The sequence below is a fragment of the Caloenas nicobarica genome, chromosome 10 (assembly GCF_036013445.1).
Source record: "Caloenas nicobarica isolate bCalNic1 chromosome 10, bCalNic1.hap1, whole genome shotgun sequence".
Lineage (NCBI taxonomy): Eukaryota > Metazoa > Chordata > Aves > Columbiformes > Columbidae > Caloenas > Caloenas nicobarica.
This window is the reverse complement of record NC_088254.1, coordinates 1,475,594-1,595,818: the sequence shown is the minus strand read 5'-3', so window position 1 is coordinate 1,595,818 and position 120,225 is coordinate 1,475,594. Positions and strand designations below refer to the sequence as shown.

At 48.4% G+C, this 120,225-nt stretch overlaps 3 protein-coding genes and 12 non-coding genes across 15 annotated transcripts; 9 read left to right on the top strand and 6 right to left on the bottom strand.

Annotated features, from left to right (window-relative positions):
• Positions 1 to 5,876: 5,876 nt before the first annotated feature.
• Positions 5,877 to 5,948, top strand: TRNAG-UCC (transfer RNA glycine (anticodon UCC)). Its single transcript has one exon. It is a non-coding gene; the product is annotated as a tRNA-Gly (tRNA).
• An 8,696-nt stretch (positions 5,949 to 14,644) lies between these two features.
• LOC135992644 (olfactory receptor 12D1-like) lies at positions 14,645 to 15,586 on the bottom strand. Its single transcript, XM_065641961.1, has one exon. The coding sequence runs from the start codon at positions 15,584 to 15,586 to the stop codon at positions 14,645 to 14,647; it is 942 nt and encodes a 313-aa protein (XP_065498033.1).
• Positions 15,587 to 26,818: 11,232 nt separating this feature from the next.
• On the top strand, positions 26,819 to 27,787 carry LOC135992582 (olfactory receptor 10A7-like). The gene has a single exon (XM_065641871.1). The coding sequence runs from the start codon at positions 26,822 to 26,824 to the stop codon at positions 27,785 to 27,787; it is 966 nt and encodes a 321-aa protein (XP_065497943.1). The 5' UTR covers positions 26,819 to 26,821.
• Positions 27,788 to 37,561: 9,774 nt separating this feature from the next.
• On the top strand, positions 37,562 to 37,633 carry TRNAQ-CUG (transfer RNA glutamine (anticodon CUG)). Its single transcript has one exon. It is a non-coding gene; the product is annotated as a tRNA-Gln (tRNA).
• A 2,037-nt stretch (positions 37,634 to 39,670) lies between these two features.
• On the bottom strand, positions 39,671 to 39,752 carry TRNAS-AGA (transfer RNA serine (anticodon AGA)). Its single transcript has one exon. It is a non-coding gene; the product is annotated as a tRNA-Ser (tRNA).
• Positions 39,753 to 51,105: 11,353 nt separating this feature from the next.
• On the bottom strand, positions 51,106 to 51,177 carry TRNAQ-CUG (transfer RNA glutamine (anticodon CUG)). The gene has a single exon. It is a non-coding gene; the product is annotated as a tRNA-Gln (tRNA).
• A 1,454-nt stretch (positions 51,178 to 52,631) lies between these two features.
• Positions 52,632 to 52,713, top strand: TRNAS-AGA (transfer RNA serine (anticodon AGA)). Its single transcript has one exon. It is a non-coding gene; the product is annotated as a tRNA-Ser (tRNA).
• A 2,167-nt stretch (positions 52,714 to 54,880) lies between these two features.
• TRNAQ-CUG (transfer RNA glutamine (anticodon CUG)) lies at positions 54,881 to 54,952 on the bottom strand. The gene has a single exon. It is a non-coding gene; the product is annotated as a tRNA-Gln (tRNA).
• Positions 54,953 to 58,158: 3,206 nt separating this feature from the next.
• TRNAM-CAU (transfer RNA methionine (anticodon CAU)) lies at positions 58,159 to 58,230 on the bottom strand. The gene has a single exon. It is a non-coding gene; the product is annotated as a tRNA-Met (tRNA).
• Positions 58,231 to 75,841: 17,611 nt separating this feature from the next.
• On the bottom strand, positions 75,842 to 75,913 carry TRNAG-UCC (transfer RNA glycine (anticodon UCC)). The gene has a single exon. It is a non-coding gene; the product is annotated as a tRNA-Gly (tRNA).
• Positions 75,914 to 89,790: 13,877 nt separating this feature from the next.
• LOC135992579 (olfactory receptor 12D3-like) lies at positions 89,791 to 90,765 on the top strand. The gene has a single exon (XM_065641867.1). It carries the CDS (start codon positions 89,791 to 89,793, stop codon positions 90,763 to 90,765), a length of 975 nt encoding a protein of 324 aa, XP_065497939.1.
• Positions 90,766 to 100,250: 9,485 nt separating this feature from the next.
• TRNAQ-CUG (transfer RNA glutamine (anticodon CUG)) lies at positions 100,251 to 100,322 on the top strand. The gene has a single exon. It is a non-coding gene; the product is annotated as a tRNA-Gln (tRNA).
• A 4,176-nt stretch (positions 100,323 to 104,498) lies between these two features.
• TRNAS-AGA (transfer RNA serine (anticodon AGA)) lies at positions 104,499 to 104,580 on the top strand. The gene has a single exon. It is a non-coding gene; the product is annotated as a tRNA-Ser (tRNA).
• A 974-nt stretch (positions 104,581 to 105,554) lies between these two features.
• On the top strand, positions 105,555 to 105,626 carry TRNAM-CAU (transfer RNA methionine (anticodon CAU)). Its single transcript has one exon. It is a non-coding gene; the product is annotated as a tRNA-Met (tRNA).
• A 3,466-nt stretch (positions 105,627 to 109,092) lies between these two features.
• Positions 109,093 to 109,164, top strand: TRNAQ-CUG (transfer RNA glutamine (anticodon CUG)). The gene has a single exon. It is a non-coding gene; the product is annotated as a tRNA-Gln (tRNA).
• Positions 109,165 to 120,225: the final 11,061 nt, after the last annotated feature.

Below are 120,225 nucleotides of genomic sequence, written 5' to 3'. Positions count from 1 at the left end.
TATGTTTTGGGTGGGCATAACTTGAGCATGATATTGTCAACATTTGACTTGAGTCAGCCTTCTGGAGGGATCTGTTTCTTTCCATTAAGTAGAAGGGGAACCTTACTAATGAACCTAGATGTAAATTTAAACATAAAAATGGATGGGACCTTCACCTCCATGAGCTTTAGCAGCGTGGCTTATCTTGCCTGGATTTACATACTTACACGTTTTTATGTGCCTGGCTACTTTTCCAGATCCAGATTATGGTGAATCATGAAACAACTGGTATTTACATGGACTACTACAGACATGTTAAATGTCCTTGAGTATCCTATCCCGACTTTGCCTGTGGATCCAGAACTGAACACATTTGTTGCGGGTCCTTTGTCATACTTCATGCCTGTGAATTAAGGACAATTCTAATAGTACTAGATACCTACTTATACTTGGACACCAAATCCCAACTTTAATGTGGGGTGCAGTGGTTTATAAGTGCTTCTTTTTGAGGTGCTGTGGTTCTTTACACAGCCATTCACCACCTTCAGTCTTAGCCTGGACTGCAGTTCCATATGGAGTTTGATGCAAAGAACTGCTGCGTCTGCCTTTTGGATTAATGAGAACAGAATAAAGGGGTACTCTGACCTGTCTGCAGAATGGCCTACATGCAGAGAACAGAGTCGAACTCCTGACTACAGGTGCAATTTCTGCAGGTAATACTATGCACTGGCATTCTAGAGATTTTAGGAAGATTTTATCCTTTCTAGCATGAAAATTCAGATCCACGCAATAGCATTAAGCATGGGATAGTGAGGCATTTAAAACAATAGTAGCTGTAAGAGCACAAATGTGACTTGGCTGCCTATGAAAAGGCATCTCTAGGCATCATATGAGAGACTTGTGTGTTCTCCACTCGATGTTCTAGAAAGACGCAGGAATCCTGTTTCATATGTTGCGGTCCTGTGGAACACGCAAGGCAGCAATGTAAGACGTGAACAGACCCCTGAATGTTGGCAACAGACCCTGAAGAGACCCACAATTATATCTAGCTAAGCATCTAATTTCCATTAGGATACAAATACCTCAATGTAAGAGCTTGCTGCCACTTCAAAGGCAGCACATAGGAGATGGAAACAAAGCAGGGATTTAGAAATTACGTAGCAGGGATTTAGAAGCACTTTCCAGGAATGTAGTCATTGAGTTAGGAAAGCCAAAGCTCAGGTAGAGTTCAGAGCAATGAAGGACATCGAGGGCAACAAGAGCTTCTACTGCTTCCTTATTAGCCCTGGAGGTGAAAGTGAAAATGTTGGTGCCCAAGTCATCTTTTCCTCCATTCTACCAGTTGAATGAAAGAGAGAATCCAGAAATAGACCCACAATGCACATTAAATTCTGGCTTTGAGGCTGGTGCCATTGGGAGGGTTTTGGCTTTTATGTCAATGGGACATTCTTTTATGACTAGAATCTACTAGGGAGGGACGGAATCCACCTGTCTAGAAGAGGCAAGGGAATCTTTGACAGTAGGCTGGCCAAGTTGGTGAAGCAGGCTTTAAACTGAAGGGCTTGGGGGGCGGGGTCCAAAGTGTCGATGCTCACACCATCACATCCAACTGGGGAATAAGCCAGGCCAACCAGAGCAGTGACAAATATTCCTTAGCTGCCTCCCAAGATGAGAACCAGGCGGCCAACCACCTCAAGGGTATATATGGCTATTGTTGATCCTTCTGCACCCCTCATGGGAAAACCGCATGCTCGGGTACTTGTCTGAAGTGTCTGTGCACCAACGTGCATAGCATGGGGAATAAACAGGAAGAATTAGAGATCTGTGTGCCGTTGCAGGGTGTCCTGGTTTTGTTAAAAACAGGTTTCTCTTTTAGTGAATTTCCCTGTCAGCTAAAGTCTTCTTACTAACTGCAGTTTTCCTGAAAGTTAGATACATGTTTCAGTAGACGTAGCAATGGAATGCAAGTTCATTGATAATGATGCATCTCATGAGATGTGCAAGCAGGAGGTGAACTGAAAAATTGACCAACTAAAGTATTCCATCCCATTCACATCACACTTCATATAAAAGTGGGGGATCACGAGGATCTCATCTCTTTTCCTTATGGGCGACATTGGGAGAGGACCTCGTGAGTTGTCCCTGTGGACTGAGGCCCAGTGACAGACTGAATCCAGTTCCGGTTGGCTGCAGAGTCCAGTCCAGGACTTTGGGTGCCAGCCCCACATCTGCTGGAGCCGTTGCCGGGACTTTCAAGATTGGTTTTGTATATTTTGTATTATTTTCTCTATTTTTATTGGTAGCATTAGTAAAACATTTTTAATTTTTCCGACTCTCTTCTCTCTGTCCTTCTTTCCCTCCCAATTGCCTCTCCTTAGTAGGAAGGGGAGAGGGAGAGGCTGAAGGCGAAAGCGTGGGGAGAGGAGGTTAACAATACATCTGCCACGGTTTTATTGTCATCCCGCAATCAAACCACGACACATGGCCATGATCTAATTGCTATTACGGAGATACGGTGGGACAGCTCATACGACAGGAATGTTGTCATGGAAGGCTCTGTACTTTTTAGGAAAGACAGGCCAGAAGGCGAGGTGGAGGAGTTGCACTTCATGTGAGAGAGCAACTACAATGTATTGAACTGTGCCTAGGGGGAGATGACGAATGAGTTGAGTCCTTATGGGTAAAAATTAAGAGAAAAGCTAACAAGCAGGAAAGTTAGGAGTGATTAGTGGAGCATCAGGACCCTGTAAACTCCAAAATTTCTAGAGAAATGTATTTGACACTTAAATCTCAATAAAAAATTTTACCATTGAATTATGAAGCTTGTTTAACCACCACATTAACATTAACAGTAATGGTTTGCTCTTTGCAGTTCACTGTTTTGCTCAAATACAAATGTAGCATAAACTTATTTGTCGAAATGTAATTTAAATATCAAAAAAAAAAAAAAAGAGGATTTAGCATCTTAGAGTAAAAATAATCACCAATCCAACCTGTCTCCTCGTTTATGTCTGGTATGAACATGTGCAATGCATCTCTCCAAAAAAAAATCATAGACATTGGGTGCAAGAACTTACAAGACTGAGACCTGAGGGAGTTCACAAGCAAGGCTGAAGGGCACCAACATTTGAGCTTTGTCACATGAAAATAAGACAATCAGTTACTTATTTGTCTCATCTTATGAGACACCTCCAGATTTTTGTGGGGTTTTTTTACCCTTGAAGCCATATGCAGAGGAGAAATCAGAAATGTCTTTAAGTAGTTTAAGTACTTTTATGTTCCACAGACGTTGGTGAATGTCTGATTGTTTAGAGCAGGCTGTGACTACTTATTGTACAAAGGAGCATAATTCTACACGTAGACCTTGTCAGCAAGACTTCGGACTGCTCCCTGAAGTATCTGGTCTCTGGAGAGATGATTGCAGGACTGCATTGCTTTTTTTTTTTTTTTCTTTTCCCTCCCTTGCCATGTTAAACAGTCCTGTCATGTTTTAACATAATTCTAAGAGTTCTGTGGCCCGGTAGTTTCAGCACTAGAAAACAAAGTAAATGTAATCATATTATCAGAGTTGCAGATAAGTAACAAAGGATTCCTATGTGTTTGTCGTGCCATTTTGAGGGAGGCAGTATAGGCCAAAATGATGGCATCCATCCAGCAATAATATTAATAATCTCTCTTACAAGCCCTGCATAGATTTTGTGCATGGGGCAGGAGCAGGGTGGGTGCTGTGAATCCAGCCCAGTAGAAGGTCCAACAATTGCTATTGCTTTTTTTCTTGTCTCTAATAAAGGAGATAAGGAGGGGAAACAAAGACAGGAGCAAGCCAGATCCTACAGAAGGAGACTTGGGTGCCTGAATTCATGGCCTGTAGAATCAAGAACTAATATGGTGAAAGTGGTTCTGCATGCACTTTAGCTGGCCAAAGCTGCAGGTGTCATTGAGCTGTTGATGGCATCATGACCTAAAGGGTTACCTGGCCTGTGGCTGTGTACAGATTGTGACTCTGCTTGTAGGCTTCCATAATACACAAGGACATGGGGGCTTCATCCTCAAAATTTCTCTGCTTTATTATAGATTACCACAAACACTACAAAAATCACCACTAGCAAGCATACCCATGATTAATAAAGCAAATACATATACCTCAAGCTAGTACAAATTCTTATCAGCAATCAATAGTATAGCAGCAATCAGTAATAATGCAACAATAACAGCAACAATCAATAACAGCAAAATTAATAGCAGCAATAAATGTATAGACAATATTGTATAATAATATTAGAAACTTATTGCTAATGAAGCAAAATTCTCAATAATATAACAGCATAAATGCTTTCAACAGATCACTTATAGGGTACCAAGAGTATTAAACCAATCCCAGAGGAGGGCCAAACTATCCCAGGGGGTAGGATGAAACAGTCTTAGAAGGGGATTCAACCATCTCAGAGGTGGGAGGACAAACCACATTGACCCCAGAATTTAATTGTGCCCAGAGCAGGACCAAATAGTGTAACAGAGTCTCACTTCAAATGTGACCCACATCAGGGAGTTTAGAGTGAGCCAGATGTACCTGGCAAAGGTCCAAAATCTTGTAGAACGTTAATGCAGAGCTCAATCTGTTGGAAAAGTGTATGCAGAGTAGAGGCAGGAGGAAGGGCAGGAGGTCTGAGCAGCAGCGCTGGTGCTGGCAGGGCCAGGCAGCATCAGGCAGGGCTGGGAGGTCCCTGCAGAGCTGCTGGGGGGAGCAGAGTGGCACAGCAGGACCATGCTGGGCCCATAACCCAGAGATCGATGAATCAAAACCATCCTCTGCTGCTTGCTTTTGGCTTCGCCTTCCTCCAGCCCCAACAGACACTGCCTCTCCCTTACAGCCTTCACCAGGTTCTCCCTGCCCTCCTGCCCTCTGGACACCCAGGGCTGCCCAGGGCTGTCCCACACCCTCAGCCCTCTCTCTCTGTCACTCACACCTTCTCCTTTGCTTTCTCAGCTGACACCACTCCCAAAGTGCCCCTCCGCAAGGCAGAGGGGGCTGTGGAGCAGCAGGCAGAGCACAACACAGAGCTCCCCCAGCAGGCAGGGGATGACCTGGGGACAATGCTATTTCTCCCTTCCCACCAAGCAGCTCAGTCCCCAGCTTCCCAGACACAAGAGGGGACCTCCAGGGCTCTGCAGCTGGGGAGGAGGACAAGCCTGCTTTCCCCTAGTCTGGGAAGCACCAATGCAATTGCCTCCAGAACCTGCGGCTTTCTCTGTCCCAGTCTGTTTGCTGCTGTGCCCACCTGTAGGTCCATCCAGGAGCAGGGCTGAGCAGCCCTTCCCAATGGGCACTGTGTTGGCTCTGTGTGGTTGGGGGTTGGTGGTGGAACGGAGAGGGGGTGCTGGCGGGTGGCCTCTGAGAGAAAACATAAGATGCTGCACACGGCTGGTTCTATTTCCACAGCTAACCTATCAGGACATTGCTGAGCCACCATCAAAGTTTGCGGCCTCTACGAAAACATAATCCAGAAAGGGTAGAAAATGTTACACAGAGGGAGGAAGAAGAAAAGAAAAAGTGTCAGAAAGAGCAGAGGGAAAATGCATACCCCGGTGCCCTTTGGGTGAGTAGAGGAGTCTGGAGTGAAGGAGTGAAGTTGAGCCTGTGTAGAGGGGAGGAAAGGTGCTGGTTGATGTTTGTGTTTTTGTTAATTTCCCCCAAGTCGAGTCTGTTTTTCCCACAGCAGTTTTCGCTAAGCCCTGTCCCTGCGTTTGCCTTCACCTGGAAGCTTTCCCGTCCCATATCTGTTACTCATCTCCCATGTGTATGGCAAGATTCTTCCCCTCTGACCTGCTCAGGATGTTAGGAGCAGGAGGAGGACAGTGGTGAAGTGCAGCAGCAGTAGACACAATTGCAACCAGCTGCGTTGGTGGTATAGTGGTGAGCATAGCTGCCTTCCAAGCAGTTGACCCGGGTTCGATTCCCGGCTAACGCAAGGAGGTTTTTCTTTTCCTGGGATCCAGAGTGCTTGGCAGCTGCTCCTTGTCAAAGCCACAAAGCCCGGCTCCTCCTGCTGCCCACAGCAGCTCTGGCTCCACACCTCCATGTCCCGCAATCCAGGCAGCAACGGGCAAAGGAAAGTCTCAGCCCTGCTGCTGCATCCCAGCAGAACAGCCCCGTGTCCTGGAAGCTCCGCTCTGCAAGCCGGGCAGGGGGTGATCAGAGCAGCACAGAGGCAGGTGCTGTCATGTCTCTGTAATGCAGGGTCACAGGTAACAGCCTCTACTCTGGTCCTTTGTTCCCTGCTATGACACAGCTGCTTTTCCTGGGAAGACTCTCCCTCCCTGCTGCTCTTCACTTTCTGTCCCAGAGATCCCAGATGAGGGCTAGTGAGAAATGCTGGTACAGCATCAGGGTCCATATGACTTGGACAACACCCACTGAGACCAGTGTATTCTTCCTGCTGAGATGGCTCCAGGCTGGGCTCAGGAGCTAGGAGACAGGGATTTTTGGACTGGACCTGCCGCTGCTGGTTGCACCTGGCAAGAAAAGCACAATGCTATGTCAGAGTAAAGATGAGGATCGGGAATGCCAAGGTGTGGACCAAGGCATACGTTGTATTTCATGAAACCAGGTTTGCAATTTGAGGGCACAGTGGGAGGATGCCTGTTCTTTACATAATGTCTCAAAGTCACACTGGAGTGAATTTGTCCTCCATCCTTCTTTATCTTTTCCATCTCTCCAGTGCGGTCTGGTCAGGTGTGGGGTTGCATTCCCTTCAGAGGGGCTGCTGCTATGTACAAGGCCTGTGTTCAGAGCACAGTGTTATTTCATCTACAGCACATTTTCTGAGAAGAGATCCTGGTATGCACGGTAACTTGGTTTGAAATACTCTGTTTAACAATCAAGACTGCATATCTTGGAGACCTTATGTCCCCAGCCCACGTGCAGAGCCACTGACCTAGCTTGTCCAGACTCTGCATTGAAGAGACGTTCTGAAGTTTACTAGAATTGGCTGTAACAATGTTCTTGTTAGTTAAAAACTGAGACATCCTCATTTCTTTTGCAACTTATAGCCAAGGGAAACAGAAGGAGCCTCTCACAACTAGACTCCTCACCTCAAGGATGTGAAGCTCCTCAAGTCTATGCTTCCAGGGTTGCTCAAAGAAAAAAAATAGTATAGAGGGTTTGGCACAGTGTTTGCAGACTCCCACTCTGTCATCCCTTTCAACTGAGGACATCCTATGGTTCTTTGATAAGCGGTGCTACAAGAAGAGGCAGTTACAGAGAGCAGGATCATGATGGCCAGCGCTTTCCCCCTTTCCAGTCCATACCCATCCCCTGGAGTTTATTCCCACAACACCAATGAGAGAGAGAATCACAATGGCTCTTCTTCATATGAAGTTTGCAAAAAACAGTGGAGAGGACCTGTCACAAGGCTAGTATAGACATTCACATGTGGTCACTTGGAACACTGGTCTTTCACCACCCTCACAGGAAAACAGAGTTTGTGTGTGTGACATTTCCTTTATTTCCACCTCTGTCCATTGCTTCTTGCCGTCTTACTGGGTATGTTTGATAAGAGCTCATTCTTATTACTCTGCCTCTCCATCCTCCCACACCAAGTGTTTGGAGAAAAACATAAGGTGCCCCCTCAGCCTTCCCTTCCCCAGGCTACCCAACCCCAGCTCTCCCAGCCTGTCCTTGTATGGCAAATGAGCAGAGTCCTTAATCACCTTAGTGTCCCTGTGGCAGGGCTGATAGATCCTCTAGCTGTGCAGAAATGGGATTCAGACACAGAGTCCCTGTAAGGGCACCTGGCATGCAGACATCAGGGTCTCCTCCTGCAGAGGAAGGACACCTTGCAGAAAGATTTCCACTTGCTGCTGGGAGCAGGTAGGACCAAAAGAGAGAGTAAAAGCAACTGCATTCAGTCAGGGGAAGACGTGCACCTGCCCCAATACTCATGCACCTGGAGAAGCAATGACTGCTGAGGGGGATTGCTGGAGCAGCACTGAGGAGAGAAATGCATCATCTGGAAGACTAAACAGAGACACTGGGTATTCCTTTGTTCTTGGCTACCTGCTTGTGTGTAGGAGGACTGAGGTGCTACTTCCATCCAAAACATCAATGACTAGCAAAGTGCATCAGCAAAAGGAAAGGAGGGATAAACCTGACTTCCAAATGTCAGGAGTTGGGCTGAGATTCAGGCTTAGAAAGGCAACTTCTCCCCGCCTGATTCTGAAGACACCCTCCACAACCCAGCTGAGTACACATGTCCATTTTTTCCTGTCACCTCAGGAAGCGTTGTCATCTCAGCCCAGTTCATCAAGGGGCTTCTGTCTTCTGCCAGGAGGTACTCAGGGCAGGCACTGAGAACTCGCTGCTTCCTTAACACACATGCAATATGCTCTGGGTACACTGGCAGAAGAGATTAGCTCTTGGATGCTTTCAGTGGCCGGAGTCAAGACTGACCCTGAGAGAGATCACAAGGCTTGATAAGGAGGTTAAAGACTCACATTCCATTTCTGCAGTGCTTTTCGATTTTTCTCTTGCCTGCTTGCTTATTTGAGTGCTCTGGTATCAGTCCAGGGATCTCTTTTCACAACTAGTGGTAAGAACAAGAGAGAAGCCAATGCTCTTCCTTGTAGAGCAGATGACTACATGACGGAGGAAGAGAACAAACACCATGAGTGTCCACCTATGCTGCTCAAAGTCTTTAATGAGAAGGAGCAAAAGCAGTGGCACAGAAGAGAGATCAAGAAACATGTCTGCAGGATTCAGGGAGACACAGAGAACAGCCCATTTCCCAAGGACAAGCTCCACACAAAGCGCTTGCCTTTCCCCATTCTGCTCTACCTGCTGGCAATCCCAGCCCAGCAAGAGCAGTGCCTAACTCCAGCACTCTCCCCCCAGTAGCAGCAGGTTCAGCAAAACAGAAGAGAACGAGCCCTTTCTCGAGGAGCTCAGAGCAGAGCAGAGCCAGAGGAGGCACGGCGAGGCCTGATGTGCAGCCAGGAGCCGTGGGCACAGTTCCTTCCTGCCAGGCGGCATGAGGACACCCAGCCCATCTGCAAACCCTGGCCACACTCCTGCTCTGCAGTCCCCGTCAGTCTTCCTGCTCCAGAAGGGATGATGCACTAGGTTCAGCAGTTCAGACGGCAGCGAGGGGGAGGCAGGCACAGCCCTGACCCCCCCAGACCAAGGGAGCCCCCAGAAGAGATGGGAACCCACCCAGTGCTAAGGGTGCTCCCAACAGCAGCCGACAGAGAGGATCCCACGACTGTGTTCTGAGGGAAAGAGGTGAGGATGGGGCCCGGCAGGGTCACCACCACCGGGGAGGCCTCGATGGCCACCGTCGAGTCACCACAGTGGGCAGCACAGGGCTCACTGCAGCTGCTTGCAAGTGGGGTTGGGCCACAGGAACAACAAGGTGGTGGAATACATGGTCTGAAGCAAGACATCTCTCGGTGAGGGAGGCAAAGCTGAAACACAGAGCAGAGAGGGAACACGGAACCCCAACTTCAGTCTTCTTTCTTGTCCTCAGTTCTCTCTGCAAATACACTTTACTGCCCTCCATCTCCTCCATGTCTAGAAACTGATCTTGCTGACATGTACTACACATGTGACATCTCAGCTTAGGGCTAGATTTGAATGCCTAGGACCAAAGAAGTGCCTAATTGCTTGCTGATTCCACAAGGACCTCCTCAAGCATTACTCAGTGCAAAAGCACAGATGAAGGTTGATGCAAGTATTCCAACGCAAATAGGCTGCGTGGAACAATTGTCTCAGAAATCACCTCTTGAAAACACACAGTGTGCATAGAGCTGCCATGGCCCTCACCATGCTCGCTGAGTTGCATGGTCCAGAAGGACTGAACATGGGCCATGATGGGATTGAGAGCAGCCCTACGGAATAGAAAATTTCAGATGAAAGAGGTGAGGCCATAATCACCACAAAGGCTTCGGAAAGCAGTAACTACTGGGTGATCAGATGCTTCATGAATAAGGAATGTTTAGTGGCCCACAGGGCTCTAGGACACAGCATAAAAGCCTGCGCTGCTCCAGGCTCTGCACCCTCCTCTCTTGCCTCCCTTTCCTCGAGGAACAAGGTAAGCCTCTGTGTGCTCCATCTCTCCCTGTGGGCTGAACTGCTGTCATGGAGGCTACTCAGGTGGATCCTTGGGCTGCCTCAGCTTGGCCCTGCAATAGAACTCTTCAAGGGCTGTCACTTACTTACCTTTTGATGAGGCTGGCTGAGGAGGGCTCGGAAGAGGGGGTTTCTTTGAAGCAAAAGGGGATGAACGGGGCTCAGCTGCAGGGAGGTCTGCTCAGCAGAATTTCTGCTTTAGACAGATGGTCTCTAACCAAATGGCCAAGTGCACCCAGTGCCTCCTTCAATGCAGCACTGGTTGTTCTAGAGATGGGGTTTGATTAGGCTCTCCACAGGGGCTTTAAATCCACTGAGCTGGGTCCTGCCCTAAAGCAGTTCAGCCCTTCTGGACCATGCAACTCAGAGAGCACGGTGAGGGCCATGGCAGCTCTATGCACATTGTGTGTTTTCAAGAGCTGATTTCTGAGACACTTGTTCCACGCAGCCTATTAGAATAAAGGAAGAAGCTGCCTGAGCAGCTGCCTGCCTCTGTGCAGGGCTTGTAAGAGAGATTATTAATATTATTGCTGGATGCATACCATCATTCTGGCCTATACTGCCTCCCTCAAAATGGCATGACAAACACACAGGAATCCTTTGTTACTTATCTGTAATTCTGATAATATGATTACGTTTATTTTGTTTTCTAGTGCTGAAACTACCGGGCCACAGAACTCTTAGAATTATGTTAAAACATGACAGGACTGTTTAACATGGCAAGGGAGGGAAAAGAAAAAAAAAAGCAATGCAGTCCTGCAATCATCTATCCAGAGACCAGATACTTCAGGGAGCAGTCCAAAGTCTTGCTGGCAAGATCTATGTGTAGAATTATGCTCCTCTGTACAATAAGCAGTCACAGCCTGCTCTAAACAATCAGACATTCACCAAAGTCTGTGGAACATAAAAGTACTTAAACTACTTAAAGACATTTCTGATTTCCGCTCCGCATATGGCTTCAAGGGTAAAAAAACCCACAAAAATCTGGAGGTGTCTCATAAGATGAGACAAATAAGTAACTGATTGTCTTATTTTCATGTGACAAAGCTCAAATGTTGGTGCCCTTCAGCCTTGCTTGTGAACTCTCTCAGGTCTCAGTCTTGTAAGTTCTTGCACTCAATGTCTATGATTTTATTTTGGAGAGATGCATTGCACATGTTCATACCAGACATAAACAAGGAGACAGGTTGGATTGGTGATTATTTTTACTCTAAAATGCTAAATCCTCTTTTTTTTTTTTTTTGATATTTAAATTACATTTTGATAAATAAGTTTATACTACATTTGTATTTGAGCAAAACAGTGAACTGCAAAGAGCAAACCATTACTGTTAATGTTAATGTGGTGGTTAAACAAGCTTCATAATTTTTATTGAGATTTAAGTGTCAAATACATTTCTCTAGAAATTTTGGACTTTACAGGGTCCTGATGCTCCACTAATCACTCCTAACTTTCCTGCTTGTTAGCTTTTCTCTTAATTTTTACCCATAAGGACTCAACTCATTCGTCATCTCCCCCTAGGCACAGTTCAATACATTGTAGTTGCTCTCTCACATAAAGTGCAACTCCTCCACCTCACCTTCTGGCCTGTCTTTCCTAAAAAGTACAGAGCCTTCCATGACAACATTCCAGTCGTATGAGCTGTCCCACCGTGTCTCCGTAATAGCAATGACATCATGGCCCTGTGTCGAGGTTTGATTGCAAGGTGACAATAAAAACATGGCAGATGTATTGTTAACCTCCTCTCCCCCCGCTCTCCCCTTCAGCCCCTCCCTCTTCCCGCTTCCCACTAAGGACAGGCAATTGGGAGGCGAAGAAGGACAGAGAAGAGAGTTGGAAAAATTAAAAATGTTTTACTAATGCTACCAATAAAAATAGAGAAAATAATATAAAATATACAAAACCAATCTTGAAAGTCCCGGCAACTGCTCTGGCAGATGTAGGGCTGGCACCGAAAGTCCTGGACTAGACTCTGCAGCCAACCGGAACTGGATTCAGTCTGTCACTAGGCCTCAGTTCGCAGGGACAACTCGCAAGGTCCTCTCCCAATGTCGGCCATAAGGAAAAGGGACGAGATCCTTGAGATCCCCCACTTTTATATGAAGTATCACGTGAATGGGATGGAATACTTTAGTTGGTCAATTTTCAGTTCACCTCCTGCTTGCACATCTCACGAGATGCATCATTATCAATGAACTTGCACTCCATTGCTATGTCTACCAAAACATGTATCTAACTTTCAGGAAAACTGCAGTTAGTAAGAAGACTTTAGATGACAGGGAAATTCACTACAAGAGAAACTTGTTTTTAACAAAACCAGGACACCCTGCAACGTCACACAGATCTATTAATTCTTCCTGTTTATTCCCCATGCTATGCACGTTGGTGCACAGACACTTCAGACAAGTACCCAAGCATGTGGTTTTCCCATGAGGGGTGCAGAAGGATCAACAATAGCCATACATACCCTTGAGGTGGTTGGCCGCCTGGTTCTCATCTTGGGAGGCAGCTAAGGAATATTTGTCACTGCTCTGGTTGGCCTGGCTTATTCCCCAGTTGGATGTGATGGTGTGAGCATTGACACTTTGGACCCTGCCCCCCAAGCCCTTCAGTTTAAAGCCTGCTTCACCAACTTGGCCAGCCTACTGTCAAAGATTCCCTTGCCTCTTCTAGATAGGTGGATTCCATCCCTCTCTAGTAGACTCTAGTCATAAAAGAATGTCCCATTGACATAAAAGCCAAAACCCTCCCGATGGCACCAGCCTCAAAGCCAGAATTTAATGTGCATTGTGGGTCTATTTCTGGATTATCTCTTTCATTCAATTGGTAGAATGGAGGAAAAGATGACTTGGGCACCAACATTTTTCACTTTCACCTCCAGGGCTAATAAGGAAGCAGTAGAAGCTCTTGTTGCCCTCGATGTCCTTCATTGCTCTGAACTCTACCTGAGCTTTGGCTTTCCTAACTCAATGACTACATTCCTGGAAAGTTCTTCTAAATCCCTGCTGCGTAATTTCTAAATCTCTGCTTTGTTTCCATCTCCTGTGTGCTGCCTCTGAAGTGGCAGCAAGCTCTTACATTGAGGTATTTGTATCCTAATGGAAATTAGATGCTTAGCTAGATATAATCGTGGGTCTCTTCAGGGTCTGTTGCCAACATTCAGGGGTCTGTTCACGTCTTACATTGCTGCCTTGCGTGTTCCACAGGACCGCAACATATGAAACAGGATTCCTGCGTCTTTCTAGAACATCGAGTGGAGAACACACAAGTCTCTCATATGATGCCTAGAGATGCCTTTTCATAGGCAGCCAAGTCACATTTGTGCTCTTACAGCTAGTATTGTTTTAAATGCCTTGCTATCCCATGCTTAATGCTGTTGCGTGGATCTGAATTTTCATGCTGGAAAGGATAAAATCTTCCTAAAATCTCTAGAATGCCAGTGCATAGTATTACCTGCAGAAATTGCACCTGTAGCCAGGAGTTCGACTCTGTTCTCTGCATGTAGGCCATTCTGCAGACAGGTCAGAGTACCCCTTTATTCTGTTCTCATTGATCCAAAAGGCAGACGCAGCAGTTCTTTGCATCAAACTCCATATGGAACTGCAGTCCAGGCTAAGACTGAAGGTGGTGAACGGCTGTGTAAAGAAACACAGCACCTCAAAAAGAAGCACTTATAAACCACTGCACCCCACATTAAGGTTGGGATTTGGTGTCCAAGTATAAGTAGGTATCTAGTACTATTAGAATTGTCCTTAATTCACAGGCATGAAGTATGACAAAGGACCCGCAACAAATGTGTTCAGTTCTGGATCCACAGGGAAATTCGGGATAGGATACTCAAGGACATTTAACATGTCTGTAGTAGTCCATGTAAATACCAGTTGTTTCATGATTCACCATAATCTGGATCTGGAAAAGTAGCCAGGCACATAAAAACGTGTAAGTATGTAAATCCAGGCAAGATAAGCCACGCTGCTAAAGCTCATGGAGGTGAAGGTCCCATCCATTTTTATGTTTAAATTTACATCTAGGTTCATTAGTAAGGTTCCCCTTCTACTTAATGGAAAGAAACAGATCCCTCAAGTCAAATGTTGACAATATCACGCTCAAGTTATGCCCACCCAAAACATAACACATGCCAACTCTCTTCAGCTCTACGGGAGCTCTGAATGACCAGGGGGTCATTCAGCTGCCTAAACAGAGCCATCAAGTAATCATGCCTTATCTTAGATCATCCAGGACACCTGCATGGGGCTGTCAGTTCTGCCTCAAGTCCTGCAAGAGACACAAATGCGTCTGTATTGGAAGCCGGAGACCACATGGGCTACCATATATATGGCATCTAAATATGATGGAAGAAGCATCAAGCCCTTGAATATCTCCCCTTTCATTTAGATCTACATGATTAACTTCTTAATGTGTTAAACTACATGAGATAATCAGTCGTTTTCATGTCTCTTGCAATACAGTGTCCTTCTGAGCTCTCTCCTTAGAAATAGGAGAAGCGGAGTAACCACATTCTGAGCCTTGTCCTTGTTTTAGTCACCTTCCTCCAGGAATGAGTTTTTTCCCTAGCATTTTTTTCAGGGCAGATCTCATCTTGCGGTTTCTAAGAGTGTAGATCAAGGGGTTCAGAGCTGGGGTGACAGCACTGTACAGGAGAGACACTTGCACATCCCTTTTAAGGGAGCTTCCTGAGGAGGGTGGTGTATAATTGTAGAGCACTGGTATGTACAACAGTGCCACAACAGTGAGGTGGGAGGCACAAGTGGAGAAGGGCTTCCATCTTCCTTCCTGGGACTGGACTTTATGGAAGATGAAGCAGATGATGTAGAGGTAGGAGAGGACGATGAGGGCAAAGGAGCCTAGAGCAACAGATGTGGTAACGACGTTGAGGAGGGTCATGTTGAGGCTGGTACTACTGCAAGCCAAATTCAACAGTGGTTTGATGTCACAGAAGAAGTGATGAATGTGGTTGTGGCCACAGAAACTCAGTTGAGAGGTCATGACTGAGTGTACCATGGCATGCACAAAACCAATGGACCAGCTGGCTGCAGCCAGCAGCAGACAAGTCCGGGGGCTCATGACAAGGGTGTAGCGCAAAGGATTGCAGATGGCCACATAACGATCGTAGGCCATGGTGGCCAGGAGCACAGCCTCAGTACTGCCCAGGAAGTGGAAGAAGTGGAGCTGGGCCAAGCACGCACCTAAAGAGATGGGCTGATGCCCAAAGAGAAGGCCACTCAACATCTTGGGACCAGTGACTGTGGAGTAGACAATGTCCAGGCAGGACAGGTTCCCCAGGAAGAAGTACATTGGTGTGTGAAGCCGGGCCTCAGCTACCACCATAGTCACAATGGCACCATTTCCCAGAAGACTGGTCAAGTAGAGCAACAGGAGGAAGACGAAGAAAAAGTACTGCAGGCCCTGGATATCAGTGAGACCCAAGAGGATGAACTCGCTGAGCTCAGTCTTGTTCAGCATTGCTAGAACACTATGAAGCAAAAGCAAAATGTCAAGGTTCCACAGTTGTGAGCAGCAAGAGCATTAAAAAACTGATTTGTTTGTCTGCAATTTTAATACAGATAAATGCAGAAAAGAGGAAAATGAAACACATGTAACCAAGTACAAAAGGTGCATACAGACTTCAGAAATTAACATGGACAAAAGTAAAAGGTGCATACAAACTTCAGAAATTAACATGGACAAAAGTAACTTTCATGTAGTTCTACTTTCTGTCTAGAACCAAGAAAAGAGTAAAATATTACAGAGGAGAAAATATTAAAATAAAGCCTTCCACCTATACATAACAGCAGAAGCAGCATGAGAGGTTCCACAGTTGTGAGCAGCAAGAACATTACAAAACATCAGACGTAATCAAACAGAAAAGAAACTAACGTGGACAAAAATAACTTTAATGTAATCTTCTCTTACTTCCTGTCTAGAAACAAGGAAATCTTAAAATAAAGCCTTCCACCTATGCATAAGAGCAGAAGATGTAAGATGTAAAACAGGACTACATCCTCACCTTCAGCCACATTCATATTTCATTTGTGGTCATCTCTAACTTCCTGCTACAACTCGTGATCTCATCAATAAAGCTTCTAACTCATCATGTGAATCACTCCTAAAGCTTCCTTTCCACTATTGTGCCTACATTTCATTAAGCCAATCTCAACTTTCACATTTGTAATGGTTACCATCTCTTCCAGACAGTTCTTCCATCTGAAAAATTGTACAATTGCCAATTTTGTATCAACAGCCAGCAGAAGGTGCTCCAAGGTACCATACAATCATCAGCATTTCTTCTGGATGCTGATGAGAATAAAGGAAGAGGCTGCCTGAGCTTGTGATCACAAACTGGTCAGTTCTGTCAACGTCGTTAGTCTTCTGAAATGCAAAGGAGTACATACTTGCTTTCACTTTTTCTCTCTTTCAGGTAAGTTTGTTTGTGGCTCTGGGTAATTCCCAACCATACAGAACAAAGAACAAACTCCTGACATTATTTTACTAGAGCCGGCAGGCACAGCTATTTCTAGCTTACAATAGAGACTGCAAATCTTACAGGATGAGTAGTTTTCTCTGTACATTCAATGCAGTGATGATTAAGATTGATGAATCCAACTAATGAAAAAATAATTACTTGTGAAATATGTCTTGTAAAGAGGTTAGAACACATATATAGATATACCTCACCGTCTTTCTTGTCCGTTCTGTCGTGCTATATACCTCTATTCAAAATAGGTGATTTTTGAAAGCCATTATGAGAGGTCTCCAACCCAATCACTCTTTTTCTCATACTTCCTTAGCTTAGTTTTTCAGCACGAAAACAGGAAACAAACAGAGAACTTCTAAACTGATTTCACAATAAAAGAACATGAGCACGTAACCTAAAAGTAATTTATACACTTACGCGGCCACTGACCATATTTCTCTGAAAATACTTTTACTCTGATCTTTGAACAAGCTCTGTTGGAAACTTTAGATTTGATAATATTACAGCCTTATTAACATTTTAGTCTGTCACCTGCACTGGAAGAGTTAGAGGTGCCATTCTCTGTGCAATACCAATGCTTCAGTTTCTTACATGTGATTTGTCGCCTTTAGGCACCAAAGCCCTCCTCATTGAAATGCATCTGCAGAAAGACAGCATTTCATTAAGGTGTGTTCCACAACCTCCTCTGGTCCTGCCTGTTTTTCTCAGTCAACCACAGCTGGTCTAATCCCTTTCCTCTCTTCTTTCTAAACATTTTTGTCTTCTCTTTCTAACACTTCTCTTCTGTTTCCCAGATGCTGACTAATATTTTCTCTGATTAACTGATGAACACATCCAGTCAAAAGAAAATAGTTCTCCCAAACGTCTTCTTTTTTATTTACAATTTTCTTGTTATTCTTATTTTATTTTTACTCTAACTGAAACACAAATGCAAAGACAAGATTTTTCATGCTGAAGTTTTCCTATTTTTCCAGCTATATAAATTGCATAATATAGAAAAAGATAATTCTGCACAAACCTCACCTCACTGTCAATCAGCACTTTTCTCATGGCAGTAGGGCCCTCTGATTGAGAGCCAGAAAGCAAAGCTGAGGACAAAACAATGTATTTTGTGGAGTTAAGAGTATTTCTACTCTCCTTATTTCTGTGGTATCTCCTTGGCATTCTTGTAGTTGAGAGGTCACTACTGCAGCTGTGATGACAATGACTAGTATGAGTGCTCAGGGGCTTGTAGTTATCTGGGTAGGCTGCAAGGAGGAAACTTTGCAAATGCTACCAGAAATCTCTGATGACCTAGTTAGAGGAGGGGAAAGTCTTTTTTTCTATGTCCAGAAAGTGCAAAATATCAACAACATCATGTGGGAATTACATTTCCTATTGCTTTGATCAGTCTCCTGAGATTTCTGAATCAATGGTGAATTGCACAGCAACATAATGTGTAGATGAGCACCTGAAAAGCAGAAGAGTGGAAATAAAGCAGCCCACAGAGACCAAATCATAACAAAACCTTCCCAAAACTAACCAAGCCAACCAACCCAGCCTCAGCCCTGCTTCCAAAAAAACCAAAAAATCATCTTCTCCCAATTTTGTGTCATTGGTGAACTTACTTAACATTCCGTTAAGCCCTGCATTTAAGTTGTTTATGAAGACATCTGGCCCTAAGACGAATCCCTGCAGAACCCTCTAGTGGCTGCTCACCAGCCCAACAAACCCCTGTTTACTAGAACCCTTTGAGCCTGACCTGTCAGCCCATTTCTTGCCCAATGCATGGTTCTCTGGGTCCCCCAGAGCCTGTCTTTGGTGTTGTAGACCAAGGTGAAGAAAGCATGACATCTCTGCTTGTCTGTGTCCCTGTTTATGAAGTGACCATGCTCATCAAGTCATGAGTGTGGGCATGAGATCCAGAGAGTACATAGACTCATTAAAGGGTAGAGGAAAACACAGGAATGGGATGATAAGACATCAGGTACAGGTTTGACATGTGAGACTAGAGAGCAATAAAGTTCTCACCAATGGTCAGATAAAGAAACTCAGACCTATCTGGACAAACAAAGCAGAACACATACAGAAGATCTAGATGTAACATGGCGTTGCAGATGAGTGAAGAAAGAGCAACACTTAAAAGCATGTTTCCAAACATGCAGAAATTGCTCCAGGTGCATCCTACAGGGAGGAAGGAACTAACAGTATCAATATCACTCCTCCTGGAGAAGGATTCCAGATGCTGACCACGTGCTGTAACACACTCACCCACAACAGCAGAGTTACACCACTGACCTGAGGACTCAGCAGGACAGTGTGAGGGTGACCATAGCCCCAGAAAAAGGATCAAACACTAAGAAGTGTGGGTATATTATTGTTTGATATGATATGATATGATATGATATGATATTATGTTATATTATATTATGTTACATAATATTATGTTACATTATATTATATTATGTTATATGGTATGGCATGGTGTGGTATGGTATGGTATGGTATCATATTATGGAAACCTTTTCTGCATAGATAATTTCCTTTTCTGTAATAATTAGATCTGGAACAATAATGATTCTTACATTAGACTAAGATTTTGTATATATATAGAGAGATACATATAGATATATATGTGTATATATGTATCTCTCTCTATATATGGTGTGCTCTGCCCACAAAAACAGAGACAAATTTTCCAAGTCCACTAGCCAGCTGTCCTGGTTTAACCTGAACTAGCAATATAACAAAATAACCGCTTGCTCATTCCCCTCACCTTCACCCCCTAAATATGGGACAGAATCCAAAGGGAAAGGAGAAACTTGGATTGAGATGAACACAGTTTAATAAAATAACAAAATACTAATACACTACTAGTAAATATGTGTATATAAAATAGAAATAGAATATAAAATAAAAGATACTCAATGTAATTCCTCACAAACTCCATCCACACTGAGCAGCCAGTCCCAGGAAGTAGCAACCTGATCCAGAAGAGCCAATCCCATAGAGAGAAAAGAGAAAAAAGGCAGAAAGAACCAGATGCCTCTGCAAAATGGCAGGATGGCATATGACCCCCTTACTAGTCACCTCACACCTGGGGGCAGAGCTCAGAATGTCCTTGGCTCACAGACCAGAGCAATCAAAAACTATAACTCTGTGCTGGGGTGATTGCTCTTGTTCTCAAACTAAATTCAAACAACGACTGTGTGAGCTCTGAAAAAGAAAGGTTTCTTACTGCATGAAGAAAATTAACTCATTTTCAGTCAAACCAGCACACAGAGCTTCAAAGAGGCACTGCAGTACCCCAAAACACTGACAGTGCTGAGAGTCCAAGGGAGCAATAGGTAAAGGCACAAGTGCCCCCTCCAAACCTACATGGATGTCTTCATGTCTGCCAGCATGGAATCATAGAATCACAGAAGAGTTTGGGTTGAAGGACCTTCCCAGCTCCCCCAGTGCCACCCCTGCCATGAGCCGGGACATCTGCACCAGCTCAGGTTGCTCAGAGCCCCGTCCAGCCTGGCCTGGGATGTCTCCAGGGATGGTTCATCCACCACCTCTCTGGCCAACCTGGGCCAGGCTCTCACCACCCTCACTGTAAATAATTTCTTTCCTGTGTCCAGCCTGAATCTCTCCTCCTCTAGTTTGAAACCATCACCCCTTGTCCTATTGCAATGGGTCCTGCTAAAAAGTCTGTCCCCATCTTTCTTATCGGCCCTTTAGGTACTGAAAGGCCACAATAAGGTCTCCCTGGAGCCTTCTCTTCTCCAGGCTGGACAATCCAAAGTCTCTCAGCCTTTCCTCATAGGAGAGGTGCTCCATCCCTCGGATCATTTCTGTGGCTCCTCTGGCCCCTCTCCAACACGTCCACAACTTTTCTGTGCTGAGGGCTCCAGAGCTGGATGCAGGACTGCAGGGGGGTCTCACCAGAGCAGAGCAAAGGGGCACAGTCACCTCCTTTGACCTGCTGGCCACACTGCTTTTGATGCAACCCAAGATACGATTGGTCTTCTGGGCTGCAAGTGCACATTGCCGTTTCATGTATCATCTTTCATACCCCAGCACCCCCAAGTCCTTTTCCTCAGGGCTGCTCTCAATGTTTTCATCCCCAGCCTGTAGCGACGGCGGGGGTTTCTGCAAACTAGGTGCAGGACCTTGCACTTGGCCTTGTTGAACCTCATGAGGTTCACATGGGCCCACTTCTCGAGCTTGTCCAGGTCCCTCTGGATGGCATCCCATCCCTCAGGCATGTCAAGTGCACCCCTCAGCTTGGTGTCATCTGCAAACGTGTTGAGGGTGCACTCGATCCCACTGTCTATGTCATTACATCAGCAACTGGAAGAAATGGGGTAATCCTGTTCCTGTCAAGAGAGAGAAAATCAGGGTTGAGAGGATGAAGGTGGGTGGGTTATATGCATGCGATAGGTACACAGGCCATTTGTGAACAGTGGGCCAGGTCTTTATGGTCCTTTGCCACTTAGAATCCCACTAGCAGTGGGATCCAGAGGGGCTGCATGCCGCTGAAAATAGCTGAGCCTGACAGACAGGCCTTAGATGTGAGACTGAGTGCTGAGACTTGAACTTCACTGGTAAGACCTGAGAGGACAAGAGAGGTAAGGGGGAGAGGAGGGGAAAGGAGGTGAAAGGAGAGAAAGTAATTTACTTGAGAAATTAGAAGATTTCCAGAATTTTACAAATAGTATAGGATGCAGCTGTTAGCGAAAGACAGTATCAACAAAAATGTTTAATTTTGCATGTGGTTCGTTATAAAAGGTCAATGTTAAAAGCCTCAGAAACAGGGTACACAGATTGCAACTGGATACTCTGTTTACCAAAAAGCAGTGTATGTTTGCAGGGCTGAGGGGAAAGAACTCTCTCTATTCCACCAGTCTTTCAGAAGAGGGATATTCCAGTCAGAATACATAATTCATCCCCCAACCTTCATCCAGCTAAGAGTATGTGCAAGGTAGAACATATGCATCACCTACCACTTTGCCAAAGGAAAAAAAAAAGTGTAAAAAAGATGAGAAAACTAAATGACAGGATCACGATAAATGGATAGAAGAGCTGAATTAAATTCTTCATACCATGCTAAACTAATCCACAGTGAAGCAGTCAGGAACATGGATGCCAAACTTCTCTTATATGTGAATCTTGGTCCATAGATGTAGATACCTTTGCTGCCAACTGAAAAGTCCCAATTTATGACTTGTTACCACGTATAAATTCTAAAAAGAAAACAGAGGTTGTCCAGTGTATCTTTCTGCTTAGTGAAAGCTCCACAGTTTGTATTCAACTCCACACGGATGATGGATGTGACCCAGAACTTAAGATAATCCCTTATCCTTCTGTGATGATATTTAGAGCCCAGCTGGGACACTCCATAGGGTCTAAACCATTTCTCTACATCTGTGTACACATTTCTGAATACGAGTCCAAGAATGCCTCTATAAAAGACAGAAAACCAGAGGCACTTCCCAGTGCCATCCCAGTTGTCTTGATAACTACTTTGTACAGGATGATTGGTGTCTGGAGGTGCTTGTAATTTATCATTTTCTTGGGGCATTTTAAAGTGATGTCAGTTCTTCATAAATTATGTCAGAGTGGCATTACATTCAGGAATTACTATGTTAGGCTGGGATTTGCTTGGAGTTCTATATCACTAATGATTTTTTTTCCTTCTTCTTCTTCTCTCTTGAGTCTTCTTTCTTGATGAAATGTGGTTCTTAATGGGCCTTCTCCATAAAGTATGCCAGCAGGTGTAAGTAACTCACATGCTTGTGCTTTGAAGCTGTGCAGAAACAACACTTTGTCATGCACAGGCTGCCTTCCCTTCCAACAGCAAGATAAAGGGCATCAGCATGGAGTCTTCCTCTGGCTAGAGGGTCCTTCATTTCTATTCACTGAAGAATCAGCTGAAGAACAACTCACAGAGGATTTCCATTTTATTTTTATTTTAGACACATTATAATTAGTAGCTGTAGGAGTATACTAGTTTATTTTGTTATTTTATTGAACTGTTTTTATGTCAATCCATGAGTTTCCACCTTCCCTTTTGCTTCTCTCCCCTGCTTGGAGAGGGGGGACAGGTGGACTGAGTGAGAGGCTGTCATGGTTTTGATCACTCGCTGGGGTTAAACCACAACAGCTTGGAAAAGGTTCACAGCATGAGTTGCTCCGTCACCTTCCCAGAGACCAATGTGAAGCTGGGCAGCCTGTAGTTCTCCATGTCCTTCTTCTCCTTTTCAAAGACAGGAGTGACATTTCCATTCCTTCCTTCCTTCCTCAGACATCTCTCCCAGTCACAGTGAGCATTCAAAGATTATGGAGTGTGGCTCATGATGCCATCGGCCAGATCCCTCAGCACTCATGGGAGCATCCCGTCAGGGTTCATGGACTTATGTATGTCCGGTATTCCCTGACGTGATCTTCTTTCACCAAGGATATGGCGTCCATGCCCTAGACTCTCCCCCTGATCTCTAGGGCCTGGGATTCCCGAAGTCTTGCTAGTAAAGACCAAGGCCAAGGCGGCATTCAGTACATCAACCTTTTCTGTGTCCTGTGTCACCAGGTTCCCCAACTCATTCAGCAATGGGCCCACATTTTCCCTAGTCTGCCTTTTGTCACCTATGTACTTACAGAAGCCTTGCTTGCTGTCTTTGGCATCCCTGGCCTGATTCAATTCAATTTCAGCTTTGGCTTTCATAACCGTGTCTATTGCATGCTCAGACAGAGCATGAACATCTGAAAAAAAAGAATTCTTAATTATCTCATGCACTTTCACCATGCAAAGAGGCAGAGAGATGCTTTAGAGATGTTTGGCTGATGAAAAATCCCTTGAGCCATGCACAGGCACGCACGCACATGCACCACACACTGGAGGAATGCTCTGAAGAGGCAGGCGGAGCCCAGGAACCCTTGAGGCTCAGAGGAGGAGGATGGAGCAAGCGTTCACAGCTGTTGCAAGAGAAACCAAAAGCATCCCAATATGAAAGGAAACTGGAAGAGTTATTTGTTTGGGTTTGGTTTTGGTTTTTTTTGACAAACGAGCAAAAACTATAACAACCACTTGTACTTAAGGAAATGCAGACATAGAGCAGGGCAAAAGTCATTTTAGGATTATGTTAAAGTAACATATCTTGAGCATTTATTAGGGTCAGTCTGAATCGCCCGTGATGCCAATTTGAAAGTGACCTCCTTAAGTTGGAAGCTTTTCATCTTCTTTTCTCCCCTGTCCTGTCCTGTCCTGTTGAGGAGGGGGAGTGAGAGAGTGGCTGGGTGTGAGCCTGGCAGCTGCCCAAAGCCAGGTCACCACACACAGATAAAGACATTTGCATTCACACGGATGAGAGAAGGAGAGAATTCACAGAAATGAGAAAGCCACATAACTCGTGACAGACCAGCAGCAGGATGAGATCCTGCTGTACATGGTGCACGCTCAGGGAGTTGGGGCTCAACTCAACCCTCTTTGCAATGGGAGAATATTAATGGCTCCTCTGTGACGTTTCCCAGCTGCACTGGTACAACTTCTTCCACTTGCTTGACTTGTCTTCCTAGATTTTTCAGGATGCAAACCCAGGCTTTACAGAGTTGATTGAGTGTCAAATGCCTCAGTCTTGAATTCACATCACCTAATTTTTCGCCTGTGTCTTACATGGAGTTACCACACCCTCATGGAGAGTGCTTCAGATGACCAGCAGACATCAACCAAAAGAAATCTACAATTTCCAGAATAAAGTGGACAAAGGGGGTAAAAAAAATAAGACATGTAAAAATAGCTGTAATTCTATGTTATTGTATGGCTTGTTGTATTTAGCGCCATATTGGTTTCATATTACGATGCTCTATATTCATAACACCATTGTTACTCAAGTATTTGTTATGATCTCTTAGAGGTATTTTCAGCTACTGAGAAATGAACATATGTCAAATTCCATTCCCCCCCCCCGCCAAATATTAGCCAACTGGAGAAGAAAAAGAAAAAAAGAATATTATGTCTGTTAACAATTGTTTTGCTTACTTATACAATTCTGAACAAGTGGAAGGAAACCTTGCTTATACTATACCTATATTGCTAGTGTATCATAAAACATACTACACATTTATATAGCCCAAAGATTTAAAAAAAAAAAGATCACTTAACACGTGATTTCATCATACTAAGAAAGTTTCTGTCTGGAGATTTGATCCTACTGGGAGCACATGAAAATTCAAATACCTCCACCCGTTCACTACAGGAGCCTTTGGAATCAGAGACAAGATGCAGCTGCCTACAGATGAAATCAAAGTGATTTTTCTTTTCCTTTTTTTCTCTAGTCGTAATTTCTCATCCTCTCTGCCTTGGGAATTATTGCCTCTACTGAAGAGAGAGAGAAAACTCTACCTGTTTTAGTAATATAAGGTAATATTTAAATTTTTGTTCTTCATTCTTACTTGATCCCTATGGCAGAACCAAGACATAAGTGTGTTTCCATGGTTAATTTTTCTAATTGGAGCCTGGAACTGCTATTATGATATACAAGGGGAATCCATCTCACCTACGTTTAGGCGCCAGTAGTGCAGATTTTAAAATCTGAATTAGTCATTTACTCAAACAAGAGAAATAGGAACCTCCACGGCACCAGCGATGCATATTATTTGAAGTGCCTCCGGTGGTGAAACATTAATTATACTAACAGTATACCGGCTTATTTCTATTGTCTATAGAAAACTTTGGCAACTGTTACTGCCAATTTTGCTGATAAATATGCTGAACAAAGGAATCACAGCATCTATACTTTCTCAACTCCTCAATTTCTCTTACATCTTTGCTAAGGAAAAGAAAAAGGCATTTTCAGGAATCCTGAAAACCCAACCACTCCAAAATCTTAAGCTACTTTACTGTTATTAGCGATACAGTTTTACTGCTATGTAGGTAGCAAGAGTCTTCCTTCATCTGTAGATGGAAGCCAAAATCCCACTGTACATACAGATATCATCATGGGAGTCGAAGCAATTTATTTCTCACTATTAGTATGAGATTTTTGTGACACACAAATATATATATTCTCAATTCATGCACAGGAATCCTAAAGAGAAAGTGTTAATCCTTAGTTCTCTTAGAGTAAAACTAAACTTTAGATGTTGTGGACAACATTATCTCCATCCCAATGGTGTAAATACAGGAAGAAAAAACAAAAGAAAACAAAACTGATTCTATTATTCTCTCTATGTGTCTTTCAAAAATCAGCCAAGTATATTTTGGCTGAAACAGTCCAGGAACTTTCCCAGAGAAATAATTCTGTTAGCAGATCTGCTGAGATGATAAATTCCCAGAAAATGGCAGCAAGCTGTAGATGCTGGCGACCACTTTTATGTGGGCAGCCGTTGGTATGCTGAACATCCTTTTACTTCCCAGACCTTCTCTTTAATGAAAACTCAGAATATGGATTTTATATGATTTGATGAAACAAAAGTAAGTGCGCGAACACTTTTATGAATTCAAAGTTGTTTAGGTTTGGATTGTATTTTGCAGGGTTAACAGTGAAAATAATGCAGATAGATCACTTCTGCTTGAGTCAGACCAGGAGGTGGAAAGCCACAGGATCTCCACATCACCTGGCTTAGAGCACTAATAGTATTTCATTTAATTCCAGCTATCAAAAAGTCGGGTCATTGTATACTCACTTCATTACTAATGACACCTCCAATCCTGGCATCCTTGGACATCTGCCTTAGAAGGAAATGAACTGTGCTTCTGTCTTGTGCTGTATTTCCCACCATTCAATATAAAGCAATTCCAAGATGACTGGCTCACATTTAAATGCCTTCAGACATTTGGATGCTGAAATTTACTGAGAGACATCCAGCCCATCCACCGTGAATTCTTCTGTCACATCATAGATGCCACTCTTATACTAAGGTGACCTGCCCTTTGGAAGTATTCATTTCTTTCTATATAAAACAAAGACAGAATGGTCATTGGAAATTTGTATGTCTATTTTCTGTTTACCTAATTTAGAGAAGATGAATCCCAGCCTGTGACTGTTAAAGATGATATTGTATAGGTTGCCCAGATGAGATATTTTTCCACTGGGATCACTGTCATTTCCAATCCGAGTTTCATCTCATTCATATTTTAAGCTCCATTTTACTTGCAACTGTAGCTATTCCTGAGACCATAAGTCTGTCCCAAGCTACTAATCCTTTTGTTGTGTGTTTTGTTTTGCTTTTTCTCTTTTAGGACAGGAGCTGTTGAGGAAATGAAGCCAGGAAACCAAACCGTCGCTACTCACTTCTTACTTATGGGATTTGCCATTCATGGCAAGATGCAGCTGCTATTTTTCATGCTGATTTCCATCATGTTCCTGGCCACGTTGATAGGGAACTCTCTAATTGTTGTGATCGCAACCATTGACCCTGTCCTACACACGCCTATGTACTACCTCCTAAAGAATCTTGCCTTGACAGAAATCTGCTACAGCCTCACCATTGTCCCCAAGATGCTTGCAATTCTGCTGGTGGAGAGAAAAATTATTTCCTTCACAGCTTGTGCCTTGCAGCTCAACTGCGTTTTTATTTTTGTAACCTGTGAGTGTTTCCTCTTAGGAGCAATGGCTTATGACCGGCAAGCAGCAATATGCCACCCATTGCATTATGCCACCATGATGAACAGGGATCGCTGCTTCAAGATGGCCATTGGGTCTTGGCTGTCTGGTGTCCCTGTGGCTCTGGGCTTCACCACATGGTTATTTACCCTGCCCTTCTGTGGGAGAAACACAGTCAATCATTTCTTTTGTGATGTTTCTCCTTTGCTGAAGCTGGTGTGTGTAGACACAGCCTTCTTTGAACTACTGATTTTTATTGCTATTGTCCTAATAGTCATGATTCCCTTTTCTCTGATAGCCATCTCTTATCTTTGCATTATCCATGCTGTTCTTCAGCTACCCTTGGCTGTGGGCCAGAGGCGAGCCTTTTCCACCTGTGCAGCTCACCTGGTGGTAGTGACTCTTTTCTACAGCACAATTGGCATCATTCACCTGCGACCCAAGTCCAGCCTCTCATCCAACATGAAGAAAACAGTTTCCCTGTCTTACACAGTTGTCACTCCCATGCTCAACCCCATCATCTACAGCTTGAGGAACCAGGAAGTCAAGCAAAGCCTGAGGACATGCATTGACAAGTGGTTACTTAGGGAGCAGATGACTGTTTTTTCACTCTCCAGGTGATGGATTCCTTGTAGATGCAAAGATTATAGGAGTTTCCCTACTGAAATAATTAAACGGTATTTATGCATGAAGTGAAATGCTTTTCGAAAGGCCTGTTTTACTTGAGCAATCCTTTGCAGTTAAATCCTTGAAATATCTGTCCTTTTTTACCTGGCATATTGGAATAAATTATAGTTGTTCTTATCCTCCCCTGCCACTATACCTCCATGTCCATTAAGCAGACAAACTCTCTGGCTTGGGAAATGGATGTTTGTTTTTTTCTCCATCAAAGCAAAAGTTATAGCCTGGAACTTTTCCCCGTCAAAAAGGACCCTCAATAATGAGCTGAGAAACAAGTTAGTACCTTATGACTGGAGGGGAGGAGCTGTGTCTCCTGGAAGTGTCCTTGCTACTGGTGGGAGAGACTGGGTTCTAGTCTAGACTTGATCTGATTTTTTTCCACTCAGAACAAAGATCTCTTTCCCAAACTAGCTAGTAACTTGCTCAGTTCAAAACAGAAAGGGTAAGCTGAAGCATTGCCAGCTCGCTGCAGTAGCTTTGTTTTAATTAGTTCCCTTCTTGTATAGATTGAGGGAAAGCTAAGCGGGGGGATGGATCCATAACTCATTGAACCTGGTACTTTCTGTCTGATTCTTTCTCTGGCTTGCCAGAGGGAGTGTTCATTAAAGTGAAATGTAACTTGTGCTTCTATTTTCTCTCAGCCTATTTCAATCTCATTTCAGTCCCTGTTCTAGGCTTGCTTATACTCAACAGCATTTTCTCTTCCAGTTTGTGTCATTAATACCTAATTCACATAACCGTAGGAGATTTGGGAATGAAAGAGTGAAGTTTAGCCCAGGAAGAATAGGGAGAGATGGGGAGAAGGTGTTTTTGTTTTGTCTTTGTTTCTCACCATCCAATCTATTTTAATTGGCAATAAATGGATTTATTTTCCCCAAGTCAGCCTGTTTTGCCTTTGATGATAATCAGTCAATGATCTTCCCATTCTTATCTCAAGAGATTTTTCATCTTATTTGCTCCTCCTGTCCTGCCCTGTTGAGGAGGGGACATGAAAGAAGAGCTGGGTGGGAGTCCAGCTGCAGCCCAATCCACTACAGTAGTAAAAGTAACAAGTGTTGCTAAGAGTGGATTTGGGGAATAAGAAACGGATAAAATAGGAAATAAAAAGAAAGGTGTGGGGTAGAAGAATGTAAGATTTTAATGCATTGTGTGTTAGGCAAATGGAAAGGTTTAAGTAGGCTATAGAAATAACACAATGTGTGAATGGGATGGTCAGAGGATACTTCAGTGTTTCAGAGAACATTGCACCTGAGCATGATGCAGATGGCATGGAATGAGGGGTGGAGATTGTGCTGTGTCGGGCTGGCATGGTGTCAGCCTTCTTCCTAGCAGTTCGTGTGGTGTGTGCTTCGCATTTGTGGCTGAAAGAGTGTTGAAAAAACACCAATATTTTGGCTACTGCTGAACAGTGCTTGTACTGAAACAAGTCTTTCTCTCCACAAAGACCCGTAGTCTTGGGATAGGATGGAGACTGGGAGGGAACACAGCAGGACAGCTGGCCCAAACTGCCCAAATGCATATTCCGTACCATATAATGTTTGGCACAGCAAGAAAAGCTCAAGGAATGGAGGAGGAAGAGACCATGTTCACGGTTAAGGTGTTTGTTTTCACAAGCCACACTTGGAGTTTCTGAGCCCCTGCTTCCTAGGATGTGGCTGGACATCTGCCTGATGATGCAAACTAGTGAATTAAGTCCATTTTTTGCTTGTGTGCACAGCTTTTTCTCTTCTTATTAAACTGTCATTACCTTGATCAACAACTCTTTTCAGTTCCCTTTAATTTTCTCCCCATAAGAGAGGGGAGTGTGAAAGAGGTACGATGCTTATCCAGTTGCAGAAAATTTCAGAATAAACTGAGTCACTTGACATGTTAATAAGGGACAAATGATACAGGAAACATTGAGAAGAACCAAACTTTGTCAATCAATGACTCGATGAAGGGCAAACAGGGAGGAACAAAGGGAGGGTAAACAGGAAAGGGTATAAAATGGGCTGGTCCCATGATAACGGGGCCAGTCAGTGCACTCATCTGGTTGAGCCCTGCACCTCATCTCTGCAGTCTGTCCTATCGTCTTATAGCTTCTTATTTTCAACCTCTTCTCTGCTGCTGGTGGGACCTGGGTGTGGACACCCCGCAGCCTGAGGTGTCAGCGACTGGGGCAAGTGGTATGTAGTGCAGCCAGACCTTGGTATGGATCCCACGATTTGTCTGGGTGGCTGTTTTGCTTCAGAAAGGAAACCAGGAGCCCTCGGGGTGACTCCTGGCTCCCCTGGATCGAGCAAGAAAGGAAGAACACAGAAAGTGGAAATGTCACATCCCTTTTCAAGAAAGGCAAGAAGGAGGAGCTGAGGAAATAGAATCTCACCTCAGTGCCTGGGAAGGCAGTGGAATAAATCCTTCTGGTAGCCATTTTGAGGTACACAAAGAACAGGAAGGCGGTTGGCAACAGCCAGCGTGAATATGATGAGGGCAACTCAGGCCTGATCAATGTGATTGACTTCTATGATGAGATAAATGTCTGGATAGGTGTGGATGTTGTATACCTTAATTAAAGCAAGGCCTTCAGTACGGTCTCCTACAGGTTACTTAAATGCAAATTTGGAAGATATGCTCTGGGTAATAAAGTGGTAAGAATGGCAATGGTCACGATTGCCAGGCTCTAATGGCTATGTGGTAAGAAGTCCTGCTATCAGCAAATTACTGGTGGTATTTCTCAGGGATTATTACTGTGAGTACTACTACTTAATTTCTTTATTGGTAACCTGAATGATGGAATAGAGTACTCTCTCCTCGTATTTGCTCATGCTTCCAAACTGGAGGGATTGGTGATGCTCTGGAGGGAAGAGCCTGTCTTCAGGGGGACTTTGGCAGACCAGAAAAATGGTCTGACTGGAACGTCCTGGAGTTCAACAAAAGGAAATGAAAACTTGTACCTCTGGGAAGAAAGGAACAATCTCATGCCACAGGGCAGGCCAGGGCATGACTGGGTAGAAAGCAGCTTTGCAGAAAAGAGCAACTTTTGGGGGTCAGGTGGACAAGAAGTCACATGTGTGCCAGCAGTGTGGCCTGGTTGCAAAGAAAGTCCAAATGCATCTTGGGCTGCATTGGCAGGAGCACCAGCAGCCAGTGAAGGGGAGCAATCCTTCCCCTCTCTTTGGCACTTCTGAGTTGACACCAAGAACCACATGCCCAATGCTGGACTGCCCACTACTGGAAAGACATTGCCTAGTGGAGCAAGTCCAGTGGAGGAACACAGGGACACAGGGTGATTAATAGTCTGACACACCTCTAGAAGAAGGAGGGTCCAGGAGACCAGGTTTCTTCATCCTTGTCCCTTCCTAAGGGAAGGAGATCATGTTGCTATCTGCAACTGCTTCGAATCCAGAAGTATTTGCATCACTTGCTGGACTTGAGGCAGAGCTGACAGCCCCATGCAGGTGTCCTGGATGATCTAAGATAAGGCATTACTTGACAGCTTTGTTTAGGCAGCTGAATGACCCTCTGGTCATTCAGAGCTCCTGTATAGCACGTGTTATGTTCTGGGTGGATATAACTTGAGCATGATATTGTCAACATTTGACTTGAGTCAGCCCTCTGGAGGGATCTGGTGAATGATGAAACAATTGATCTGTATTTACATAGGCTACTACAGACATGTTAAACGTCCTCGAGTATCCTACCCTGACTTTGCCTGTGGATCCAGAACTGAACACATCTGTTGCAAGTCCTTTGTCACGCTTCATGCCTGTGAATTAAGGACATTTCTAAGAGCACTAGATATCTACTTACACTTGGGCACTAAATGCCAGCCTTAATGTGGGGTGCACTGGTTTATAAGTGCTTCTTTTAGAGGTGCTGTGTTTCTTTACACAGCCGTTCACCACCTTCAGTATTAGCCCGGACTACAGTTCCATGTCATGGAATCATATCATAGAATCGTTTCAGTTGGAAGAGACCCTCAGGATCATCGAGTCCAACCATAAACTAACTCTAGCACTAAACCATGTTCCTAAGAACCTTCTCTAAACACCTTTTAAACACCTCCAGGGATGGTGACTTCACCACTGCCCTGGGCAGCCTGTTGCAATGCCTGACAACTGTTTCCATTAATACTTTTTTCCTAATATCCAATCTGAACCTCCCCTGGTGCAACTTGAGGCCATTTCCTCTTGTCCTATCACTTGCTACTTGGGAGAAAAGACCAACATCCTCCATCCTCCAACCTCCTTTCAGGCAGTTGTAGACAGCGAGGTCTCCCCTCAGCCTCCTTTTCTTAAGGCTAAACAGACCCAGTTCCCTCAACTGTTCCTCATCACACTTGTGCTCCAGGTCCCTCGCCAGTTTCATCGCCTCCTCTGCACTCTCTCTAGTACCTTGATATACTTGTTATGATGATGGGCCCAAAACTGAACACAGTAGTTCAGGTGGGGCCTCACCAGCACCGAATGCAGTGACACAATCACTTCTCTAGTCCTGCTGGTCACACTATTCCTGATACATGCCAGGACACTGTTGGCGTTTTTGGCCACCTGGGCACACACTGGCTCATGTTCAGCTGCTGTCGATCAACACGCCCAGATCCCTTTCTGCCAGGCAGCTCTCCAGCCACTCTTCCCTGAGCCTGTAGAGCTACCTGAGATTGTTGTGACCCAAGTGCAGGCCCCGGCACTTGGCCTTGTGTGCAATTAGAAACCCACTGATGAATGAGGTGGCTGCCCTGGTAACAGAAGATACAGAGAAGGCAGAGTTACTGAGCAGCAGCGCTGGTGCTGGCAGGGCCAGGCAGCGTCAGGCAGGGCTGGGAGGTCCCTGCAGAGCTGCTGGGGGGAGCAGAGTGGCGCAGCGGGAGCGTGCTGGGCCCATAACCCAGAGGCTGATGGATCTAAACCATCCTCTGCTACTTGCTTTTGGCCTCGCTCCAGCCCCAACAGACACTGCCTCTCCCTTGCAGCCTTCACCAGGTGCTCCCTGCACTGCTGCCCTCCTGCTCTCCAGACACCCAGGGCTGTCCCACACCCTCAGCCCCCTCTCTCTGCCACTCACACCTTCTCCTTTGCTTTCTCAGCTGACACCACTCCCAAAGTGCCCCTCAGCAAGGCAGAGGGGGCTGTGGAGCAGCAGGCACAGCACAGCACAGAGCTCCCCCAGCAGGCAGGGGATTTCCTGGGGACACTGCTGTTTCTCCCTTCCCACCAGGCAGCTCAATCCCCAGCTTCCCAGACACAAAAGGGGACCTCCAGGGCTCTGCAGCTGGGGAGGAGGACAAGCCTGGTAGTCTGGGAAACACCTCTGCGACAAGAGGTGAGGGGAAGACCTGTGTGGGACACCACCAGTTGCAGCTCTGCAGTGCACCTGCTGCATGATACAGCTGAGCCATCAGCAATGTGTGTGGCCCCTCTGTGAAAACCTTGTGAGAAGGGTCAAGGACAACAGAAAGAGCTTCTTCAAATACATGGCAGATAAAACTGACACTAGAGGCAATGTAGGCCCACTGATGAATGACGTGGGTGCCCTGGTGACAGAAGATACAGAGAAGGCAGAGTTACTGAACACCTTCTTTGTCTCTGTCTACACTGCCTGCGGCTGCCCTGAGGAGCCCCGTACCCCTGAGGCCCAAGAGGAAGTCAGGACAATGGAGGAGTTTGCCTTGGTTGATGAGGACTGGGTTTGGGAGTAATTAAGCAATCTGGACATCCATAAATCCATGGGTCCAGATGGGATGCACCCGTGGGTGCTGAGGGAGCTGGCTAAAGTTATTGCTGGGCCACTCTCCATCATCTTTACTAAGTCGTGGGAAATGGGAGAGGTGCCTGAGGACTGGAGGAAAGCAAATGTCACTCCGGTCTTCAAAAAGGGCAAGAAGGAGGACCCAGGTAACTGTAGACCGGTCAGCCTCACCTCCATCCCTGGAAAGGTGATGGAACAACTTATCCTTGGTGCCATCTCAATGCATATCAAGGATAAGAAGGTCATTAGGGGCAGTCAGCGTGGCTTCACCAAGGGGAAGTCATGCTTAACCAACCTCATAGACTTTTATGAGGACATAACCAGGTGGATAGATGATGGCAAAGCGGTGGATGTGGTCTACTTTGATTTCAGTAGAGCATTTGACACAATCTCCCACAGCATCCTCGCAGCTAAACTAAGGAAGTGTAGACTGGACGATCAGGTGAGGTGGACTGTGAACTGGCTGATGGAAAGAAGCCAGAGAGCTGTGGTCAATGGGGCAAAGTCTAGTTGGCGGTCTGTGTCTAGTGGAGTGCCTCAGGTTTACAGTACTGGGACCAGTATTATTCAATGTATTTATCAATGACTTGGATGAGGGAATAGAATGCACTGTCAGCAAGTTTGCTGATGACACCAAACTGGGAGGAGTGGCTGACATGCCAGAAGTCTGTGCTGCCATCCAGAGACCTGGACAGGCTGGAGAGTTGGGCGGGGGAAAATCTGATGAAAATGTAACAAGGACAAGTGTAGAGTCTTGCATCTGGGCAGGAACAACCCCAGGTTCCAGTATAAGTTGGGGAATGACCTGTTGGAGAGCAGTGTAGGGGAAAGGGACCTGGGGCTCCTGGAGGACAGCAGGATGACCATGAGCCAACACTGTGCCTCTGTGGCCAGGAAGGCCAGTGGTATCGTGGGGTGGATTAGAAGTGGGGTAGTCAGTAAGTCAAGAGAGGTTGTCCTTCCCCTCTACTCTGCCCTGGTGAGACCACATCTGGAATATTGTGTCCAGTTCTGGGCCTCTCAGTTCAAGAGGGACAGGGAATTGCTGGAGAGAGTCCAGCGCAGAGCCACGAAGATGAGGGAGTGGAGCATCTGCCTTATGAGGAAAGGCTGAGGGAGCTGGGGCTTTTGAGCTTGGAGAAGAGGAGACTGAGGGGTGACCTCATTAATGTTTATAAATATGTAAAGGGTGAGTGTCAAGAGGATGGAGCCAGGCTCTTTTCAGTGACAACCAATGGTAGGACAAGGGGCAATGGGTACCAACTGGAACACAGGAGGTTTCACATAAATATGAAAAGAAACTTCTTCATGGTGAAGGTGACAGAACACTGGAACAGGCTGCCCAGAGAGGTTGTGGAGTCTCCATCTCTGGAGACATTCAAAACCCACCAGGATGTCTTCCTGTGTAACCTCATCTGGGTGTTCCTGCTCCGGCTGGGGGGGTTGGACAACATGATCTTTCAAGGTCCTTTCCAGTCCCTAACATTCTGTGATTCCTTGTCCTGGTCCAAAACAACCCCGCTTCCCTCAGCAGGTTCAGCTCCCATAGGGCAGTTGATCCACTCCCCTTGGCCTTTCCACAGCCGTCCCCCATGGCCAGGCCTCTGGGCACCTCCCAGCCTGGCAGACACAGGCCTGGCTTTTAGCAAGAGCTGCCCTGGCAAAAGTCAGGCCTGTGGGAGCTGCTTTGGAACATTCAGAGATTCCCAGGGAGTGTTGAAGAACAGAAGCAGGTGCCCAGAGAACTTTAGGATTCTCCACACCTGGGTATCACACTCAGGTTTCCATGAGGCTCAGGCACGCAGTAGCCTGCACTCCACTGAACTTGCTCCAGTTTATATTGTCACCTTTCCTTGAGGTTCCATAGTCTTTTTTTCCCTTTTTTGGAGATGGCAGCAACTTTTCCCACTCAGTAGTCATCACAGAGCTCCCCTGCCCTCTTCTCCTGAAGCTGGAGAGCCCCTGTGATGCATCCTTCCCACTTTCAGACAAATTGGCACATTTTGTAGGTGCCAATCAGGATGGGGCTTTGAGCAGCTGGGCTTCCAAAGAGAAAGTTTCTGTGAATTGGCAGTTCCTCACTGGGAAATGCAGCCAGCACCAGTGTGAAGAGGGGCAGGTGGGATTAAAGGCCCACCAGTAAGAGGCCAGAAGGGACATCACGGGTTCTGGGGCATTTCTCTCCAACACTGCTGACCAGACAGAGGCATCGTCAACCAATACCACCAGAGGTTGTACAAGCCCTGGTGGCATTTTTCAGAAGGACCAAGTCAGGACATTTCTCAGGAAGAGAGGACGCACAAGGTGGTATCAAAGCATACCAGAGCATGTCATGACTGCGGGAGATGCTGAAGGAGATGGGTTTGTTTAGCCTGGAGAAGCAAAAGTGAGGGGGCTTCCTCTGTGTGAAGGTGGCTTTCTGCCTGGCCAAGTCCTGCTGACCGCCAGAAAGACCCTGGGACTGCAGGACTCAGGAGTGGCCTGACCACCCATGTGAGGAATCCTGGCCTGAGTTGCAGCTCCTAGGGCCGGGACGTATATGGTTGCCCACTGAAGCCTGTAATGGAGGCACAAAGTGTCCTCCCCGCAGAGTCCCCCAGGGAGGAGCAGCATCGGAGGCTACAGTGGAAGACACATTTCCCATCATGCTGGGGAAGCAAATGGGCTGGGGACCATGGCAGCCCCAGCAGGCAGTGCTGCCAGGATGGAAACCAAGGACAAAACACCCTGAGCAAGGGAGCTGCCTGCACTGCCCCCACAACACACTGGCCCAGGATCCCTTCTACTTGACTGCTGGGTGAGACTAGCAGATCCCCAGGAACACTCCCCATTGCTTGGAGAAACTCTGTCTCAGCCCCAGAGGGATGTCCCTCCTCCTGCAGCAGCACAGCACCTGCATGGTCCATGTGCCCCAGCCCCGAGAGGGGTCATCCCTTCAGCTCTTTGCAAGACCTTCAGAGACTGGGCCCTGCTCTTGCTGCTCCCAGACACTGCTCCCACCCTGCTGAGTCCTGCAGGTTCCAGGGATGGAGGAGGAATGCCCTCTGCAATGCTGCTTCTCTGGGACATGCTTTCTGAGTTGGGACTCTGCAGAGATTTAACCCTTCTGCAGTGACTGGGTGTTTCTCATGTCCTCTCTGAATGTAACCTGCCATTTGGTCTCTTAGGCTTGGGCATGACAGCGTGGTCTGTGCTGTGCGTTCAAAAATACCAGATGCCAGCCCAGAGCTTAATGCAGTCCAGAGGTACCAGGAGGATTTGTCCTCATTGTCCCAGGGATAAGTCTGAGATGCAGGAGGGTGTCCCTACCTGTGCTTCCTCCTGTGTGGATGCTGGGAGGAAGGGTCCTGCTCTCAACACACAGACTCAGCCCTTGGCAAGAGCAGGTGAGCACCAGGGCAGCTTTTCCCTGCTGTGTGCATGGACCCTTCATGTGCAGAGAGTGTGGTGGTCCCAGGGCATGAGGGAAAGTTCCCTCAGGCTCATCGTGAGTTGTACCTGAGTCTGGAGCAGTCTCAGGAGATGAACGACATTCTCACTGGCAGAGAGGCCACTTCGGAGCAGAAGGGAGCAGCGTGCGCTGGAAGAAAGGACCAGGGTTTGAAGTCAGCCAAGACAATCCTAGCAGAGGAAAGCAGGCCAAATCATGAAGGGTCTCTGACATGGGGTGCAGCGAAGCAGCAGCAGAGAGTGCAAGTACAAGCATCAAACCACCCATTGCTGGGCCATGAATGCACTCTGTGGGCCAATGTTGAAGAGGTTAAGTTGGAAACTTCATAACCAGGTCTTATGAGGAGAAAGCGAGATTCTCAGGGTTTGCAGGCTGGGTCTTATAACAGAGGGCATGCCAGGCTTGTGCAAAGAGCTCTGGCATTCCCTTGCAAAGCCCTGTGAGTAGCAGGTGCCTGGTGGACCTGTGCCAGGCTCACCCAGAATAATACGGCTGCACCAGAGTGGCCACAGTAGAAAGACAACAGGTGTTCAGCAGGTTCCATGGTGTAATGGTGAGCACTCTGGACTCTGAATCCAGCAATCTGAGTTCAAATCTCAGTGGGACCTCAAGTTCTAGCTCTCTCAGAGCTTTCCTCAGCATGTACACACCTGAACAGCCTTGCTGTTGGCTCACTTCTTTCATGCATTCCCGTCATCATTCCACTGGGGGGATCCAGCAGCGGTGCAGCAAATCACACAAGAGCTGAGGTGAAAATCACGTAGGCCAAGCCTGGCTCAAAGCAGGGTCAAGAAGAGGAGGCTGTTGAGGGCCTTGTCTGCTTGGATGTTGCACATTTTCTGAGATGGAGAATCTACAGCCTTGCTGGGAACCTTTTCCCCATCTTGACGAACACTGTTTCTGGCACTGTTTATTTCCACCCCTGTCCATTGCTTCCTGTGAAATCAATTTCTCTGAGGCTTTCCTGCCTTTCTCTTGCCTGCTTGCTTAGTTTTGGTGTTTTGGTTTCATGTCAGAGAATTCCAGCCACCCTGGCACTGTTCCTGCATGGGGACACAGTCATTGTCATGGGAAAGAGCAGGATCTCCCTCTTTCTTGCAGGGTTGCTGAACAACTGACAGAGGAGGAGAACAAACCACCATGAGCCTCCAACTATGTTGCACCAAGTCTGTAATGAGAAGGAACAAATGCAGTGGCACAGAAGAGAGGCCAAGAAACACATCTCCAGGCTTCAGGGGATCAGAGAGAACAGCCCATTTCCAGCTGCAATCAGCAGCAGCAGCTCCAGCTCTTGGTCAGTCCAAAAATCTCTGCCTCCTAGCTCCTGAGCCCAGCCTGGAGCCATCTCAGCTGGAAGAATACACTGGTCTCAGTGGGTGTTGTCCAAGTCATACAGACCCTGATGCCGCACCAACATTTCTCACTAGCCCTCATCTGGGAACCCTCATTGCCTGTTCCATCCATGGACCAGAGCACGTAGCAGGCAGGCAGAGGAGACAAAAGCAAAAGCAGGATGGAGAGGGTTGGCATGTGGGTGCGGATGGGAGCATGGAGAGAGCAGCTGCAGCCTGCCTGCTGCAGGAGCTGTTGCTCAGGGGAGAGCATAGGACTGCAGATCAGAGGTCCCTGGCTCAGATCCAGATTGCTCTTCTGCTGCCCCTTTCCTTCTTCATCAATGCTGCCAAACTCCCTGAGCTTCCCTTTTGCTTGCACTGCTTCCACTACCCTCAGTGTCATGGCTGTGCGGAACAGACCATGCACCAGCAACGCGATTTTCTCTCCTTCTGTGGGCCCTCTCTGCATGGGCCCCTCAGGGTTTCCCTTTCCTTTTAAGAACCCACCCAGGCAGGCTACCTGCACCCCTCCTCTGCTGTCATTCTGTTGGGAGCAGCTTGCATGCATCTGAAAGCAGCCATCTGGGAAGCCTCCAGCCCTTTTCTGTCCACCCATCAGGGTCTAGTAATGGAAAGAGAGGGTATCGTGGTGCCACAGTCACACCACATACTCTTTTGCACTTCTAAGTCTTTCCCAGTAAAGGGGTAGATAGGAGAAACCCACCTCCACCACCCCATCTTATCTTTGGGCCAATATGGAAACCTGGGGAAGCTGTCTATGTGTGCAAAGGCTGGCGATGTGTCAGGCGGAATTCCCCCAGGATGCCAGGTAAGGCTTGTCACACCAGTCTGTCTTCATGACACCTAAAGCAAGGAGCACTTTGTGAGTGCTGGCATGATCTCAGAACCATGAGGTGTCTTCCCTTCTTTGATAGCAATGAGGGCCATGGCATGCAGGCTCTCTTTGGAGATGAGCTGCTGTAGTTTCAGGTGTAGGGAAGACAGCTGGTGGGGCTGTGCTGCTGGGGATGTCAGGTGAGATGAGGCTGTGAAGTTCTGGTGAAGAACCAACAACAGTGGAGCCCTTTTCATGGCTCCTACTCAGCACTGGCCCTTTCCCTTCCCCCAGCTTGCCTAGCTTGGCAATGGGAGCAGGATTGCCCATTCGTCCCAGAGGTTCTGTGGGGAAGGAGGACAGGTGCTGTAGGCAAGGGGGTATGACTCTCTCCCTGGGTGGCAGGTCCAGTGTGGAGCTGAGTCCCACAGCTGCAGAATGGTCAGTTGCCGGCAGCCCAAAAGGGAACTGCAGGCCGTAGTTGGCAGGATTCAAACTTGCGCGGGGAAACCCCAATGGATTTCTAGTCCCTCGCCTTCACCACTCGGCCACAACTACCTGCTCCAGGCCTCTCTGTCCCGCTCCTGAAATGCCCCGTGCAATGACACCCAGCTCCCTGGGGGCTTCAGGGCCAGGCTTCACCCCAAGCCCTGCATTAGGGACCTCCACTGAGCAGGACAGGTGGCAGGCTTCCAGAGGCCTCGACAGCTGTCACCACAGGGGCTATGGCTGCAGATTCCAGCGCCTTGTCCTCAGACGGGCTCCTGCCATATCCTGCCATGGAAGGATGGTTTCACTCTCCAGGTGGCATCTGGTCTGCTTCCAGGGAAGAAGGGAAGGCAACTGTGCAGAGACAACCAGGGATGGTGGTAGTTGTGGGGGTGGGCTTTTAGACCCCGCTTTGCTTCTCTAATTTATCTGAGGTGGACTCCAAGCCTCCTTTGATCACTAGGGTGGGGACATTCCTGCAGGGAAGATGGTGACCTCCCAACAGCACCTCCAGCCTCTCGGGGACATAGGGAGGTTCAGCTCTTGAACAAAGCCTATGACACTTTTCTGTGCAGGTTGCTGGTGTGCAGAGGGAAGGGAAAGGACAAGGGGGACTCTGGCTGAGGAAAACTGAGCTGGCTCAAAGTGAGAACAAAGCAGTAATTTGGTTCTCTTGGAGGGAGACAGGAGAACTTGTTTTGGTGGAATAGGTATGTCCCAAAATTATTTCCAGCACTGCAGGCATTGTCAAATTCCTGAACATGGACCAAAATATTAAAAGATCCACAAAATCAATCATTTCCATCAGTAGATGAAAAGAGCCCCTATTCTCTTTTGGCCCTGTAGCCGGAAAATGGCATTAAGGACTCCGTGCTGAGGTGGTCCATGTGGCAGTGCCTGTCTGCACACAGAAATCAGGTGGGAGGTGCTTGCAGTTGAGAGAGTGACCAAGAAGAGCGGCTTGAGGAAGTGTCTGGTGGAGGCTGGAAGGTGGAGGGTGGTCAGCCTGCTTGATGGAGGACCAGTACAGGGGCCAGGCTCTGACCTGGATGAGCAGGAGGCAGAACAGCCCACAGGTGGTGTAATGGTGAGCAGAGCTGCCTTCCAAGCAGTTGGCCCAGCTTCGACCCTGGCCAATGCTGACAGATGTCTCTTCAGCCTGTGTCCTGGTTTTGTTAAAAACATGTTTCTCTTTTAGTGAATTTCCCTGTCAGCTAAAGTCTTCTTACTAACTGCGGTTTTCCTGAAAGTTAGGTACATGTTTTGGTAGACATAGCAATGGAATGCAAGGTCATTTATAATGATGTATCCCGCGAGATGTGCAGGTAGGAGGTGAAGTGTAAATTGACCAACTCATGTATTCCATCCCATTCACGTCATACTTCATATTAAAACGGGGGATGACGAGGATCCCATCCCCTTTTTCCTTCTGGCTGACATCAGGAGAGGACCTTGCGAATCGTTCCAGCGAACTGAGGCCTAGTAACAGACTGAATCCAGTTCCAGTTGGCTGCAGAGTCCAGTCCAAGACTTTGGGTGCCGGCCCCACATCTGCTGGAGCAGTTGCTGGGACTTTGAAGATTGGTTTTGTATATTGTGTATTATTTTCTCTATTTTTATTAGTAGCACTAGTAAAACATTTTTTATATTTTTACAACTGTCTTCTCTCTGTCCTTCTTTCCCTCCCAATTGCCTGTCCTTAGTGGCAAGGGGGAAGAGGGAGGGGCTAAAGGGGAAAGAGGGGGGAGAGGAGGTTAACAATACATCTGCCATGTTTTTATTGTCACCTTGCAATCAGATCTCGACAGCCTGGCTCCAGGGTGGGTGTCCTATATGTTCTGCAGGCAGCCTCTTCTGCTTCAAACCAGTCCCATCGCCTCCCTGCACTCCGAGACTGGCATTTTCAGCCCACTGGGAGGATGCCAGGCTGGTACAGGAGCCAGGAGACAGACATATTTGCTCTGGCACAGAGCTGCACTTGCTGCTATGGCTGGTTGCACCTGGCAAGAAAAGCACCTGGCAAGAAAAGCACCCTGCGATGTTTGGGGACAGACGAAAACTGAGAACACCTAGGTGGTGGTCAAGGGACAGACTGTGCTTCGTAAGGCCAGATATAAAAAAAAAAGTATGGTGAGAGGACAAAACATCTTGAGTCTCAGATTCCAGGTTTGCTTAAAGAAAAAAACCCAACTGTCTTTTTTGTGCTGTCAGTGTATGTGGGCTTGTGTTAGCACACTATTTACAGACTCCAGCTCTGGCATCAGCAATGCTACAAGAAGGTGGAGTTACCAAGAGGGGTATCATCATTGCACATGCTATGTTCCCTACTGAAATGCCCAGCCTAACCCCGACTTGCAGTCATACTGCTTCTGTCTGGATCTGAAAAACTGTTCTTTTCTCTTATACACTCCACACTCATTCCCTGGAGTTTATTCCCAAAACACAAATGAAAGAGAGAATTGAGATTATTTGTTTTCATACTAAGTTTGTGAACAATGATTGCGAAGACGGAAAAGTTAAGTCTAATATCTGTATGTTAATGTCAATCGGTATGTAAATATTAACTCACAAAGAAGAATGGGGGAATTGCTCCTGCAGAGCTGTGATCACCAGGATACAGACTCATGCTCAATGTCTGAAGGTTTTCTGTGGGCTCTGGTATCAGTTCAGGGATATCTTACCACACTAGTGGTAAGATCAGGAGAGAAGACAATGCTCTTCCTTGCAGAGCATATGACTATGTGAGGGAGGAGGAGAATAAACACCATGAGTCTCCAACTATGCTGCACAAAGTCTTTAATGAGAAGGAGCAAAAGCAGTGGCACAGAAGAGAGATCAAGAAACACGTCTGCAGGATATGTGGGACACAGAGGGCAGCCCATTTCCCAAGGACAAGCTCCACACAAAGCGCTTCCCTTTCCCCATTCTGCTCTACCTGCTGGCAATCCCAGCCCAGCAAGAGCAGTCCCTAACTCCAGCACCCTCCCCCCAGCAGCAGCAGGTTCAGCAAAACAGAAGAGAACGAGACCTTTCTCCAGGACCTCAGAGCAAATCAGAGCCAGAGTAGGCATGGCGAGGCCAGAAGTGTAGCCAGGAGTCGTGGGCACAGGTCCCTCCTGCCAGGCGGCATGAGGACACCCAGCCCATCTGCAAGCCCTGGCCACACTCCTGCTGTGCAGTCCCCATCATTCTTCCTGCTCCAGAAGGGATGATGCACCTGGTTCAGCAGTTCAGACGGCAGCGAGGGGGAGGCAGGCACAGCCCTGACCCCCCCAGACCAAGGGAGCCCCCAGAAGAGATGGGAACCCCCCCGGTGCTGAGGGTGCTCCCAACAGCAGCCGACAGAGAGGATCCCACGACTGTGTTCTGAGGGAAAGAGGTGAGGATGGGGCCCGGCAGGGTCACCACCACTGGGGAGACTTCGATGGCCACCGTCGAGTCACCACAGCGAGCGACACAGGGCTCACTGCAGCTGCTTGCAAGTGGGGTTGGGCCACAGGAACCACAAGGTGGTGGGATACAGGGTCTGAAGCAAGACATCTCTTGGTGAGGGAGGCAAAGCTGAAACAGAGCAGAGAGGGAACACAGAACCCCAACTTCATTCTCTCTTGTCCTCAGTTCTCTCTGCAGATACACTTTACTGCCTTGCATCTCCATTTGGATGTCCATGTCTAGAAAGGGCCTGAAATTGATCTTGCTGACATGTACAACAGGCGTGACATCTCAGCTTAGGGCGAGATTTGAACACCTAGGACCAAAGAAGTGCCTAACTGCTTGCTGATTCCACAAGGACCTCCTCATGCATTACCCAGTGCAAAAGCACAGATGAAGGTTGATGCAAGTATTCCAGCACAAATAGGCTGCGTGGAACAAGTGTCTCAGAAATCAGCTCTTGAAAACACACAGTGTGCATAGAGCTGCCATGGCCCTCACCATGCTCTCTGAGTTGCATGGTCCAGAAAGGCTGAAGCACTTTTGAGACAGGACCTGGCTCAGTGGATTTAAAGCCCCTGTGGAGAGCCTGATCATACCCCATCTCCCGAACAACCAATGCTGCACTGGAGGATGCACTGGATGCACTTGGCCATTTGGTTAGAGACCATCCGTCTAAAGCAAATATTCTACTGAGCAGACATCCCTGCAGCTGAGTCCCATTCATTCTCTTGTGCTTCAAAGAACCTCTCTCTTCCCAGCTCTCCCCAGCCAACCCCATCAAAGGGGAGAGGTGACAGCCCTTGAACAGTTCTATTGCAGGGCCAAGCTGAGGCAGCCCAAGGATCCACCTGAGTAGCCACTGTGACAGCAGTTCTGCCCACAGGGAGAGATGAAGCACACAGAGGCTTACCTGGTTCCTCGAGGAAAGGGAGGCAAGAGAGGAGGATGCAGAGCCTGGAGCAGCACAGGCTTTTATGCTGTGTCCCAGAGCCCCGTGGGGCCACAAACATTCCTTACTCATGAAGCATCTGATCACCCAGTAGTTACTGCTTTCTGAAGCCTTTGTGGTGATTATGGCCTCACCTCTTTCATCTGAAATTTTCTATTCCGTAGGGCTGCTTTCAATCCCATCATGGCCCAGCCTGTACCCATGGTTGAAATTCCACTGACCCAGGTGCAGGACAATACTGGTTCCAACACAAACCCCTGAGAGACACGACTCATCACGGGTCTCTACTTGGACTTCAAGACATAGATGGCAACTCTTTGAGTGTGACCATCCAGACAATGCCTTATACAATGAGTGGTCCACCTGTCAAATGCATGCCTCTCTGTTATGGAACCAAGGATGTTGTGTGAGACAATACTAAATGCTCCAGACAAGTAGGTGACCTTAAACGCTCTTCCGTTATCCACTGATGTTGAAATGTGGGTTTGGTGTAGTTTGTGTTTTCTTTGGTTTTGGTTTGTTGTTTTGGTGGTTTTATATATTTACTTATTATTATTATATATTTATTTTTTAATTTTAGTTTTTATTATTACTGGTACTTCATTCTTGCAGCCCATGCTTTTGGATTCTGTGAACTATGTATCATGGCTAAAGCACGTGTGGTTACGATGGAGGAAAGAAGTTGTTGAGTGCCTCCACCATCTCCATGTCAGTTGTAGCCAGGTGTCCCATTTCACTCATCAGGGGAGTACAGTTTCTTTCCTCTTCCCCTGTTGTCCTATGTACCTGAAGAAATCCATCTTGTCATTTTTCATGTCCTTGGCTTCCTGTTCCCCTCCTTGCACTCCTGGGCTATTTCCCTATAATCTCCCCAGGATGTGTATCCCTGCCTCCACTGCCTGTGCATTTAGGTTTTCCCTCTTAGTTTGGCTAAGAGGTATTTGGCAAGCTGGCATCCTCCTTCCTCTGTACAACTTCTTGCACACCAAGATTGAGCATTCTAGCAGTCTAAGAAAAAGGTCTTTCAATATCTCCCAGCTCTTATTCACTTGTGTATCTCTGAGTGTAGTTTCCCAATAGCTCCAATGTCCAAGTCACCAAACAACTGAAAGTTTTCCTTCCTGAGGTTTAGGGTCCTGACTCTACTTTTTAATCGTCCTGTATCTCTCAAGATGGAGAATCCCTCCAGGGCAGGATTGCTGCAGCCAGGCCTACCCACAGTCTTGACACCTTAGATAAGTTCTTCCACATTAGTATACCACTGATCAAGCACTGCCTCTCCTCTGGATGAACTCTCCATCACCCGTAATAATAACTTGTCCTCAATAGACTCGAGTAGTTTCCCGGACTGCTTGCAGTTTGCTGTGCTGCTTTGGCACCAGATGTCTGGGTGGTTGAAGTTCTCTATCAGCATCAGGGCTTTGTGAGTGTGGTACTTTCTCCAGTGGGTCACCAGAGACACACACAAGAGAGTGGGAAGGTTCAAGACTGCATAGAGCCACTTCTCCAGAGATGTGGCAAAGTTCAGTGGCAGAGAAGGGTCATTGTGGGTTGGAGGGAAGTTGCTTGCAACCAGGACTGAGGACCACAAGGTCCTTAAATGTGCTTATCAGGCTCTGCCACAGCCTGTTGTTTTCTTCCCATGAGCCCAGGGAACAAAGGGGTCAGGCAGGTCTCTTTCAAGTAACCTTTCCATGGGATCTTCATAGCTATGTCCCTTGATGACTTGGCCAGGCCCTCATGTCCCTTCCAGCCAGGGGTCTGGGTTCAGCTTGGGAAGTGGGGAACCTGTGGGAAACAAGCAAGTCAGAGCATAAGAGGATGATCAAAGACATGCGCATGTCCATCTCTGAAAGAGACCCACACCCAAATTGACCTGTTTTGCTCAGTAGTTTCATCCCAGAGGCCAGAGGCCTGCATGGCCTGATTTTGAGGAGAGACGAAGGGCAAGGAGCCAAAAGCTCATGGCCTTTTTTCTTGGTCACACATGGGGTGACCCATTCCATACATTTCAGACTACAAAGGGACATTGGATCAGACTTGCACAGCACCTGGGACTCATCATGATGTGGAAGAGTTGGGAAAAACCCTGAGCTCCAGGCAAATGTGAGCCATCATGCTGTGGACTCCAGTGGACAAAGTGCCCCAGCCTCAGGCATCTCAGAGATACCAGAGTCATAGCCTCATTCCTCTGAAAGTTCTGCTTTCATCAAAGGCGTTTCCACACCTTTTAGCATAGTTCCTGAATCAACTGCTGTTTCTAAGCAGTCTTGTGCTGCTGCCACCTTCCAAGGCATTGCCATTCGGTTGCTGCTGAAGGACTCTTTAGACTCCATGCTCTTTCGAATAATGATGGTTAGAAGGAACCACTGCAGGTCCTCTGGGGCGATCTCCTTCTCTGAGCAGACAAAGCTTCCCACTTAGCTCAGGAAGCTCTGGGCCTTGTCCTGTTGACTTCTGAACTCTGCCACCATTGGAAAGGTCACTGTGTCTAGGACAGCACATCCAGGGCTGCACTGTGCCCCTTGTGGGCCACCAGGAGATGGCAGTGAGCACTGTTTAGCAGTTACCGAGTAAGGTCTGGGGAGATGAGATGAGTAGATTTCTTCTCGTGGTCAGTACAATGACATCTCAGGGATGCCCACTTCTCTTTCTCATTCTCAGTCTGGTTGTTTCATCCCACTTCTAAAACCCACCCATATCGAGGCTTGATCTGAATGAGCCGAGAGACCTGAATGTGCTCCATGAAGACCATGAGGGCTGGATGTGTGAATGCCACCTCGCCTTTATTTCACTTTGATGCCATTGGCTAGAAGCAGCTTCTGGGCAGAATGTCTGACAGGAGGAAGAGGGAAAGTCTGTACAAGCAGAAGTTTCACTGTAAATCCTTGAAGGAGCCTTTACTCCTAATCCTGGTATTTACTTCCCATCCACCTCCAGACCTCACCCCATAACCCTGGGATCTCCTGGAGAGAGGTAGTGGCAGAGGACCAGGCAGAACGTGAGGACTGGAGCACATGATGCATACGGTAAAGGCTGATGGCACTAGGGTGGTGGAGGCTAGTAAAGATGAGAAGGTGGGGAGCAGGAGATGGATGTAACTGCAAAAGGGCAGGAGGTCAGAAGCTGTTATCAGGGAATTTGGTCTGCTCAGAGCAGTAGGTTGGAGCAGAGGACCTCCAGACATCCATTCCAATTGTTGTAATTCTCAGGTATGCTGAATCAAAGAATCATTTTGATTGCAAGAGAGTCTCAGAATAACCAAGTCCAGCTGTTAACCTAACAGTCACATGAGTCTTGAGCAGCCAGCAAAAGGCCATGCCTTGGAAGACAGCAACAGTTCAAGATCACGTAGAAGCACCAGTGGTTTCTAGAGGTATCTGGTGGTTTCTGGTATCGCTGGTGCACCTGAGGCCAGGACAACATGTCCACTGAAATTCACAGCAGGGTGACTCATGTCAAAACCTGGATGTGGTAGAGCCTGATGAGCGTGAACAAGGTCCTCGTGGCTGTCACTCCAGCCCACAAGGGACTTCCCCCCAAGCCAACAACAGTCTTTCCTTGCTGTTCAGCTTTGCCACATCCCTGTAGAGGTGCCTCTCTTCTCCTGTATGAGATTGCAAAGTCTTGACGTTCTGCTTCAACTTACCCACAGTGTCCATTGTGTCTACAATGACCTGTGGGGTGAAATGTCTCTCACGGTTAGACAATGTGTCTACACTGAAAACACTGGAGAATTGACTTAAGGTGTCCTTTAAAGATGAACTTCACCATGACTGATGGTTGTGCTCACCACCAAGAAGGCAATGTGACAATCCATGTCACAAAAAGTCACGTGACATCTACCTGAGTACTAGCCTTAGACCTCAGGCGTAATTAGCCTTATGAAGCTGGGACACAGATTGATTACTTTGGTGTCCAGCAGTAGGAAACAGGAGCACAACATTTGGGATGAAAGAAACAAATAATTAACCACCAGTGAGGACTCATCAGGCAACAGCTACTATAGGTTGAGATGCTTCATGAGTAAGGAATGCTTGCAACCTCACAGGGATCTAGGACACAGCATAAAAGCCTGTGCTGCTCCAGGTTCTGCATCCTTCTCTCTTGTCTCCCTTTCGTCGAGGAACGAGGTAAGCCTCTGTGCGCTCCATCTCTCCCTGTGGGCAGAACGGCTGTCATGGAGGCTACTCAGGTGGATCCTTGGGCTGCCTCAGCTTGGCCCTGCAATAGAACTGTTCAAGGGCTATCACCTCTTTCCCTTTTGATGTGGTTGGCTGGGGAGGGCTCGGAAGAGCTGGTTTCTTTTGAGCACATGGGGATGAATGGGGCTCAGCTGCAGGGATATCTGCTCAGTAGAATTTCTGCTTTAGACGGATGGTCCCTATCCAAATGGCCAAGTGCATCCAGTGCATCCTCCAGTGCAGCACTGGTTGTACTGGAGATGGGGTATGATTAGGCTCTCCACAGGGGCTTTAAATCCACTGAGCTGGGTCCTGGCCCAAAAGTGGTTCAGCCTTTCTGGACCATGCAACTCAGAGAGCATGGTGAGGGCCATGGCAGCTCTATGCACACTGTGTGTTTTCAAGAGCTGATTTCCGAGACATTTGTTCCACACAACCTATTTGTGCTGGAATACTTGCATCAACCTTCATTTGTGCTTTTGCACTGGGTAATGCATGAAGAGGTCCTTGTGGAATCAGCAAGCAGTTGGGCACTTCTTTGGTCCTAGGCATTCAAATCTAGCCCTAAGCTGAGATGTCACACCTGTTGTACATGTCAGCAGGATCAGTTTATAGTGATGGACCACCAAATGGAGATGGAGGGCAGTAAAGTGTATCTGCAGAGAGAACTGAGGACAAGAGAGAATGAAGTTGGGGTTCTGTGTTCCCTCTCTGCTCTGTTTCAGCTTTGCCTCCCTCACCGAGAGATGTCTTGCTTCAGACCCTGTATCCCACCACCTTGTGGTTCCTGTGGCCCAACCCCACTTGCAAGCAGCTGCAGTGAACCCTGTGCTGCCCGCTGTGGTGACTCGACGGTGGCCATCGAGGCCTCCCCGGTGGTGGTGACCCTGCCGGGCCCCATCCTCACCTCTTTCCCTCAGAACACAGTCGTGGGATCCTCTCTGTCAGCTGCTGTTGGGAACTCCCTCAGCACCGGGGGAGTTCCCATCTCTTCTGGAGGCTCCCTTGGTCTGGGGGGGTCAGGGCTGTGCCTGCCTCCCCCTCGCTGCCGTCTGAACTGCTGAACCAGGTGCATCATCCCTTCTGGAGCAGGAAGAATGGTGGGGACTGCACAGCAGGAGTGTGGCCAGGGCTTGCAGATGGGCTGGGTGTCCTCATGCCGCCTGACAGGAGGGACCTGTGCCCACGACTCCTGGCTACACTTCTGGCCTCGCTGTGTCTCCTCTGGTTCTGCTGTATTCTGAGCACCTCGAGAAAGGGCTCATTCTCTTCTGTTTTGCTTAGCCTGCTGCTGCTGGGGGGAGGGTGCTGGAGTTAGGGACTGCTCTTGCTGGGCTGGGATTGCCAGCAGGTAGAGCAGAATGGGGAAAGGCAAGCACTTTGTGTGGAGCTTGTCCTTGGGAAATGGGCTGTCCTCTGTGTCCCACATACCCTGCAGATGTGTTTCTTGGTCTTTGCCACTGCACTTGCTCCTTCTCATTAAAGACTTTGTGCAGCATAGCTAGAGACTCATGGTGTTGTTCTCCTCCTCCCTCACACAGCCATCTGCTCTGCAACTAAAGATCCCTGGCCTTTGTTCTGAGCTTACAAGTATTTGAGGGTGTCTTCTGCCAGTGTACCCAGAGCATCTTGCATGTTTGCTCAGGAAGCAACGAATTATTACTGACTGTCCTGAGTACCTCCTGGCAGAGGACAGAAGCCCGTTAATGAACTGGGCTGAGATGACAACTCTTCCTGAGGTGACAGGAAAAAAAGGACAGGTGTGCTCAGCTGAGTTGTGGAGGGCATCTTCAGAATCAGGCAGGGAGTAGTTGCCTTTCTGATCCTGAATCTCAGCCAAACTCCTGGCATTTGAAAGCCAGGTTTATCCCTCCTTTCCTTTTGCTGATGCACCTTGCTAGTCGCTGATGCACCTTGCTCGTCACTCAATGTTTTGGAGGAAAAAGGCACATAAGGTGCTCAGCAGTAAACCAAGGCCTCCTACACACAAGCAGGTAGCCAAGAACAAAGGAATATCCAGTGTCTCTGTTTAGTCTTCCAGATGATGCATTTCTCTCCTCAGTGCTGCTCAGCAGTCATTGCTTCTCCAGGTGCATGAGTATTGGGGCAGGTGCACGTCTTCCCTGGACTGATTGCTGGGGCGGATCCTCCTGGAAACTAGGCTAAGGGACATGGAAGACAAAGAGGTGACTGGTGATAGCCCACCTGGCTTCCCCAAGGGCAAATCATACCAGACAAACTGAGTGACCCTGTATGGTGGGGTAGCAACACTGGTGGATATGGGAAGAGCGACCGATGTCATCTATTCGTGCACAACATTTAATACTGCCCAACACAGCATCCTGGTCTCTGAAATGGGAAGACTTGGATTTGAGATGTGAACCACTCGTTGTATAAGGACTTGGCTGGATGGTCACACTCAAAGACTTGTGGTCAATGTCTTGAGGTTCAGGTGGAGACCAGTGATGAACGGTGTCCTCTGGGGTCCATATTGGGATCAGTATATTTTAACATCTTTGTCAGAGAAATGGACAGTGGGGTTGAGTGCACCCTCAAGGGAGATTGCAGGTGACGCCAAGCTGAGTGATGCCATCCAGAGGGACCTTGACAGGCTAGAGGGGTGGGGTGTGCAAAGCTCACTAAGTTCCACGAGGCCAAGCGTGAGGCCCTGCACCGGGGTCAGGGCAATCCCAGACATAGATACGGGCTGGGCCATGATGGGTTTGGAGCAGCCGTGCAGAGAAGGCCTTGGCAGTAGTGATGGATGAAAAAACTGAAAACAAGCTAGGACTGTATGCTTGCAGTCCAGAAAGCCAGTTGTATCACGGGCTGTGTTAGAGAGAGCTACAACTTGAGGTCCCACTGAGATTTGAACTCAGATCGCTGGATTCAGAGTCCAGAGTGCTCACCATTACACCATGGGACCTACTGAACAACTGCAGGTGCAGGTCTGTGCCAGAGCAAACATGCCTGTCTCCTGGCTCCTGTATACCAGCCTGGCATCCTCCCAGTGGGCTGAAAATACCTGTCTCGGTGTCAAGAGTGCAGGGAGGCAATGGAACTGGTTTGAAGCAAAAGAGGCTGCCTGCAAAACATATAGGACACCCACCCTGGAGCCAGGCTGAAGAGACATCTGTCAGCACTGGCCAGGGTCGAAGCTGGGCCAACTGCTTGGAAGGCAGCTCTGCTCACCATTACACCACCTGTGGGCTGTTCTGCCTCCTGCTCCTCCAGATCAGAGACTTGTCAGCCACCTGCTCCTCCAGGTCAGAGCCTGGCCCCTGTACTGGTCCTCCATTGAGTAGGCTGACCACCCTCCACCTTTCAGCCTCCACCAGACACTTCTTCAAGCCATTCCCCTTGGTCACCTTTTGCAACCGCAAGCACCTCCCACCTGATTTCTGTGTGCAGACAGGCACTGCCACATGGACCACCTCAGCACGGAGTCCTTAATGCCATTTTCCGGCTACAGAGCCAAAAGAGAATAGGGGCTCTTTTCATCTACTGATGGAAATGATTGATTTTGTGGATCTTTTAATATTTTGGTCCATGTTCAGGAATTTGACAATGCCTGCAGTGCTGGAAATAATTTTGGGACATACCTATTCCACCAAAACAAGTTCTCCTGTCTCCCTCCAAGAGAACCAAATTACTGCTTTGTTCTCACTTTGAGCCAGCTCAGTTTTCCTCAGCCAGAGTCCCCCTCGTCCTTTCCCCCTACACACCAGTAACCTGCACAGAAAAGTGTCATTCAAGAGCTGATACCTCCCTATGTCCCCAAGAGGCTGGAGGTGCTGCTGGGAGGTCACCATCTCCACCTTGTTTTTTATATATCTCTCTCCCACTCTTACAAGCCATTACCTCTACACTCCAATACCTGCATGGCAGTCAGGGTCTTTGTTCAAGGGCTGACAACACCCCATGTTCCCCAGAAGCTGATGGGGTTGTATGGAGGTCACCATCTTGCCTGCAGGAATGTCCCCACTCTAGTGGTCAAAGGAGGCTTGGAGTCCACCTCAGATAAATTAGTGAAGCAAAGCGGGGTCTAAAAGCCCACCCCCACAACTACCACCATCCCTGGTTATCTCTGCACAGTTGCCTTCCCTTCTTCCCTGGAAGCAGCCAAGACACCATCTAGGGAGTGAAACCATCCTTCCATGGCAGGATATGGCAGGAGCCCGTCTGAGGACAAGGCGCTGGAATCTGCAGCCATAGCCCCTGTGGTGACAGCTGTCGAGGCCTCTGGAAGCCTGCCACCTCTCCTGCTCAGTGGAGGTCCCCAACGCAGGGCTTGGAGTGAAGCCTGGCCCTGAAGCCCCCAGGGAGCCAGGTGTCATTGCACGGGGCATTTCAGGAGCGGGGCAGAGAGGCCTGGAGCAGGTAGTTGTGGCCGAGTGGTGAAGGCGATGGACTAGAAATCCATTGGGGTTTCCCCGCGCAGGTTCGAATCCTGCCAACTACGGCCTGCCGTTCCCTTTTGGGCTGCCGGCAACTGACCATTCTGCAGCTGTGGGACTCAGCTCCACACTAGACCTGCCGCCCAGGGAGACAGTCATACCCCCTTGCCTACAGCACCTGTCCTCCTTCCCCACAGAACCTCTGGGATGAATGGGAAATCCTGCTCCCATTGCCAAGCTAGGCAAGCTGGGGGAAGGGAAAGGGCCAGTGCTGAGTAGGAGCCATGAAAAGGGCTCCACTGTTGTTGGTTCTTCACCAGAACTTCACAGCCTCATCTCACCTGACATCCCCAGCAGCACAGCCCCACCAGCTGTCTTCCCTACACCTGAAACTACAGCAGTTCATCTCCAAAGAGAACCTGCATGCCATGGCCCTCATTGCTATCAAAGAAGGGAAGACACCTCATGGTTCTGAGATCATGCCAGCACTCACAAAGTGCTCCTTGCTTTAGGTGTCATGAAGACAGACTGGTGTGACAGGCCTTACCTGGCATCCTGGGGGAATTCCGCCTGACACATCGCCAGCCTTTGCACACATAGACAGCTTCCCCAGGTTTCCATATTGGCCCAAAGATAAGATGGGGTGGTGGAGGTGGGTTTCTCCTGTCCCCTCTTCTTCTGGGAAAGACATAGAAGTGCAAAAGAGGATGTGGTGTGACTGTGGCACCACGATACCCTCTCTTTCCATTACTAGACCCTGATGGGTGGATAGAAAACAGCTGGAGGCTTCCCAGATGGCTGCTTTCAGATGCATGCAAGCTGCTCCCAACAGAACGACAGCAGAGGAGGGGCTGCAGGTAGCCTTCCTGGGTAGGTTCTTAAAAGGAAAGGGAAACCCTGAGGGGCCCATGCAGAGAGGGCCCAGAGGAGAGAAAATCGGGTTGCTGGTGCATGGTCTGTTCCGCATAGCCACGACACTGAGGGTGGTGGAAGCAGCACAAGCAAAAGGGAAGCTCAGGGAGGTTGGCAGCATTGATGAAGAAGGAAAGGGGCAGCAGAAGAGCAATGTGGATCTGAGCCAGGGACCTCTGATCTGCAGTCCTATGCTCTCCCCTGAGCAACAGCTCCTGCAGCAGGCAGGCTGCAGCTGCTCTCTCCATGCTCCCATCCGCACCCACATGCCAACCCTCTCCATCCTGCTTTTGCTTTTGCCTCCTCTGCCTGCTTGCTACGTGCTCTGGTCCATGGATGGAACAGGCAATGAGGGATCCCAGATGAGGGCTAGTGAGAAATGTTGGTGCGGCATCAGGGTCTGTATGACTTGGACAACACCCACTGAGACCAGTGTATTCTTCCAGCTGAGATGGCTCCAGGCTGGGCTCAGGAGCTAGGAGGCAGAGATTTTTGGACTGACCAAGAGCTGGAGCTGCTGCTGCTGATTGCACCTGGAAATGGGCTGTTCTCTCTGTCCCCCTGAAGCCTGGAGATATGTTTCTTGGCCTCTCTTCTGTGCCACTGCATTTGTTCCTTCTCATTACAGACTTGGTGCAACATAGTTGGAGGCTCATGGTGGTTTGTTCTCCTCCTCTGTCAGTTGTTCAGCAACCCTGCAAGAAAGAGGGAGATCCTGCTCTTTCCCATGACAATGACTGTGTCCCCATGCAGGAACAGTGCCAGGGTGGCTGGAATTCTCTGACATGAAACCAAAACACCAAAACTAAGCAAGCAGGCAAGAGAAAGGCAGGAAAGCCTCAGGGAAATTGATTTCACAGGAAGCAATGGACAGGGGTGGAAATAAACAGTGCCAGAAACAGTGTTCGTCAAGATGGGGAAAAGGTTCCCAGCAAGGCTGTAGATTCTCCATCTCAGAAAATGTGCAACATCCAAGCAGACAAGGCCCTCAACAGCCTCCTCTTCTTGACTCTGCATTGAGCCAGGCTTGACCTGCATGACCTGCACCTCAGCTCTTGTGTGATTTGTTGACCTGCTGCTGGATCCCCCCATCCAGAAGCAGCCATCAGGAATAAGGGAGCAGAGAGGGGGCAGGGCCAGTGGTCAGGAAAGCTGCCAAGGTTTGTTGGGCACGGGGCAGGAGAAGGGGCACTGGTGTCAGTCCCAGGGCTGGGAGCACAGGAGAGGAGGGATGATGGGAATACATGAAAGAAGTGAGCCAACAGCAAGGCTGTTCAGGTGTGTGCATGCTGAGGAAAGCTCTGAGAGAGGTAAAACTTGAGGTCCCACTGAGATTTGAACTCAGATCACTGGATTCAGAGTCCAGAGTGCTCACCATTACACCATGGGACCTGCTGAACACCTGTTGTCTTTCTCCTGTGGCCACTCTGGTGCAGCCATATTGTCCTGGGTGAGCCTGGCACTCTCTCCAGCTCCCTGACCATCACCAAGTACAAACTCCCTTCCTCCAGGGCCACCAGGGCCACCAGGGCTCTGCTCACAGGGCTTTGCAAGGGAATGCCAGAGCTCTTTGCACAAGCCTGGCATGCCCTCTGTTATAAGACCCAGATTGGTAAGCCCTGAGAATCTCACTTTCTCCTCATAAGACCTGGTTATGAAGTTTCCAGCTTAACCTCTTCAACATTGCCCTCCACAGAGTGCATTGATAGCCCAGCGATGGGTGGTTTGGTGCTTGTACTTGCGCTCTCTGCTGCTGCTTCCCTGCACCCCCATGTTGGAGACCCTGCCTGATCTGGCTTGCTTTCCTCTGCTAAGATTGTCTTGGCTGACTTCAAACCCTGGTCCTTTCTTCCAGCGCATACTGTTCCCTCTGCCCCAAAGTGGCCTGTCCCTCAGTGAGAATGCCATTCGTCTCCCGAGACTGCTCCAGACTCAGGTACAACTCATGATGAGCCTGAGGGAACTTTCCCTCATGCCCTGGGACCACCACACTCTCTGCACATGAAGGGTCCATGCACACAGCAGGGAAAAGCTGCCCTGGTGCTCACCTGCTCTTGCCAAGGGCTGAGTCTGTGTGTTGAGAGCAGGACCCTTCCTCCCAGCATCCACACAGGAGGAAGCACAGGTAGGGACACCCTCCTGCATCTCAGACTTATCCCTGGGACAATGAGGACAAATCCTCCTGGTACCTCTGGACTGCATTAAGCTCTGGGCTGGCATCTGGTATTTTTGAACGCACAGCACAGACCACGCTGTCATGCCCAAGCCTAAGAGACCAAATGGCAGGTTACATTCAGAGAGGACATGAGAAACACCCAGTCACTGCAGAAGGGTTAAATCTCTGCAGAGTCCCAACTCAGAAAGCATGTCCCAGAGAAGCAGCATTGCAGAGGGCATTCCTCCTCCATCCCTGGAACCTGCAGGACTCAGCAGGGTGGGAGCAGTGTCTGGGAGCAGCAAGAGCAGGGCCCAGTCTCTGAAGGTCTTGCAAAGAGCTGAAGGGATGACCCCTCTCGGGGCTGGGGCACATGGACCATGCAGGTGCTGTGCTGCTGCAGGAGGAGGGACATCCCTCTGGGGCTGAGACAGAGTTTCTCCAAGCAATGGGGAGTGTTCCTGGGGATCTGCTAGTCTCACCCAGCAGTCAAGTAGAAGGGATCCTGGGCCAGTGTGTTGTGGGGGCAGTGCAGGCAGCTCCCTTGCTCAGGGTGTTTTGTCCTTGGTTTCCATCCTGGCAGCACTGCCTGCTGGGGCTGCCATGGTCCCCAGCCCATTTGCTTCCCCAGCATGATGGGAAATGTGTCTTCCACTGTAGCCTCTGATGCTGCTCCTCCCTGGGGGACTCTGCGGGGAGGACACTTTGTGCCTCCATTACAGGCTTCAGTGGGCAACCATATATGTCCCGGCCCTAGGAGCTGCAACTCAGGCCGGGTTTGCTCACACAGGTGGTCAGGCCGCTCCTGGGTCCTGCAGTCCCAAGGTCTTTCTGGCAGTCAGCAGGACTTGGCCAGGCAGAAAGCCACCTTCACACAGAGGAAGCCCCCTCACTTTTGCTTCTCCAGGCTAAACAAACCCATCTCCTTCAGCATCTCCCACAGTCATGACATGCTCTGGTATGCTTTGATACCACCTTGTGCGTCCTCTCTTCCTGAGAAATGTCCTGACTTGGTCCTTCTGAAAAATGCCACCAGGGCTTGTACAACCTCTGGTGGTATTGGTTGACGATGCCTCTGTCTGGTCAGCAGTGTTGGAGAGAAATGCCCCAGAACCTGTGATGTCCCTTCTGGCCTCTTACTGGTGGGCCTTTAATCCCACCTGCCCCTCTTCACACTGGTGCTGGCTGCATTTCCCAGTGAGGAACTGCCAATTCACAGAAACTTTCTCTTTGGAAGCCCAGCTACTCAAAGCCCCATCCTGATTGGCACCTACAAAATGTGCCAATTTGTCTGAAAGTGGGAAGGATGCATCACAGGGGCTCTCCAGCTTCAGGAGAAGAGGGCAGGGGAGCTCTGTGATGACTACTGAGTGGGAAAAGTTGCTGCCATCTCCAAAAAAGGGAAGAAAGACTATGGAACCTCAAGGAAAGGTGACAATATAAACTGGAGCAAGTTCAGTGGAGTGCAGGCTACTGCGTGCCTGAGCCTCATGGAAACCTGAGTGTGATACCCAGGTGTGGAGAATCCTAAAGTTCTCTGGGCACCTGCTTCTGTTCTTCAACACTCCCTGGGAATCTCTGAATGTTCCAAAGCGGCTCCCACAGGCCTGGCTTTTGCCAAGGCAGCCCTGCCAGTCTGGGAGGTGCCCAGAGGCCTGGCCATGGGGGACGGCTGTGGAAAGGCCAAGGGGAGTGGATCAACTGCCCTATGGGAGCTGAACCTGCTGAGGGAAGCGGGGTTGTTTTGGACCAGGACAAAGAAGGCGCTGTGACGCTCCCTTTCTCCAGTCACCCCTGTGCCAGCTGTGTGTGTTCTACGCAAGTGTATGTGTGTTTGTGTATATGTACCTGTGGTGGTTTAAGAACAGCCAAACACTCACCCAGCTGCTCACTCCTTTCCTCACACTCAGTGGGGTGCAGCGCACTGAAAACAGGGTGAGAAATCCCATGGGTCAAGGTAAACATAAGGACAAGGCTTAGTAAAAAACTGTTGTTGGAAAGCCAGGCTTAACTTGGGGATAACTAATTTTTTGCCAAAAAAAAAAGATTGACCTCATGAGAAACAAAAAATTAAACATAAACTTCCCTTTCCCCTGGCCCAGGCTTAACTTGACTCCTTCACACCAAGCTCCTATACCTGTCCAAGCTGGATCCATCTTCCCTCTGCTCTTTCCCACTCTTTTTGCTCTTTCTTCCTCAGCTTGGCTTTTTCTGCCTTTTCTGGAATATGTTTCTCCCCCTTCAGCCTTGCTGAGGGGCACTTTGGAAGTGGTGTCAGCTGAGAAAGCAAAGGAGAAGGTGTGAGTGGCAGAGAGAGGGGGCTGAGGGTGTGGGACAGCCCTGGGTGTCCAGAGGGCAGGAGGGCAGCAGTGCGGGGAGCACCTGGTGAATGCTGCAAGGGAGAGGCAGTGTCTGTTGGGGCTGGAGCGAGGCCAAAAGCAAGTAGCAGAGGATGGTTTTGATCCATCGACCTCTGGGTTATGGGCCCAGCACGCTCCCGCTGCGCCACTCTGCTCCCCACAGCACCTCTGCAGGGACCTCCCAGCCCTGCCTGATGCTGCCTGGCCCTGCCAGCACCAGCGCTGCTGCTCAGGCCTCCTGCCCTCCTCTTCCCTGCACCCATCACCAGGCAGGAATAAGCTCTCCCTGGAAACCTCAGTCCCCCCGCACCCGGGCTGGCAAGTGCAAGGGCCTGGCTTTGCCTTTCTCCCCACATCTCCTGCCTATAATCCCTCTCGAGGAGTTGCTTTTTGACCATCCGGCCTGGCTCTGCAGGCGCTGTGTGGGATGTTCTCACCCAGTGAGAGCAGTTCGCGTTTGGCTTTTCAGATCACATTGACCCTGAGGTCAAAGCTCTTACTCCTGGGCACTGTTGGTTCCTGGAAGCAAGTTGTATAGCAGCTGGGGCCATGTTCTTCACACTGGCTGGCAGGGCCTTGCCCAGCCCATGCTGTGCTGCACTCCCCCACAGCTCCCACCTTGTTCTTCCTTCTGACGCAGCCCTGCCCTTGCTGCTCCCTGACAGCCAAAGGCTGCCCCTGCCACCGTGCAGGGTGCCAGCGAGTCAGAGGAACCTTTCCTCTCCACGCCTTCAGCTTGTCCTGCCCAAGACTGCTGGCTGTGGAGGTGGCTCCCAGTCACCCCAGGGCAGGGCTGGCCCAGCCAGACGGGGTGGTAGCCAGTCTTAGATGCTGCAAGGTGTCCCAGAAAGACTCTGGGCAGGCTGAGCTGGTAGAACCTGTTGGTGAAGGCGAGGGACAAGGTGGCAGTGCTGAGACCTGCATCTCTCAGCATGTTTTTGCTCATTGCCTGTTCCATCCATGGACCAGAGCACGCAGCAAGCAGGCAGAGGAGACAAAAGCAAAAGCAGGATGGAGAAGGTTGGCATGTGAGTGCGGATGGGAGCATGGAGAGAGCAGCTGCAGCCTGCCTGCTGCAGGAGCTGTTGCTCAGGAGAGAGCATATGACTGCAGATCAAGAGGTCCCTGGCTCAGATCCAGATTGCTCTTCTACTGCCCCTTTCCTTCTTCATCAATGCTGCCAACCTCCCTGAGCTTCCCTTTTGCTTGTGCTGCTTCCACCACCCTCAGTGTCATGGCTGTGCAGAACAGACCACGCACCAGCAACGCAATTTTCTCTCCTTCACTGGGCCCTCTCTGCATGGGCCCCTCAGGGTTTCCCTTTCCTTTTAAGAACCCACCCAGGCAGGCAACCTGCAGCCTCTCCTCTACTGCTGTTCTGTTGGGAGCAGCGTGCATGCATCTGAAAGCAGCCATCTGGGAAGTCTCCAGCCCTTTTCTATCCACTCATCAGGGTCACACAGAATCACAGAATGTTAGGGATTGGAAGGGACCTCAAAATTTCATCTAGTCCAATCCCCCTGCCAGAGCAGGAACACCTAGATGAGGTTACACAGGAAGGCATCCGGGTGGATTTTGAATGTCTCCAGAGAAGTAGACTCCACAGCCTTCCTGGGCAGCCTGTTCTAGTGTTCCGTCACCCTCACTGAGAAGAATTTTCTTCTCAAATTTAAATGGAACCTCCTGTGTTCCAGTTTGAACCCATTGCCCCTTGTCTTACTGTTGGTTGTCACCGAGAAGAGCCTGGCTCCATCCTCGTGACACCCACCCTTTATATATTTATAAACATTAATGAGGTCACCCCTCAGTCTCCTCTTCTCCAAGCTCAAGAGCCCCAGCTCCCTCAGCCTTTCCTCATAAGGCAGATTCTCCACTCCCTTCATCATCTTCGTTGCCCTGCGCTGGACTCTCTCCAGCAGTTCCCTATCCTTCTTGAACTGAGGGGCCCAGAACTGGACACCATATTCCAGATGAGGTCTCACCAGGGCAGAGTAGAGGGGAAGGAGAACCTCTCTCGACCTACTAACTGTCCCCCTTCTTATCCACCCCAGGATGCCATTGGCCTTCTTGGCCTCAAGGGCACAGTGTTGGCTCATGGTTATCCTGCTGTCCCCCAGGAGCCCCACGTCCCTTTCCCCTACACTGGTCTCTAATAGGTCATTCCCCAACCTATACTGGAACCTGGGGTTGTTCCTGCCCAGATGTAAGACTCTACATTTTCCCTTGTTATATTTCATTAAATTTTTCCCTGCCAGATCTCGCTGGATTGCAGCACGGCCTTCTGACGTGTCAGCCACTCCTCCCAGCTTGGTGTCATCAGCAAACTTGCTGGTAGCACACTCAATTCCCTCATCCAAGTCGTTGATGAATATATTGAATAATACTGGCCCCAGAACTGACCCTTGCGGCGCTCCACTAGATACAGGCCTCCAACCAGATTCCGTCCCATTGACCAGGAGTCTCTGGCTTCTTTCCTTCAGCCAGTTCGCGGTCCACCTCACTACCTGATCGTCCAGTCCACACTTCCTCAGTTTAGCTGTGAGGATGCTGTGGGAGAGGGTGTCAAATGCTTTGCTGAAGTCAAGGTAGACCATGTCCACCGCTTTGCCTTCATCAATCCACCTTGTTATGTCTTTATAAAAGGCTATGAGGTTGGTCAAGCATGACTTCCCTTTGGTGAAGCCATGTTGACTGCCCCTGATGACCTTCTTATCCTTGATATGTCTTAAGATGGCACCAAGGATAAGGTGTTCCATCACTTACCCAGGGATGGAGGTGAGGCTGACCGGTCTATAGTTGCCCGCGTCCTCCTTCTTGCCCTTTTTGAAGACCGGAGTGACATTTGCTTTCCTCCAGTCCTCAGGCACCTCTCCCATTTCCCAAGACTTGGCAAAGATGATGGAGAGTGGTGCAGCACTGACCTCAGCCAGCTCCCTCGGCGCTCGCGGGTGCATCCCATCTGGACCCATGGATTTATGGATGTCCAGATTGCTTAATTACTCCCAAACCCAGTCCTCATCAACTAAGGCAAACTCCTCCATTGTCCTGACTTCCTCTGGGGCCTCAGGAGTACGGAGCTCCTCAGGACAGCCTCTGGCAGAGTAGGCAGAGACAAAGAAGGTGTTCAGTAACTCTGCCTTCTCTGTATCTTCTGTCACCAGGGCACCCACGTCATTCATCAGTGGGCCTACATTGCCTCTGGTGTTAGTTTTATCTGCCATGTATTTGAAGAAGCTCTTTCCGTTGTCCTTGACCCCTCTTGCCAGGTTTAACTCTAAGGAGGCCTTAGCTTTCCTGGTTGCCTCCCTACATCCCCTAACAACAGCCTTATATTCTTCCCAAGTGGCCAGCCCCTCCTTCCATGCTCTGTAAACTCTCCTGTTCCACTTGAGCTTGCCCAGCAGTTCCCTGTTTAACCACGCAGGTCTCCTGGCTCCGTTCCTTGACTTCCTACGTGTCGGGATGCTCTGATCTTGAGCTTGGTAGAAGCAGCCCATGAATGTTAACCAACTATCTTGGGCCCCTTCACCTTTCCTATAATGGAAAGAGAGGGTATCCTGATGCCACAGTCACACCACATCCTCTTTTGCACTTCTATGTCTTTCCCAGTAAAGGAGGAGACAGGAGAAACTCACCCTGACCCCCCCATCTCATCTTCGGGCCAATATGGAAACCTGGGGAAGCTGTCTCTGTGTGCAAAGGCTGGCGATGTGTCAGGCGGAATTCCCCCAGAATGCCAGGTAAGGCCTGTCACACCAGTCTGTCTTCATGACACCTAAAGCAAGGAGCACTTTGTGAGTGCTGGCATGATCTTAGAACCATGAGGTGTCTTCCCTTCTTTGATAGCAATGAGGGCCATGGCGTGCAGGGTCTCTTTGGAGATGAACTGCTGTAGTTTCAGGTGTAGGGAAGACAGCTGGTGGGGCTGTGCTGCTGGGGATGTCAGGTGAGATGAGGCTGTGAAGTTCTGGTGAAGAACCAGCAACAGTGGAGCCCTTTTCATGGCTCCTACTCAGCACTGGCCCTTTCCCTTCCCCCAGCTTGCCTAGCTTGGTAATGGGAGCAGGATTTCCCATTCATCCCAGAGGTTCTGTGGGGAAGGAGGACAGGTGCTGTAGGCAAGGGGGTATGACGGTCTCCCTGGGTGGCAGGTCCAGTGTGGAGCTGAGTCCCACAGCTGCAGAATGGTCAGTTGCCGGCAGCCCAAAAGGGAACTGCAGGCCGTGGTTGGCAGGATTCAAACCTGTGCAGGGATTTCTAGTCCATCGCCTTCACCACTCGGCCACAACTACCTGCTCCAGGCCTCTCTGTCCCACTCCTCAAATGTCCCGTGCAATGACACCCAGCTCCCTGGGGGCTTCAGGGCCAGGCTTCACTCCAAGCCCTGCATTGGGGACCTCCACTGAGCAGGACAGGTGGCAGGCTTCCAGAGGCCTCGACAGCTGTCACCACAGGGGCTATGGCTGCAGATCCCAGCGCCTTGTCCTCAGACCGGCTCCTGCCATATCCTGCCATTGATAAAAGGAACAAAAGCCATTTAGAAACCCAGCTAGACATAATGTAGCAACACTAGGCCTGATGTAACAAGACCTGGTATAATGTATCACGAACTTAACAGAGAACACAGTAGCTATATAGAGACTGGACATGAGGCAAAGCAGAACGTCTTTCATTTGCAAGTTGAGCAAGCAGAAAGCTCCACTAGATGAAGAAGAGCTATGTGATGTTTTCTGTGTAGCAGAACAAAACGACAACGTGTGTGCTCAAGAAACAGGGTCAAAGAGTGGACACTTGTAATGCAAGGGGTACCATGCTGCGAAGACCACTGGGGCCACTAGAGACCCCAGATGAAGACCTTTGGATACCAAAATAGAACTTCTGACATAGGGAATGTCTATGTAAATAATCTATGTTTAATGCATTAACTAAGCGGTAGAAACAAATGAATATGCAATTAGTATGTGTAATAAATACCAAGAAGCATGAGTCCTGCACACGTGCTTGATTAGAGGAACAATCCTTGGAGTGTCTGGTGCGCTGCAATCAAAGGACCTGCTTTTTAACACTTTCAAAACAGTGTTAAGGAGTATTTTTTTCTGAGTTTTCAGTATCACTATGAGGATGCTGATGGTGCTGATGATGCTGATTTCACGCCCCAGGTAGCATCTTGACTGCTTCCAGGGAAGAAGGATAGGCAACTCTGTGGAGACAACCAGGGATGAAGGTAGTTGCGGAGTAGCATATTAGATCCCACTTTCCTTCTCTAATTTAACTCCTCTCCTCTCCTCTCCTCTCCTCTCCTCTCCTCTCCTCTCCTCTCCTCTCCTCTCGTCTCCTCTCCTCTCCTCTCCTCTCCTTCTCTCCGCAGCCATTAATCTCTCACCCTATACTCACAGCAGAACTACTCCAAGCCCCTGATAATATTTGTGTTCTCCTCTGGAGCCACTCAAGCAGATCCAGTACTCAAGGTGGAGTCTTACAAAAGCAGAATAAAGTGGAGTAGAGGGGGTTAGTCGCCTCCACTGACTTTTGGTCACACTGCTTCTGACACAGCCCACAATACAACTGGCTTTCTGGACTGCAAGCACACAGTGCCAGCTTGGTTTCAGTTTTTTCATCCGCCAGTACTGCCAAGACCTTCTCTTCAGGGCTGCCCCAAACCCATCATGGCCCAGCCTGTATCCATGTTTGGGATTGCCCTGACCCCGGTGCAGGGCCTCACGCTTGGCCTCGTGGAACTTAGTGAGCTTTGCACACCCCACCGCTCTAGCCTGTCAAGGTCCCTCTGGGTGCCATCACTCAGCTTGGCGTCACCTGCAATCTCCCTTGAGGGTGCACTCAATCCCACTCTTCACTTCTCTGACAAAGATGTTAAAATATACTGATCCCAATATGGACCCCAGAGGACACCGTTCATCACTGGTCTCCACCTGAACCTCAAGACATTGACCACAAGTCTTTGAGTGTGACCATCCAGCCAAGTCCTTATACAACAGATGGTCCACATCTCAAATCCATGTCTTTCCATTTCAGAGACCAGGATGCTGTGTTGGGCAGTATTAAATGTTGTGCACAAATAGATGACATCGGTCGCTCTTCCCATATCCACCAGTGCTGCTACCCCACCATACAGGGTCACTCAGTTTGTCTGGTATGATTTGCCCTTGGGGAAGCCAGGTGGGCTATCACCAGTCACCTCTTTGTCTTCCATGTCCCTTAGCCTAGTTTCCAGGAGGATCCGCCCCAGCAATCAGTCCAGGGAAGACGTGCACCTGCCCCAATACTCATGCACCTGGAGAAGCAATGTCTGCTGAGGGGGTTCGCTGGAGCAGTATGGAGGAGAGAAATGCGTCATCTGAAAGACTAGACAGAGACACCAGATGTTCCTTTGTTCTTGGCTACCTGCTTGTGTGTAGGAGGCCTTGGTTTACTGCTGAGCACCTTATGTGCCTTTTTCCTCCAAAACATTCAGTGACTAGCAAGGTGCATCAGCAAAAGGAAAGGAGGGATAAACCTGGCTTCCAAATGCCAGGAGTTGGGCTGAGATTCAGGCTTAGAAAAGCAACTTCTCCCCATCTGATTCTGAAGACGCCCTCCACAACTCAGCTAAGCACACATGTCCATTTTTTCCTGTCACCTCAGCAAGCGTTGTCATCTCAGCCCAGTTCATGAATGGGCTTTTGTCCTCTGCCAGGAGGTACTCAGGGCAGGCACTGAGAAGTCGCTGCTTCCTGAACACACATGCAAGATGCTCTGGGTACACTGGCAGAAGACATGAGATCAGCTCTTGGATGCTTTCAGTGGCTGGAGTCAAGACTGTCCCTGAGAGAGATCACAAGGCTTGATACGGAGGTTAAAGACTCACATTCCATTTCTGCAGTGCTTTTCAATTTTTCTCTTGCCTGCTTGATAATTTTAGTGCAGTGGTTTCAGTCCAGGGGCCTCCTTTCACAACTAGTGGTAAGAATGAGAGAGAAGTCAATGCCCTTCATTGCAGAGCAGATGGCTACGTGAGGGAGGAGGAGAACAAACCACCATGAGTCTCCAGCTATGCTGCACAAAGTCTTTAATGAGAAGAAGCAAAAGCAGTGGCACAGAAGAGAGATCAAGAAACACGTCTGCAGGGTTCAGGGGGACACAGAGAACAGCCCATTTCCCACGGACATGCTCCACACAAAGCACTTGCCATTCCCCATTCTGCTCTACCTGCTGGCAATCCCAGCCCAGCAAGAGCAGTCCCTAACTCCAGCACCCTCCCCCCAGCAGCAGCAGGTTCAGCAAAACAGAAGAGAACGAGCCCTTTCTCCAGGAGATCAGAGCAAATCAGAGCCAGAGGAGGCATGGCGAGGCCTGATGTGCAGCTAGGACTCGTGGGCACAGGTCCCTCCTGCCAGGCGGCATGAGGACACCCAGCCCATCTGCAAGCCCTGGCCACACTCCTGCTGTGCAGTCCCCATCATTCTTCCTGCTCCAGAAGGGATGATGCACTAGGTTCAGCAGTTCAGACGGCAGCGAGGGGGAGGCAGGCACAGCCCTGACCCCCCCAGACCAAGGGAGCCCCCAGAAGAGATGGGAACCCCCCCGGTGCTGAGGGAGTTCCCAACAGCAGCTGACAGAGAGGATCCCACGACTGTGTTCTGAGGGAAAGAGGTGAGGATGGGGCCCGGCAGGGTCACCACCACTGGGGAGACTTCGATGGCCACCGTCGAGTCACCACAGCGGGCGACACAGGGCTCACTGCAGCTGCTTGCAAGTGGGGTTGGGCCACAGGAACCACAAGGTGGTGGGATACATGGTCTGAAGCAAGACATCTCTCAGTGTGGAGGGCAAAGCTGAAACAGAGGAGAGAGGGAACACAGAACGCCAACTTCAGTCTGTCTTTCTTGTCCTCAGTTCTCTCTGCAGATACACTTTACTGCCCTCCGTCTCCATTTGGATGTCCATGTCTAGAAAGGGCCTGAAATTGATCTTGCTGACATGTACAACAGGTGTGACATCTCAGCTTAGGGCGAGATTTGAACACCTGGGACCAAAGAAGTGCCTAACTGCTTGCTGATTCCACAAGGACCTCCTCATACATTACCCAGTGCAAAAGCACAAATGAAGGTTGATGCAAGTATTCCAGCACAAATAGGTTGTGTGGAACAAGTGTCTCAGAAATCAGCTCTTGAAAAAGCACAGTGTGCATAGAGCTGCCATGGCCCTCACTGTGCTCTCTGAGTTGCATGGTCCAGAAAGGCTGAACCACTTTTGGGACAGGACCCAGCTCAGTGGATTTAAAGCCCCTGTGGAGAGCCTAATCATACCCCATCTCCAGAACAACCAGTGCTGTACTGAAGGAGGCACTGGATGTACTTGGCCATTTGCTTAGAGACCATCCATCTAAAACAGAAATTCTACTGAGCAGACATCCCTGCAGCTGAGCCCCATTCACCCCCGTGTGCTTCAAAGAACCTCTCTCTTCCCAGCTCTCCCCAGCCAGCCCCGTCATAACAGGAAGAGTTAACAGCCCTTGAACAGTTCTATTGCAGGGCCAAGCTGAGGAAGCCCAAGGATCCACTTGAGTAGCCTCCATGACAGCAGTTCAACCCACGGGGAGAGATGGAGCACACAGAGGCTTACCTCGTTCCTCAAGGAAAGGGCGGCAAGAGAGGAGAATGCAGAGCCTGGAGCAGCACAGGCTTTTATGCTGTGTTCCAGAGCTCTGTGGGGCCACAAACATTCCTTACTCATGAAGCATCTGATGACCCAGTAGTTACTGCTTTCCAAAGCCTTTGTGGTGATTATGCCCTTGCCTCTTTCATCTGAAATTTTCTATTCCGTAGGGCTGCTTTCAATCCCATCATGGCCCAGCCTGTACCCATGGTTGGCATTCCACTAACCCAGGTGCAGGACCTTACACTTCGCCTTCTTGAACTTCATGTCATTTGCACAACCCTTCTCTCCATTCTGTCAAGGTCCCTCTGGATCACATCCCTTCTCTCCAGTTTACGAAGCACGTCACTCAGCTTGGTGTCATCCAAAACTCACTGTAGATCCCACTGTCCATGTCCCCAACAAACATGTTGAACAATACTTGTCCCAACACAAACCCCTGAGAGACATGACTCATCATGGGTCTCTACTTGGACTTCAAGACATAGATGGCAACTCTTTGAGTGTGACCATCCAGACAATGCCTTATACAATGAGTGGTCCACCTGCCAAATGCATGACTCTCTGTTATGGAACCAAGGATGTTGTGTGAGACAATACTAAACACTCCAGACAGGTAGATGACCTTAAACGCTCTTCTGTTATCCACTGATGTTGAAATGTGGGTTTGGTGTGGTGGTTTTTTATGTGTTTCATTTGTTTCTTTGTTTTTGCTTTGTTGTTTTGGTTTTTTTTATGTATGTAATTTTTAATTTTAATTTTTATAATTACTGGTACTTCATTCTTGCAGCCCATGCTTTTGGATTCTGTGAACTATGTATCATGGCTAAAGCACGTGTGGTTAAGATGGAGGAAAGAAGTTGTTGAGTGCCTCCACCATCTCCATGTCAGTTGTAGCCAGGTGTCCCATTTCACTCATCAGGGGAGTACAGTTTCTTTCCTCTTCCCCTGTTGTCCTATATACCTGAAGAAATCCATCTTGTCATTTTTCACGTCCTTTGCCATTTTGGCTCCTTGGCTTCCTGATCCCTCCCTTGCACTCCTGGGCTATTTCCCTATAATCTCACCAGGATGTGTATCCCTGCCTCTGCTGCGTATGCATTTAGGTTTTGCCTCTTAGTTTGGCTAAGAGGTATTTGGCAAGCTGGCATCCTCCTTCCTCTGTACAACTTCTTGCACACCAAGATTGAGCGTTCTAGCAGTCTAAGAAAAACGTCTTTCAATATCTCCCAGCTCTTGTTCACTTGTGTATCTCTGAGTGTAGTTTCCCAAGAGATCCAATGTCCAAGTCACCAAACAACTGAAAGTTTTCCTTCCTGAGGTTTAGGGTCCTGACTCTACTTTTTAATTGTCCTGTATCTCTCAAGATGGAGAATCCCTCCAGGGCAGGATTGCTGCAGCCAGGCCTACCCACAGTCTTGACACCTTAGATAAGGTCTTCCACATTAGTATACAACAGATCAAGCACTGCCTCTCCTCTGGATGAACTCTCCATCACCCGTAATAATAACTTGTCCTCAATAGACTCGAGTAGTTTCCCGGACTGCTTGCAGTTTGCTGTGCTGCTTTGGCACCAGATGTCTGGGTGGTTGAAGTTCTCTATCAGGATCAGGGCTTTGTGAGTGTGATACTTTCTCCAGTGGGTCACCAGAGACACACACAAGAGAGTGGGAAGGTTCAAGACTGCATAGAGCCACTTCTCCAGAGATGTGGCAAAGTTCAGTGGCAGAGAAGGGTCATTGTGGGTTGGAGGGAAGTTGCTTGCAACCAGGACTGAGGACCACAAGGTCCTCAAATGTGCTTATCAGGCTCTGCCACAGCCTGTTGTTTTCTTCCCATGAGCCCAGGGAACAAAGGGGTCAGGCATGTCTCTTTCAAGTAACCTCTCCATGGGATCTTCATAGCTATGTCCCTTCATGACTTGGCCAGGCCCTCGTGTCCCTTCCAGCCAGGGGTCTGGGTTCAGCTTGGGAAGTGGGGAACCTGTGGGAAACAAGCAAGTCAGAGCATAAGAGGATGATCAAAGACATGCCCATGTCCATCTCTGAAAGAGACCCACACCCAAATTGACCTGTTTTGCTCAGTAGTTTCATCCCAGAGGCCAGAGGCCTGCATGGCCTGATTTTGAGGAGAGACGAAGGGCAAGGAGCCAAAAGCTCATGGCCTTTTTTCTTGGTCACGGATGGGGTGACCCATTCCATACATTTCAGACTACAAAGGGACATTGGATCAGTCTCACACAGCACCTGGGACTCATCATGATGTGGAAGAGTTGGGAAAAACCCTGAGCTCCAGGCAAATGTGAGTCATCATGCTGTGGACTCCAGTGGACAAAGTGCCCCAGCCTCAGGCATCTCAGAGATACCAGAGTCATAGCCTCATTCCTCTGAAAGTTCTGCTTTCATCAAAGGCGTTTCCACACCTTTTAGCATCGTTGCTGAATCAACTGCTGCTTCTATGCAGTCTTGTGCTGCTGCCACCTTCCAAGGCATTGCCATTCGGTTGCTGCTGAAGGGCTCTTTAGACTCCATGCTCTTTCGAATAATGATGGTTAGAAGGAACCGCTGCAGGTCCTCTGGGGTGATCTCCTCCTCTGAGCAGACAAAGCTTCCCACTTAGCTCAGGAAGCTCTGGGCCTTGTCCTGTTGACTTCTGAACTCTGCCACCATTGGAAAGGTCACTGTGTCTAGGACAGCACATCCAGGGCTGCACTGTGCCCCTTGTGGGCCACCAGGAGATGGCAGTGAGCACTGTTTAGCAGTTACTGAGTAAGGTCTGGGGAGATGAGATGAGTAGATTTCTTCTCGTGGTCAGTACAATGACATCTCAGGGATGCCCACTTCTCTTTCTCATTCTCAGTCTGGTTGTTTCATCCCACTTCTAAAACCCACCCATATCGAGGCTTGATCTGAATGAGCCGAGAGACCTGAATGTGCTCCATGAAGACCATGAGGGCTGGATGTGTGAATGCCACCTCGTCCGCATTTCACTTCGATGCCATTGACTAGAAGCCCCTTCTGGGCAGAATGTCTGACAGGAAGAAGAGGGAAAGTCTGTACAAGCAGAAGTTTCACTGTAAATCCTGGAAGGAGCCTTTACTCCTAATCCTGGTATTTACTTGCCATCCACCTCCAGACCTCACCCCATAACCCTGGGATCTCCTGGAGAGAGGTAGTGGCAGAGGACCAGGCAGAACGTGAGGACTGGAGCACATGATGTATAGTGTAAGGCTGACGGCACTAGGGTGGTGGAGCCTAGTAGAGATGAGCAAGGTGGGGAGCAGAAGATGGATGTAACTGCAAAAGGGCAGGAGGTCAGAAGCTGTTATCAGGGAATTTGGTCTGCTCAGAGCAGTAGGTTGGAGCAGAGGACCTCCAGACATCCATTCCAATTGTTGTAATTCTCAGGTATGCTGAATCAAAGAATCATTTTGATTGGAAGAGAGTCTCAGGATAACCAAGTCCAGCTGTTAACGTAACACTGTCACATGAGTCCTTGAGCAGCCAGCAAAAGGCCATGCCTTGGAAGACAGCAACCGTTCAATATCACATAGAAGCACCAGTGGTTTCCAGAGGTATCTGGTGGTTTCTGGTATCGCTGGTGCACCTGAGGCCAGGACAACATGTCCACTGAAATTCACAGCAGGGTGACTCATGTTTGCCGGGAGTTCAGGGTTTTTCCCAGGTGCTCTGGGAGGCTGATCCAATGTCCCTTTGTAGTCTGAAATGCACAGAATGGGCCATGCCATTCCTGACCCAAGAAAAATGGCCATGAGCATTTGGCTCCCTGCCCTGCTCCTCTCCTCATAAGCAGGCCATGCAAGCCTATGGGCTCTGGGGTTCCCTTGCAGAGCAAAACAGGTCCCTTTGGGTGTGGGTGTCTTTCAGGAAAGGACAAGGGCATCTCTTTGATCACAAAACCTGGATGTGGTAGAGCCTGATGAGCGTGAACAAGGTCCTCGTGGCTGTCACTCCAGCCCACAAGGGACTTCCCTCCAAGCCAACAACAGTCTTTCCTTGCTGTTCAGCTTTGCCACATCCCTGTAGAGGTGCCTCTCTTCTCCTGCATGAGATTGCAAAGTCTTGACGTTCTGCTTCAACTTACCCACAGTGTCCATTGTGTCTACAATGACCTGTGGGGCGAAATGTCTCTCACGGTTAGACAATGTGTCTACACTGAAAACACTGGACAATTGACTTAAGGTGTCCTTTAAAGATGAACTTCACCATGACTGATGGTTGTGCTCACCACCAAGAAGGCAATGTGACAATCCATATCACATAAAATCACATGACATCTACCTGAGTACTAGCCTTAGACCTCGGGCGTAATTAGCCTTATGAAGCTGGGACACAGATTAATTACTTTGGTGTCCAGCAGTATGAAACAGGAGCAAAACATTTGGGATGAAAGAAACAAATAATTAACCACCAGCGAGGACTCATCAGGCAACAGCTACTATAGGTTGAGATGCTTCATGAGTAAGGAATGCTTGCAACCTCACAGGGATCTAGGACACAGCATAAAAGCCTGTGCTGCTCCAGGTTCTGCATCCTTCTTTCTTGCCTCCCTTTCGTCGAGGAACGAGGTAAGCCTCTGTGTGCTCCATCTCTCCTCGTGGGCTGAACTGCTGTCATGGAGGCTACTCAGGTGGATCCTTGGGCTGCCTCAGCTTGGCCCTGCAATAGAACTTTTCAAGGGCTATCACATCTTTCCCTTTTGACGTGGTTGGCTGGGGAGGGCTCGGAAGAGCTGGTTTCTTTTGAGCACATGGGGATGAATGGGGCTCAGCTGCAGGGATGTCTGCTCAGTAGAATTTCTGCTTTAGACGGATGGTCCCTATCCAAATGGCCAAGTGCATCCAGTGCATCCTCCAGTGCAGCACTGGTTGTTCTGGAGATGGGGTTTGATTAGGCTCTCCACAGAGGCTTTAAATCCACTGAGCTGGGTCCTGTTTCAAAAGTGGTTCAGCCTTTCTGGACCATGCAACTCAGAGAGCACGGTGAGGGCCATGGCAGCTCTATGCACACTGTGTGTTTTCAAGAGCTGATTACAAGACATTTGTTCCACACAGCCTATTTGCGCTGGGATACTTGCATCAACCTTCATTTGTGCTTTTGCACTGGGTAATGCATGAAGAGGTCCTTGTGGAATCAGCAAGCAGTTAGGCACTTCTTTGGTCCTAGGTGTTCAAATCTAGCCCTAAGCTGAGATGTCACACCTGTTGTACATGTCAGCAAGATCAGTTTATAGTGATGGACCACCAAATGGAGATGGAGGGCAGTAAAGTGTATCTGCAGAGAGAACTGAGGACAAGAGAGAATGAAGTTGGGGTTCTGTGTTCCCTCTCTGCTCTGTTTCAGCTTTGCCTCCCTTACCGAGAGATGTCTTGCTTCAGACCCTGTATCCCACCACCTTGTGGTTCCTGTGGCCCAACCCCACTTGCAAGCAGCTGCAGTGAGCCCTGTGCTGCCCACTGTGGTGACTCGACGGTGGCCATCGAGGCCTCCCCGGTGGTGGTGACCCTGCCGGGCCCCATCCTCACCTCTTTCCCTCAGAACACAGTCGTGGGATCCTCTCTGTCGGCTGCTGTTGGGAACTCCCTCAGCACCGGGGGGGTTCCCATCTCTTCTGGGGGCTCCCTTGGTCTGGGGGGGTCAGGGCTGTGCCTGCCTCCCCCTCGCTGCCGTCTGAACTGCTGAACCTAGTGCATCATCCCTTCTGGAGCAGGAAGAATGATGGGGACTGCACAGCAGGAGTGTGGCCAGGGCTTGCAGATGGGCTGGGTGTCCTCATGCCGCCTGGCAGGAGGGACCTGTGCCCACGACTCCTGGCTACACTTCTGGCCTCGCCGTGTCTCCTCTGGTTCTGCTGTGCTCTGAGCACCTCGAGAAAGGGCTCGTTCTCTTCTGTTTTGCTTAGCCTGCTGCTGCTGGGGGGAGGGTGCTGGAGTTAGGGACTGCTCTTGCTGGGCTGGGATTGCCAGCAGGTAGAGCAGAATGGGGAAAGGCAAGCACTTTGTGTGGAGCTTGTCCTTGGGAAATGGGCTGTCCTCTGTGTCCCACATACCCTGCAGATGTGTTTCTTGGTCTTTGCCACTGCATTTGCTCCTTCTCATTAAAGACTTTGTGCAGCATAGCTAGAGACTCATGGTGTTTGTTCTCCTCCTCCCTCACACAGCCATCTGCTCTGCAACTAAAGATCCCTGGCCTTTGTTCTGAGCTTACAACTATTTGAGGGTGTCTTCTGCCAGTGTACCCAGAGCATCTTGCATGTTTGCTCAGGAAGCAACGACTTATTACTGACTGTCCTGAGTACCTCTCTTCTGTGCCACTGCTTTTGCTCCTTCTCATTAAAGACTTTGTGCAGCATAGCTGGAGACTCATGGTGGTTTGTTCTCCTCCTCCCTCATGTAGCCATCTTCTCTGCAAGGAAGGGCATTGACTTCTCTCTCATTCTTACCACTAGTTGTGAAAGGAGGTCCCTGGACTGAAACCACTGCACTAAAATTATCAAGCAGGCAAGAGAAAAATCGAAAAGCATTGCAGAAATGGAATGTCGGTCTTTAACCTCCGTATCAAGCCTTTTGATCTCTCTCAGGGACAGTCTTGACTCCAGCCACTGAAAGCATCCAAGAGCTGATCTCGTGTCTTCTGCCAGTGTACCCAGAGCATCTTGCATGTGTGTTCAGGAAGCAGCGACTTCTCACTGCCTGCCCTGAGTACCTCCTGGCAGAGGACAAAAGCCCATTCATGAACTGGGCTGAGATGACAACGCTTGCTGAGGTGACAGGAAAAAATGGACATGTGTGCTCAGCTGAGTTGTGGAGGGCATCTTCAGAATCAGGCAGGGAGAAGTTGCCTTTCTAAGCCTGAATCTCAGCCCAACTCCCGGCATTTGGAAGTCAGGTTTATCCCTCCTTTCCTTTTGCTGATGCACTTTGCTAGTCATTGATGTTTTGGATGGAAGTGGCACCTCAGTCCTCCTACACACAAGGAGGTAGCCAAGAACAAAGGATTATCCAGTGTCTCTGTTTAGTCTTCCAGATGATGCATTTCTCTCCTCAGTTCTGCTCCAGCAATCCCCCTCAGCAGTCATTGCTTCTCCAGGTGCATGAGTATTGGGGCAGGTGCACGTCTTCCCCTGACTGAATGCTATTGCTTCTGCTCTCTATTTTGGTCCTACCTGCTCCCGGCAGCAAGTGGAAATCTTTCTGCAAGGTGTCCTTCCTCTGCAGGAGGAGACCCTGATGTCTGCATGCCAGGTGCCCTTACAGGGACTCCACAGATGTCATCATGTGTCTGAGTCCCATTTCTGCACAGCTAGAGGATCTATCAGCCCTGCCACAGGGACACTGAGGTGATTAAGGACTCTGCTTATTTGCCATACAAGGACAGGCTGGGAGAGCTGGGGTTGGGTAGCCTGGGGAAGGGAAGGCTGAGGGGGCACCTTATGTTTTTCTCCAAACACTTGGCGTGGGAGGATGGAGAGGCAGAGTAATAAGAACGAGCTCTTATCAAACATACCCAGTAAGACGGCAAGAAGCAATGGACAGAGGTGGAAATAAAGGAAATGTCACACACACAAACTCTGTTTTCCTGTGAGGGTGGTCAAAGACCAGTGTTCCAACTGACCACATGTGAATGTCTATACAGGCCTTGTGTCAGGTCCTCTCTGCTGTTTTTTGCAAACTTCATATGAAGAAGAGCCGTTGTGATTCCCTCTCTCATTGGTGTTGTGGGAATAAACTCCAGGGGATGGGTATGAACTGGAAAGGGGGAAAGCGCTGGCCGTCATGATCCTGCTCTCTGTAACTGCCTGTTCTTGTAGCACTGCTCATCACAGAATTATAGAATGTCCTGAGTTGGAAGGGACGGCAGAGTGGGAGTCTGCAAACACTGTGCCAAACCCTCTATACAATTTTTTTTTCTTTGAGCAACCCTGGAAGCATAGACTTGAGAAGCTTCACATCCTCGAGGTGAAGAGTCTAGTTGTGAGAGGCTCCTTGTGTTTCCCTTGGCTATAAGTTGCAAGAGAAACGAGGGTGTCTTAGTTTTTAATTAACAAGAACATTGTTACAGCCAATTCTAGTAAACTTCAGAACGTCTCTTCAATGCAGAGTCTGGACAAGCTAGGTCAGTGGCTCTGCACGTGGGCTGGGGACATAAGGTCTCCAAGATATGCAGTCTTGATTGTTAAACAGAGTCTTTCAAACCAAGTTATTGTGCATACCAGGATCTCTTGTCAGAAAATGTGCTGTAGATGAAATAACACTGTGCTCTGAACACACGCCTTGTACATAGCAGCAGTCCCTCTGAAGGGAATGCAACCCCACACCTGGCCAGACCGCACTGGAGAGATGGAAAAGATAAAGAAGGATGGAGGACAAATTCACTCCAGTGTGACTTTGAGACATTATGTAAAGAACAGCATCCTCCCACTGTGCCCTCAAATTGCAAACCTGGTTTCATGAAATACAGCGTATGCCTTGGTCACCACCTTGGCATTCCCAATCCTCATCTTTACTCTGACATAACATCATGCTTTTCTTGCCAGGTGCAACCAGCAGCAGCAGGTCCAGCCCTGGGTCAGTCCAAAAATCCCCGTCTCCTAGCTCCTGAGCCCAGCCTGGAGCCATCTCAGCAGGAAGAATACACTGGTCTCAGTGGGTGTTGTCCAAGTCATATGGACCCTGATGCTGTACCAGCATTTCTCACTAGCCCTCATCTGGGATCTCTCGGACAGAAAGTGAGGAGCAGCAGGGAGGGAGAGTCTTCCCAGGAAAAGCAGCTGTGTGATGGCAGGGAACAAAGGACCAGAGTAGAGGCTGTTACCTGTGACCCTGCATTACAGAGACAGGACAGCACCTGCCTCTGTGCTGCTCTGATCACCCCCTGCCCGGGTTGCAGAGCGGAGCTTCCAGGACACGGGGCTGTTCTGCTGGGATGCAGCAGCAGGGCTGAGACTTTCCTTTCCCCATTGCTGCCTGGATTGGGGGACATGGAGGTGTGGAGCCAGAGCTGCCGTGGGCAGCAGGAGAAGCAAGGCTCTGTGGCTTTGACAAGGAGCAGCTTCCAAGCACTCTGGATCCCAGCGAAAGAAAAACCTCCTTGCGTTGGCCAGGAATCAAACCCGGGTCAACTGCTTGGAAGGCAGCTATGCTCACCACTATACCACCAACGCAACTGGTTGCAATTGTGTCTACTGCTGCTGCACTTCACCACTGTCCTCCTCCTGCTCCTAACATCCTGAGCAGGGCAGAGGGGAAGAATCTCACCACGCACATGGAAGACCAGTAACAGATAGAGGACGGGAAAGCTTCCAGGTGAAGGTAAACGCGGGGACAGGGCTTAGCAAAAACTGCTGTGGGAAAACCAGACTCGACTTGGGGGAAATTAACAAAAACACAAACATAAACCAGCACCTTTCCTCCTCTCTGCACAGGCTCAACTTCACTCCTTCACTCCAGACTCCTCAACTCACCAAAAGGGCACCGGGGGTATGCATTTTCCCTCTGCTTTTTCTGACACTTTTTTTTTTTTATTCCTTCTCTCTCTGTGTAACATTTTCTACCTTTCTGGATTATGTTTTTGTAGAGGCCACAAACTTTGATGATGGCTCAGCAATGTCCTGTTAGGTTAGCTGTGGAAATGGAACCAGCTGTGTGCAGCATCTTATGTCTTCTCTCAGAGGCCACCCCGCAGCACCCCCTCTCCCCTCCACCACCAACCCCCAACCACACAGAGCCAACACAGTGCCCATTGGGAAGAGCTGCTCAGCCCTGCTCCTGGATGGACCTACAGGTGGGCACAGCAGCAAACAGACTGGGACAGAGAAAACCGCAGGTTCTGGAGGCAATTGCATTGGTGTTTCCCAGACTACGGGAAAGCAGACTTGTCCTCCTCCCCAGCTGCAGAGCCCTGGAGGTCCCCTCTTGTGTCTGGGAAGCTGGGGATTGAGCTGCCTGGTGGGAAGGGAGAAACAGCAGTGTCCCCAGGACATCCCCTGCCTGCTGGGGGAGCTCTGTGCTGTGCTCTGCCTGCTGCTCCACAACCCCCTCTGCCTTGCTGAGGGGCACTTTGGGAGTGGTGCCAGCTGAGAAAGCAAAGGAGAAGGTGTGAGTGGCAGAGAGAGGGGGCTGAGGGTGTGGGACAGCCCTGGGCAGCCCCGGGTGTCCAGAGGGCAGGAGGGCAGGGAGAACCTGGTGAACACTGCAAGGGAGAAGCAGTGTCTGTTGGGACTGGAGCGAGGCGAAAAGCAAGTAGCAGAGGATGGTTTCGATTCATCGATCTCTGGGTTATGGGCCCAGCACGCTCCCGCTACGCCACTCTGCTCCCCCCAGCAGCTCTGCAGGGACCTCCCAGCCCTGCCTGACGCTGCCTGGCCCTGCCAGCACCAGCGCTGCTGCTCAGACCTCCTGCCCTTCCTCCTGCCTCTATTCTGCATACACTTTTCCAACAGATTGAGCTCTGCATTAATGTTCTACAAGATTTTGGACCTTTTCCAGGGACATCTGGCTCACTCTAAACTCCCTGATGTGGGTCACATTTGAAGTGAGACTCTGTTACATTATTTGGTCCTGCTCTGGGCACAATTAAATTCTGGGGTCAATGTGGTTTGTCCTCCCACCTCTGAGATGGCTGAATCCCCTTCTAAGACTGTTTTGTCCTACCCCCTGGGATAGTTTGGCCCTCCTCTGGGGTTGGTTTAATACTCTTGGTACCCTGTAAGTGATCTGTTGAAAGCATTTATGCTGTTATATTATTGAGAATTTTGCTTCATTAGCAATAAGTTTGTAATAATGTATATTATTATACAATATTGTCTATACATTTATTGCTGCAATTATTTTTGCTGTTATTGATTGTTGCTGTTATTGTTGCATTATTACTGATTGCTGCTATACTATTGATTGCTGATAATAATTTGTACTAGCTTGAGGTATATGTATTTGCTTTATTAATCATGGGTATACTTGCTAGTGGTGATTTTTGTAGTGTTTGTGGTAATCTATAATAAAGCAGAGAAATTTTGAGGATGAAGCCCCCATGTCCTTGTGTATTATGGAAGCCTACAAGCAGAGTCACAATCTGTACACAGCCACAGGCCAGGTAACCCTTTAGGTCATGATGGCATCAACAGCTCAATGACACCTGCAGCTTTGGCCAGCTGAAGTGCATGCAGAATCACTTTCACCATATTAGTTCTTGATTCTACAGGCCGTGAATTCAGGCACCCAAGCCTCCTTCTGTAGGATCTGGCTTGCTCCTGTCTTTGTTCCCCCTCCTTATCTCCTTTATTACATACAAGAAAAAAAGCAATAGCAATTGTTGGACCTTCTACTGGGCTGGATTCACAGCACCCATCCTGCTCCTGCCCCATGCACAAAATCTATGCAGGGCTTGTAAGAGAGATTATTAATATTATTGTTGGATGCATACCATCATTCTGGCCTATACTGCCTCCCTCAAAATGGCATGACAAGCACACAGGAAGCCTTTGTTACTTATCTGCAACTCTGATAATATGATTATGTTTATTTTGTTTTCTAGTGCTGAAACTACCGGGCAACAGAACTCTTAGAATTATGTAAAAACATGAGAGGAGTGTTTAACATGGCAAGGGAGGGGAAAAAAAACCAATGCAGTCCTGCAATCATCTATCCAGAGACCGGATACTTCAGGGAGAGGAGGGGAAAGGAGGTGAAAGGAGAGAAAGTAATTTACTTGATAAATTAGAATATTTCCAGAATTTTAAAAATAGTATAGGATGGAGCTGTTAGCGAAAGACCGTATCAACAAAAATAGTTAATTTTGCATGTGATTAGGTATAAAAGGTCAATGTTAAAAGCCTCAGAAACACGATACACAGATAAGTGCCTATTTATGACTTGTTACCATGTGTAAATACTAAAGAGAAAAAAGAGGATTTCCAGTGTTTCTTTCTGCTTAGTGAAAGCTCCACAGTTTGTACTCAGCTCCACAATGAGACCTCCAAACTTACCTGTCTTCAGCACAGGGACTGGATTCAGTTGCCTAAATGTAGATCTGTAGTGCAATTCTTGACAAGATAAGGTATCCTAGGATGATGGATGTGACCCCGAACTTAAGATAATCCCTTATCCTTCTGTGATGATATTTAGAGCCCAGCTGGGACACTCCATAGAGTCTAAGCCATTTTTCTACACCTGTGTGCACATAACTGAACACCAGTCCAAGAATGCCTCTATAAAAGACAGAAAACCAGAGGCACTTCCCAGTGCCATCCCAGTTGTCTTGATAACTACTTTGTACAGGATGATTGGTGTCTGGAGGTGCTTGTAATTTATCATTTTCTTGGCGCATTTTAAAGCGATGTCAGTTCTTCATAAATTATGTCAGAGTGGCATTACATTCAGGAATTACTATGTTAGGCTGGGATTTGCTTGGAGTTCTATATCACTAATGCTTTTTTTCCTTCTTCTTCTTCTCTCTTGAGTCTTCTTTCTTGATGAAATGTGGTTCTTAATGGGCCAGATATGACTTCTCCACAAAGTATGCCAGCAGGTGTAAGTAACTCACATGCTTGTGCTTTGAAGCTGTGCAGAAACAACGCTTTGTCATGCACAGGCTGCCTTCCCTTCCAACAGCAAGATAAAGGGCGTCAGCACGGAGTCTTCCTCTGGCTAGAGGGTCCTTCATTTCTATTCACTGAAGAATCAGCTGAAGAACAACTCACAGAGGATTTCCATTTTATTTTTATTTTAGACACATTATAATTAGTAGCTGTAGGAGTATACTGTTTATTTTGTTATTTTATTAAACTGGTTTTATGTCAATCCATGAGTTTCCGCCTTCCCTTTTGCTTCTCTCCCCTGCTTGGAGAGGGGGGACAGGCGGACTGAGTGAGCATCTGTCATGGCTTTGATCACTCGCTGGGGTTAAACCACAACAGCTTGGAAAAGGTTCACAGCATGAGTTGCTCCGTCACCTTCCCAGGGACCAAGGTGAAGCTGGGCAGCCTGTAGTTCTCCGTGTCCTCCTTCTTCTCCTTTTCAAAGGCAGGAGTGACATTTCCATTCCTTCCTTCCTCAGACATCTCTCCCAGTCATAGTGAGCATTCAAAGATTATGGAGTGTGGCTCATGATGCCATCGGCCAGCTCCCTCAGCACTCATGGGAGCATCCCGTCAGGGTTCATGGACTTATGTATGTCCGGTATTCCCTGACGTGATCTTCTTTCACCAAGGATATGGCGTCCATGCCCCAGACTCTCCCCCTGATCTCTAGGGCCTGGGATTCCTGAAGCCTGGTCTTGCTAGTAAAGACCAAGGCCAAGGCGGCATTCAGTACATCAACCTTTTCTGTGTCCTGTGTCACCAGGTTCCCCAACTCATTCAGCAATGGGCCCACATTTTCCCTAGTCTGCCTTTTGTCACCTATGTACTTACAGAAGCCTGTCTTGCTGTCTTTGGCATCCCTGGCCAGATTCAATTCAATTTCAGCTTTGGCTTTCATAACCATGTCTATTGCATGCTCAGACAGAGCATGAACATCTGAAAAGAAAGAACTCTTAATTATCTCATGCACTTTCACCATGCAAAGAGGCAGAGAGATGCTTTAGAGAATATAACTGTGTGGCTGATGAAAAATCCCTTGAGCCATGCACAGGCACGCACGCACGTGCATCACACACTGGAGGAATGCTCTGAAGAGGCAGGCGGAGCCCAGGAGCCCTTGAGGCTCAGAGGAGGAGGATGGAGCAAGCGTTCACAGATGTTGCAAAAGAAACTAAAAACATCTCAATATGAAAGGAAACTGGAGGATTTATTTGTTTGGTTTTGGTTTTTTTTGACAAACGAGCAAAAACTACCAGTTGTACTTAAGGAAATGCAGACACAGAGCAGGGCAAAAGTCATTTTAGGATTATGTTAAAGTAACATATCTTGAGCATTTATTAGGGTCAGTCTGAATTGCCCGTGATGCCAATTTGAAAGTGATCTCCCTGAGTTGGAAGCTTTTCATCTTCTTTTCTCCCCTGTCCTGTCTGTCCTGTTGAGGATGGGGAGTGAGAGAGCGGCTGGGTGGGAGCCTGGCAGCTGCCGAACTGCACTGGTACAACTTCTTCCACTTGCTTGACTAGTCTTCCTAGATTTTTTTTTTTTTTCCCCAGAGGAAGGCAGGACAGTGGAGGAGTTTGCCTCGGTTGATGAGGACTGGGTTAGGGACCAATTAAGCAATCTGGACATTCTTAAATCCATGGGTCCAGATGGGATGCACCCACGGGTCAGCCTCACCTCCACCCCTGGAAAGGTGATGGAACAACTTATCCTTGGTGCCATCTCAAGGCATATCAAGGATAAGAAGGTCATCAGAGGCAGTCAACATGGCTTCACCAAGGGGAAGTCATGCTTAACCAACCTCATAGACTTTTATGAAGACATAACAAGGTGGATTGATGAAGGCAAAGCGGTGGATGTGGTCTACTTTGATTTCAGTAGAGCATTTGACACAATCTCCCACAGCATCCTCGCAGCTAAACTGAGGAAGTGGAGACTGGACAATCAGGTAGTGAGGTGGACTGTGAACTGGCTGATGGAAAGAAGCCAGACAGCTGTGGTCAATGGGGTGGAGTCTGGTTGGAGGCCTGTATCTAGTGGAGTGCCTCAGGGGTCAGTACTGGGACCAGTATTATTCAATATATTCATCAACGACTTGGATGAGGGAATAGAGTGCACTGTCAGCAAGTTTGCTGATGACACCAAACTGGGAGGAGTGGCTGACATGCCAGAAGGCTGTGCTGCCATCCAGCAAGACCTAGACAGGCTGGAGAGTTGGACGGGGGAAAATTTAATGAAATACAACAAGGGCAAGTGTGGAGTCTTACATCTGGGCAGGAACAACCCCAGGTTCCAGAATAAGTTGGTGAACGACCTGTTAGAGAGCAGTGTAGGGGAAAGGGACGTGGGGCTCCTGGGGACAGCAGGACGACCATGAGCCAACACTGTGCCCTGTGGCCAAGAAGGCCAATGGTACCTGGGGTGGATAAGAAGGGGGGTGGTTAGTAGGTCGAGAGAGGCTCTCCTTCCCCTCTACTCTGCCCTGGTGAGACCACATCTGGAATATGGTGTCCAGTTCTGGGCCCCTCAGTTAAAGAAGGACAGGGAACTGCTGGAGAGAGTCCAGCGCAGAGCCACGAAGATGATGAAGGGAGTGGAACATCTGCCTTATGAGGAAAGGCTGAGGGAGCTGGGGCTCCTTAGCTTGGAGAAGACTGAGGGGTGACCTCATTAATGTTTATAAATATGTAAAGGGTGAGTGTCACGAGGATGGAGCCAGGCTCTTCTTGGTGACATCCAATGATAGGACAAGGGGCAATGGGTACAAACTGGAACACAGGTGGTTCCATTTAAATTTGAGAAGAAACTTGTTCACGGTGAGGGTGACAGAGCCTGGAACAGGCTGCCCAGAGAGGTTGTGGAGTCTCCATCTCTGGAGACATTCAAAACCTGCCTGGATGCCTTCCTGTGTAACCTCATCTGGGTGTTCCTGCTCTGGCAGGATGATTGGACTGGATGAGCTTTCAAGGTCCCTTCCAATCCCTAACATTCTGTGATTCTGTGATTTTTCAGGATGCAAACCCAGGCTTTACAGAGTTGATTAAGTCTTAAATACCTCAGTCTTGAATTCACATCACCTAATTTTTCACCTATGTCTTACATGGAGTTCCCACACCCTCATGGAGAGTGCTTCAGATGACCAGCAGACATCTACCAAAAGGAATCTACAATTTCCACAATAAAGTGGACAAACGAGGTAAAAAAAATAAGACACATAAAAATAGCTGCAATTGTATGTTATTGTATGGCTTGCTGTATTTAGGGCCATGTAATACATTGGTATCATATTGCAATGCTCTGTATTCATAACACCATTGCTACTCAAGTATTTGTTATCATCTTTTAGAAGTATTTTCAGCTACTGAGAAATGAACATATGTCAAATTCAATTTTTTCCCCACAATATTAATCTACTAAAGAAGAAAAAGAAAAAAAGAATACTCTATTATTTCTGTTAACGATTGTTTTCCTTACTCATACAATTCTGAAAAACTGGAAGGAAACATTGGTAATACTATACTTAGATTGCTAGCATGTCATAAAGCATACTGCACATTTATATAGCCCAAAGATATTAAAAATATCCTTAACACATGATTCCATCATACTAAGAAGTTGCTATTTGGAGATCTGATCCTACTGGGAGCATGTGAAAATTCAAATACCTCCATCCATTCTCTGTAGGAGTTTTTGGAATCAGATAGAAGATGCAGCCTCTTACAGATGAAATCAAAGTGATTTTTCTTTTCCTTCTTCTCTCTAGTCATAATTTCTCATCCTCTCTGCCTTGGGAATTATTGCCAGTACTGAAGAGAGAGAGAAAACTCTACTCGTTTTAGTAAGATAAGGTAATACTTAAATTTCTGTTCCAGCAGTGCAGACTTCCACCAGCAGTGCAGATTTTTTACATCTGAATTAGTTATGCAATCAAACAAGAGAAATAGGAACCTCCGTGGCATCAGGAATTCATATTATTTGAGATGTCTGTGGTGGCAAAACGTTAATTTTACTGACAGTATACCTGCTTATTTCTATTGTCTGTAGAAATCTTTGGCACATGTAGCTGCCTATTTTGCTGATAAATATGTTGAACAAGGAATCACAGTGTCTATACTTTCTCATCTCCTCGTTTTCTCTTTCATCTTTGCCAAGGAAAAGAAAAAGGCATTTTCAAGAATCCTAAAAACCCAACAAAAATCCTTAGTTCTCTTAGAGTAAAACTAAACTTTAAATGTCATGGGCCACATTATCTCAATCCCAATGATGTAAATACAGGAAGAAAAAAATTCTCTTTATGTGACTTTCAAAAATCAGCCAAGTATATTTTAGCTAAAACAGTCCAGGAAGTTTCCCAGAGAAATAATTCTGTTAGCAGATCTGCTGAGATGATAAATTCCCAGAAAATGGCAGCAAGCTGTAGATGCTGGCGACCACTTTTATGTGGGCAGCCGTTGGTAAGCTGAGCATCTTTTAACTTCCCAGACCTTCTCTTTAATGAAAACTCAGAATATGGATTTTATATGATTTGATGAAACAAAAGTAAGTGCATGAACACTTTTATGAATTCAAAGTTGTTTAGGTTTGGATTGTATTTTGCAGGGTTAACAGTGAAAATAATGCAGGTAGATCACTTCTGCTTGAGTCAGACCAGGAGGTGGAAAGCCACAGGATCTCCATACCACCTGGCTTAGAGCACTAATAATATTTCATTTAATTCTAGCTATCAAAAAGTCGGGTCATTGTATACTCACTTCATTATTAATGACACCTCCAATCCTGGCATCCTTGGACATCTGCCTTAGAAGGAAATAAACTGTGCTTCTGTCTTGTGCTGTATTTCCCACCATTAAATATAAAGCAATTCCAAGATGACTGGCTCACATTTAGATGCCTTCAGACATTTGGATGCTGAAATTTACTGAGAGACATCCAGCCCATCCACAGTAAATTCATCACCAATCCACCACAGTAGTAAAAGTAACAAGTGTTGCTAAGAGTGGATTTTGGGAATAAGAAATGAATAAAATAGGAAATAAAAAGAAAGGTGTGGGGTAGAAGAATGTAAGATTTTAATGCAGTGTGGGTTAGGCAAGTGGAAAGGTTTAAGTAGGCTATAGAAGTAACACAATGTGTGAATGGGATGGTCAGAGGATACTTCAGTGTTTCAGAGAACATTGCACCTGAGCATGATGCAGATGGCATGGAATGAGGGGTGGAGATTGTACTGTGTTGGGCTGGCATGGTGTCAGCCTTCTTCCTAGCAGTTCGTGTGGTGTGTACTTCACATTTGTGGCTGAAAGAGTGTTGAAAAAACACCAATATTTTGGCTATTGCTGAACAGTGCTTGTACAGAGTCAAGTCTTTCTCTCCACAAAGACCCGTAGTCTTGGGATAGGATGGAGACTGGGAGGGAAAACAGCAGGACAGCTGGCCCAAACTGCCCAAATGCATATTCCGTACCATATGATGTTTGGCACAGCAAGAAAAGCTCAAGGAATGGAGGAGGAAGAGACCATGTTCACGGTTAAGGTGTTTGTTTTCACAAGCCACACTTAGACATTCTGAGCCCCTGCTTCCTAGGAAGTAGCTGGACATCTGCCTGATGATGCAAAGTAGTGAATTAAGTCCATTTTTTGCTTGTGTGCACAGCTTTTTCTCTTCTTATTAAACTGTCATTACCTTGATCAACAACTCTTTTCAGTTCCCTTTAATTTTCTCCCCATAAGAGAGGGGAGTGTGAAAGAGGTACGATGCTTATCCAGTTGCAGAAAATTTCAGAATAAACTGAGTCACTTGACATGTTAATAAGGGACAAATGATACAGGAAACATTGAGAAGAACCAAACTTTGTCAATCAATGACTCGATGAAGGGCAAACAGGGAGGAACAAAGGGAGGGTAAACAGGAAAGGATATAAAATGGGCTGGTCCCATGATAACGGGGCCAGTCAGTGCACTCATCTGGTTGAGCCCTGCACCTCATCTCTGCAGTCTGTCCTATCGTCTTATAGCTTCTTATTTTCAACCTCTTCTCTGCTGCTGGTGGGACCTGGGTGTGGACACCCCGCAGCCTGAGGTGTCAGCGACTGGGGCAAGTGGTATGTAGTGCAGCCAGACCTTGGTATGGATCCCACGATTTGTCTGGGTGGCTGTTTTGCTTCAGAAAGGAAACCAGGAGCCCTCGGGGTGACTCCTGGCTCCCCTGGATCAAGCAAGAAAGGAAGAACACAGAAAGTGGAAATGTCACATCCCTTTTCAAGAAAGGCAAGAAGGAGGAGCTGAGGAACTAGAATCTCACCTCAGTGCCTGGGAAGGCAATGGAATAAATCCTTCTGGTAGCCATTTTGAGGTACACAAAGAACAGGAAGGCGGTTGGCAACAGTCAGCGTGAATATGATGAGGGCAACTCAGGCCTGATCAATGTGATTGACTTCTATGATGAGATAAATGTCTGGATAGGTGTGGATGTTGTATACCTTAATTAAAGCAAGGCCTTCAGTACGGTCTCCTACAGGTTACTTAAATGCAAATTTGGAAGATATGCTCTGGGTAATAAAGTGGTAAGAATGGCAATGGTCACAATTGCCAGGCTCTAATGGCTATGTGGTAAGAAGTCCTGCTATCAGCAAATTACTGGTGGTATTTCTCAGGGATTATTACTGTGAGTACTACTACTTAATTTCTTTATTGGTAACCTGAATGATGGAATAGAGTACTCTCTCCTCGTATTTGCTCATGCTTCCAAACTGGAGGGATTGGTGATGCTCTGGAGGGAAGAGCCTGTCTTCAGGGGGACTTTGGCAGACCAGAAAAATGGTCTGACTGGAACGTCCTGGAGTTCAACAAAAGGAAATGAAAACTTGTACCTCTGGGAAGAAAGGAACAATCTCATGCCACAGGGCAGGCCAGGGCATGACTGGGTAGAAAGCAGCTTTGCAGAAAAGAGCAACTTTTGGGGGTCAGGTGGACAAGAAGTCACATGTGTGCCAGCAGTGTGGCCTGGTTGCAAAGAAAGTCCAAATGCATCTTGGGCTGCATTGGCAGGAGCACCAGCAGCCGGTGGAGGGGAGCGATCCTTTCTCTCTCTTTAGCACTTCTGAGTTGACAGCAGAAACCACGTGCCCAATGCTGGACTGCCCACTACTGGAAAGACATTGCCTAGCGGAGCAAGTCCAGTGGAGAAACACAGGGACACAGGGTGATTAATAGTCTGACACACCTCTAGAAGAAGGAGGGTCCAGGAGACCAGGTTTCTTCATCCTTGTCCCTTCCTAAGGGAAGGAGATCATGTTGCTGTCTGCAACTGCTTAGTGCACGGGTAGATTCTCTTAGAAGCAAATAATTCTCAGAGGAGCACAGTGATAAGATGCGAGGTAATGGGTACAAGTCGGAACATAGGAAATTTGGATTAGGGAGTAGGGAATACTTTTTCACCTTTAGGGTATTCAGACTTGGAACAGGCTGCCCAGAGAGATTTCCTAAATGTCCTTGAAGTTGTTGAAAACTTTACTGAACAAGACCCTCTCCCGTTGGCCTGCTTTGAGCAGGGAAAGGACCAGAGAACGCAGAGGTTTCTTCCAACTTACATTATTCTACATGTCTGCAAAACCATGCTGAACATACCGGTTTTCAAACTCGTGCTCAGGTTTGAGCTGAGCTGCTGGCAACTTTATAGACGAAATGTTAAAGCCACCTTCCTAGACAGAGGAACCTGTGTGATTCAAAAGTTTCTGCGGGATTTATACACCAACATCTGAACTACATGGACTAGAACTGAACATGTTACTTCTGTAAACAGTTGTGGAAAGTTTTCCACAGGACTGAAAAAGGAGCTTGAGATGCAGATTTGCAAAGTTTTTGGCTACAAAGATGCCAGAAACTCCTCCTTACCTGTGAAACCCCAACAAAAACAAACCATCAGAAATCCAAAGAGGTCACAATGGATGGAACAAATGCTAGGTTTCACAAATTCTAATATTTGAAAGAGATTTAGGAAACGTTGCTCAAACACTGTTTCAGTTCAGCTGAGGTTGCACGACTCAGGAGGTGTTCCAGCCATAAACTCTGTGCACTGAGACGGAGATCTTTATGTTAGATTTTTTTTTTGGGGGGGGGGTGGTTTGGTTGTTTGGCTTTTGTGGACTGCTTCACTTTATCGTTTCTGTTTTACAGGTGCTCATCTACGCACTATGTTCAGGCAACACTTTGTTGCTCTGCAATTCACCGTTGATTCAGAAATCTCATCTCAGGAGACTATTAAAAGAAATAGGAAATTTAATTCCCACATGATGATGTCGATATTTTGCAGGTTCTAGACATGAAGAAAAGACTTTATTCCTCCTTTAATTAGGTCATCGGAGATTTCTAGTAGCATTTGCAAAGCTTCCTCCATGTGTCCTACCTGAATAACTACAATCCCTTAAGAACTCATGATAGTCAGTGTCATCACAGCTGCAGTATTGATCTCTCAGCTACAAGAATGGCAAGGAGATACCACAGAAAAAAGGAGAGCAGGAATTCTCAGTCTCTTAACTCCACAAAATATGCTAGTTTATCCTTAGCTTTGCTTTCTGACTCTCAATCAGAGGGCCTTACTACAATGAGAAAAGTGCTGACTTACAGTGAGGTGAGGTTTGTGCAGAATTATTTTTTTATTATTATTATACAATTTAAATAGTTGGAAAAATAGGCAAGCTTCAGCATGAAAAATCTTGTCTTTGCACTTGTGTATAAATTTTCAAAAATGAAAGGAAAAAAAAAGATTGGGAGAATTATTTTCCTTTGACTGGATGTGTTCATCAGTTAATTGGAGAAAATATTAGTCAGCACCTGTGAAACAGAAAGGAAGTTGTAGAAAGAGAAGAAAAAAAAGATGTTTAGAAGGAACAGAGGAAAGGGATTAGATCACCTGTGTTTGACTGAGAAAAACAGGCAGGACCAGAGGAGGTTGTGGAGCACACTTTAATGAAAAGCTGTCTTGCTGCAGATGCATTTCAGTGAGTAGGGCTTTGGTGCCTAAAGGTGGCAAATTACATGCAAGAAACTGAAGCATTGGTATTGCACAGAGAATGGCATCTCTAACTTTTCCAGTGCAGGTGACAGACTAAAATGTTGATAACTCTGTAGTATTAAAAAATCTATTGTTTCCAGTAGAGCTTGCTCAAAGATCAGACTAAAAGTATTTTCAGAGAAATATGGTCAGTGCATGCATATGTGCATAAATTACCTTTAGGCTACACGCTCATGTTCTTTTCTTGCGAAATCAATTTAGAAGTTCTCTGTTTCCTGTTTTCATGCTGAAACAATAAGCTAAGGAAGCATGAGAAAAAGAGTGATTGAACTGGAGACCTCTTAACGGCTTTCAAAAATCACCTATTTTCAATAGAGGTATATAGTACAACAAAATGGACAAGAAAGATGGTGAGATGTATCTATATATGTTCTAACCTTTTTACAAGACATATTTTGCAAGTAATTATATTTTTCATTAGTTGGATTCGTCAATCTTAATCATCACTGCATTGAATGTACAGAAAAAACTACTCATCTTGTAGGATTTGCAGTCTCTATCGAAAGCCAGAAATAGCTATGCCTGCCTACTCTAGTAAAATAATGTGAGGACTTTATTCTTTGTTTTATATGAAAAAAAAAAAGTGAAAGCAAGTGTGTACTCCTTTGCATTTCAGAAGACTAACAACGCTGACAGAACTCAGTGGGGCAATATGACCGGCTTTCAGTGGGATGAGCCCGTTTGTCTGGAACTTACACCAGGTAACTCGTCTCCTGCAAGTTCAGTCTTGCTCCATCACAGTATTGTGGAAGATGAGATGTTACCTTTTGTCCCATTAGTCTGCTGCTGAGCAACCAAGAGACATTCTTTAGGCAAAGTATACAGTCCAATAGCAAAACCAGTTTGTGATCACAAGCTCAGGCAGCTTCTTCCTTTATTCTCATCAGCATCCAGAAGGAATGCTGATGATTGTATGGTACCTTGGAGCACCTTCTGCTGGCTGTTGATATAAAATTGGCAATAGTACAATTTTTCAGACAGAAGAACTGTCTGGAAGAGATGGTAACCATTACAAATGTGAAAGTTGAGATTGGCTTAATGAAATGCAGGCACAATAGTGGAAAGAAAGCATCAGGAGTGATTCACATGATGAGTTAGAAGCTTTACTGATGAGATCACAAGTTGTAGCAGGAAGTTACAGATGAGCACAATTGAAATATGAATGTGAGGAAGTAGTCCTGTTTTACATCTTACATATTCTGCTGTTATCCATAGGTGGAAGACTATAATATTTTCTTGGTTCTAGACAGAAATAGGAGAAGATTACATTAAAGTTATTTTTGTCCATGTTAGCTTCTTTTCTGTTTGATTACACGTCTGATGTTTTGTAATGCTCTTGCTGCTCACAACTGTGGAACCTTGACCTTTTGCTTTTGATTCTTATTGTTCTAGCAATGCTGAACCAGACAGAGCTCAGCGAGTTCATCCTCTTGGGCTTCACCAACATGCAGGGGCTGCAGCACTTTTTCTTCGTCTTCTTCCTGTTGCTCTACTTGACCAGTCTTCTGGGAAATGGTGCCATTGTGACTATGGTGGTAGCTGAGGCCCGGCTTCACACACCAATGTACTTCTTCCTGGGGAACCTGTCCTGCCTGGACATTGTCTACTCCACAGTCACTGTTCCCAAAATGCTGAGTGGCCTTCTCTTTGGGCATCAGCCCATCTCTTTTGGTGGGTGCTTGGCCCAGCTCCACTTCTTCCACTTCCTGGGCAGTACTGAGGCTGTGCTCCTGGCCACCATGGCCTACGATCGCTATGTGGCCATCTGCAATCCTTTGCGCTACACCCTTGTCATGAGCCCCCGGACTTGTCTGCTGCTGGCCGCAGCCAGCTGGTCCATTGGTTTTGTGCATGCCATGGTACACTCAGTCATGACCTCTCAACTGAGTTTCTGTGGCCACAACCACATTCATCACTTCTTCTGTGACATCAAGCCACTGTTGAATTTGGCTTGCAGTAGTACCAGCCTCAACATGACCCTCCTCAATGTCATTACCACATCCGTTGTTCTAGGACCCTTTGCCCTCATCGTCCTCTCCTACTTCTACATCATCTGCTTCATCTTCCATAAGGTCCAGTCCCAGGAAGGAAGATGGAAGCCCTTCTCCACCTGTGCCTCCCACTTCACTGTTGTGGCACTGTTTTACATACCCGTGCTCTTCAATTATACACCACCCTCCTCAGGAAGCTCCCTTAAAAGGGATGTGCAAGTGTCTCTCCTGTACAGTGCTGTCACCCCAGTTCTGAACCCCTTGATCTACACTCTTAGGAACCAGGACATGAGATCTGCCCTGAAAAAAATGCTAGGGAAAAAACTCCTTCATGGAGGAAGGCTCAGAAAGTGGTTACTCCACCTCTCCTGCTTCTAAGGAGAGAGCTCAGAAGGACACTGTATTGCAAGAGACATGAAAATGACTGATTATCTCATGTAGTTTAACACATTAAGAAGTTAATTGTGTAGATCTAAATGAAAGGGGAGATATTCAAGGGCTTGATGCTTCTTCCATCATATTTAGATGCCATATTTATGGTAGCCCATGTGGTCTCTGGCTTTGAATACAGGAGCATTTGTGTCACTTGCTGAATTTGAGGCAGAGCTGACAGCCCCATGCAGGTGTCCTGGATGATCTAAGATAAGACATTACTTGACAGCTTTGTTTAGGCAGCTGAATGACCCTCTGGTCATTCAGAGCTCCCGTAGAGCTGAAGAGAGTTAGCATGTGTTATGTTTTGGGTGGGCATAACTTGAGCATGATATCGTCAACATTTGACTTGAGTCAGCCCTCTGGAGGGATCTGGTGAATGATGAAATAGTTCATCTGTATTTACATGGACTACTACAGACATGTTAAATGTCCTCGAGTATCCTACCCTGACTTTGCCTGTGGATCCAGAACTGAACACATTTGTTGCGGGTCCTTTGTCATACTTCATGCCTGTGAATTAAGGACAATTCTAATAGTACTAGATACCTACTTATACTTGGACACCAAATCCCAACCTTAATGTGGGGTGCAATGGTTTATAAGTGCTTCTTTTTGAGGTGCTGTGTTTCTTTACACAGCCGTTCACCACCTTCAGTATTAGCCCGGACTACAGTTCCATGTCATGGAATCATATCATAGAATCATAGAATCGTTTCAGTTGAAAGAGACCCTCAGGATCATCCAGTCCAACCATAAACTAACTCTAGCACTAAACCATGTTCCCAAGAACCTTCTCTAAACACCTTTTAAACACCTCCAGGGATGGTGACTTCACCACTGCCCTGGGCAGCCTGTTGCAATGCCTGACAACTGTTTCCATTAATACTTTTTTCCTAATATCCAATCTAAACCTCCCCTGGTGCAACTTGAGGCCATTTCCTCTTGTCCTATCACTTGCTACTTGGGAGAAAAGACCAACATCCTCCATCCTCCAACCTCCTTTCAGGCAGTTGTAGACAGCGAGAAGGTCTCCCCTCAGCCTCCTTTTCTTAAGGCTAAAGAGACCCAGTTCCCTCAACTGTTCCTCATCACACTTGTGCTCCAGGTCCCTCGCCAGTTTCATCGCCTCCTCTGCACTCTCTCTAGTACCTTGATATACTCGTTATGATGAGGGGCCCAAAACTGAACACAGTAGTTCAGGTGGGGCCTCACCAGCACCGAATACAGTGACACAATCACTTCTCTAGTCCTGCTGGTCACACTATTCCTGATACATGCCAGGACACTGTTGGCGTTTTTGGCCACCTGGGCACACACTGGCTCATGTTCAGCTGCTGTCGATCAACACGCCCAGATCCCTTTCTGCCAGGCAGCTCTCCAGCCACTCTTCCCTGAGCCTGTAGAGCTACCTGGGACTGTTGTGACCCAAGTGCAGGCCCCGGCACTTGGCCTTGCGTGCAGTTAGAAACCTTTCTTTTTTCATAGCTAGCACACTCTTTATTTGGACTTAGTTTGAGCACAAGCAGATATCACCCCAGCACAGAGCTAATGTTTTTAATTGCTCTGGTCTGAGAGCCAAGGACATTCTGAGCGCCTTGCTTACAGGTGTGAGGCATAGAGGAAGGGGGGCAGAAATGGGGCAGAGCTTGACTGGCATCCAGACTGATCAATGAGAGTATTCCATCCCATTAGTGTCACGCTAATTATTTAAGGAGAGTTGGGGGAGTTGGGAACTTCTGGTTTTGGCTCTACTGATCTCTCTGCTTTTTCTCCCTCGCCCTCTCTGAGGGTAGTCAAGAAGTTCGGTCGGGACATTTAGCCCGGCCTTTTGCCATTTTGCAGAGGCCTCTGGGCTTTTCTGCCTTTTTTCTCTCTTTCTCTCTCTCTGGGAGCAGCTTTAGGACCAGGTGTGGCTTGCTGGGATTGGCTGCTCATTTGTGGACAGAGTTTATTTGGAATTGTCTTGAGTATCTTGTATTTCTATTTTATATATGTATTTACTAGTAGTGTATTAGTATTTTGTTATTTTATTAAACTGCGTTTATCTCAATCCAAGTTACTCCCTTCCCTTTTGATTCTTTCCCCTGCTGGGGGGGTGTCAGGGGCGGGGGTGAGCAAATGGTTATCGTGGTTGTACTGCTAACTTGGGTTAAACCATGACACCTTGTTAAACCTCAGACAATTGGCTTCAGCCCAACAATTCAGCTGGTCCAGATCCCTCTGTATGGCCTTCCTACCCTCCAGTAGATCAGCACTCCCACCCAATTTGGTGTCATCTTCAAATTCACCGACGTTGCACTCAATCCCCTCATCCAGATCATTGATAAAGAGATTAAACAAAACTCACCCAATACAGAGCCCTGGAGAACACCACTCGTAACCAGCTGCCAACTGGATTTGGTTCCGTTCACCATAACTCTTTGGGTCCGGCCATCCAGCCAGCTCTTTATCCATCAAAGTGTACAGCCATCCAGGCCATGAGCTGCCAGCTTCTCCAGGAGAATGCTGTGGCATACGCTGTCAAAGGCCTTACTGAAGTCTAAGTACACAACATCCACAGCCTTTGCTCATCTAATAAGTGGGTCACCTTGTCGTACAAGGAGATCAGGTTGGTCAAACAAGACCTGCCTTTCATAAACCCATGCTGACTGGGCCTGATCTTATGGTTCTCTTGTATGTGCCATGTGATGTTACTCAAGATCATCTGCTCCATGACCTTCTCTAGCACCAAGGTTAGACTGACAGGTCTGTAGTTCCCTGAATTCTCCTTCCAGCCCTTCTCATAGATGGATGTCACGTTAGCCAACTTCCAGTCAACTGAGACCTTCCCAGTGAGCCAAGATTGCTGATGGATAATGGAAAGTGGCTTAGTGATCACCTCCACCAGCTCCCTCAGCACCCTTGGGAGTATCCCATCTGGCCCCACAGACATGTGGGTGTGCAAGCAGTGTAGCAGGTCGCTAACCATTTCCCCCTGGATTATTTGGGCTTCATTCTGCTCCCCATCCCTGTCTTCTGGCTCAGGGGGCTGGGTACCTGGAGCACAACTGTTCTGACTATTAAAGACTGAGGCAAAAAAGGTGTTTAGTACCTCAGCCTCTCCCTCATCTTCTATCACTATGTTTCCCTCTGCATCCATCAGGGGATTGAGATTCTCCTTAGCCCTCCTTTTGTTGTTGACATATCTACAGACGTATTTCTTGTTGCCTTTCACAGTGGTGACCAGACCCGTATCTTTACAAAATGGAGCGCAACAGACTAATCACAGAATCACAGAATCACAGAATGTTAGGGATTGGATGGGAACTTGAAAGATTATCTATTCCAATCCCCCTGCTGGAGCAGGAACACCCAGATGAGGTTGACAGGAACATGTCCAGGCAGGTTTGAAGGTCTCCAGAGAAGGAGACTCCACAACCTCCCTGGGCAGCCTGTTCCAGTGTCTGTCACCTTCACTGTGAAGAAGTATCTTCTCATATTTAAGTGGAACTTCCTGTGTTCCAGTTTGTACCTATTTCCCCTTGTCTTATCATTGGTTGCCACCAAGAAGAGCCTGGCTCCATCCTTGTGACACTCACCCTTTACATATTTATAAACATTAATGACGTCACTCCTCTAGTCTCCTCCAAGCTAAAACTTATGGGTTCAACCAATCAGTTAACAGGGAATGTTGGTGAGGGGACACACAGGGGATGTTGCTAGGTGAATATGAAAGGCAGATGGGAAAGCTTATATACTCCAAGTGCCTCAGCCAATGGGGAAAGGAGAAGGAATCACCTGTGGCCGGGGATTAGGGTAAATAGGGGGGTGTGTCTTCCCGCACTTTCGAGAGACCCCATAGAGACTCCTGTGAACTTTATTCATCAGTGTCCTCCAGGCTGAACAAATGCAGTGACTTTAGCTGCTTCTCGTTTGGCTTCTTCTCCAAAACCTTCACCAGCTTTTTAGCCCTTTTCTTCACACTCTCTAGTAGCCTAATATCTTCTTTATCCCATGGCACCCAGCCCTGAACACAGTGCTCCAGGAGAGGCCGCAACAGCGCAGAGCACAGCGGGACAATCCCCTCCCTGACCAGCTGGCGATGCTATGCTTGATGCACCCCAGGGTACGGTTGGACCTCTTGGCTGCCAGGGCACAACGTTGGCTCACGTTCAACTTGCCATCAACCAGAACCCCCAGATCCCTCTCCGTGGAGCTGCTCCCCAGGATCTGATCCCCCAATCTGTATGTACAGCCAGGGTTGCCAATGACGGGAGAAGGACAAAGCAAGGCCCTTGCACTTGCCAGCCCGAGTGCTTGGGCACTGAGGTTTCCAGGGAGAGCTTGTTCCTGCCTGGTGATGGGTGCAGGTAAGAGGAAGGCAGGAGGCCTGAGCAGCAGCACTGGTGCTGGCAGGGCCAGGCAGCGTCAGGCAGGGTTGGGAGGTCCCTGCAGAGCTGCTGGGGGGTGCAGAGTGGCGCAGCGGGAGTGTGCTGGGCCCATAACCCGGAGGTCGATGGATCAAAACCATCCTCTGCTACTTGCTTTTGGCCTCGCTCCAGCCCCAACAGACACTGCCTCTCCCTTGCAGCCTTCACCAGGTGCTCCCTGCACTGCTGCCCTCCTGCTCTCCAGACACCCAGGGCTGCCGAGGGCTGTCCCACACCCTCAGCACCCTCTCTCTGCCACTCACACCTTTTCCTTTGCTTTCTCAGCTGACACCACTCCCAAAGTGCCTCTCAGCAAGGCAGAGGGGGCTGTGGAGCAGCAGGCAGAGCACAGCACAGAGCTCCCCCAGCAGGCAGGGGATGTCCTGAGGACACTGCTGTTTCTCCTGTCCCACCAGGCAGCTCAATCCCCAGCTTCCCAGACACAAGAGGGGACCTCCAGGGCTCTGCAGCTGGGGAGGAGGACAAGCCTGGTAGTCTGGGAAACACCTCTGCAACAAGAGGTGAGGGGAAGACCTGTGTGGGACACCACCAGTTGCAGCTCTGCAGTGCACCTGCTGCATGATACAGCTGAATCATCAGCAATGTGTGTGGCCCCTCTATGAAAACCTTGTGAGAGGGGTCAAGGACAACAGAAAGAGCTTCTTCAAATAGATGGCAGATAACACTGACACCAGAGGCAATGTAGACCCACTGATGAATGACGTGGGTGCCCTGGTGACAGAAGATACAGAGAAGGAGGAGTTACTGAATGCCGCCTTTGTCTCTGTCTACACTGCCTGCGGCTGCCCTGAGGAACCCCGTACTCCTGAGGCCCAAGAGGAAGTCAGGACAATGGAGGAGTTTGCCTTGGTTGATGAGGACTGGGTTTGGGAGTAATTAAGCAATCTGGACATCCATAAATCCATGGGTCCAGATGGGATGCACCCGCGAGTGCCGAGGGAGCTGGCTAAAGTTATTGCTAGACCACGCTCCATCATCTTTGCTAAGTCGTGGGAAACGGGAGAGGTGCCTGAGGACTGGAGGAAAGCAAATGTCACTCCGGTCTTCAAAAAGGGCAAGAAGGAGCACCCAGGTAACTATAGACCAGTCAGCCTCACCTCCATCCCTGGAAAGGTGATGGAACAACTTATCCTTGGTGCCATCTCAAGGCATATCAAGGATAAGAAGGTCATCAGAGGCAGTCAATATGGCTTCACCAAGGGGAAGTCATGCTTGACCAACCTCATAGACTTTTATGAAGACATAACAAGGTGGATTGATGAAGGCAAAGCGGTGGCTGTGGTCTACTTTGATTTCACTAGAGCATTTGACACAATCTCCCACAGCATCCTCGCAGCTAAACTGAGGAAGTGTAGACTGGACAATCAGGTAGTGAGGTGGACTGTGAACTGGCTGATGGAAAGAAGCCAGAGAGCTGTGGTCAATGGGGTGGAGTCTGGTTGGAGGCCTGTATCTAGTGGAGTGCCTCAGGGGTCAGTACTGGGACCAGTATTGTTCAATATATTTATCAGCGACTTGGATGAGGGAATAGAGTGCACTGTCAGCAAGTTTGCTGATGACACCAAACTGGGAGGAGTGGCTGACCTGCCACAGACTGTGCGGCCATCCAACAAGACCTGGACAGGCTGGAAAGTTGGGCGGGGAAACTTTAATGAAATGTAACAAGGGCAAGTGTGGAGTCTTACATCTGGGCAGGAACAACCCCAGGTTCCAGAATAAGTTGGGGAACGGCCTGTTAGAGAGCAGTGTAGGGGAAAGGGAACTGGGGCTCCTGGGGGACAGCAGGATGACCATGAGCCAGCACTGTGCCCTTGAGGCCAAGAAGGCCAATGGTACCTGGGGTGGATAAGAAGGGGGGTGGTTAGTAGGTCGAGAGAGGTTCTCCTGCCCCTCTACTCTACCCCAGTGAGACCACATCTGGAATATGGTGTCCAGTTCTGGGCCCCTCAGTTAAAGAAGGACAGGGAACTGCTGGAGAGAGTCCAGCGCAGGGCAACGAAGATGATGAAGGGAGTGAAGCATCTGCCTTATGAGGAAAGGCTGAGGGAGCTGGGGCTCCTTAGCTTGGAGAAGACTGAGGGGTGACCTCATTAATGTTTATAAATATGTAAATGAGGAGTGTAACGAGGATGGAGCCAGGCTTTTCTTGGTGACATCCAATGATAGGACAAGGGGCAATGGTATAAACTGGAATACAACAAATTCCACTTAAATTTGAGAAGAAACTTCTTCACGGTGAGGGTGACAGAACACTGGAACAGGCTGCCCAGAGAGGTTGTGGAGTGTCCTTCTCTGGAAACATTCAAAACCCACCTGGATGCCTTCCTGTGTAACCTCATCTGGGTGTTCCTGCTCTGGCGGGGGAATTGGAAGAGGTGGTCTTTTGAGGTCCCTTCCAATCCCTAACATTCTGTGATTCTGTGATTCTGTGATTCCTTGTCCTGGTCCAAAACAACCCCGCTTCCCTCAGCAGGTTCAGCTCCCATAGGGCAGTTGATCCACTCCCCTTGGCCTTTCCCACAGCCTTCCCCCATGGCCAGGCCTCTGGGCACCTCCCAGCCTGGCAGACACAGGCCTGGCTTTTAGCAAGAGCTGCCCTGGCAAAAGTCAGGCCTGTGGGAGCTGCTTTGGACCATTCAGAGATTCCCAGGGAGTGCTGAAGAACAGAAGCAGGTGCCCAGAGAACTTTGGGATTCTCCACACCTGGGTATCACACTCAGGTTTCCATGAGGCTCAGGCACGCAGTAGCCTGCACTCCACTGAACTTGCTCCAGTTTATATTGTCACCTTTCCTTGAGGTTCCATAGTCCTTCTTCCCTTTTTTGGAGATGGCAGCAACTTTTCCCACTCAGTAGTCATCACAGAGCTCCCCTGCCCTCTTCTCCAGAAGCTGGAGAGCCCCTGAGATACATCCTTCCCACTTTCAGGCCAAATGGTACATTTTGTAGGTGCCAATCAGGATGGGGCTTTGAGCAGCTGGGCTTCCAAAGAGAAAGTTTCTGTGAATTGGCAGTTCCTCACTGGGAAATGCAGCCAGCACCAGTGTGAAGAGGGGCAGGTGGGATTAAAGGCCCACCAGTAAGAGGTCAGAAGGGACATCACGGGTTCTGGGGCATTTCTCTCCAACACTGCTGACCAGACAGAGGCATCGTCAACCAATACCACCAGAGGTTGTACAAGCCCTGGTGGCATTTTTCAGAAGGACCAAGTCAGGACATTTCTCAGGAAGAGAGGACGCACAAGGTGGTATCAAAGCATACCAGAGCATGTCATGATTGCGGGAGATGCTGAAGGAGATGGGATTGTTTAGCCTGAAGAAGCAAAAGTGAGGGGGCTTCCTCTGTGTGAAGGTGGTTTTCTGCCTGGCCAAGTCCTGCTGACTGCCAGAAAGACCTTGGGACTGCAGGACCAAGGAGTAGCCTGACCACCTGTGTGAGCAAATCCGGCCTGAGTTGCAGCTCCTAGGGCCGGGACATATATGGTTGCCCACTGAAGCCTGTAATGGAGGCACAAAGTGTCCTCCCCGCAGAGTCCCCCAGGGAGGAGCAGCATCGGAGGCTACAGTGGAAGACACATTTCCCATCATGCTGGGGAAGCAAATGGGCTGGGGACCATGGCAGCCCCAGCAGGCAGTGCTGCCAGGATGGAAACCAAGGACAAAACACCCTGAGCAAGGGAGCTGCCTGCACTGCCCCCACAACACACTGGCCCAGGATCCCTTCTACTTGACTGCTGGGTGAGACTAGCAGATCCCCAGGAACACTCCCCATTGCTTGGAGAAACTCTGTCTCAGCCCCAGAGGGATGTTCCTCCTCCTGCAGCAGCACAGCACTGGCATGGGAAAGGGCTGTCCCTTTCCATGTGCTCCAGCCCCGAGAGGGGTCATCCCTTCAGCTCTTTGCAAGACCTTCAGAGACTGGGCCCTGCTCTTGCTGCTCCCAGACACTGCTCCCACCCTGCTGAGTCCTGCAGGTTCCAGGGATGGAGGAGGAATGCCCTCTGCAATGCTGCTTCTCTGGGACATGCTTTCTGAGTTGGGACTCTGCAGAGATTTAACCCTTCTGCAGTGACTGGGTGTTTCTCATGTCCTCTCTGAATGTAACCTGCCATTTGGTCTCTTAGGCTTGGGCATGACAGTGTGGTCTGTGCTGTGCATGCAGAAGTACCAGATGCCAGCCCAGACCTTAATGCAGTCCAGAGGTACCAGGAGGTTGTGTCCTCGTTGTCCCAGGGATAAGTCTGAGATGCAGGAGGGTGTCCCCACCTGTGTTTCCTCCTGTGTGGCTGCTGGGAGGAAGGGTCCTGCTCTCAATACACAGACTCAGCCCTTGGCAAGAGCAGGTGAGCACCAGGGCAGCTTTTCCCTGCTGTGTGCATGGACCCTTCATGTGCAGAGAGTGTGGTGGTCCCAGGGCATGAGGGAAAGTTCCCTCAGGCTCATCATGAATTGTACCTGAGTCTGGAGAAGTCTCGGGAGATGAACAGCATTCTCACTGGCAGAGAGGCCACTTTGGAGCAGAAGGGAGCAGCGTGCGCTGGAAGAAAGGACCAGGGTTTGAAGTCAGCCAAGACAATCTTAGCAGAGGAAAGCAAGCCAGATCATGCAGGGTCTCCGACATGGGGGTGCAGGGAAGCAGCAGCAGAGAGCGCAAGTACAAGCACCAAACCACCCATCGCTGGGCTATCAATGCACTCTGTGGAGGGCAATGTTGAAGAGGTTAAGCTGGAAACTTCATAACCAGGTCTTATGAGGAGAAAGTGAGATTCTCAGGGCTTAGCAATCTGGGTCTTATAACAGAGGGCATGCCAGGCTTGTGCAAAGAGCTCTGGCATTGCCTTGCTAAGCCCCGTGAGCAGAGTCCTGGTGGCCCTGATGGCCCTGGAGGAAGGGAGTTTGTACTTGGTGATGGTCAGGGAGCTGGAAAGAGTGCCAGGCTCACCCAGGACAATATGGCTGCACCAGAGTGGCCACAGGAGAAAGACAACAGGTGTTCAGCAGGTCCCATGGTGTAATGGTGAGCACTCTGGACTCTGAATCCAGCAATCTGAGTTCAAATCTCAGTGGGACCTCAAGTTTTAGCACTCTCAGAGCTTTCCTCAGCATGCATACACCTGAACAGCCTTGCTGTTGGCTCACTTCTTTCATGCATTCCCATCATCCCTCCTCTCCTGTGCTCCCAGCCCTGGGACTGATATCAGTGTCCCTTCTCCTGCCCTGTGCCCAACAAACCTTGGCAGCTTTCCCGAGGTCTGGCCCTGCCCCCTCTCTGCTCCCTTATTCCTGATGGCTGCTTCTGGATGGGGGGATCCAGCAGCTTGCAGACCAAAATATGGATGTGGTAGAGCCTGATGAGTGTGAACAAGGTCCTTGTGGCTGTCATGCCAACCACAAGGGATTTCCCTCCAGCCCCAAATGTTCTTTCCTTCCTGTTCAGCTTTACCACATCCCTGCAGATATGCATCTCTTCTCCTGTATGAGACTGCAAAGTCTTGATGTTCTGCTTCAAATTACCCACAGTGTCCATTGTGTCTACAATGACCTGTGGGGAGAAATGTCTTTAGGGTTAGACAATGTGTCTACACTGGAAAGACTGGAGAATTGACTTAAGGTGTCCTTTAAAGCTGAACTTCACCATGACTGGTGGTTGTACTCACCATCAAGAAGGCAATGTGACAATCCATATCACAAAAAATCACATAACATCTACCTGAGTACTAGCCTTAAACCTCAGACATAATTTGCCTTATGAAGCTGGGACACAGATTAATTACTTTGGTGTCCAGCAGTACGAAACAGGAGCACGACATTTGGGATGAAAGGAGCAAGTAATTAACCACCAGTGAGGAAGCATCAAGTGACAGCTACTATAGGTTGAGATGCTTCATGAGTAAGGGATGTTTGTGGCCCCATGGGGCTCTAGGACACAGCATAAAAGCCTGTGCTGCTCCAGGTTCTGCATCCTCCTCTCTTGCCTCCCTTTCCTCGAGGAACGAGGTAAGCCTCTGTGTGCTCCATCTCTCCTCGTGGGCTGAACTGCTGTCATGGAGGCTACTCAGGTGGATCCTTGGGCTTCCTCAGCTTGGCCCTGCAATAGAAATTTTCAAGGGCTGTCACCTCTTTCCCTTCTGATGGGGCTGACTGCGGAGAGCTGGGAAGAGAGAGGTTCTTACAAGTACAAAGGGATGAATGGGGCTCAGCTGCAGGGAGGACTGCTCAGCAGAATTTCTGCTTTGGACAGATGGTCTCTAACCAAATGGCCAAGTGCATCCAGTGCCTCCTTCAATGCAGCACTGGTTGTTCTGGAGATGGGGTATGATCATGCTCTCCACAGGGGCTTTAAATCCACTGAGCTGGGTAGTGTCCCAAAAGCGGTTCAGCTTTTCCGGACTATGCAACTCAGAGAGCAATGTGTCTCCACGAATCCTGCAGATGTGTTTCTTGATCTCTCTTCTGTGCCACTGCTTTTGCTCCTTCTCATTAAAGACTTTGAGCAGCATTCGTGGAGAATCATGGTGGTTTGTTCTCCTCCTCTTTTCTCACACAGTCATCTGCTCTGCAAGGAAGAGCCTTGGCTTCTCTCCTAATCTTAACACTAATTGTGGATTGATATCCCTGGGCTGATACTAGGACACCAAAATAAACAAGAGGGCATGAGAAAAATGAAAAAGTCTCAGGGAAATGAAGTGTGAGTCTTTAACCTCCTTATCAAGCCTTGTGATCTCTCTCAGGGTCAGTCTTGACTCCAGCCACTGAAAGCATCCAAGAGCTGATCTCATGTCTTCTGCCAGTGTACCCAGAGCATCATGCATGTGTGCTCAGGAAGCAGCGACTTCTCAGTGCCTGCCCTGAGTACCTCCTGGCAGAAGACAGAAGCCCCTTGATGAACTGGGCTGAGATGACAACGCTTCCTGAGGTGACAGGAAAAAGTGGACATGTGTGCTTAGCTGAGTTGTGGAGGGTGTCTTCAAAATCAGGTGGGGAGAAGTTGCCTTTCTGAGCCTGAATCTCAGCCCAACTCCTGGCATTTGGTGGTCAGGGTTATCCCTCCTTTCCTTTTGCTGATGCACTTTGCTAGTCACTGATGTTTAGGTGGAAAAAGGCACATAAGGTGCTCAGCAGTAAACCAAGGCCTCCTACACACAAGCAGGTAGCCAAGAACAAAGGAATATCCAGTGTCTCTGTTTAGTCTTTCCGATGATGCATTTCTCTCCTCAGTGCTGCTCAGCAGTCATTGCTTCTCCAGGTGCATGAGTATTGGGGCAGGTGCACGTCTTCCCCAACTGAATGCTGTGGCGGATCCTCCTGGAAACTAGGCTAAGGGACATGGAAAACGAAGAGGTGACTGGTAGTAGCCCACCTGGCTTCCCCAAGGGCAAATCATACCAGACAAACTGAGTGACTCTGTATGGTGGGGTAGCAACATGGGTGGATAATGGAAGAGTGACCGATGTCATCTATTTGCGTGCAACATTTAATACTGCCCAACACAGCATCCTGGTCTCTGAAATGGAAAGACATGGATTTTAGATGTGGACAACTCGTTGTATAAGGAATTGGCTGGATGGTCACACTCAAAGGCTTCTGGTTAACGTCTTGAGGTCCAGGTGGAGACCAGTGATGAACGGTGTCCTCTGGGGTCCATATTGGGATCAGTATATTTTAACATCTTTGTCAGAGAAATGGACAGTGGGGTTGAGTGCACCCTCAAGGGAGATTGCAGGTCACGCCAAGCTGAGTGATGCCACCCAGAGGGACCTTGACAGGCTAGAGCGGTGGGGTGTGCAAAGCTCATTAAGTTCAACAAGGCCAAGTGTGAGGTCCTGTGCCTGGGTCAGGGCAATCCCAAACATGGATACAGGCTGGGCCATGATGGGTTTGGGGCAGTCCTGCAGAGAAGGTCTTGGCAGTATTGGTGGATGAAAAAACTGAAACCAAGCTGGCACTGTGTGCTTGCAGTCCAGAAAGCCGGTTGTATTGTGGGCTGTGTCAGAAGCAGTGTGACCAGAAGGTCAGTGGAGGTCATTGTCCCCCTCTACTCCACTTTATTCTGCTTTTGTGAGACCCCACCTTGAGTACTGGATCTGCTTGAGTGGCTCCAGAGGAGAACACAAACATTATCAGGGGCCTGGACTAGTTCTGCTATGAGTATAGGGTGAGAGATCATGGCTGAGGAGAGGACATGAGGAGGGAGAGGAGAGGAGAGGAGAGGAGAGGATAGAGGAGAGGAGAGGAGAGGAGAGGACAGAGGAGAGGGGAGGAGAGGAGAGGAGAGGAGAGGAGTTAAATTAGAGAAGGAAAGTGGAATCTAATATGCTACTCCACAACTACCTTCATCCCTGGTTGTCTCCACAAAGTTGACTATCCTTCTTCCCTGGAAGCAGTCAAGATGCCATTTGGGGCATGAAATCAGCATCATCCTCATAGTGATACTGAAAACTCAGAAAAAATACTCCTTAACACTGTTTTGAAAGTGTTAAAAAGCAGGTATTTTTATTGCAGCGCACCAAATGCTCCAAGGATCGCTCCTCTAATCGAGCACGTGTGCAGGACTCATGCTTCTTGGTATTTATTACACATACTAATTGCATATTCATTTGTTTCTACCACCTAGTTCATGCATTAAACGTAGATTATTTAAATAAACATTCCCTATGTTGGAAGTTCTTTTTTGGGATCCAAAGGTCTTCATCTGGTGTCTCTAGTGGCCCCCAGTGGTCTTCGCAGCCTGGTACCCCTTGAATTACAAGTGTCCGCTCTTTGACCCTGTTTCTTGAGCACATACGTTGTCGTTTTGTTCTTCTACACAGAAAACATCACATAGCTCTTCTTCATCTAGTGGAACATTCTGCTTGCTCACCTTGCAAACGAAGGACATCCTGCTTTGCCTCATGTCCAGTCTCTATATAGCTACTGTATTCTGTATTAAGTTTGTGTTACATTATACCTGGTCTTGTTACATTAGGCCTAGTGTTGCTACATTATGTCTAGCTGGGTTTCTAAAAGATTTTTCTTCCTTTTATCAATGGCAGGATATGGCAGGAGCCGGTCTGAGGACAAGGCGCTGGGATCTGCAGCCATAGCCCCTGTGGTGACAGCTGTCGAGGCCTCTGGAAGCCTGCCACCTGTCCTGCTCAGTGGAGGTCCCCAATGCAGGGCTTGGGGTGAAGCCTGGCCCTGAAGCCCCCAGGGAGCCAGGTGTCATTGCACGGGGCATTTCAGGAGCGGGACAGAGAGGCCTGGAGCAGGTAGTTGTGGCCGAGTGGTGAAGGCGATGGACTAGAAATCCATTGGGGTTTCCCCGCGCAGGTTCGAATCCTGCCAACTACGGCCTGCCGTTCCCTTTTGGGCTGCCGGCAACTGACCATTCTGCAGCTGTGGGACTCAGCTCCACACTAGACCTGCCGCCCAGGGAGACAGTCATACCCCCTTGCCTACAGCACCTGTCCTCCTTCCCCACAGAACCTCCGGGATGAATGGGAAATCCTGCTCCCATTGCCAAGCTAGGCAAGCTGGGGGAAGGGAAAGGGCCAGTGCTGAGTAGGAGCCATGAAAAGGGCTCCACTGTTGTTGGTTCTTCACCAGAACTTCACAGCCTCATCTCACCTGACATCCCCAGCAGCACAGCCCCACCAGCTGTCTTCCCTACACCTGAAACTACAGCAGTTCATCTCCAAAGAGAGCCTACACACCATGGCATGCAGATGAGATCACCAGGCATGGATTTATCCTGTCTCCTCCTCTTCTCGGAAAGATATTGAAGTGGAAAAGAGGATTTGGGGTGACTGTGGCATCAGGAGATCTTCCCCTTCCATTATGGAGCTTGATGGTGGATAGAAAAGAACATGAGGCTTCTCAGGTGGCTTGTCTCTGTTCCATGCACATATACTCCCCATGAAGGTTCTTGAATAAAAGGGAAACCCTGAGGGGACCACAGCCTCTGGGAGCTGTATTTCTAAGCAAGTTGCAACCCTCACCAGCTCACTGGAGAGCAGTTCCTCTCCGTCCTGCAGAGCAACAAGCCTGCCCCTCACTCCGAGGTTTCCTGCAGAGCCAGGTTGGATGGTAAAGAGCAAGTCCCCAAGAGGGGTTATGGGCAGGAGATGAGGGGAGAAGGACAAAGCCAGGCCCTTGCACTTGCCAGCCCAGGTGCGGGGACACTGAGGTTTCCAGGGAGAGCTTGCTCCTGCCTGGTGACAGGTGCAGGGAAGAGGAGGGCAGGAGGCCTGAGCAGCAGCGCTGGTGCTGGCAGGGCCAGGCAGCATCAGGCAGGGCTGGGAGGTCCCTGCAGAGCTGCTGGGGGGAGCAGAGTGGCGCAGCGGGAGCGTGCTGGGCCCATAACCCAGAGGTCGATGGATCAAAACCATCCTCTGCTACTTGCTTTTGGCCTCGCTCCAGCCCCAACAGACACTCCCTTGCAGTGTTCACCAGGTGCTCCCCGCACTGCTGCCCTCCTGCCCTCTGGACACCCAGGGCTGTCCCACACCCTCAGCCCCCTCTCTCTGCCACTCACACCTTCTCCTTTGCTTTCTCAGCTGACACCACTCCCAAAGTGCCCCTCAGCAAGGCAGAGGGAGCTGTGGAGCAGCAGGCAGAGCACAGCACAGAGCTCCCCCAGCAGGCAGGGGATGTCCTGGGGACACCGCTGTTTCTCCCTTCCCACCAGGCAGCTCAGTCCGCAGCTTCCCAAACACAAGAGGGGACCTCCAGGGCTCTGCAGCTGGGGAGGAGGACAAGCCTGTTTTCCCCTAGTCTGGGAAACACCAATGCAATTTCCTCCAGCACCTGCGGTATTCTCTGTCCCAGTCTGTTTGCTTCATACAGCTATTTTCAGCTGCCACCACAGCACTGACCCATCTGCGATGCTCTTGGCATCTGGACCACCCATGCTGGAGTAGGTGGATATTCCTGAAGGAAGTGCAAGCTGCGGAGAGGCCACGCCAGTGGACAGTTTTCCTGACAGCCTGAAGCCTGTGGAAGAGCCCACGCTGAAACAGATTTTCCTGTTTAGAACGGCAGACTGTGGGCAGCCCACGCTGGAGGAGAGCACAATCTGACAGAAATCAGCTAAGAGTAAAGTGTAATGAAAAAAATATCGAATCACCTTCTTATTCTTCATGTGTCTGGAAAGGATTTCCAGGATGAGTGGCTTCTTCCCCTTCTCAGGGATCAAGGTGAGGAAGACCAGCCTGCTGTTGCTCAGGTCCTCCTTTGTGCCCTTCTGGAAGACAGGAGTGACAATGACTTCTTCCAGGCCTCAGGAAGCTCTCGCATTTGCAGTCAGCTTTCAAAGACAATTGTAGTGACCTCTTCCAGAAGTCCTTCTTGTCTCAGTGCTTCATGAGCTCTCAGTGGGAAGAAGGCATAGGTATCTGCAGGTGAGCTCCCTTCTACTTGCGTATCTGACGGTCCAGAAACCAGAAAATCATGTGGATCTTGACTGTGAGGTCACCTCTGGCTCTGCAGGTGATGGGCCACCCACAATTATATCACTTGTGCTGGGTGCTTGTCTTCGTTCCATAGTGGATATACTGCATGGTATATCTTCTTCTATCCAAACACTTTTCAGTCCAAAGGAAGTGGAGACCCTATCAGAGGGAGATCCAAGAACACGTCAAAAGTGGCTGTCTGGCAATCACAAAGCAGCATGGGAACTCATGTGGAAAGATGCTGTCAAAAGTTGCCTGTTCCCAGTATTTAGGGAGTGGAAGCTTCCTTGATGGATATGCTTCTGGGTACCCTGGTAGGATTGGCTGGTCCTTACTCTTCTGCCAAACTCAGGTTCTGCATGCTTCTTGCTAAAATGTGCTTCTTTGGACATTCTTCAAGCATTCATCCAGAAAATCTTCTTCTCCCTACTTCTAACTTACTGTCCAACAACCCTTCTGGCTGAAAGCATTTCAGAGAATCAGAGAGTGCATCCTTCTGCTTCAAGCAGGTTCACACCAAGGTGATCAGTGCTTTCTCATTCCGGCTCATAAAATACTCTGAGGTCACACATTTCACAGCCTCTCTGGATCCCTGTTCCCATGCTTAGAGACCCTCAGGGTGATCGTTTCTGTTCCTGTAGCCAGTCACACACTAGCTGTTCAATTTCTGACCACCAGCTCTCATCCTCTGGCCGTTGCAGTGACTTCATTGGAGGCATGGGGTGGCTCCTCTCGGATCCTCACAAAGCATTTTTTTCTCCCACCTAAGCAAGCCTTGAGTCCTCAGCCTCTCCTCACAAGGTCAGAGAAACGGGCTGCCGATTGTCCTAGGGATCCTCTGCTGAACTTGCTCTAGTTTATATTGTCACCTTTCCTTGGGTCCCCGTAGTCCTTCTTTTCCTTTTTTTATAGACTGGGGAATCTTTTCTCTCTTGTTAGTCATCAGGGAGCACCTCCACTCCCTTCTCCCAAAGCTGGTGTCCAGAAATTAGCTTTACTAGAGGTGAATGTTCGAAGAGGAGACAGAGGAGTAAAACAAATAAATAAAATAAATTATTTGAATAAAGAGAGAGTGCATAGGAGTCCCTATGGGGTCTCTCAGAAGCACGGGAAATCATAGACCCTATTTATGCTAATCACCTTTCTCCATCGACAGAGATGCTTGGAGCGCACAAGCTTTCCGATCTGTCTTTCACATTCCCCCAGCAACATCCCCTGTATGTCCCCGCACCAACACTCCCTGTTAACTGACTGGTTAAACATGTAAGTCTGTTGCACTCCACTTTGTGAAGATACGGGATAGCTGTTCCTGTCACTGTAGAGCCTCTGAGATGCATCCTTTCCTCTTTCAGGCCAATTGGCACATTCTCTAGGTGCGACTCCAGGAAGGGGCATTGACCAGCAGGGCTTCAGCACAGAAAGTTTCTATGAACTGGCAGTTCCTCACTGGGAAATGCAGCCAGCACCAGTGTGAAGAGGGACAGGTGGGATTAAAGGCCCACCAGTAAAAGGCCAGCAGGGACACCACAGGTTCTGGGGCATTTCTCTCCAGCACTGCTGACTGTACATTGTCACAAAATCCCACCACAGGTTGCATGAGCACTGCTGGCATTTTTCAGGATGGCAGTCAGGAAGTAAGAGCCACAGAAGAGGTCTTCCTTTCCACACAGGAATAGGAATACGGGACATGCACAAGGTGGCATTGGAGCATGCTGGGGAACGTCATGATTGAGGGAGATGCTGAAGGAGCTGGGTTGTTCAGCCTGGAGAAGCAAAGGTGAGGAGGGTTCCTCTGTGTGAAGGTGGCTCTCTGGCTGGCCAAGGCCTGATGACAGCCAGAAAGACCTTGGGACTGCAGGATGCAGGAGTAGCCTGGTCTCCTGCGTGAGTACCAGATGCCAGCTTCATGCAGTCCAAAGGTATCAGGAGGTTGTGTCCTAAGTATCCCAGAGATAAGTCTGAGATGCAGGAAGGTGTCCCCACCTGTATTTCCTCCTGTGTGGCTGCTGGGAGGAAGGGTCCTGCTCTCAACACACAGACTCAGCCCTTGACAAGAGCAGGTGAGCACCAGGGCAGCTTTTTCCTGCTGTGTGCATGGACCCTTCATGTGCAGAGAGTGTGGTGGTCCCAGAGCATGAGGGAAAGTTCCCTCAGGCTCACTGTGAATTGTACCTGAGTCTGGAGCAATCTCAGGAGATGAACGGCATTCCAACTGAGGAAGAGGCCACTTCGGAGCAGAAGGGAGCAGCGTGCGCTGGAAGAAAGGACCAGGGTTTGAAGTCAGCCAAGACAATCCTAGCAAAGGAAAGCAGTTCAGATTGTGCATAACAAGCTGCTTTGGGTCCCCCGCATCTGTTCCCTGTTTTGAACCTCATCCCCTGCCCTTTCTCTTGTTCTGGACAGGTATTTGGCAGGTCCCATGGTGTAATGGTGAGCACTCTGGACTCTGAATCCCGTGATCTGAGTTCAAATCTCAGTGGGGCCTCAAGTTTTAGCTCTCTCAGAGCTTTCCTCAGCATGCACACACCTGAACAGCCTTGCTGTTGGCTCACTTCTTTCATGCATTCCCATCATCCCTCCTCTCCTGTGCTCCCAGCCCTGGGACTGACACCAGTGCCCCTTCTCCTACCCTGTGCCCAACAAACCTTGGCAGCTTTCCTGACCACTGGCCCTGCCCCCTCTCTGCTCCCTTATTCCTGATGGCTGCTTCTGGATGGGGGGATTCAGCAGCGGTTCAGCAAATCACACAAGAGCTGAGGTGCAGATCATGCAGGTCAAGCCTGGCTCAATGCAGAGTCAAGAAGAGGAGGCTGTTGAGGGCCTTGTCTGCTTGGATGTTGCACGTTTTCTAAGATGTAGAATCTACAACCTTGCTGGGCCACCTTTTCTCCATCTTGACCACCATTGTTTCCGGCATTAAGTTTATTTCCATGTATGCTGCTCCCCAGGAGCAGGAGGTTCAACAAAGCAGAAGAGAACGAGCCCTTTCTCCAGGAGATCAGAGCAAAGCAGAGCCAGAGGAGGCACGGCGAGGCCTTATGTGCAGCCAGGAGCCGTGGGCACAGGTCCCTCCTGCCAGGCGTCATGAGGACACCCAGCCCATCTGCAAGCCCTCGCCACACTCCTGCTGTGCAGTCCCCATCATTCTTCCTGCTCCAGAAGGGATGATGCACCAGGTTCAGCAGTTCAGACGGCAGCGAGGAGGAGGCAGGCACAGCCCTGACCCCCCCAGACCAAGGGAGCCCCCAGAAGAGATGGGAACCCACCTGGTGCTGAGGGTGCTCCCAACAGCAGCTGACAGAGAGGATCCCACGACTGTGTTCTGAGGGAAAGAGGTGAAGATGGGGCCTGGCAGGGTCACCACAACTGGGGAGACCTCAACGGCCACCGTTGAGTCACCACAGCAGGCGACACAGGGCTCACTGCAGCTGCTTGCAAGTGGGGTTGGGCCACAGGAACGACAAGGTGGTGGGATACAGGGTCTGAAGCAAGACATCTCTTGGTGAGGGAGGCAAAGCTGAAACACAGAGCAGAGATAGAACACGGACCTTGACATCATTCAGCCATATGTCCCGAGTTGTCTCTGCAGCTACACTTTACTGCCCCTCATCTCCATTTCTAGTTTCATGTCCATGAAGAGCCTGCGGCTAATCTTGCTAAAACACTCAACAGGTGTGAGATCTCAACTTAGGGCTGAATGTTAAGGACTAGGATCACCCATGGCCCTCAATGTGCTGTTCAAGTTTCATGGTACAGGAATGCTGAACCACTTTTGGTACAAGATCCAGCACAATGTTTTTAAAACACCTGGAGAAAAATTGATCATTCCCCATCTCCAGAACAACCAGTGCTGCATTGAAGGAGGCACTGGATGCCCAGGACCATTTTGTTAGATACCATTCTGCTGAGCAGACCTCCCTGCAGCTGAGCCCCATTCATTCCCTCGTGCTTGAAAGAACCCCCGTCTTCCTAGCTCTCCCCAAGCAGCCCCATCAAAAGGGAAAGAGGTGGCAGCCCTTCAACGGTTTTATTGCAGGGCCAAACTGAGGCAGCCCAAGGATCCACCTAAGCAGCCTCCATGACAGCAGTTCAGCCCACAGAGAGAGATGTAGCGCACGGAGGCTTACCTCGTTCGTCGAGGAAAGGGAGGCAAGAGAGAGGGATGCAGAGCCTGGAGCAGTGTAGGATTTTATGCTGTGTACCAGAGCCCCACGGGGCCACAAACATTCCTTGCTCATGAAGCATCTAAATACATAGTAGTTGCTGCTTGCTGAGGTCTTGCTGGTGATTAAGTCCTCGCCCCATTTCATCTGAAATATTTTGCCTTCACTTCATAACAACTAGAATCATAGAATTAATCATAGAATAGGTTTTATTTTAAAGGGACTATAAAGATCATCTGGTTCTCACTCCTCTGCCATGGATAGGGTCACCTTCCACAGGATCAGGTTCCTCAAAGCCCCATCCAACCTGGCTTTGTATATTTCGAGGGAAGGGGCATTCACAACCTCTCTGGATGACCTGTTCCAGTGTCTTTTCACCATCACAGGATATGTTTCTTTTAAAATATCTAATATGAATCTACCCATTGTTAGTTTAAAATTATTAGCCCTCACCCTACCTCTGCACTCCTGATACTCATCTCTTCCTCTCTTCTCTTCTCTTCTCTTCTCTTCGCTTCTCTTCTCTTCTCTTCGCTTCTCTTCTCTTCTCTTCGCTTCTCTTCTCTTCTCTTCGCTTCTCTTCTCTTCTCTTCTCTTCTCTTCTCCTCTTCTCTTCTCTTCTCTCCTCTTCTCTTCGCTTCGCTTCGCTTCGCTTCTCTTCTCTTCTCTTCTCTTCTCTTCTCTTCTCTTCTCTTCTCTTCTCTTCTCTTCTCTTCTCTTCTCTTCTCTTTTCTCTTCTCTCCTCTTCTCTTCTCTTCTCTTCTCTTCTCTTCTCTTCTCTTCTCTTCTCTTCTCTCTTCTCTTCTCTTCTCTTCTCTTCTCTTCTCTTCTCTTCTCTTCTCTTCTCTTCTCTTCTCTTCTCTTCTCTTCTCTTCTCTTCTCTTCTCTTCTCTTCTCTCTTGCCTAAACGACCCCAAAGCTCTCCCTCTGTCCTCATAGGGGAAGTACTACAGCACCAAACATCTTTGTGGCCCCGCTCTGGACCCACTCAAGCAGGTCCATGTCTTTCTTATGCTGGAGGCTGTAGATCTAAACATAGAACTCCAGGCAGGGTTTCACGAGAGCAGAGTAGAGCCCTCGACCTGCCGGCCACACTGTGTCTGATGCACTGTCTTTCTGGTCTAGAAGTCCACATAGCTGGCTCATGTTCAGTTTTTCATCCACCAACAACAAGTCCTTCTCTGCAGAGCTGCTCTCAGTCCACTCATGGCCCAGATGAGGCATGGAAATGACCTTACAACCTTTGAGATTGTAAAGAAGGCATGTATTTACAGCGCTGGACACACAGAGGAATAATTCCACCTAAGTCATGTGCAAATTTCCCGTAGCTGTGAGCTTGGTTAAATGCTGTAAAGTGTTACATATTCATGAAAGTTCTACGAACACCTATACATATTCATAACCTGTCTCCGAGAAGGCAGTTCTTATTACAATGAGTTCCGGGAAATCATTTCCACAGTCTCTACCTCCAGCCTCACCTGGTTGTGCCTGCACAGTGATCGTGAACCGGGGTCTTCTTCACTGTATACCTTTACCTTTGACTTGGTGTGCTGAGTTGGCTGGGACTCAAACTGCTGAGTTGGTTAGAACTGGCATATCTCCTGGCCTGTGCCTAAGTTTCTGTTGTCTAGTTCACCCAAGGATGCACACAAGGTTTTTTATCTTTGCAAGGCCTGTGAAGTCATCAGCGAACTCCTGTTTCTCATACAATAAGTTACACAAAGCTAAGCAAGGCTAGGCAATTGTGATGTGGGTTAAGGGTTAGCTCTCTAAGTGTTAACTCCTTAGTTCTTAAAATGTTAGCTAGTTAATTCCCTGTATCAGAGACTATATCCATGTTTGGGATTGTCCTGACTCAGGTACAGGACCTTGCACTTGGTCCTGTTGAATTTCATGAGCTTTGCATGGTCCAAGCTTCCTAGCCTGTCAAGGTCCCTCTGGATGGCTTCTCTTCCCTTAAGAGTGTCAGCCATATCATTCAGCTTGGTGCCATCTGCAGACTCACTGAGGGTGCACTCAATCCCACTGCCCATGTCCCCAGCAAAGATGTTAAATAATATTGGTCCATATATGGACTCCTGAGGGACACCACTCATCACTAGCTCCCTCCCAGATACAGGGCCGTTGACCGTAACTCTTTGAGTGTGACCCTCCAGTCAGTTCCTTATCCACTGAGTGGTCCACCCATCAAGTCCATGTCTCTCCATTTAAGACATAAGGATTTCGTGTGGGATAGTATCAAATGCTTTGCACAAGTAGATGACGTCAGTAAGTGTTCTGTTGTCCACCAATGCTGTAAACCTGCTGGAGAAGGCCACTAAGTTTGTCAGGAATGATTTGCCATGGGGAAGCCATGCTGACTGTCGTCAATGACCTCTCTTGTTTTCCATGTGCCTTAGCCTAGTTTCCAGGAAGGTCTGCCCCATGGGCACAGAGATGAGACTGACTGGCCTACAGTTCCCCACAGCAGCATTTCTCCACTTTGTAAAAATGGGGGTTATGTTTCCCCTTTTCCAGTCACTGGAAATTTCACCAGTCTGGCACAGTGTTTCAAATGTGGTGGATAGTGGCTTAGCAACTTCATCTGCCAGTTCCTTCAGGACGCTTGGATGCATTTCATCAATTCCCATTGACTTGTGCACATTCAGGTTCTTTAGATGGTCTTGAACCTGATCTTCTCCTATTGTGACTGGTACTTCACTCTCCAAGGCCTTGCCTTTGGATTCCGTGAATTAGGCACCATGGCTTAAAGCACTTGCTGGTGAAGACTGTGACAAAAAGTTCTTGAGTACTTCCACCTTCTCCATGTCAGTTTTAGCCAGATGTCCTCTTTCACTCATGAGAGGAGTACAGTTTCTTTCATCTTCCCTTGTTGTCCTACATGCCTGAGCAAACCCTTTTCTGCGATTTTTCATGTCCCTCACCAAGTTCAGCTCCAGCTGTGCTTTGGCTTTCCCGATCCCCTCTTTTCACTCCCAGGAAATTTCTCTATAATCTCCCCAGGATGTGTATCCCTACCTCCACTGCCTGTGCATTTTGGTTTTGTGTTTTAGTTTGGCTAAAAGGTTTTGACTCCTGTTTCCCCTGCATGACGTCTTGCAAGCTGAGATTGAGCGTCCTACCAGTCTAAGAAAAATCTTTGAATATTTCTCAGCTCGTTTACTCCTGTGTCTCTGAGGGCAGTTTCCCAAGGGATGCAACTCACTAGGGCTCTAAACAGCCAAATGTTTTCCTTCCTGAGGCTTAGGGTCCTGATTCTACTTTTTACCCTTCCACTACCACTCCAAATGGAGAATTCTTCCAGGGTATGATTTCTGCAGCCCTAACTACCTCCAGTCTTGAGCTTTTGTCACCAGATATCTGGGTGGTTAAAGTCCCCTATCAGGATCAGGGCCTGATGAGTATGATGCTTCCTAAGATCAAAATGATTCATTTGTGTCCCAGATTCCTAAGGCAAATTAACTTGGGGGTCTCAATCTTGTGTGCAGCAAGGTTTGAAGTGGGTTTGTGTCATATGGATTGCCTTTGTCACATTGCCCTCTTCATGGTGAACGTAGACACCAGTCACGGTCAAATGCATCTATGAAGGATACCTCAAGTTAGGTCTCAGGTGCTTTCAGTGCAAGTACTCAGGATAACCCTAAGAAACATTTCTCCAGCGGGTCATCATCTACACAGAGGAGACAGTGGTTGAGTGCAGGCAGATGTTTAGTTCAGGACTGCACAATCATTTATGGGAGAATAGACACACTTCTCTGGGGATTTGGCAAAGCTCAGTGGCAAAGAAGGATCATTGTGAACTGGAGGGAAGCCCCCTGTGGGCAGAAGTGAGGGCCACAAGGACCTTAAATACGCTTATCAGCCTCTGCCACAGCCTGTTATTTCTGCCCATGAGCTCAGGGAACAAAGGCAGATTCATAAACACAATGCACAGACCAGAGGGTTAGGCAGGTTTCCTTTGAGCGATCTCTCCATGGGATCTCCACGGCCATGTCCCTTGATGACTTAACCAGGCCCTCACACTTCTCCTAACCAGGGGTTTAGGCTCAGGTTGGGAAGTGGAGAACCTGTTGGAAAAAAGCAAAGCATCACATAGGAAGAAGGGTGATCAAAGAGATGCCCGTGTTCTTTCCTGAAAGAGACCCACACCCAAATTGGTCTTTTTGCTTAGCAAAGGCATTCCAGAGCCCAGAGGCCTGCATGGCCTGATTTTGAAGAGAGGCACAGCTCAGGGAGCCGAATGCTCATGACTCTTTTTCCTGGGTCAGGGATGGGGTGGCCCATTCCATGCATTTCAAACCACAAAGGGACATCAGATCAGTCTTCCAGAGCACCTGGGAATCATCATGATGTGGTAGAGTTGGGAAAAACCCTGAGCTCCAGGCAAACATGAGTCATTTTGCTGTGTACTTCAGCAGACATGGTGCCCCAGTCTCAGGTGTACCAGGGATATCAGAGCTCATAACCTCATTCATCCCAATGTTCCGCTTTCTTTAAGGGTATTCCCACAAAATTTAGCACCATTCCAGAAACATCCCACCAGCACAGAAGTGACCTTAATATTAAAACGCAAACTACATGCATAGCGCTGACCTGGCAGACAATGAAGTACAAGGGAACTCACAAGCACATAGCCCAAAATGCGCATGCTGCTGCTTGCAGATATGGCCTCTGCAGTGCCAAGGGAAGGGCAACATTCCTTCCTCTCATTTTTAATCAAGGAGCTTGTGTTGGAAAGGAGCTTTCAAGATGACCCACTCCAACCGTGTTTCCACCAAACAAGTGTGCTTTCACCTTCGCTGGGACTTCAAGCCTGGTCCCAGTCAGGGAGTCTCACAGCTGAGCCTCCCATGTCCACAAGTGGTCCACCAGGAGATGACAGTGAGGGTGCCAGCATAGGTTATGGGATGAGGTCTGGAGGTGGATGGGAAATAAATACCAGGGTTAGAAGTGAAAGATCCCTGTGGGATTTGCAGTGAAAGCTGTGCTGGACAGACTTTCTCTCCTTCTCCCAGCCCTTCCACCTGGAAGGATTTTATAGCAACTGGCATGAAAGTGAAATGCAGAGCAGGTAGCATTCCATGCACACATCCAGCTCAGGTTCTTGGGCAGTTCTCTGCAACACCCCTGCCAGGACAGAGAAACCCCATACATCCCACTTCAGACTGCGTGAGCCCTGGTAGCATTTTTCAGATGGACCATGGTCAGGAAGTGTGAATGACAGAAGAGATCTTCATGTGCACACAGGAAGAGGGAACATGCACAGGATGCGATCAGAGGGTGACAAAGCACGTGGCGATTGAAGAAGATGCTGAGGGATCTTGGTTTGTTCAGCCTGGAGGACAGAAGACGAGGGTCAACTATTTGCAGCCTTTCACTGTGTGAAGCATGGTTTGTAGAGAAGGCAGAGGCAGACCCTTCCTGGACAAAATCAGCTGGACAAGGCACCAAGGGTCCTCTACTGTCTTTGCAGTTAGTGCTGCACTGAGCTGGAGGATGGTCTACACACCTGCAAAATACCTTTCAGCAAATGTTTCCTAGGACTGTATAGTTCTTTGCAGCTGCCTTTGATTCACATAGACCACATGTAAATCTTAATTTAAGTCTAAGAACTAAAGTTATCTTCGTTAGTGTTTTTGGTGGGTGGGGTTTATCCTTAGGAGACAGGGCTATTGTGGGAAGTTTTCCTGCTCATCGGACAATCTGAACTCACTGTCTAGGGGAAAAGACTGTGTGCAGTAAAGGGCCTTTTCATCAATGCCTTGACTCTTGGCATCCTTGTTGATTGAGTTGAATAAATGTTTTAGTGTAGTCTGCATAATGACACCTCAAGGATGCCCACTTCTCTACCTCATTCTCAGCCTGGTTGTTTCATCCCATTTTTTAAATTCACTAGTTCTAGGTTTGATCTGCATGAGCCAAGAGATCTGAGTGTGCTCCATGGCTCCATGGAGAGCACCAGGGCTGATTTTGTGCAGGAAACACCAACTGTTCCACATTTCATTTTCAATAACTACAGATCTTTCTGGGCTGGAAGGAGGAGGGAAAGTCTGTCCCAGCATGGCTTTCACTGCACAACCCAGAGGGAGCCTTCACTCCTAATCCTGGTATTTATTTCCATTCCATCTCCAGACCTCATCCCATAACCCTGGAATCTTCTCACCAGTGGTAGCACTCTCACTGTCATCTCCTGGTGGTCCACCTATGGGTCTGGGAGGCTCAGCTGTGAGACCCCTTGGCTGGTAAGGTGGGGACCACGTCTCATGCTGAGGGCACTAAATTTGTGGAGCTTAGAGGAGAGGAGGCAAGGCGGGGAAGAGGGCATTGAACTGCTGTCTCTCACCAATTACAGGACTTTATGGAAAGGATGGAGCCAGACTTTACAGAGAAGAGGACCATAAAAGCTCAAGAGTCAAAAATCACAACTTGCAACAAGGAATATACAAGCTGTCTTTATAGGAAAAGGAGTGACTGGGGGTGCAGTGTTTTCCTGGAAGAGCTGTTCAAGAGACAGTGGCCTCTCTGACAGTGGCAGTGTTCAGAAGCTGGTGAGAGCCTTCTGAGGAAACTGGGAAGCTTTCTCTGTTCGGAGCAGGAGGTTGGGCCAGACAAATTCCAGAAGTGTCATCCATCCCACATTATTCTGGGGTGTGCTGAGTCTCATGGGACCCTGAGCAGCCACTGAAAGGCAATGGCTCGGAAGGCAGCAGCAGCATGAGATTGCACAGAAGCACCAGTTGTTTCAGGAATGGTGCTAAAACCTGAGGAAATGCCTTTGAGGACAGTGACACTTTGGGGCTATGAGCTCTGTTATCCCTGTATGCCTGAAACGAGGGCACTATGTACACTGAATTCCACAGCTGGGTAACTCATTTTTGCCTGGAGCTCAGGGTTTTTCCCACCTCTACCACATCATGATGACTCCCAGGTGCTCTGGGAGACTGATGCAATGTCCCTTTGCAGTCTGAAATGAATGCAATGGGCCACCCATCTCTGACCCAGGAAAAAGAGCCGGGAGCATTTGGTTCTCTGCCCTGAGCCTCTCCTCAAAAGCAGGTCATGCAGGCCTCTGGGCTCTGGGATGAACTTGAGCCTCTCCTCAAAAGCAGGTCATGCAGGCCTCTGGGCTCTGGGATGAACTTTCTTGAGCAAAACAAATCAATTTGGGTGTGGGTCTCTTTCAGGAAAGAACACAGGCATCTCTTTGAACACAAAACCAGCCATGGTAGAACCTGATGAGCATAAGCAAGGTCCTTGTTGCTGTTGCTCTTGCCCACAAGGGACTTCCTCTCAGCCCACAATGGCCTTTCCTTGATGTTGAGCTTTGCCACGTCCCCGGAGAGGTCCGTTTCCTCTCGTGTATGGGATTGTGCAGTCTTGACCTTCTGCTTGAAGTTACCTACAGACTTCTGTGTGTTTAAAATGACCCATGGGGGGAAATGTTTCTCAGGTGCCTGAGTGCCTGCACTGAAAGCCCTTGAGAGCTGATATGAGGGTTGAATTTCACCAAGATTCTTGGACACGCTCATCATGAAGAGGGCAAAGTGACAAAGGCAATATGTATGATGTAAACCCACTTAAAATCTCTGCACAGCTAGCCTGAGACCTTGGAGTTAATTGGTCTTAAGAAGCTGGGACACAGGTGAATCTTTTCGATGCTTGATGGTGTGAAGAGAACAACATCTTGGATGAGTCGAGGGCTTAATAACCAGCTTGTGGGAGCTAATGAGATATATCTGAGTGTCCTGAAGGAACTAGTAGATGAAGTTGCTGAGCCAATATCTATCAAATTTGAATAGCTGTGGCAGACTGGTAAAATTTCCAGTGACTGGAAAAGGGAAAACTAATGCCATCTTAAAAAAGTGAAAAAAGGAAGACTGAGGGAACTGCAGGCTGGTCAGTCTCACCTCTGTGCCCAGCAAGACCATGGGGCAGATCCCCCTGGAAACTAGGCTAAGGCATGTGGAAAACAGAGAGATGATTGGTGACACCCAACATGGCTTCCCCAAGGCATTTCATGCCTGACAAACTGAGTGGCCTTGTATGATGGTGTAGCAACATTGGTAGATAAGGGAAGAGCGACCGATGTCATCTGCCTGGACTTGTGTGAAACTTTTAATACTGTACTACACAATGTCCCTGTCTCTGAAATAGAGAGAGATAGATTTTACAGGTGAACCACTCGTTGTACGAGGAATTGGCTGGATGGTCACACTTGAAGAGTTGTGGTCAACATCTTGAAGTCAGGATGGAGACCAGTGATGACTGGTGTCCCTCAGATGTCCATATAGGGACCAATATTATTTAACATCTTTGTTGGGGACACGGACAGTGGGATTCAGTGCACTCTCAGCAAGTTTGCAGACAACATCAAGCTGATGTAATCAAGCTGCGTGGTAGACACTCTAGGGGGAAGGGATGCCATCCAGAGAGACCTTGACAGGTTAGAGATGTAGGGCATGGGAATGTCATGAAGTTCAACAAGGCCATGCGCAAGGTCCTGCACCTGCGTCAGGGCAATCCCAAACATGGGTACAGTCTGGGCCATGAGTGGATTGAAGCAGCCTTATGGAGAAGAGTTTGGGGGATGAAAAAAATGAACACAAGTTGCAATGTGTGCTCACAGTTCAGAAAGCCACTGTATCCTAGGCTGCATCAGAATGAGTGCGACCAGCAGGTTGGGGGAGGTGAGGCAAGGTGAGGCGAGGTGAGGTGAGGTGAGGGAGGAAGAGGGGGAGCTCTAATCTACTTTTGTGAGACCCCACCTGGAGAACTGCATTCAGCTCAAGAGCTTCCAGCATAAGAAAGACATGGACCTGCTCGAGTGGCTCCAGAGTAGGGCCACAAAGATTATCAGGGGCCTGGAGCAGGTCTGCTATGAGTATAGGGTGAGAGAGGAGAGGAAAGGAGAGGAAAGGAGAGGAGAGGAGACCTTATAACCATACTTAAAGGAGGCCTAAAGGAAAGATGGGGCAGACCTTTTATCAAGGAGTGTAGTAATAGGGTGAGGAGTATATTTAAGGAAGAATTTCTTTCCTGTAAGGGTTGTGAGACAATGGAACAGGCTGTCCAGAGAAGTTGTCCATGTCCCTCCCTGGAAATGTTCAAGGCCATTATGGATGGGAATTTGAGCAACCTGATCAAGGTATCCTTGCCCATGGAGGGGGTTGGAACAAGATGATCTTTAAGGACTCATCTAACTCAAATAATTCTATGATTCATTCTATGATTTGAGGTGGTATGAAGTGGGACCAGAGGTAAGGGCTTAATCACCAGCGAGACCTCAGCAAGCAGCAACTACTATGTATTTAGATGCTTCATGAGCAAGGAATGTTTGTGGCCCCATGGGGCTCTGGGACACAGCATAAAAGCCTGCACTGCTC

What these genes read in the sequence shown, in the direction of transcription:
- LOC135992582 (XM_065641871.1), top strand. Translation starts at nt 26,822, where the DNA reads ATGAAGCCAGGAAACCAAACCGTCGCTACTCACTTCTTACTTATGGGA.
- LOC135992579 (XM_065641867.1), top strand. Translation starts at nt 89,791, where the DNA reads ATGCTGAACCAGACAGAGCTCAGCGAGTTCATCCTCTTGGGCTTCACC.
- LOC135992644 (XM_065641961.1), bottom strand. Translation starts at nt 15,586, where the DNA reads ATGCTGAACAAGACTGAGCTCAGCGAGTTCATCCTCTTGGGTCTCACT.